General features: G+C 38.7%; 16 protein-coding genes, 1 long non-coding RNA gene, 1 other non-coding gene and 1 pseudogene across 27 annotated transcripts; 8 read left to right on the top strand and 11 right to left on the bottom strand.

Moving 5' to 3' along the window:
- Positions 1–3,315: 3,315 nt before the first annotated feature.
- LOC103455475 (transcription factor TCP18-like) lies at positions 3,316–5,815 on the bottom strand. 2 transcript variants are annotated; one of them, XM_008395060.4, is made up of 3 exons: positions 5,656–5,815; positions 3,779–5,359; positions 3,316–3,545 (listed from the first exon to the last, which is right to left on the bottom strand). In XM_008395060.4, the coding sequence occupies exons 2-3, from the start codon at positions 5,141–5,143 to the stop codon at positions 3,471–3,473; spliced, it is 1,440 nt and encodes a 479-aa protein (XP_008393282.3). In that variant the 5' UTR covers positions 5,144–5,359; positions 5,656–5,815; the 3' UTR covers positions 3,316–3,470. The 2 variants fall into 2 exon arrangements, with proteins under 2 accessions (XP_008393282.3, XP_017192948.2); XM_017337459.3 differs by having other exon boundaries at positions 5,662–5,814.
- Positions 5,816–25,128: 19,313 nt separating this feature from the next.
- LOC103415348 (DNA mismatch repair protein MSH2-like) lies at positions 25,129–30,457 on the top strand. 2 transcript variants are annotated; one of them, XM_029093137.2, is made up of 13 exons: positions 25,129–25,392; positions 25,523–25,572; positions 25,794–25,826; positions 25,959–27,032; positions 27,197–27,751; positions 27,824–27,934; positions 28,039–28,128; positions 28,238–28,309; positions 28,500–28,610; positions 28,759–28,885; positions 28,984–29,186; positions 29,399–29,551; positions 30,008–30,457. In XM_029093137.2, the coding sequence occupies exons 1-13, from the start codon at positions 25,344–25,346 to the stop codon at positions 30,206–30,208; spliced, it is 2,829 nt and encodes a 942-aa protein (XP_028948970.1). In that variant the 5' UTR covers positions 25,129–25,343; the 3' UTR covers positions 30,209–30,457. The 2 variants fall into 2 exon arrangements, 1 of the variants encoding a protein (XP_028948970.1); XR_011575596.1 differs by lacking the exon at positions 30,008–30,457 and having other exon boundaries at positions 29,094–29,186; positions 29,399–29,414.
- Positions 30,458–32,279: 1,822 nt separating this feature from the next.
- On the top strand, positions 32,280–37,979 carry LOC103455480 (uncharacterized). Of its 2 annotated transcripts, XM_070811545.1 has the most exons (15): positions 32,280–32,360; positions 32,493–32,982; positions 33,817–33,907; positions 34,045–34,129; positions 34,391–34,475; positions 34,743–34,812; positions 35,452–35,521; positions 35,781–35,826; positions 35,954–36,203; positions 36,286–36,491; positions 36,650–36,724; positions 37,043–37,112; positions 37,227–37,307; positions 37,423–37,502; positions 37,589–37,979. In XM_070811545.1, the coding sequence occupies exons 2-15, from the start codon at positions 32,861–32,863 to the stop codon at positions 37,665–37,667; spliced, it is 1,410 nt and encodes a 469-aa protein (XP_070667646.1). In that variant the 5' UTR covers positions 32,280–32,360; positions 32,493–32,860; the 3' UTR covers positions 37,668–37,979. The 2 variants fall into 2 exon arrangements, with proteins under 2 accessions (XP_070667646.1, XP_008393290.2); XM_008395068.4 differs by lacking the exon at positions 32,280–32,360 and having other exon boundaries at positions 32,412–32,982.
- Positions 37,980–39,325: 1,346 nt separating this feature from the next.
- Positions 39,326–44,862, top strand: LOC103455479 (uncharacterized). 5 transcript variants are annotated; one of them, XM_029092531.2, is made up of 6 exons: positions 39,338–39,779; positions 40,167–41,904; positions 42,016–42,208; positions 42,856–43,225; positions 43,319–43,443; positions 44,034–44,862. In XM_029092531.2, the coding sequence occupies exons 2-4, from the start codon at positions 40,292–40,294 to the stop codon at positions 43,075–43,077; spliced, it is 2,028 nt and encodes a 675-aa protein (XP_028948364.1). In that variant the 5' UTR covers positions 39,338–39,779; positions 40,167–40,291; the 3' UTR covers positions 43,078–43,225; positions 43,319–43,443; positions 44,034–44,862. The 5 variants fall into 5 exon arrangements, with proteins under 5 accessions (XP_008393288.2, XP_028948364.1, XP_070667647.1 ...); XM_070811546.1 differs by lacking the exon at positions 44,034–44,862 and adding an exon at positions 43,533–43,586 and having other exon boundaries at positions 42,856–43,236; XM_017322509.3 differs by lacking the exon at positions 44,034–44,862 and adding an exon at positions 43,533–43,586.
- A 2,782-nt stretch (positions 44,863–47,644) lies between these two features.
- On the top strand, positions 47,645–49,962 carry LOC103455477 (transcription factor MYBS1-like). The gene is made up of 2 exons (XM_008395062.4): positions 47,645–48,851; positions 49,171–49,962. Exons 1-2 carry the CDS (start codon positions 48,421–48,423, stop codon positions 49,661–49,663), a joined length of 924 nt encoding a protein of 307 aa, XP_008393284.2. The 5' UTR covers positions 47,645–48,420; the 3' UTR covers positions 49,664–49,962.
- LOC103455478 (histone deacetylase 15) lies at positions 49,912–54,817 on the bottom strand. The gene is made up of 18 exons (XM_008395063.4): positions 54,680–54,817; positions 54,099–54,358; positions 53,805–53,975; positions 53,612–53,720; positions 53,110–53,180; positions 52,702–52,777; positions 52,487–52,551; positions 52,156–52,211; positions 51,908–52,031; positions 51,674–51,799; positions 51,521–51,571; positions 51,351–51,419; positions 51,139–51,247; positions 50,885–50,964; positions 50,710–50,792; positions 50,554–50,599; positions 50,291–50,462; positions 49,912–50,198 (listed from the first exon to the last, which is right to left on the bottom strand). Exons 2-18 carry the CDS (start codon positions 54,354–54,356, stop codon positions 50,080–50,082), a joined length of 1,785 nt encoding a protein of 594 aa, XP_008393285.2. The 5' UTR covers positions 54,357–54,358; positions 54,680–54,817; the 3' UTR covers positions 49,912–50,079.
- An 8,851-nt stretch (positions 54,818–63,668) lies between these two features.
- On the bottom strand, positions 63,669–65,361 carry LOC103455586 (uncharacterized). Its single transcript, XM_017337430.2, has 5 exons — positions 65,252–65,361; positions 64,966–65,128; positions 64,769–64,862; positions 64,443–64,642; positions 63,669–63,775 (listed from the first exon to the last, which is right to left on the bottom strand). The coding sequence occupies exons 1-5, from the start codon at positions 65,309–65,311 to the stop codon at positions 63,669–63,671; spliced, it is 624 nt and encodes a 207-aa protein (XP_017192919.1). The 5' UTR covers positions 65,312–65,361.
- Positions 65,362–66,983: 1,622 nt separating this feature from the next.
- Positions 66,984–73,307, top strand: LOC103424583 (uncharacterized). Of its 2 annotated transcripts, none has more exons than XM_008362675.4 (22): positions 66,984–67,127; positions 67,287–67,388; positions 67,517–67,593; positions 67,688–67,765; positions 67,889–68,020; positions 68,150–68,200; positions 68,280–68,420; positions 68,535–68,657; positions 68,812–68,889; positions 69,046–69,138; positions 69,210–69,332; positions 69,490–69,573; positions 69,922–70,020; positions 70,159–70,347; positions 71,065–71,140; positions 71,278–71,381; positions 71,463–71,722; positions 71,810–71,896; positions 71,972–72,205; positions 72,306–72,384; positions 72,490–72,553; positions 72,729–73,307. In XM_008362675.4, exons 2-22 carry the CDS (start codon positions 67,304–67,306, stop codon positions 72,845–72,847), a joined length of 2,376 nt encoding a protein of 791 aa, XP_008360897.2. In that variant the 5' UTR covers positions 66,984–67,127; positions 67,287–67,303; the 3' UTR covers positions 72,848–73,307. The 2 variants fall into 2 exon arrangements, with proteins under 2 accessions (XP_008360897.2, XP_070668109.1); XM_070812008.1 differs by having other exon boundaries at positions 67,105–67,127; positions 67,522–67,593.
- Positions 73,308–73,982: 675 nt separating this feature from the next.
- LOC103424582 (uncharacterized) lies at positions 73,983–74,575 on the bottom strand. Its single transcript, XM_029092630.2, has 2 exons — positions 74,380–74,575; positions 73,983–74,201 (listed from the first exon to the last, which is right to left on the bottom strand). Exons 1-2 carry the CDS (start codon positions 74,479–74,481, stop codon positions 74,118–74,120), a joined length of 186 nt encoding a protein of 61 aa, XP_028948463.1. The 5' UTR covers positions 74,482–74,575; the 3' UTR covers positions 73,983–74,117.
- Positions 74,576–78,915: 4,340 nt separating this feature from the next.
- LOC103424581 (uncharacterized) lies at positions 78,916–83,166 on the bottom strand. The gene is made up of 9 exons (XM_008362672.4): positions 82,830–83,166; positions 82,556–82,729; positions 81,598–82,009; positions 81,224–81,507; positions 81,054–81,122; positions 80,905–80,961; positions 80,575–80,627; positions 80,413–80,488; positions 78,916–80,232 (listed from the first exon to the last, which is right to left on the bottom strand). Exons 1-9 carry the CDS (start codon positions 82,871–82,873, stop codon positions 79,296–79,298), a joined length of 2,106 nt encoding a protein of 701 aa, XP_008360894.2. The 5' UTR covers positions 82,874–83,166; the 3' UTR covers positions 78,916–79,295.
- A 1,463-nt stretch (positions 83,167–84,629) lies between these two features.
- Positions 84,630–86,739, bottom strand: LOC103455482 (cytochrome P450 CYP94D108-like). Its single transcript, XM_008395070.4, has one exon. It carries the CDS (start codon positions 86,537–86,539, stop codon positions 84,977–84,979), a length of 1,563 nt encoding a protein of 520 aa, XP_008393292.2. The 5' UTR covers positions 86,540–86,739; the 3' UTR covers positions 84,630–84,976.
- Positions 86,735–87,997, top strand: LOC103455483 (uncharacterized). 2 transcript variants are annotated; one of them, XR_011575719.1, is made up of 3 exons: positions 86,735–86,921; positions 87,451–87,610; positions 87,717–87,997. It is a non-coding gene; the product is annotated as an uncharacterized lncRNA (long non-coding RNA). The 2 variants fall into 2 exon arrangements; XR_011575718.1 differs by having other exon boundaries at positions 87,451–87,601; positions 87,733–87,997.
- A 221-nt stretch (positions 87,998–88,218) lies between these two features.
- On the bottom strand, positions 88,219–89,687 carry LOC103455588 (cytochrome P450 CYP94D108-like; annotated as a pseudogene).
- Positions 89,688–111,643: 21,956 nt separating this feature from the next.
- On the bottom strand, positions 111,644–113,596 carry LOC103415351 (cytochrome P450 CYP94D108-like). The gene has a single exon (XM_008353690.4). It carries the CDS (start codon positions 113,519–113,521, stop codon positions 111,950–111,952), a length of 1,572 nt encoding a protein of 523 aa, XP_008351912.2. The 5' UTR covers positions 113,522–113,596; the 3' UTR covers positions 111,644–111,949.
- Positions 113,597–113,938: 342 nt separating this feature from the next.
- LOC103415312 (ATP-dependent Clp protease adapter protein CLPS1, chloroplastic-like) lies at positions 113,939–115,948 on the top strand. The gene is made up of 3 exons (XM_008353654.3): positions 113,939–114,258; positions 114,748–114,895; positions 115,517–115,948. Exons 1-3 carry the CDS (start codon positions 114,195–114,197, stop codon positions 115,776–115,778), a joined length of 474 nt encoding a protein of 157 aa, XP_008351876.1. The 5' UTR covers positions 113,939–114,194; the 3' UTR covers positions 115,779–115,948.
- A 973-nt stretch (positions 115,949–116,921) lies between these two features.
- TRNAA-CGC (transfer RNA alanine (anticodon CGC)) lies at positions 116,922–116,994 on the bottom strand. Its single transcript has one exon. It is a non-coding gene; the product is annotated as a tRNA-Ala (tRNA).
- Positions 116,995–117,562: 568 nt separating this feature from the next.
- On the bottom strand, positions 117,563–119,171 carry LOC103437975 (putative pentatricopeptide repeat-containing protein At1g53330). The gene is given in 3 exon segments (XM_008376510.4): positions 117,563–118,391; positions 118,394–118,517; positions 118,519–119,171. Coding segments are annotated over 3 exon segments (1,344 nt in total). The 5' UTR covers positions 118,972–119,171; the 3' UTR covers positions 117,563–117,624.
- A 6,163-nt stretch (positions 119,172–125,334) lies between these two features.
- On the top strand, positions 125,335–127,119 carry LOC103415314 (protein ASPARTIC PROTEASE IN GUARD CELL 1-like). Its single transcript, XM_008353656.4, has one exon. The coding sequence runs from the start codon at positions 125,464–125,466 to the stop codon at positions 126,925–126,927; it is 1,464 nt and encodes a 487-aa protein (XP_008351878.3). The 5' UTR covers positions 125,335–125,463; the 3' UTR covers positions 126,928–127,119.
- A 4,354-nt stretch (positions 127,120–131,473) lies between these two features.
- LOC103455485 (peptidyl-tRNA hydrolase, mitochondrial) lies at positions 131,474–133,631 on the bottom strand. Its single transcript, XM_008395072.4, has 8 exons — positions 133,222–133,631; positions 132,980–133,064; positions 132,526–132,593; positions 132,392–132,442; positions 132,193–132,266; positions 132,015–132,073; positions 131,823–131,899; positions 131,474–131,743 (listed from the first exon to the last, which is right to left on the bottom strand). Exons 1-8 carry the CDS (start codon positions 133,486–133,488, stop codon positions 131,630–131,632), a joined length of 795 nt encoding a protein of 264 aa, XP_008393294.2. The 5' UTR covers positions 133,489–133,631; the 3' UTR covers positions 131,474–131,629.
- Between the last annotated feature and the right edge of the window lie 5,246 nt (positions 133,632–138,877).

A 138,877-nucleotide genomic window follows, 5' to 3' on the forward strand; every position in this document is an offset into this window, starting at 1 on the left:
TTATTTTGAGAAAAAAAGCATCTGTTCCCAAAAAAAAAGAGAATCTAGATGGGATGAGCATACCGAAATTTGCAGTTTTCTATCTGCCATCTTCCCCTTTTGTCCGGGTCAAACTTACAACAAAAATGAGATAAAGATATATCCAGTTCACCTACAAGGCTCCGTCATTTGTTAGTTGCTGTATTATGATTCCATTTCTGTTAGCCTTATTTTCCCTTTTTCTAAAGGAGTAGTATGAATTGATGGCCATGACATGGAATCATCAGAACTTATGTGGAAAAAGAGAAACCCAAAATCCGGCATTGTGCAATATAACAGTATGGGTTAGGGTTTCGGTAAATAGGCCAATTCAGAAATGATTCAATTTTTCATGAACTTTAAGGAATGTACAAAGTGAGACTTGGGCATATACTCTTAAACCTTAATTAGGAAAAGAAAGAAAGAATTAAGTAAAAGACGCTTAAGGAAAAACTAAGTTATGACCAAACCACACATACGATGCATACTAGCACACGTACTTTAGCCGGTCTTAGCCGGATTTACCATATCGCACCTCCATTCTCACCTCTAGACCGAATGATGTGTTGCTATGTTACCCTTTTTCTGTGTCTATTTTTAACTTGCAAGGCCTCTGAAATATTTCCATGACGTATCTGCCATCCACTATTTTGGAACTGGATCCTCTCCTAAGCTCAGGATGGGGATCATTCTGAGAAGCCCATCCGGGCCATTGAATTTTGATCCAATTGACTCAAACAGAGGCATTTCTAAAAGTTATAATAATTACAGATATTGTATCAAGTTTGAACGGTCTAAATAGGCTGCTCATGAGGATTCCCATCCTGAGCTCAGGAAATGATCGAATTCCCACTATTTTGGCACCTTCATTTTATTTTTAGAATTTTCAAGATAGGACGGCTCTTAAAATCCAAATGGGACGTACGGATTCTTTTGCAACCAATCAATTATTCCACGTGTATTCGTTGTCCATTCTTTGTGTACATAGGTTCTTGAATTTTCGTACTCGCTCTCTTGAGAATTTTGTTATTGATTTAACCATTAGTACTGTCTTCTTGCTCATCGTACCTCTTTCCCTAAAATATATTTCTTCAAAACTTTTGGACTTCATCCTCAACGTTTTCAACTTTTTGTACTTCGTTTAAAACTAAACTTGGAAAAGTTACACCACCATGGCACTATAACCTGTAAAAGTTAAAAATGAAATTGGGAAATTGGGAGAGGAGAAGAGGACACTTTTTCGAGATACATACATACATATATATATATAGTTAAATTAGATAAATATGGATAAAAATTCGTATAGCACATATATTTTGCTATTGTGAAGAGAAAAAAAGTACTTCAAAATGCTTCGATTTACCAATCGTGCCCATATCCAAAACTTAAATGGTAATTAGCAAACAGTGAGTCTTCTTGTTATTTTCAGCGCTATTATACGACAAATTATGAGGAACAAAAAAACGTATTTCCGCTGAAGCAAAAAATAAGACATGTTTTCTTTCACAGAGTAATTGTTTTATGAACCATATATGATAGCATGTGGTGGATTGCTCTGATGGTTAAAGTAAGTGGAGAATTATTCTGGTGATCGAGGCATTTCTCTTCAACTGACAACGCTTCGAGTTCAACCCCTCCCCACTCCCCTAGTGTAGATTATTGCCTAAATTCGCTTGTAATTATATATATGTTACTAGTATAAAGGAGTGAAAACATATATAGTTAAGAAATTTTCACTGTAAAGTCGACCACAAATTCCTCATATTTTTAGATAACCTTCCATCCCATTAAATTGACCCTCAAGGATTTTTCTTTTTACTTTCCTATTTTCTTATTTATCCTCCCCGAACTATCACGAGTCACCTTATAGATTTAAAGGATACACTGTTGGAGGAAGAGGAGGAAGAAATTGATATAGGATCCTCTTTCCAGTCTTGATAGCTTATTTAAATTAACATGGGCAATTCTGTGGACTTTTCATAGGTACTATAAGAATTTGTACTACGATCTAGTAATATTCTTTTTCACTAGTAAGAGAGGTTTTAAGTTTGATTTTCAACAAATATTATTATGGCTAGCCAAATGTGAGGCTTAGTCCACTCTTCCACCCCCAATAAGTGTAGATATTATCGTTTGCTTAAAAAAAAAACTGCATTCTTATCCCTAATTACCACCCTTAATTAGGATCGCTCTCTAAAAAAATATCGTTGTTATTATTCTATATTTTTTTTTGAATAAACGATATTATCTACACTAAAAAAGAGAAGGTTGACTCAACTTTACAATGGACTAGCAAATATGGTTCAAATTCGTCTTTGGCGAGAATCGAACTTAAGACCTCTCATTTACAAGTGAAGAGGAATTCCACTAGACCATAGTAGTAAGTGACTATTATTCTATATTTAAAAGCTATTATTCTATATTTAAAACTCTCACTCCATATATAACTGTTATGAAATTAAATACATGCTCTCAACCACATAAAAACATAGGATTACTTCAAAAATTTCACATGTGTATTTTACTTGCATAGCTGTATATTAATTCAAGTTCTTTTGATCATATGTTTAAACAAATCAACTACTAGTATTTTCCCCAACAAAAATTTCCATATGTATAGATGATACCTGCACTGTCTTCCATTCAGAATTCATGACAGCATGAAAGTGATGAAGGGAAGGATCATTTGTCAGTTGATATTTCTCCTAATCAGGCCTCAATGGACTTTTGGAAGCATGCATATGACTTGAAATATTGGGAATTAGTGGATCACTCAAGTGTCTATTCAATCACTTCTAAAAAGATAAGCTGATGATCAATAGCCAGAATTCATTGACTGGTATGCACTTATTTGAGAGTTCAGCATACATATGGATAATGCATATTATATGCATGAGAATTGACCCCATACTAAAAAATATCTAGGGCTTAAAAAAAAAACCATACAAACATATTCCTCGAAGTGGAAAATTATGTTGTTATAGACTTTTATTTAACTATTTTTTCAATATAGACCTCTACTCCAAAAAAAAATTGTGCTGGATACAATATATACTATATCAACACAAAAACATAAGCAAGGAAGCTATTTTAGAGTTTAAACCGAAATATTTCCATAGTTAGGGCAAAGGATGTAGATATTAATAATCATAAAAAAATTGTGCTGGATACAAATATATATATATACTATATCAACACAAAAACATAAGCAAGGAAGCTATTTCAGAGTTTAAACCGAAATTTTTCCATAGTTAGTGCAAAGGATGTAGATATTAATCATTAATTTACGTATACTAGTTTAGAGGAAAAGTGTACCATGATTGAAAATTAAGATACTTAATTTGCTATTTTACATTATTCCAAACAGAAAGAGACACAGTACACAAAGCTAATCAGAATGTTTTTCAGGCACTTGTAATTGAGATTTAATAATTGAGAGAGAAACTTTCCACTTAGAATAGCTTATGAGTATTGTTGTAGACGTCCCACGGTTTGTCAAAGAATTGAAAGTCGGCAAACTGTTGGTGCTGCAAATTAAGAGTTATGTGGTGTTGTCAGAAGTAGCTATAGCAAACTAATACTTATAAACTTAATTATCTTGGACATATTATCTGTTTAATTATATGTGCACGTTTGTTATATCATCAAATATTTTCGATTGAATACGTTTTTTTTTCTTCATAATTTTCATATACATTTTATATTTTGTTGTGAAAAAATATACATTAGAGAAACTGAAATGTTGTGGGAAGTTAATTACCTCTTGGGAAATTCCAGTATTTTGCTGGAGAGGAGTGAACACTGAAGAAGGGCTCCACTTTCCCATTACCATCATAGCATCATGAGTAGTACCATGATCAACAACCATGTCTTGAATATCTCCGGCTAGGGAGCTGCTTAATGGTTCTTCAACCCCATCGGGGTAAGGTCGCAGCGCCACCATTGAATCAGGCTGATCGTTAGTAGTATTGTTCATGTTGTTGTTGTAAGCTGATGATTCTTCCCCACTTTCAAATGGGTTCCAAGAATTCAAACGGCTTAGTTTTGCCTGGTCATTACTAGGCTTCTTTGATCTCTGCATCTTTTCTCTTGTTCTTTCCCTAGCCCTTGCCCTTGCCTTTTCCCTCGAAGCCTTTGCAAGAGGGTGAAATGCGCCCTTCCTTGATTGCCTGTGGACAATCTTTCTCTCTTTCGCTGAGGGTTTGATCCCGCTGCTTCTTACTTTATCATTATCATCGTTGCCACCATTACTAATGTTAATGTTTGTTGGAGCCTCGTCTACGCCGGATAGCATTTCACACGATTCCGAAGTGGCTGGAGATGTAGTTTTGGCACATCTCACCATGTTTTTGTAGTTGAATTTCCGATGGTGATCTCTTGATAGTTTCTTGATTTCGGGTTCTGACTGAATGAGCAACCACTCCACGGTTTTGCTGGCCTTGTCAAATTCCAACACATCTTGCAAGCCGAAGAACTTACGGGCAACTTCTAGGGACAATCTCATTCTCCGGTCCCTGGGGCCTCGGGCAGTGTTGATCTTGCTGTGGCGATCTCTCTTGCTAGTCCTCCTTCTCGGGATCTGCGGCTGATCATCCATGTACACGTGATGGCCATTTTTGTTGGAATCCCAGTCCACCATTTTAATGTTAACACTTGTAGTAGTAGTCTTCTGATGATCAACCCCTACGACGGTACCGGTGTTGTCATCAGCGGCAGTGGCGGCAGCGGCAGCAGCAGCAGCAGCAGCGGCGGCAGTGGCGGTAGCCGCAGCAGCAGCTTCCTTCATAAAATAAGGTGGTACTTGAGACTCGTGAAGCGAAATCCCAATATGGTCAGGTTCTTGGTGATGGTGTTGCTGAAAGAGTAAAACGTCGTCGTCTTCAAACGGAGAGGGGAAGTAGAGCAAAGACAAAGGAGGGTGATGATGTTGTTGATGAAGGTTTTCTTCTCCTCCTTCTTGTTGTTGCCCGGAGTTGGGATTGGGGTTGGAATTAGTAAAGAAATTGGGGGTTACTGTAGTAATGTCATGGTCAAATGGCCGGCTGTGGAAAAATGGTTGATCGACATGAGGATAAGACACGGGTATTAATTCGTTAACATTACTGGTGTTGTCTGAGGGAAACATGTTATATATCTCCCTCTTGGGCTCTTTGCTTGTTTGGTTGCTTTGAATTTTCAATGAAATTGCACACCACTAACCCTAGCTAGCTAGCAGCTAGTGGTCAATTAGTACGCTTGGGATATCGGTCTACTGATGATCGAGACTTGCGCTTTTATAACGGCTTGATGAGGAAGCGATTGCCGCTGAATGTGATTTCAGTGCACTTGTTTTTCACCTTTTCTGCAAGATTAGTAAATGAAAATTAAGGGAAGGGATAGCTTTGAGAAAGACAGCCGTGTGTTACCGTATTTACGGCCAGCTGAGCTTAGCTTAAGAAAGACAGATGCTGCCTGCGGTGCTACTCATATATACCTCTATATGCTTGTACATATATGTATATATATTGTACGTATATGTATATATGCACACCTTTACTATATGTACTGGATTTATTTAGTTTCTTTTTGTGTGTGCGCGAGAGAGAGAGAGAGAGAGAAGGCTAGCTAGCTAGAAAAAGACAGACAGAGAGATCGTACATTTACCATCGGTCGTCATCGTAGGAAATAGAGAGGTTCAGAAAGACAGCACAGCAAGAACACCATATGTCCATGGGGGTTGAACTCTTGAATCACAGGGGGAGAGAGAGAGAGAAAGAGAGAGAGAGGGAGAGAAGCTAGTAAGGAAGTGGTATGGTAAAGAAGCAAAGGAGGGTAGGGGGCAATTTATTGCTGAGTAGCTATCTTTTTCTTAATCTTTTCATCAAAAAGTTAGCTCTACAATTTAGAATATCACTGTGTTTGAAAGGAAGCGAGTGGATAGGAAAACACCTAGTATTTGGCACCACCACTTCACGTGGTTTGCAGGTCGCCCGGTATAGATCAATTCAATAACCTAGCTTCTCTCTCTCAAAATATAAAGACCTTGCGTAGACACACAGTAGCTAGATAGTGTTACACATACATGGAGATGGAGAGTGGATTTTGGGGTTTGTTTTGGGAAGATTCAACTAATATTCCATAATTAAGGGCTCGTTTGGATGTGCTTTTAAAATAATTAAAAGTACTTTTAGAGAAAATGTTTTTGAATTCCAAAAGCACCTTAAGTGCTTTATGCAAGAAGCACTAATTATGTGCTTCTTTCAGAAAACACTTTAAGTGTTTTTCCAGAATTTACTTGCATTTTTACTAAGGATTGGTTCTAAAAATATTTTCACCAAAAACGCTTCCAGTCATATTAAAAGTACATACAAACGAGCTCTAACACTTATTCTTCTTCATTGAATATTGTATGTGGAGTGATGTCCCACGTCAAAAAGTTAAGCGATCTTGCATATCCTTATAACGAGCAGGGTTATTCTCCATATTGCTAATTAATTTTCTAGTGAAACCTCAAAATTCTTAAATGTTATTAGAGACAATTGGCTCACACGTGAAGCACAATAGCCACACATGATTCATGCAACCTAATATGTATTGCTTACGTGTTTTATTTGACCATTGCCACATGTAACGGGCATGTGAGAATGTGATGTGTTGTCCCATGTCGAAAAATTAAGCAACCTTACAAATTCTTAAAAGAAGTTTAGTTACTCCTCGTATATGATATTTGTTTACAGTTTCAGTTTTGATGCATATCATCATACAAGTCACATTGTTTGCATCACTAATTTTCACTAGTTAGAATAGTCCTTGTATTAATCATACACAACTCACATGAGAAGTCAACAATATCAAAAGCTAAGCAAAATATAAGAAAAAATCTGTATGTGTTGCTCCAAGCATAGCTAGGTTTTGTCTTCTCTCCTTCTTTTGTCTTTTTTGTTATACATAATGATACTAATGTATGAAGTATGAACCTCCCCGTGGCTGTCCAACCCTAGGAAAGGACAATTATTTAACTCAAAGGGGCACACCAACTGTGAGGCATGCCCTCTCATAGGGCAAATACTCCTTTGACTGGGGCATCTCCATTCATGTCGCTGTCACCAAAAGGGAAAGAAGCCTCATCTCTCTCTCTCTCTCTCTCTCTCTCTCTCTCACTGAGTACGTATGTCTATCTAAGAATGTTGTCTCCCATCCCATGCGTTCTTATCAGCTTAAGCTTTTTTAACGAAATGAAAGTTAAAAAAACTCTCTCTCATTGTCAAGAAAAGAGTTGCTTATGCTAGCACTTGCCATTGCCCTATAGCAAGACCTTCTAAGAGCCCTAGCCAATGAGGAAAAGACACACACAACCTATCCCATCATTTTATATGAATATACCAGTAGTCCTATCGATAATTGAAAGCCCTCTTTGCATATATATATATATATATATATGCATACATACATACATACATACATACATATATATATATATAATACCCTACTATTTCCCTTTCTTTCTCAAATTTTATTTCCATTTTCACATGCCGTTCTCTCCCCACTTATATAAGGATTAGGATTATCTCCTATTCTCTTTCCATCATTTTCCATTCCTTGTTCTCACATTTTCTATTTTGTCTTTATCTTTTTATAAAAAATTAATATAAGATGTTAATATAGCTTAACCGTGACCGTTGAAATATGAGGAGAAGAAAAGGGAGGAAAGAAAAGAGGGGAGATAACCCTACTTCTTTATGGACATTAACCACCTCTCTCTGTCCCTCTCTCTGTCTCTCTAGCCTAGTTTTAGCTAAAGCCTGACCTCTTTAGACTGGCATAATAACAAGGACCACATAATGTACCGTGGTTGTTCTAAGGTTGCTTTCAAGGAGAAGATAACTATGAAAGTAAAGGGGTGATGAGTGTACCACTTCTTAGAGTGGGTGCTATAATGTGAGTGTACAATAAAACCCTAAAAAGTCCATGGTTACATTGGTTGCTAGTCTAAGTGCTTTCATTTCCTTGCGGGCGAGGCTCTCTGCCCTGTCTGTACCATGTTCAAATCTGTGGTTCAAAAATAACCACCTTAGCTTCCATCACATGAGCTTGCTACTCATCAGATTCATTTGGAATATTATGTGAATGTGATCCATCATTTGAGTTTTGTAGGGGATGCACCATTTGCCACATTTAGCAAAGGAATTTGGGGGCCCTTGTGTGGGACAAGTTCTTGTGCAGTGCCTATTTCTGGTTATTACACCTCACTTAAGTCAATTTTCGGTCTATTTCCTGGAGTTTTCTTGTCCCGAAAGTAGTTTGTTTATGTCTAATTTGATGTTGTAACAGCTAAAGCATTTCAGAGGCACCCACATATATGGATGATGGGGAAAGAAAGTCCACATGTTCTTTTTTATCCTGATTATGCTTACTACTGATATTATCTTTCTACTTCATGATTTCCGACTTAATATAAAATTAATGATTAACAACGTTTTACACCCTTGAGGTTTGGGATGACCTATTTATAATGTTTTTAACCCTAGAAATTCCCTAGACATCTAAATAGAAAAGAGAATAAACAAATAACAAAATATCAAAATTGTACTAAAATAATAAAACCCCATTTTTGGCAATTAAAAGTTGGAATTCGTCTAATTCTAACTGGACACGTTGTTGTGTCAATTTGGACAACACAAGAAGTCAACATCCAATTTCGGGTGGGTTACTAATTTTTCATTTATTTTTCTTGATTGCTCTAGTCCAACCTCTTATAAACTTATCTAAGGTCACTCATCCTATCAATATACGACTTATTCTCAACAAGCTCTTTCACATGTGGTGAATTTTCAAGTTAACACGTAGATAACAGAACGGGGTGACGTGAAGTCTGTGTGACCATTTGACTTTATACGTGGGACAATCTACTCTAATACCATGAAGAATTTGACGTTTCATCATAAAACGAATTGGCGATATGAGGAATAGCCCAACCTTTTGTAAGAGCAATTCCACCCCTAAAAAATAAGTTGGCCCAAACTCTATTTAATCCACTCAAATGAATAGTAATTGATTGAAATAAATAGTAATTGGCCAAGTGCATCTCCATCCCTAAAACTAAATAGCCTAGTCCATTTTATTAAAATATTATTAATTTTCTATTATAAAATAATAATTTTATTATAAAATAATTTTAAAAAATAATTTTATTTTTAATTTCTGACAATTTTTATTTATAAAAAATATTATTAATTTCTGACATTTTATTTATTTATTTATTAAAGTTTTTTGGCTGAAAAATCTGCACCGTTGATCTGAGAATCGAACGGTTTAGATTGTACCATGTCCCCGTCCCAAATTATTGTACTTTTTGTCGAATATTTTTGTGTTTCGTCCCTTACGTTATTAATTTACAAACTGTGGGACCCACATGAGATTTTTGTCCCCTTTTTGGGATTTTCTTATCCCTTTTTTATTATTTTAAAATCTCTCTCACTATCTTTCTTTCACAACTCTCTCATCATTCTCCCTCTCTTCACCCCCGGATCCCCTCTCCCCTATGCCTTTTCCCTCGGAAAACTCTCCCTCACCTCTCCGTGACTCACTCACACACACACACACACACAATGACCCCAAACCAATGCAACGAGGACAAAAGAGCTTTAGAAACCCCGTGACAAGCTGATGAACCATCTAGCAACGCTGTCACTGTTCATCATCTTCCCCGACATGTTTTCATGATTTTCGACATTGGTAAGCTTCTAGAAACTCTTGGGATGTGTTTTAAGGTTAGATCGAAGCTTGTTTGAAGTTGTACATACGTGTAAATAGTAGAAAATAGCTCAAAGTAGTTTTTCCAAACTTTCCGACGAGCACCGCCCCTTTCAAGGAGATTTTCGGCCAAACTACAGCGATTTAGCTGGTGTGCAAGGTATCAATCTCTTCATCTTGTTTAGTACTACAACTTTGGTTTTTGTATCACTTGATTTGGTTGAGTAACGAAGAAGTTACAAGTGTTTGAAAACGAGCCCAGAAATTGGCCAAAGCGTGGCCTGAAAACAGGTCAACCCGACCCAATTCCCTCAAACCCAGATTCGAACCCAGGTTGGGACTCAGCCTAACCTTGCAACCCAACCCAAATCATTGGGTCCAGCCCTTAGGCCTGACCCAAAACCAAAACCCCCAAACGTTTGGGCCGGGCTTTTAAGCCCAAGCTCGTGTGAGCCCAAACCATTAACCCCAGTCAACCTAAACCCTTTTGGACCCAGGCCTTGGGCCGTTTGAACTTGGGCCTGAGGCTTGATAACCCCAAACCCAAACCCAGTTGGCATATTCCGAGGAAAATTCTTGTGTTGACTTTTTCGAAATTTACCCATAACCCTTCTTAGGGTAATTCGACGTCCTGAATCTGTTTTTTATGTCCATTTTCCCAAATTCAATCATTTTATTAGAGTTTTATTAATTGGACCCTTTATGTGCTTAGGAGTGTTTATTAGCGGTGATTCCTTTCGTCCTATTTCACACGGTTCTTCAACGACGAAGTATCTGTGAGTGGACTTCTTCTAAAATGCATGTTTTAATAGTAGAAATGCATACATGAAAAACATGATTTAATGGTTACATTTATGAAACGTTTTAGGAGTAAATTAGATTTACACTTTATGATTATCATGCTTTACTGAAAATATTTTAGGATGCCATTCTTTATCAAATTTATGTTCTTTGTAGTGTATATGATGGATAACTATATACTATTTATGAACATGTTTTTACACTCTTTATAGTATGTATGATGGATGACTATATACTATGAAGATGCTTTGAGATATATGTACTTATGTTGGAAAAATTATATTCAATGTTTTTGTGCGTATCTTGTGGTCACTATTCTGCCTACGGGCGATGATACTTATATTGGCTTCGGCTAGGCGTAGGTTGGTGGCTTCTGCCAAGAGATACTTATATTGGCTTAAGCCGGGTGTAGGTTGGTGGCTTCGGCTGGGAGATACTTATATTGGCTTTGGTCGGGAGATAGTTATATTGGCTTTGGCCAGGCCTAGGTTGGTGACTTCAGCCGTATGACACTAATATATGATACCACTAGTTAGCACATTATACGATATATGTTTTATGAAAGTTTTATGGCATGCTAGGGTTTTCGGAAAACATATTATATATTACACTATATGAGTTTTCATAAACTTTGGGGGTTAGTACGTTGTTGAAAAATTATGTTCGTACTATTCATATATCAACTTGGTATATTCATGTTTGTATTGCACCCCCTCAAGACATAGGAACGAGGCATACGATCCGAGCTATGAGGCATTCCTTTACCAGTGACATCGTGCCATCCTCTCTGCTTTGACATCACTTGTAATAGCACATTCCGCTTATATTCTTAAGTAAATGTATGCTCTGAACATGTTATGCATTATCACTATCATTATCATTGTTGGTAGTTGAATATTATTATATTATTTTATAAGGTTTATGCTGGAATATTATATTGCGTAGTTCGCGTGAAATTTACATGCATGTTTCATATGTTCTTAACATATACATTCATTAAATGGCTTGTGTCACCCTCAGGTGTCGGCCAGCACGCGCCCATCCCAATGTCCCTTAGACATCGGGATCGGGGCCTGTCAGATTGGTATCAAAGAATACTTAGGACTTCATTCTTCCATTTGGTTATGGTAATCATAACCTTTCCTGTGGCCATAATCTTTCGTCCTTCTAAATATTGTTTGCCTCTTATCAAAATCATGGATCCTACTAGTGGGAATGTACATCGACGACCTCGTTCTGGTCTAATAGGAGAAATTCAGCAGTTGACCTCTACTCTACGAAATGTTTTTCCTGGTAGTAACAGGCCGAGTCGGACATATATGGAGATTGCTCGTAGCCACGGCGTTACGGAGCTTAATGTTGGAGCCTATGAAGAGGCTGAGGATTGGTTGGAAAAGATGCAGGACACCTTAGAGAGTATGAGATGCCCAACGTTTGAATGAATGAATACCGCTAGTTACTTCTTTCAGGGAAAAACGATGAACTGGTAGAAGTCAGTGACGGGCTCTCGCCCACGTAATTCCTTGATGACTTGGGCTACATTCAAGAAACTTTTCATCGCACACTTTTTTAGCCCTAGTTATCAGTTGAGGAAGAGACAAAAGTTCCTAGAGTTTCGCCAGGGCAATCTGAGTAGTACAGAGTTTGATAGAACTTTTCGGTACTTGTTGAGACATTATAAGAGAACCTATGGGAACCAGCGGGCGGTGATGATACAACTGTAGATTGCCATGAACCAGGACATTTACAAGCTCCTGGCACCACAGAGGTATGCCTCATACGAGGAGATGATTGGGGCAGCTTTGAGGGTCGAACAGACGAGGTGGAATAGAATTAACCAAAACCAGCCTCAAAACCAGAATAAGCGGGGTCGTGGATTCCGATCCCGCAGTATGAGGGAGTCTTCTACTTCTTCTAATTCCTTCGGCCCTAGACACTTTCAGTCGTTCATTCGACAGGGGCAGGGTTCAAGATCATCTAGTGAGAGCTTAGGCAGTAAGTCGACAAGGCGAGCTTTCAGCCACTTCAGTCTGGCAATCGCGGTTTATGCGCGTTGTGGTTTTCTCTATCAGGGGAATTACGTTGTGGTTACAGCCACGTGTCACATGTGTGATGGCACTGGGCACTATGTCCGTGATTGCCCTTCAGTGCCACCACCCGAGAGTTATGCTTCTGGTTTATGTTACGGTGGGGGAAGCAACCTAAATACTTAGTGTCACGCCCCGATCCCGACATACGTCCATGATCGACACATGACATAACCAAATTCCCGTTTCTCTAACATACCTCGCTTTCGGGATATGTACAAGCCTAATTCAATCCTCAAATTGTGTTGTAATTTTTGTATACTTTATGGCTGCATCTAACCTCCTCGTTAGACTGCCTACGTACCCTCAATAGGGATCAAGCCATTCATAGTTCACCATTCACAAAATCAGACATTTATCCCACTGAGCTCAAGCAGAAAAGCATAACATTCCTCAATCATTTAATATAACCTGATAACATGAAATTCCTGGGCTCAGGCTACATAACAAACCCTCATGAAATCATGATTTCTCTTCCATCCAACAAATAAATCATTATCACAATTCACAACATACATCATATTTAAGAACCGACGAAACACAAAACCATTCTCTAGCCACATTAATTAATTAATTTGATCAAAGTAATAAAATCATTCTCATATCTTCTAAATTCATACCTTATGAAATCATAATCGAATCGTAGAAAATCTCGAAGGAGTCACCCAGACGTCCAACATCTTTTCTAACTGAATTCACAAGATTCTCGAAACTATTGACACAAATATATATAAAACTAAGGCTAGAGTGACACAGTTATACCAAGTCTACTTCTCCAAATAATGGGATTTCATACCACTCTACGAAATCCAACAACCTCGGGTTCCGGACCACTCAACAGAACCAAACTAAATATGATCGCCTATCAAATGTACCAAGTACAACTAATCATCATCACCTTTAGAATGCGTATGGTCCCCCATCGTGGATATACCAAGCAGAACCATATGCATAATCTCATCATGCAGACAGGGATCACCTATCACTGATATACCAAGCATGACTGTTTCATATAACTCTAGGTAGTGATCACCCATTGCGGATATACCGAGCATGATCACTCCTAGCATACGTATGGTCCCCCATCGCGGATATACCAAGTAGGACCATCCATGTACCACTACTACATGGTGCGGTCTCATCATCACACATTATACCCAATTATACATATACACATTATTGATTCCACATATCAACCAGCATCTAGTCATATGGAGCACAACACAAGGAATTCCCCTAATTACTATTTCTACTAAAAATCTAATAAAGTACCTAACTCATCTCCTGACTTTCATCCCTATCACATACTAGGTAGTAATGCCAAGTTCAAATAGGTATTCAGTTGGCAATCATATCCAAATAATTATCAAACAATAATTAGATCTCATAATTGTCATAACATTCATCATAATTATCATTCACATTATTAAAAAGATAATTAAACACATATATATCACAAACATCATCAGTACACAAGCCAAATCATATGTAATAAGCATAGGTCTATGGCTAAATATATAAAAATCACATTTCAATATAAATCAAATTTATAAGACCAAATCATATTCACAAATGATACCAATATAAGAAATTAAGATAATAATCATATGTCATATATTCAAGTCACTATCTAACCAATGTAGGCCCACTAGACTTCAATTAGTCCCGTAGTACTAATTTTATTATTTAGAACGTTTCGAGATATGTTGACCACAAGTCAACTCTCGGTCAATGATAGGGTCCACAACTATACGTAATTCGATCTTGAAGATCTGCACATTGGATTTCTGATCCATAACTTCCCAAAGTCCACATCATGCTTCTAAAATAACATACTAACATTTCATTATGATCCAACAGTTGGATTGTCGTCAATCACACAAACAAGTAGCGGTCCAATTTGATCACCATACCAAACAATTGAATTTTGGGAAACCTAGCTAGACATAGGCTCACAGGGTTACTAGAAAGTATTTGGTACTTAGACAACACTCGTGGATGGTCCCACGCACCGCCACACGCGGTGGTAGCCAAGGTGGAGGGTTTTGAAAACCCAAATTTTCAACATTAACTAAATGAGCTCAAATTTACGTGGTAGCTAGATCTCAATAAGGGAAACACTTTTCACAACTAGGCCGACGATAAATTTTACTAGGAAACCGTCCAAATTCACCGGAGAAAACCAGATTTCTAGGGTTCTAAACACCCAACACTAAAATGAATACGAAAGCACGAACCAAGCATACCAACTTGAAGATTATGAAGAGTAGATGAAGTTTCATACCTCATTCAAAGGAAATGGTTGTCGGAATCATCGAAAAAGTGATAAAACCACCGAAAAAGTTGTGGGTTTTGTGGCTTTAAACTGCAAATATGGAAAATAAAATGAGAAATCTAACACTACAGAGTTGTAGGGCTCGTCAAGAGCTTTCCATGGACACCAAGATCGCCCAAAATGGAGCTCGAACGAAGGAGATACAAGCGGGTCAAGTTGGTGGGTTAACGGGTCCAATCCCTCCCAAAACGGGTTAGAATCAAACCCCTCCCTTTCTTTTTCCTTTTTTCCTCCTGGTTCCTTGTTTCCCCCTCCCGTTTTTTGAATTCTGATGGTCCACTTAACCCCATATCGATCTGGGCCTCTTAAAGTGGGAGATAATTAATTCCTAAAATCTATATAATCATAACTTCAAACGTCCGTAACTATACCGTTATAATCCGGACTCCCAAATGGCTTTCACCTATGTGTTCGTGGTTTTGAGATTTATTCGAAAACATTACTTGTGACCTCGAAAGGTCAACGAGTAAATAATAATTTTCAAAACTTCACTCTTTGTAACTAGTTTAATTGAAATCTAAATTCAAATAAATTAATATAAATTCTCGAAAAATAATATAAAATCTCAATAATACAAATACGTAGATTATAACAGTGAAATCCAGGAACGAGATTTCACACTCAGACTTACAGCGGTACTCAGAGTTATGGCAGCAGTAGTAGTCAGAATACCTATTTTTCTGCTCAGAGGCAGCTATAGTTTTCTGGAGTAGATTCAGGTAGTCGTGCTTAGGAGAACCGATCAGACCGCAACATCCAGGGCCCTAGGACTCGAGGCGGCCGTAACAGTGGTTCAAGACGTCAGGTCTGTTTGAGTATGAAGAATGAATGATGAGGATTGGGCCACTTGTTAGTAATTGGAGGGATAGATTGCACTAGGCAGTTATAAAGGTTGTTAGGCTTAGTTGTAATGGATAATATTGTAATAGAATGATAAGGTTGTTGTAACAAAATAAAGAAGGACATAAGTGTAAGATTGTACACTGAAGAAATACGATTGATGATTTTCTAAGTATCTTCTTTCTATCTTCTCTTTCAAGCTTTCTCTCTTCTGTCTCTATTTTCTTCTCTCTGTTTTCTATATTTTTTAGTTCTTCACTATGCTTAACAAGGTCCACGGGCGTATCAACGCCATGACTCAGCAGAAGGCGAAGTAGGACCCCATAGTTATTACTGGTACGTTACTTGTTTGTGGTAATTGGTCTCGTGTACTGATTGATTCGGGTGCCACTTATTCATTTATATCCTCACCATTTGCACAGGTTGTAAACCTACAACCTACTTCCCTCGGGTTTGATATGTTCATTCAATTGCCACCTATAGATCTATTTTATGCATAATGAGAGTTTAAGGATTGCCCAATTATTGTCGAATAGGAAATCTTGAAGGTCAATTTGATTCCCTTCAAACTTGTGGAGTTCAATGTCATTATGGGAATGGTTTGGCTATCTAGGCACAATGCTTATGTTGGATGTAGGGAGAAATTTGTGACCTTTGATTGGCCTGGATGACCAGCGATCACATTTTAGGGTGAGCGACGGATTCTCCAGAATAGTATTATTTCCTTCATCTAGACGACTAAGTTATTACAAAAGGGTTGTGTGGGATTCTTAGCCCACGTAGTCACGCGGGATGAATCTTCTCTGTGTGCTAGAGATGTGCCAGTGGTGAATAATTCACCGATGTATTTTATGAGGATTTGCCAGGATTACCACCTATAAGGGAAATCGAGTTCGCCATTGATTTACTTCCAGGTACCAACCCCATTTCCTTAGCACCATATCGAATGGCACCAGCTGAGCTGAGAGAATTGAAGATTCAATTTCAGGAGCTCTTGGATAAAGGCTACATCCAGCCCAACATGTCCGCTTCTGTACTGTTTGTCAAAAAGAATGATGGGTTGATAAGACTTTGCATGGACTACAGGCAACTAAATCAGGTGACGATGAAGAACCGTTATCCCCTACCTCGGATTGATGATCTGTTTAACCAACTGAGGGGTGCTCAGGTGTTCTCTAAGATCGATCTTCGTACGGGTTACCATTAGTTGCTGATCCAGAATGAATATGTATCGAAGACTGTCTTCCGTACTAGGTATGGACACTATGAGTTCCGTGTTATGCCTTTTGGGTTGACGAATGCACCCACAACTTTCATGGATTTGATGAACATAGTCTTCAGACCGTATCTTGATCGGTTTGTAATTGTGTTCATTTATGACATCCTGATATACTCTAAGAGTAATGCCGAACACATGAAGCATTTGAAGTTTGTGTTGGAGAGGTTGAGGAAACATCAGTTGTATGAGAAGTTCAGTAAGTGTCAGTTTTGGCTAGACCATATCAGTTTTCTCGGGCATGTGGTTTCCGCTGAGGGAATTAGTGTGGACCCTCAAAAGATTTTTGTAGTGTCTATGTGGGAACGGTCGAGGAACATTACTGAAGTAAGGAGTTTTCTAGGACTGGCTGGCTATTACTGATGTTTTGTGCAGGATTTCTCAGCAAACGCCCTGCCTCTTACTAAGTTAACCGAAAGAAGGTCAAATTTAAGTGGGATGAGAGCTGTGAACAAAGTTTCCAGGAGCTTAAGCAGCGTCTTACTCATGCCCCTATTCTTGCTATTCCAGATGATGGCGGTGAGTTTGAAATTTACAGTGATGCATCATTATCGAGATTGGGTTGTGTTCTAATGCAGCATGGGAAAGTCATCGCCTATGCTTCCAGGCAACTTAAGAATCATGAGAGAAACTACCTCACTCATGATCTGGAACTCGGAGCAGTGATCTTTGCTCTAAAAATCTGGTGACCTTACTTGTACGATGAGAAGTGTTGCATTTTCATCGATCATAAGAGTTTGAAGTATGTCTTCACCCAGAATGAGCTAAATTTGAGACAAATGAGATGGATGGAACTCATTAGTGATTACTATTGCACTATTAAGTATCATCATGGTCACACAAATGTTGTAACAAACGCATTGAGCCGGAAATCCTATAGATAACTTGCCTCCATTCGAGCTATCCATGTTCCGCTACTGTTTTTTTGACCGGCATTGCAGTGACACCAGATTCACATGGAACATTGTTAGCACACTTCTAGATTAGGCTTGTTTTGGTGGATTTGGTTCGGGAAGCTCAGAAGCTCGACCAATAGTGTGCAGACTTAAAGGAACAAGTACAGAATGGTTCTAGGCGAGATTTGAAAATCCAGGGAGATAGAGCCTTGGTGATGGGGAATAGGCTGTTTGTGCCTAAGGACAATGAAGTGGTGAATAAGGAAATTCTTAATGAAGCTCACATCTCTGCGTATGCCATGCATCCGGGAAGTACCAAACTGTATCACACCATTCGTCTATTTTACTACTGGTACGGAATGAAGCGGGGTGTGGTAGAGTATGTGAGGAGATGCATTATTTGCCAGCAGGTGAAAGCGGACAGATAGAGACCTGAATGGCTAATGCAGAATCTCCATATACCTGTATAGAAGTGGGAATACATCACCATGGATTTCGTGTATGGTTTGCCGAGCACACGGTCAATGTTTGATGGCATATGGGTGATTGTAGATTGACTCACCAAGACTGCTCACTTCTTACCTGTTTGATAGACCTACTCACTGAAGAGGTTAGCACGATTGTTTATTGATAATATCGTTAAACTTCACGGTGTGCCCATCATCATTGTTTTGGACAGAGATCCAAGATTCACCTCCAGATTTTGGAGAGCATTCAATGACGCCATGAATACTCAGTTGTTGTATAGTATTGCATATCATCCACAGATCGATGGTCAATCTGAGGGGATAATTCAGACATTGGAAGACATGTTGAGAGTGTCTGTTCTCATGTGGAAGGGTAATTGGGATAACTATTTGTCTTTTATCGAGTTTGCCTATAATAATAGTTACCACTTCAGTATCGGCATGGCACCGTTCGAGGCACTGTATGGGAAGGAGTGCCAGACACCATTGTGTTGGACTGAAATTGGTGAATGGTTGTTAGTAGGGCCAAAAATTGTCGATACAACTAATACTAACATCCAATTGATAAAGAGGAATATGAAGCTGGCTCAAGATCGGCAAAAGAGTATCACGGACCGACATTCAAGGGATCGTGAGTACGAGATTGGTGACTTTGTATTTCTGTAATTGTCACCTTGGAAATGTGTAGTTCGTTTTGGTAAGCAAGGAAAGTTGAGTCCTCGATACGTCGACCCTTACTGAATCACATAGAGAATTGGTGCGGTTGCTTATAGATGGGAGTTACCACCAGAGTTGTCACAGATTCACGACGTATTTCACGTTTCTATGTTGCAGAAGTATGTATCAGATCCCCCTCCACGTTATTCAGCCAGAATCGTTAGAAGTGAGTCAGGATGTGAGTTATGTTGAGGAACCAGTGGCAATCGTCAACCAACAAGATAAAACCCTGAGCAACAAGGTTATTCCGTTAGTGAAGGTGTTATGGAGGAACCATGCAGTCAAGGAAACGACGTGGGAAACGGAAGAACTGATGAGAAATCAGTATCCGTATTTGTTTGTTTGAGTTTGTAATTTCAGGGATGAAATTCTTTTAAGGAGGGTAGATTGTGAAACCCCGTCCCAAATTATTGTACTTTTTGTCGGATATTTTTATGTTTCGTCCTTTATGCTATTAATTTACGAACCGTGGGACCTACATGGGATTTTTGTCCCCTTATCCCCCACCTTACTTGGATCCCCCTTTCCCTTTTTGGGATTTTCGTATCCCTTTTTTATTATTTTAAAATCCCTCTCACTCTCTTTCTTTCACAACTCTTTCATCATTTTCCTTCTCTTCACATGCGTACCCCCTCTCCCCCGTGCCTTCTCTCTCGGCAAAGTCTCCCTCTCATCTTTGTGACTCACTCACACATACACATAACAACCCCAAACCAGTGCAATGAGGATGGAAGAGTTTCGGGAACCCCGTGACAAGCTAAGGAACCATCTAGCAACGTTGTTACTATTCATCATCTTCCACGACGTGTTTTCATGATTTACGACGTTGGTAAACTTCTAGAAACTCTTGGGATGTGTTTTAAGGTTAGATCGAAGCTCGCTTGAAGTTGTACATACGTGTAAATCACAGAAAATAGCTCAAAGTAGCTTTTCCAAACTTTTCGGCGAGCACCGCCCATTTCGAGGTGAGTTCCGGCCAAACCATGACAAGTTAGCCAACATGAAAGATATCAATATCTTCATCTCGTTGAGTACTACAACTTTGGTTTTTGTATCACTTGATTTGGTTGAGTAACAAATAAGTTATGAGCATTTGAAAACCAGCCCAGAAACCGGCCAAAGTGTGACTTGAAAATAGGTAAACTAGACCCAAATCCCTTAGGCCCAGATTTGGACCCAGGTTGGGACTCAGCCTAACCTTGCAGCCCAACCCATATCCTTGGGACAAACCCTTAGGTCTGAACCCAAGGCTTCGGCCTGACCCAGAACCAAAACCCCCCACCTTGGGGCCGAGCTTTTAAGCCCAAGTTTATGTGAGCCCAAACCCTTAGCCCCAGTCAACCCAAATCCCTTTGGACCTAGGCCTTGGGCCGTTTGAACTTGGGCCTTGGGCCCGGTAGCCCCAAACCCAAACCCGGTTGGAATATTCTCTGGAATATTCCTGTGTTGACTTTTTTGAAATTTACCAAGGACCCTTCTTAGAGTAATTTGACGTCCTGAATCCTTTTTTGATGTCTTTTTTCCCAAATTCAATCGTTTTAGTAGAGTTTTATTAATTTGACCTTTTATGTGCTTAGGTGCGTTTATTAGCAGCGATTTCGTTCTTCCAATTTCGCACGACTCTTTGACGACGGAGTATCTGTGAGTGGACCCCTTCTAAAATGCATATTTTAATAGTAGAAATGTATACATGAAAAACATGATTTAATGGTTACGTTTATGAAATAATTTAGGAGTAAATTAGATTTACACTTTACGATTATCATGTTTTATTGAGAATATTTTGGGATACCATACTTTATCAAATTTATGTTCTTTGTGGTATATATGATGGATGACTACATACTATTTATGAACATGCTTTTACACTCTTTATAATATTTATGATGGATGACTATATACTATGAAGATGCTTTGAGATATATGTACTTATGTTGGAAAGATTATATTCAATGTTTTTGTGCGTATTTAGTGGTCACTGTTCTGCCTACGGGCGATGATACTTATATTGGCTTCGGCCGGGCATAGGTTGGTGAATTCGGTCGGGAGATACTTATATTGGCTTCGGTTGGGGCGTAGGTTGGTGGCTTCGGCTGTATGACATTGATATATGATACAACTAGTTAGCACACTATACGATATATGTTTTATGAAAGTTTTATGGCATGCTAGGGTTTTCGGAAAACCTATTATATATTACGCTATATGAGTTTTCATAACTTTGGGGGTTAGTACGTTGTTGAATAATTATGTTCGTACTATTCATATATCAACTTGGTCCACTAATGTTTGTTTTGTGATATTTCAGGACATAGAAACGAGCCATACGATGCAAGCTATGAGGCATTCCCCTACCAGTGACATTGTGCCATCCTCTTTGCTTTGACATCACTTGTAATAGCACCTTCCGCTCGTATTCTTAAGTAGATGTATGCTCTAAACATGTCATGCATTACCATTATCATTATCATTGTTGGTAGTTGAATATTATTATATAATTTTATAAGGTTTATGTTGGAATATAACATTATGTAGTTCGCACGAAATTTACATGCATGTTTCACATGTTCTCAACATATGCATTCATTAAATGGCTTGCGTCACCCTCGGGTGTCGGCCAGCATGCGGTCATCTCGATGTCCCTCGAACATCAGGATCGGGGTGTGTCAAACTCCACCCCTAAAAAATTAGTTGGCCCAAAGTCTATTTAATCCACCCAAATGAATAGTAATTGACTGAAATAAATAGTAATTGACCAAGTGTATCTCCACCACTAAAACTAAATAGCCTAGTCCATTTTATTAAAATTTTATTAATTTTTTTATTAAAAATTAATTAAATAATAATAATTTTATTTTTAATTTCTAACATTTTTTATTTATAAAAAATATTATTAATTTATAAAAAATATTATTAATTTATGATATTTTAAAGTTTTTTGGCTGAATAATATGGACCGTTGATCTGAAAATTGAATGGTCCAGATTGTGCCATGTCATTAGCCGTATGCTGGGTTTGAATTTCAATTTTTTTTTACCATTGGAAATCCAACGGTTGAGGCTTAGCCACCTGGCTCATGTCCTGTGCCCTTTTAGTGCGCCTGCAGCACGGGCCCGACGTGTCGGGGACACACACGCGTGTTTCCCACATGCTTGACGCAAAAAAAAAAATTTGTGTTGTCCACTGACGTCATGCGGTGTTTACCTCAACCCATTTTGGGTCATCCTACAAACTGGCTTGGACTTTAAGTTGACCTATTTTTAGGGGGGATGGGTTTTTTTTGGGTGGCAGCCTTTTTTTTTAGGCTTTGGGCTAACCTAAAAGATAGGGCTGAACTTGTTTTAAGGCCATGCAAGATTTCTTCTCTCATCAATATGTAACTCATTCTCAATATTTAACACGCAAGTTGTTAATTGATGACATGACGACTTTGTGGAGGCCTGGATGCTACCTAAGAATAGTCTACGGCCGATGCTGTACGTTTACGTACGGTTACTGTGCGCAAAGCGCTTATTTTTCTTCTCCCATGACTCATGAGCACCGGGTGGTCTTATTTATCAAGTAGCTTCTCATCATACTCTGAAAAGAAAGCACCTAGCTAGGATTTCTGCATGTCACACACACACACACATACACACATATATATATATATATCAGCGTCTTTTTAGGTTGTATTATATATATATGGCCAAACTAATTTCAAGCCAATATTGACTTAATTTGATTTGGAGTGTATTTGACTGTTTTTGGCATTTATGGAATCAAACGAGTATGTATTTTGAGTAGTACCTATCGATACGAACGAGTGAGCGAATGCCTTGGCAGAAAGAAAAATAAAAACTAAAATATTATGTTCGTCTCGGACGAATGACATGAAGAGTGCGGAGAACCGACTACATTTAAAGAAAAAAATTTACCACTTTCAAATAAAGAAGATACAAAGTCTCGGCTTCTTTGATTCTTTAGGACTCTGAATCTAGTCTTGTTATGAGATTTATTTATCTTTATATTACAGTAGGCCCTTCTATGATGAGATATACATCCAACGGAATAACTTACGAAGATGATGCCAAAGAGATACACACAGATTAAGGTTGAAAAAAAAATTAGGTTTTTGAGAAAACTAGTTTACCGTGTAAGGTGGAAGGAAGCAATGGTCTCACACTATACACGTTGTAGCAAAAATTGGGAAAGAAAACTACAAAAACAAAAAAATATCTGGATAAGAAAATTATTAAAGGTCCTTGTCTGCTAAGTACAGTTTTGATCGTATATCACAGAAGACATTTTTCTCTATTTTTTTTAATTAAGATTGTCTTTTCCTTTGTTTCTTTTTGGGTCTGATACGATTCCTGGGAATAGGACAAGTTCTTAAGTGTAAGGTGGGTACAACAAGCTTGTTCCAAAAAAAAAAAAAAAAGTGGGTACAACAAGAGATAATTGATTAATAAACTGTTTTAAGCAGCTATATTCAAAAAGGGGTATGATATCCACACACCCCTTTTTACTTCTCCCACACCTTTTTTGTTTTCGGCCGTCGGATCGGATGAATTGAAGAAGATCAACGGACAAAAATTAACAAGGGATGTGTAAGAAGTAAAAAGGGGTGTGTAGATAGCACACCCCATTCAGAAAACGATGAGTGTCACTGTGCGTGTGTGTGTCCCACTTTATATGATTTTTCTTCACCACAAAAATGAAATTTTGTTATTAAATTTCATAGGTTAAACAAAAGAAAAACTAATTAAAATAACTTGAAAATTTTGAGTTTTAATGAAAATGAAAAAAAAAAGTGTTTTAAGTGAATACTACAAGAATTGACTTTTAAAAGTAAAAATGTGGTTTTTCGTTAAAGTGAACAATACCATAAATTTTTTCGTCAAAATTCCCTTAAACAAATGATGGTCTCTAGCTCTATGTATGTAAGGTGTAGTTTTGGGACAAAACAAGGACGATAATATATATATATATATATATATATATAATTAACTTGATCTAATATTCTTTTTAGCTCGAATTATAAAGGAGATAATACAAAGTAAGACCAGTAAAACTAGATAAATTTTATACAAGTCAAACTTGAACATGGTATTTGACTTCGCTTGTTCACACCTTTAAATTATCACGTGAATGTAGTTCTAGATTGTAGTACTAAGTAACTGCGTCTTTTTCTTTTGGAAATTAAACGAGAGAAAGATAAGTACATCATTAGGCCAAGATGACCCGTCAACAATGCAAATCTCAAAATCAAGAAACATAACCTCATGCTTAGCAAGAAGATGCAAAATCTAATTACATTGACAATAAACAAACTAACAAGTAAAAAAGGAAAAGAAGATAGTGAATAAGTTAAGGTTATACTATAAAATCAATTGGTAATACAGGGAGCAACTTAAATACTTTACACATATGCAAGGTTCCTTCTTTTCTCGATGTAGAATTGAAATTCTCCATACGCCCTCTCACGTGTGACGAATTTTCAAGCCTAGCAATTGAACAACACAAATCGAGTGACTTGGAGCACGTGTGGCCGTTGAGCTTCACACATGGGACAACCTCCTATGATACCATGAAGAAAGTCGAGATTCCACCATAAAACCAATTGACAATATAGGAAGTAGTTCAACTTACTTATAAAATCAATTGAATAACACAAATCGAGTGACTTGGAGCACGTGTGGCCGTTGAGCTTCACACACGTGACAACCTCCTATAATACCATGAAGAAAGTTGAGATTCCACCATAAAATCAATTGACAATATAGGAAATAGTTCAACTTACTTATAAAGCCATGCAAAGTTTTTCCTCCTATCAATATGGATTCATTCCCAACATAGAGTGCTTACAATTCCAAAGCACCATCCTCATCCAAAAAGGGCAAAAAAAAGATCTAGGCCTTCTTGGGCCGGCCCAAGTCCAACGAACATACGAAAACCCCTCGCGCCAGATTTCAGTTGCGTACGAAGAAATACAACGAATGAGCGCGGCACACGCGCGGCCCTGCAGAAAGCCCGCGGCCGCTCGTCTCTTTCCCGCCAAATCCCCAAAACTCCATTAAAAATTTAAATTTCACTTCGTTTTCGTGTGCAAAACCCACACTTTCAGAGACTTCGAGGCACGAAGAGCTCTATTTTCTGGCTCGGAGAGTCGAAAGTCCTAGCAGCGGACTGGCCATGGATGCCAATTTTGAGGACCACAGCAAGCTTCCCGAGCTCAAGCTAGGTACAACATCGCAAAAACCCTAGCTTTGCATTTGTTACTAATCACATCAATTAGTTTTGAATATGTGTGTGTGTGTGTGTGTGCGCTTATGTATGTTTCTGTATTTATATATTTGCTGCAATTTTGTCAGATGCAAAGCAATCTCAAGGGTTTCTCTCATTCTTCAAAACCCTCCCCAATGTGAGTATTCAAGACCCTAGCTGTCTGTTTAATTTCTTGAAATTGAAGGGGAAAGTGATAAAAATCATGTTTTGTTTCTATTTTTGTATTTGTTTATTTATATATTTGAATGACTTTGGCTAGAGATGGAAATGGACTTTAAGATTTCGTTTTGATTTTGTTTCATTGCATTTGCTTTCCGGTTTGATTATTTGGGTTTTGCTGTGTTTCTGTTTTTACAGGATTCAAGAGCTATTCGATTGTTTGATCGACGGGTCAGTTTGTATTCCGGCTCTCTTTTGTGCATTCCCTAATTTTATTTTTCCCTTTTCCCCTCTATTATTTATCTGTCGGGTTCTCGGTAATTCTTATTGTTTTTGACCATTGGATGTGACTTGTTATCTCAGGACTACTATACCGCGCATGGTGAAAATGCCACTTTCATTGCAAAGACCTACTACCGTACCACCACTGCTTTACGACAGTTGGGTAGCGGATCCAATGGCCTATCCAGTGTGAGTGTTAGTAAAAACATGTTTGAGACGATTGCACGTGATCTAATACTGGAAAGAACAGACCATACTCTTGAGATTTATGAGGGTAGTGGCTCAAGTTGGAGGCTGGTGAAAAGTGGAACCCCTGGAAACCTTTGCAGTTTCGAAGATGTTTTGTTTGCCAACAATGAGATGCAGGATACCCCAGTGGTTGTTGCGCTATTACCTAACTTTCAGGAAAATGGTTGCACAGTTGGGTTAGGATATGTTGATCTAACTAAACGAGTACTTGGATTAGCTGAATTTATTGATGATAGTCACTTTACAAATGTGGAATCAGCTTTAGTTGCACTTGGTTGCAAGGAATGCCTTCTGCCTCTGGAGAGTGGCAAAACTAGCGAAATTAGAACATTGCATGATGCATTGAGTAGATGTGGTGTGATGTTAACCGAGAGGAAGAAGACTGAATTTAAGATGAGGGATTTGGTTCAGGATCTCAGTCGGCTTGTCAAAGGCTCCATTGAACCAGTTAGAGATTTAGTGTCGGGGTTTGAGTTTGCACCTGGTGCATTGGGGGCATTGCTCTCTTATGCAGAATTACTTGCTGACGAGAGCAATTATGGAAATTATAGCATTCAAAGATATAATCTTGACAGCTGTATGAGGCTAGATTCTGCTGCTATGAGGGCACTTAATGTCCTGGAAAGCAAAACCGATGCAAACAAAAATTTCAGTTTGTTTGGTCTTATGAATAGGACTTGTACTGCTGGAATGGGTAAAAGATTACTGCACATGTGGCTCAAACAGCCTTTATTGGATGTAAATGAAATCAACTCAAGGTTAGATTTGGTACAAGCATTTGTGGAGGATCCTGCACTTCGCCATGATTTGAGGCAGCATCTGAAAAGAATTTCAGACATCGAGCGGCTAATGCACAATCTTGAGAAGAAAAGAGCTGGTTTGCAGCATATTGTAAAACTTTATCAGGTACAATCTATAACACCTTTATTTTATAAGTTTATCTACCGTGTTGAGGTTTTGTTGGGATGACCATATATGAATATTTGTTAAACAAAATGTTAGTATAATGTACTTATCTTATAGGCGTACCTATGCATTTAAGCTGACCCATTTTTTCTTTTCGAGTGCAGTCGTGTATAAGACTTCCCTACATTAAGAGTGCCCTAGAACGCTATGATGGACAGTTCTCCTCACTGACCAAGGAAAGGTATTGGGAACCCCTTGAGTTATGGACTGATGATAGCCACTTAAATAAGTTCATTTCTCTGGTGGAAGCTGCTGTTGACCTTGATCAACTTGAGAATGGAGAGTACATGATATCATCTAGTTATGACCCCACACTTTCTGCACTGAAGGAAGAGCAGGAGTCATTGGAGCACCAAATACACACTATGCATAAACAAACCGCCAATGATCTTGATCTTGCTGTAGATAAGGCTTTAAAATTAGATAAAGGCACACAATTTGGACATGTCTTTAGAATCACAAAGAAGGAAGAGCCAAAAGTAAGGAAAAAGCTCACAACACAGTTCATTGTTCTGGAAACCCGAAAGGATGGAGTGAAATTTACCAACACAAAGCTTAAAAAGTTAGGGGATCAGTATCAAACGATAGTTGAAGAGTATAAGAATTGTCAGAAAGAGCTTGTTAACCGAGTTGTTCAAACTGCAACAACTTTCTCTGAGGTAATGATACTTTAATGTCTTTGGTGGTTAATCCTTCCTCTTGTTCTGGATTAAAGGATTTTTCATCTCCAGGTGTTCTGGTCTGTAGCTGGGTTGCTCTCTGAATTGGATGTCTTACTTGGTTTTGCTGATTTGGCTTCTAGCTGTCCTACTCCTTACACTAGGCCAGTCATCATGCCACCGGTAATCAGTTACCTGTTATTTCTTTCTATTTCTTACTTAAGAATGATAATGTTTTTTCCTTGTTACTAAATTAACAATAATTATTGTCCTATTGGCCATAATAGGATGAAGGGGATATAATATTAGAAGGGAGTAGACATCCCTGTGTGGAGGCTCAGGACTGGGTGAATTTTATACCCAACGATTGTAAACTTGTGAGTATTCGTGAACCCAGGAAAACGAAAAAAAAAAAAAGAACAAGATATTGGTTAATTTATAAGTTGGATGGGTTCTGATGTGCTCTTTACTATTTCTGCTGATTAGGTGAGAGGAAAGAGTTGGTTCCAAATCATCACAGGACCCAATATGGGTGGCAAATCAACATTTATCCGACAGGTGTGATTTTAATGACTTCGTCAAATGCTTCTTCCTACTGCTTCCATCAGCATAAATAACTTTCCATGCAACTATTACATTCTTGCACTTGATATGTGGCTCATGTCACCAAATTGGACACCCCACATCCATTTTCAATTCCAATTGCTTTAATCACTATTAACAAGTGACTGAATCTTTGCACTGGCAGGTTGGTGTGAATATTCTGATGGCACAAGTTGGTTGTTTCGTTCCTTGTGACGCAGCTAATATTTCTGTTCGTGATTGCATTTTTGCACGGGTGGGAGCTGGCGATTGCCAAGTGAGTTTCCTGGCATATTCTCTTGAAGTTTGAACTTGTTTTTATGCGATTTAAATGATCTTTTAGTTCTCTGTAGTCTTCTTATCTCCTGCTGGGGATTTTTGTCTTTCCATTGTGGAAATTGAATTGTGTTTCTTCTTCTTTCTAGCTACGTGGAGTTTCTACCTTTATGCAAGAAATGCTTGAGACTGCATCTATACTGAAAGGAGCTACAGACAAGTCACTGATAATCATCGATGAGTTAGGCCGAGGGACTTCAACTTATGATGGATTCGGTTGGTTTAACTCTTGAGCTTTTTTTTTTCAATGCATTTGATACTGCTAAGTTTTTATTTTACAGCTTTGTCTTATCAGTATTTACTATGGTGCTCAGGTTTAGCTTGGGCCATTTGTGAACACCTTGTTGAAGTGATTAAAGCACCTACCTTGTTTGCAACCCACTTCCATGAATTAACTGAATTAGCTCATGAAAATGGCGTTCAGGAAGCTAATATGAAGCAAATTGTTGGCGTAGCAAACTATCACGTTAGTGCGCATATTGACTCATCAAGCCGCAAGTTGACTATGCTGTACAAGGTAGATGTATTCTCTAGTTCTTGTATAGGTTATTTATGTTGTCTTTTCCAGGATCTCAAGTAGTAGATTTGGAGGCAGATGTCATGCACCTATGTTTGCGATTAAGTTCTATAATGTTCTTCCATCTTCTCTTTGTTTTCATGCTAGTGCATGCGATCTTGGTTTAGCAAAACTGAACTCGCTCATTTTCTTGATTTGATCATACTTTCCAGGTTGAGCCAGGAGCTTGTGATCAAAGTTTCGGTATTCAGGTTGCAGAGTTTGCAAACTTTCCTGAAAGTGTTGTTTCCCTTGCTCGAGAAAAAGCTGCTGAATTGGAGGATTTCTCTGCTACTCCAGTCACGCCAAATGATGCTGGAGAAGAGGTGATGACTATAGCTTTGAATAATTAATAACAATGCGATAACTTCTTGCGTTGCCTCAACCTGGCGTTTGATTATACAAATCTGCTATACATTCACGCCATTGAACTCGCATGCATACAATGCTAAGAGGACTAGCGTCGTACTGTTAGATTGATGCATTAATCACAGCACCAAAAACATAAGTACAGAAACTTTAAGCATCAGCCTTCTATCTAATCCCTTTCATTAGTACAATAAACAAGTGGATGATGTCGTTAGCAAAAGAATTAATCTAAATTTGTTTAATTTTTGGATTTTAATCAACAATCTAAGATGCGTCGATATCCCACAAATTTTCTGATATAAATCCATATGTATGTGAGTTAGCATGGATCCATAACCAGTGCCATATTATCCTTGTCAAGTAAATGGCGAGGTTGAGAGCTATGGTCTGATTCAATAATCATGTATTTACAGGTTGGATTGAAGCGTAAGAGAGAGCCCGACTCTGATGATATGTCCAGAGGAGCTGCTCGGGCGCACAAGTTTCTGAAGGAGTTTTCGGATTTGCCTCTGGAGACAGTGGATTTAAAACAGGCATTGCAAAAGGTTGGCAAGATGAAGGATGAGTTGCAAAAGGATGCAGCAAATTGTCAATGGCTCCAGCAGTTTTTCTAGTCGTCCTTCAGATGGAGGGAGGGTAATTTATGTTTTAGGATGCATGTAAAGCTCGTCTCTGTAAATGTTTTGGGATGTATGCAACTACACCAAACATCTTTCGGCATTGTTTTGGTTATTGTGGGCCGTTTGGAAATGCTTATATAGAAAGCACTTATGCTCATAAGCACTTTAGATGGAACTACGATCGTTAGGAGCATATGAATATTTTTAGAGAACTAATTTCCACAACCCTTGTTTCTCCCTTCACTTCTCTTTATTCTTGTTGATTAATTTTCTTTTGCTTTATTCAATTCAAAGGTAGTAAGGGTGTCCACGATCAGAATTAAAATTTAAAAATAATTATGTGCTTCTCTAGAAAGCGCTAGAAAGTGCTTTTATAACCTATAAACACCAAAATTTTAAGATTTTCTTTGCATGCCATCAAAATAACCTCCAGATTTTTTATGGAGCTTTGAATCATGTCATTAACGTGTAACACATTTAATAGTTGTGTTGCATTTAGATTTAGAATAAATGACGCAATGAATAAACGTATTGTTTTTAGACTGAGTCTCACACAAATTCGGCCCGTGAACCCGAATTATTACCCTTTTAACTATTTTAAGAACAGTTCCAAACAAAGCTCAACTGATATGAACTGAGATGCTCGGCCGGACAAATAGTCCACCTGTTCAACAAGCTCTTGGATCTCCTCGCCATTTGTCCGGCTCATCCCGTTGCTTATCGATTGCTGATAATCTCACAGCCTATAACTTTAAGCTGCACGACAACAATTAAGTTTTAGTACTGGTTTGGTACTGAGGTGTTTTTATAAAAAAATGGGTATAAAGAAAAGTTGAGCTAAAAAATGTGTTTGGTAAACACTTAAAAAGAACTTATTTTCACAGTTTTGGATGACAAAAAGCTAAAAACGTAAAGTAGCAAAAATGAGTTTATTCTCATAGCACAGCAGAAACTGTTTTTTTTTTTCAAAACACAGCAACACCAAATTAGTCCTTAAAACAAGAAGAATTTGAGGAGAGAAGTATAGTATAGGACTTTCTTGGTGATTTGGAATATCTGGTGTTCGAGTACTATTATATTTTTGTTTAAATATAGAAAAATCAAGATTTAACGGTTAAAATACCACAATTCACCATCAAAACAGTTCATGTCGTTAATACCCGATTAGAGTTCATTACCATGAACTAAAACCTAAATTAGTCAAATAATCAGCTATATTATTATTGCAGACGGTACTTATTTATTCATGTTTTCTTCTTTCACACCCGTATCTCTTTTTCACAAGATGTCATTATAACCAACACTGAGGTGGGTTACGTGAGTATGTGGCGTTTTGCAGCATTGGTTTGGCATTGCTGTGTTTAAAAAAAAAAAAAACTATTCCTGTTGTGCTGTAATAATAAGCTTTTTTTTACTGTTTCACGTTTTCAGCATTTTTTCACCAAAATTGTGAAAATGAGCTGTTTTTAAGTGTTTATCAAATACATTTTTTAGTTCAGTTTTTTTTTATACCCATTTTTTATAAAAATACTTCAGTACCAAACCAATACTTATACTAGAAGACACGTGTGAGTAGAGTGTAACACAACACAAAGACAAAGAATTTTTGTGTGTTTAAACAAACGAGGATACATAATCTTGACCTGAACTGAATTTTTTCTCCTCAACAAGGAGCGACGAACTTTCACTTTCTTCCACTTTTTGAAAGCATTTTGTTTCTTCTTTTTTTTTTCAAACTTTCTTAACTTTATATTTTGGAGGTGAGATTAATCTTCAAGTGACTGATAAACGATGTTGAAGTTAAACCAAAATTGGTAACAACAATGAGTAGATTTCAAAAGATTTAAACCAAATCCTCTTTTAAAAACGTAAAAAGAAAGAAATTAATCACCGAATCCGAACGCCAGATTGATGATTTATGATGGAAGAGGATCCTCTTCTGAGCTCAGGATGGGATCCTCCTGATCAGGTCATTCGGATCGCAGGATGATGATTTTCCTGATCAGATCATCTGGACCGTTCAAACTTAATCTAACGTTTGTAATTATTATAACTTTTAGAGAGTACCTGTTTAAAGTCGTTGCATTAAATTTAAACGGTCCGAATGATCTGGTCAGGACGATCTCATCCTGAACTCAGAAGAGAGGTGAGGATCCTCTTCCATTTATGATCATTTGTGCATCTAATTGTTTTTCCTTTTAATGTAGATCGACTGTTATGGATAAAGATTATGGACATTCTTCCTTCTAACTTTAAACACGCCTACCTAATTTTTCAGGGGTAAAATAGTAATTGCACGGCACAATCCGGGTGCCGGAATCGGAAAGAGCGCAGCCGGAGCAGGCCTCGCCAGCCGTTTCCGCCGCAGTAGCGACGGCGTCACTTTGCCGTGGAGTGGAAGCAAGCAAAATCCAAAACTATTTTTTATTATTATTTTCAGAGGAGAGAGAGAGAGAGAGAGTAAATGCGATTTGTATTTTATTCAGGAAAGTAAAGGAGAGACGAAAGGGAAGAAGGGGAGAGAGAATATTTCTTGCCTCGTTCGTTTCAATGGCGCCTACTGAAGTCTGAAACAGCAACCTCCTTCTGAGATTTCTCACAATCTGAAGTCTCGACTCTCGCAGCGGACGACGTCGTTTTACGGCGATGATGAACTGGTGGAGAGTGTTGAAGTCCGTGCAGGCCTTGGTGGCCCACAGCCTCCTCTTCTCCTTTACGCTACTGCTCGTCCTCAAGCTCGACGGCGTCGCCGCCTCCTACTCTTGGTGGTCCGTTTACTCTCCCTCCCTCCCTCCCTCTCTCTCTCTCTCTCTCTCTCTCTCTCTCTTTCCTCAGTTTTCAGCTCTAACTTTTGTTTAATTTGAATGGAATTGTTAAATTTTAGGGTGGGAAAGTTTGGGAATTTTGTTGGATTGACGAGGCAGGTGATGGGTTTTGTTTGGTTTAATGGAAAATTGGTTTGCATGTGAACTGTGTATATTTTTGATTGAGAAGAAAAGGAAAAAAGTTTGAAATTTTGTTCTAATTGGTGAGGAAATGAAATTAGAAACTGTGTAATTTGGTGGAGAAATGGCAGCTGGTGTAAAAAAGGAGATAAAAAGATTGACTTGTTGATATTTACAGTGGAAAAAGTAATTGGTTTGCTCATAGATTGGGAAATTAGTTCACTGGTGTCATAGGCAGTGCAAGTTTAGGATCAAGAAGCATTCTTTAATACGAACGGGATTTGAAATTCTTGTTATTACAGATGAAGCGTCATTGTCCGTGTTCTTTTCGTTCTGCGTTTTAAATAACATGAACTATTTGGTAAGAACTCCGAAGAAAATAAATAAGAGCTTGTATTGAACTGTTTCGTGCCAATGGTCACGTCGCCCATGGTCCATTTTGTGTGCTAGTGCATTAGGAAACAGTCTTCCAAATGACAGTGGTATTGGCACCTCTTTGAAGAGATTTCGTTGTGAAAAGTTTGATAGAGAAAGGTGACTTTCATATGTATATGCGTATGTTGGTTAGAACTTTAGAACCACCACCCGAGGGCATATATCTTCTTAGCATCAATCACTATAGTTTCTTTTCTGAGTTGTGTTGCGTTTTGGTTGCAGGATAATTTTCTTTCCACTTTGGATATTTCATGCAGTTGTTGCCCGAGGAAGATTCTCATTACCTGCTCCTTCCGTTCCACACAGTCGTCATGTATGTCATTGTGTTTCTTTACAGTTGTGTAGATTATTTCCACTACACTGATACCCTGTGCGGTTAGAATACAAAAGACTAAAATTTGTCATTTATAATTGTGAATCTGCATCACTAAGATTTTCTCTGTTGTACAGTGGGCACCATGTCATGCTGTTGTCGCCACACCATTGCTAGTTGCATTTGAGTTGCTCCTTTGTATATATCTTGATAGTGTTTCCGGTACGCACCCTACTCCTTGCTTTTATCCTTGAAAAAAATGATTTTGGGGACTGATACGGTGATGCCTGCTTTCATGGGTCGTAAATGCATGCAGAAGATGTTGAACCTAATGAAGTTCATTGATTTTTCTTTTAATGCGTCAAACTGTGAACTCCGTACTGAGCTGTTATGCTTTAAAATGCCCTGTTACTTGAAGGATTTCATCTTTGCATAATAGAATGAGTCCTAGTGCAAGACCCTGATTAGTTATCTCTTGTGCAGTTCATGGTTTTGCAGCTGTCAACTTGAAGGTTGTCTTTCTACCCTTACTGGCCTTCGAAGTAATTATTCTAATTGACAATTTCAGGTATCTCCTTTGACATTTACTCCTTTTGTATCTCATATTTTAGTATAACAGATTACTGTTTATTTTTGTTGAGAAAACATCAAATATCTATTACAGAAAAAAAAAAAAATCATTTTTGTGTTGTTAGATATAATTAAGAATATGGAAATATGTTTTGTGTTAGCCATATCCTCCCTTGTTACTTTCTTTTTTTCCCCCCTTATAAAAACTGCTCTAGTGTAGTGGGTGTTTTCTGCTGATTTTAATCGATATTCATTTCTTTAACAGGATGTGCAGGGCTCTAATGCCAGGGGATAATGAAGGCATTAGCGATGACACAATATGGGAGACACTTCCTGTAAGTTTTATTTCATTAGTTGATAAACTGTCCGAGGATTAGCAAACTTTTTCATACCACATTATTCTAAAGTGATGGTTTATATGGCTTTGATATAATTTATCTTCTACGTTAACAAGTCTTCGAGGAAATATAAATTATTTGGAGAAGTGTCAATCATGTAAAAGCAATGAAAATGAATAATCTATTTTCTCTGCCTTCACTAATGTCCGAAGAAGATAGTGTCATACAATTGATAGCAATCGTTAGCTTTTCCTACTAGATTTCCAAAAGTTTCTTATCATGGTACTCAAGTTTAAATGAATAGTTTTTCTATGATATTGCTTGCCATTTGTGTTTTATCCTTTTATATTTGGTGCATTTTTCTTGTTCAAATTTACTATTTTGTAAGGACATCATGGCATGTCCATTTGTGTTATCTTTAACTTTCAGATATAGTGGGAAAATAGTTTAACACTTTAGGTTGGGTTTTAATTTTAGTAAGTATTTAATTAATATTTGATGTGTGAGTATTAAGTGCCTTTTGAAATTCCCCCTTCTTACTTTCTGTTCAACTTAAACGTTTGTTTTAATTTTACCTATTTTAGAAAGTCAATTTTGGAAACTGCTGTTAATGGTTTACCAATGTATTTCTTGTAGCATTTCTGGGTAGCAATCTCCATGGTTTTCTTTGTTGCTGCTACAGTCTTCACTCTGCTTAAGTTATGCGGTAATTTCTGTTACTCCTTGCTGTCAAATGTAACAATGAAAAATGCATTCAAAATGGTGTCTTCTCTTATTACTCATCTGTAATATCCTTTCTCTGGACAGCCTAATTGATCCATAGCACTATCATCTTATATATACATACGTGCGCATGTATATTCTCACTGTATACATGTATATATGTATATGGTAGGGAAGAGGGACAGAGAGAGTCCAAAGTAGTGTTTTAATATGCTGAGATCTTCCTCATATGAAATGTGCAGGTGATGTAGGTGCTCTTGGTTGGTGGGATTTATTTATAAATTTTAGGTACAGTTTCTGTGCTTCTTGTGCTTATATATCCTATTTTGTAGCTACTTATTCTGTTTGCTTTTATAGTGTAAATTAAAAATTCCGCTCCTATTTTGGGTGACTAAGAAGTGCATATGTTTCACAGTATTGCAGAATGCTTTGCCTTTCTTGTCTGTACAAAGTGGTCCAATCCAGTGATTCATCAAAATTCTCATACAAGAGAAGCTACTTCATCTTCTACAACTATTAGATATCTTGACTGGAATAGCGGTTTAGTAGTTTCAGCAGAAGAGGATCAGAATCAAGATAAAATGTGTGGTCTGCAAGATATTGGTGGGCATCTTATGAAAATTCCCGTGATTGGCTTTCAAGTTCTCCTTTGTATGCGCCTTGCGGTATGTCATGTTTTTGGGTTGTGGTTCATGGCTACATTTTGGGTAATTTTATTAACCGACCTTCTGTAACTTCAAATTTCAGGGAACCCCAGAAAATGCTAGACACATCCCACTTCCAGTTCTCTTCTCTCCTCTTTTTTTACTCCAAGGCGCTGGTGTACTATTTTCTGCATGTAGGTTGGTGGAGAAAATTGTACTTTTGTTGCGTAGTGGGGCTGGCACCGGATTATATTTTAGATTTTCTTCAAGAGCTCATGACTGCTTCGGGTTTTTGCACCATGGTTCTAGGTAGAAAGTTGTTTTTGTTTTGATAATTCACTCTTCCCTGATTCTGAAGAGATCTTTAATAAGCGGATTTAAAGTTTAAACCCATTGGATTTATATAAGCAGTAAATGCAGTGAACATACTATGGAATGATTCTAAATTTGAAAATTGTTTACTGCAGGCTACTGGGCTGGTGGTCGATAGATGAAGGAAGTCGAGAAGAGCATGCCAAACTGTTTCATGAGGGGGCATCAGGGTTAGTACTGTTCTTTGTCTTCTATGTTCTCTGAAAAATCTATACGCAACTGTGTTACAGTTTGCAGTTTGAACTATGAACTAGCTTAGGGTATTTAAAAAGGGTAGTGCCATTCGCACACCCCTTTTTACCTCCCACTCACCCTTAGTTAAATTTTGTCCATTGATCTTCTTTAATTCATTCTATCCAGCGGTTAGAAATTGAGAGGGGTGTGTGAGAGGTAAAAATGGGTGTATGGATAGCACCATCCTTAAAAAATTCATACAACTTCCAGATCTAGCGTTTCTGATATTTGTATATTTGGTTCCTAAAATGCAGATACAACACTTTTTGCGGTTACCCACCTGAGATAGTGAAGAAAATGCCTAAGAAGGATCTCACTGAGGAGGTGATCATAGCGCCTTTGTTTTTGTTGCTTTTGGCTAGAGTTATTATATATTGTCCAATGCTTCATATATATAAATCTTCATTTGTGCCTTTGAATTATTATCTAAAATATCAGGTATGGAGACTTCAAGCGGCTCTTGGCGAACAGACAGAAATCACCAAATACAGCCAGCAGGAGTACGAAAGACTTCAAAATGTAATTCTTTCTCATCCTTAACTAGTTGTAGCGCGTGTGCATGTATGTGGTTTCATTTTCAGAAACTGGTTATCTTCGATTGTGACTGAAACTTTTTTGATACTCCATCGGTCAGGAAAAAGTGTTGTGTCGCGTTTGCTTCGAGGGAGAGATTAGTGTGGTCCTGCTACCATGTCGGCATCGTGTCCTTTGCAGGTACAATCACATGACTGTTAAGTTTGTAAATTTGTCAATTTGGTTATGATGCAACTCAGTGCTCATTGTTTTTCAATATCGCGCAGTTTCTGCTGTGACAGATGTAAAAAGTGCCCGATATGCCGCGAATCAATCGAGCAGCGCTTACCTGTGTATGATGTTTAGGTTTCAATCCACCCGCCCCACTCCGAATGTTGTATAATATGGAACTGGGGTAGATAGAGCGGGACGGTAACCTTGATTCAGCACATGTTCTTAACACAGATTATACTCTAACTTCCATGGTGGTGAGTTTTGCTGTTCTAATTAAGCAAAGCAAAGGATTGTAGGAGATGCAGGATGTGCAGTCACTTTTACAAAAACTGAGTAGCTTTTTTCCCAGTTTTTTCTACCTTTTGAAATTGTAAATGTGCAGTGGAAAGTACTGTTATAACGGAGTCATAAATGATAGTGTTACGAATGGTAACCTTTCACTGAGGTTGATGTTCCCTGAAATAAAAAATCGAGTTTCAGAAGGTAAAATGACGCAATTTGGTTTATAGGGGTAGGGCGAGATTAAAGTAGAGTTCGAAGGGTCATAGCAAAAAATAAACCCAAAAAAGCAAAAAATAAACCCAAAAAGACAAAAAGACTTTGAGAACATAATATTTCAATGACAACTTTATAAATGCTTAATATCTCCAAGTCCAACAACAAAAAGAAGTGTAAGGGCTCATTTGCAAGTAATTTTTAAAAGGAAAGCTAACAAAAAGTTAAAAAAAACCTTCTCTTTTAATGAAAAAAAAAATCATTTTTAAAGGTATAGTGAATAATACCAGGAAAAAGTATAAATGTGGTTTTTTGTTAAAAGTGAACAGTACCGGAAGTGTTTTGTTAAAACTCCATTTTTTAAATAATTGAAAGTGTTTTTAGTGAAAATATTTTTGAAATCAATTTTTAGTAATAGTTCAAGGGATCTTGTGTGCTTCTTGCAAGAAACACATTTGTTATTTTTTCTTCTAAAAAAGTTTTTTTTGAAATTCAAAATTAATTTTACCGCAAGTGCGTAAACGAGCTATGAATTTAGGAATCCGATCAACATCTTCGTAACTTGGTATATATATTTAGGGGTATGATATCCACACATCCTATTTTACTTCTCACACACCTTTTTAATTTTCGACTGTCGGATCGGATGAATTGAAGAAGATCAACGGATAGAAATTATCAAGGGGTGCACACCCCTAATATTTACACATGTATGACCCAAAAAACTTAGATTTTGCTACAATGCCTCGTGATATTCAAAGTTTCGAATTTATGGGAGTATAATCTTTTTTTTAGAAGATAGATATCAATGCTTAAATTTGACCGTTTATTTTGCTCAGAGTACTAAATAATTGTAATTGGATACTTATGTTGCATTGCCCTTTTTCAATTCAATTTGACGATGGAAATCGGAAAAAAAAAATATATATTTAAAAATAAAAAAGGGTGCACAAAGAAGAAACTTTAACGAAAAGTTTTCGATACTATTCATTTTAACGAAAAATTATATTTTTACATTAAAAAGTCAATTATGCTACTATTCATTTTACTATTTATTTTGTCGTTATCGTTAAAACTCAAAGTTTTTAAGTCATTTTCATTAGTTTTCCTGTATAGATAGTATTAAAGGAAAACTAACGAAAATGATTTGAAAACTTTGCGTTTTAATCAAAATGACAAAAATATGTTGTAAGTGGATAGTACTGAGAGTTATTTTTAAAGTAAAAATGTTTTTTTAAATTAAAATGAACAGTATGTTTCGTTAAAACTACCTAGTATTAATGGAGTAGGTAATTGAGAGTAACCGCACCACGGGACCAAATTATCTACCAGGTTTAGATATCGATGGCGATGATGGGACACACGTTCGAGGAGGAAGAGATACCAGATTGCAACAGCTAGCGTCAAATACTTTCCCAATTGAGTCACGATTGCGGCCTGAACTGATCGACAGAGACCCTAAAATTCACGATCTCTGTAAAATTTCCCAATTAAATCATAAATTAAAACGTTCAAAATTTCGAATTCATTGGATTTTGAATTTCGGATACTCCGCCTCCTCCTCAGCACAGCCAAAAAGGAGTTCCATTTGGTTCAATTCGCATAAACCCTTTGTAGGATATTTACTGTTCTTGTTCAAGTTGCTCGATTTCTGAGGGAGCTCCGTCTCTTTTTGGCCAATTGGGTGTCTTCGTTTCGCTGATCCAGATTGGTTTCTGCAAGAATTCGGTTCTGGGTTTTCCGATTCAGGTAAAGTTCGAGCAACCCTTTTGCGTAGATCTTTTTTCTGAATTCGAGTTTGTGGTTCTTGTGCTGCATTTTTTCGTGTGTTGGTTTTTTTTCTTGGGACTTTGTTTGGTTGCTGAGAAAATGGAAGGAAAGAACAAAATGGAATCTTGGGTTGTTTTTGTTATGTGGCAATTTCACCTGAAGTAAGCAAGAAGTGAGCTTTAGATTCATGCATTGTTAAAGAACTGTAATCCCAATCGATGAAGAAAAAAAGAATGTAACTTGTTTCTTTTGTATAATTTACTCAAGCATTCGCAAGGAAAGCTGTAATTACCTAACAAAAAATTCCGTCCTTGAATTACATTGTTATCTAGAAATTAATGAGGTCTTTTGAAATTTATTGGCTAGGTTGTGAGGAAGAAAACCCACAAAAGTTCAACTGGGTATAGGTGGTTTTGTAGTCGAAATGGCTGCTGAAGACGATGTGGAGTGGAATTTTGATCAGTAAAATCGGGCTTTGATTTTTTTTGGAAATGAGTCGTTCTCCTTCATTTTCAGTTAAGTCCGAAAATAGTCCAAAGCTTGATCCAGAATCTTTGCAGCAATGGGTTGTGGCCTTTTGTATTATTAGGTTTGATCTTGAACAGGGTCAGCTAATTGAAGAGTGCTACCCACCCGGTTGTCTTACACAAGATGAGGAGCTTGAAATTGCCTTTAGTTCTTTCCCGGATTCTGTTTCCCAGCATCAGAACCGCTCAAGCATTCATGATAGTGTATTCTTTTTCCGGATTCAAAGGCGGGAAAGTTCTCAAATTGACAATGTGTCCTCCACCGAGATGACTAAAAGTGATAAGAAGTTAGATCCTAAGTCTCCCGATGTAAATGTTCTTAAGAGGTCAAAAATTAACAACAATTCTAATGCTTCAAGATACATGTATGGGTATGTTTTTAATAGACAGAGACATGATGAGAGGCTAAAACGAGGTGGGGAGCAGAAGTCTCTGGTAATCTTGACGCACAGTCCGTACTCTAGTGTGTTTAGACCGTTGTTACAAATCATGGGTCCTCTATATTTTGATGTTGGAAGGAAAGCTCTTGAGCATATTGCTGCTTATGTTTCAATGTGGCCTGCTCCTGTACCTGGTAAGCTGATGGAGCTTCCTATTGGGAATGCTGCGCTGAAAGTGAACTTGCCACCTGCACATAGCTTGCCGTCAGAGAACGGAATGTTGCTCAAAGAGTCTGCCTCCTCGATGGCTCCTTTTCTTCCTAATAACCAGTCAGTACCCCAGGGCCTTTTTCATGACTCGGATCTATTTGGCATCTTCAGGGGTGTCTTATTACAGCTCTGGGTTATGTGGGAGTTGTTACTTATTGGTGAGCCCTTGCTTGTCATAGCTCCAACTCCTCCGCAATGCAGTGAGGCTGTTGCTGGTCTTGTCAGCTTGGTTGCACCTTTACTTTGCAGTGTGGATTTTAGACCTTATTTCACTATCCATGACCCTAAATTTGCCCACCTCAACTCCCTCCGTGAAGGAGACACCTTTCCACCTATGATTTTGGGTGTGACCAACCTGTTTTTTCTTAAATCTCTTCGTAATATGCCCCACGTTGTTTCAGTTGGAAGCCCTGCTCCTAATACAAACCGGCTTGCCCTTGCTTCCAGGTCATCTACTGGAAGACTTACAGGTAGAGCCGAAGGATTTGGCTTTCAACAGCTTTCCTTGAAAAAATTCTCTCCTTCAAATTTGTTGAATGCTATGAAGTTGAGGAGAGAGGGTCCTCTCTGTCTCATGACGGAACATAAGGAAGCCATTTGGAGCACTTACTCTGCTACAACTAAGCCGGATACTTCTATCCTAAATAGGCTTATAGATGCTGGGATGTCACCAAGGGTTGAGGAATCAATGTCAGTTGTTAACAATGAAATATTGCGGCGACATTTCTTGGAGCTCACTACCAACTTTTTGGCTCCTTTTGGTCCATATTTTAGGACTAGAACACCTTCAGAAGGATCTTCTCCGTTTGTAGACCCTCCCCCTCTTATCCCGTTTAATGCTGATGAGTTCCTGGGAAGTTTATCAGAGAGAGGACCTGGGAAGTTTCTATCAAAACGAATGAGATCTAACTGGCTGGACTTATACCGGTAATAAATGTAACATTTCATATGTATCATTTACTACCTCTCCTCACCAGCTGTTCTACTTGGTTTTCTTTACATATGGTAATCATTGGTCTGTGTTTTCTGTCTGTTTAGGCGATTTCTACAGGGACCAAACTTTGCACCATGGTTTCAAAGAAGGCGTGCTGTTGCTGAACAAGAACAACATAGACTCTGGAGGCAGGCCAGAATGAAGACTGATATACTACATTTAATGTCTAAGATGTCTGAATTGGAAATTGTTGATTCCTTCGATTGTATTGAGAGACATCTTCTTGAAGAAACAGTGGTAATGTCCCACTCCCCGCTAAGCATGCTATCTTCTATCAATGCTCCCCTCCCCACATAAAATTAAAAAACCAAGAACAGTTTCTGGTAAAGCATGCTATATATACTAGCATTTTTATGATGGTCCATCTGAAACCACTTTTAAGACAATTTTCAGATTTATAGTAACTTGTTAAGACGACTTTCTGGTAAAGCATGCTATATGTACAAGATGTCTGGTTTACAAGGCTACTAGGTGTTGTTATCTTGTCTCTTGGTATCTCTTGTAGGAAATCTGGAAGATTATCTCCCGTTGCAATTTCAATGTTGTTTTGAGTTAACAGTAGATTATCTCCTGTTGATTTATGCGTAAGTTTGTTCTATTCTCAAAGTAAGAACGATGAGGGGATCACCGACTAACCTTATTCTTAAGTGAACATATAAGTGGCTATAAGGTTACCTTTTCATTAACTGTGCCATCAAATTTAATGAACCCGAGTAATGAGCATTACATCAGAATTAGAATAGCTTAAAGATATGCTCAGAAGTATCTAAATTAGAAGATGATGTTGAACATAATGTCACTGAAGTACTAATTTTCTTGTCTTTATTAATAATATAAGAAATTGTATTATATTCATTTTTTTCCCCAAAATTTTCATCTCTCAGGCGCAGCAATCAGGAAGGGCTAGCACAGACTCTACTGCAACTTGCCAAAAACTTAAGGGAGATCTGCAGGCGATTTTCAATGTACTTCCCAACGACATGCAGCAACTTCTACTGCTAAACCCACAAAAGGCGGCTCTTCTAAAAGGAGCTCCTGACCATACAAAACTTCTTGGGCGCCCACTTGTACAAGTTGGGGTTGTATCATCAACATCACCAAGATAGTGTGCAAAACTGGCTGGGAATCAGTTGCCTCTGATATGAACAATCTTCATGTGCCGTCAAAATACAGCAGTTGTTAATATATTTGTAGCGTCCTTCTGTTTCTGGGCTGAGATAACTTCCCCGACTTCGAGATCCATTTTTCAACTAGGTAATTGATAGGTACTTGGTGCTTACTTCCTTCCTGGTGATATCTAAAGTTTTTTCATTTCATTTTTTTAACTTTCTTCCTTTATAAAAACAGACGTGCGCTGAATCGAAGTACTGTCAAATGAGTAATCCCGTTCACAGTAAACTTGAGGTGATTGATAATCTTTTCGACCTTTAAACAGTTTGGATCGTTTATGAAGCACGGGAGTTGATTAGAAGGTAATTGGGTTTCTAATTGAAGTTGAAGATTCATATTATTTGTATTCTCAACAATGTTTAAGCTAGTACTTTGTTGTCGAAACGACTAGGGGCTCAACCTCACACTTGTAGTTATTGCATCAATTCAATATCGTTTTCAGCCCTCTCCCTATCCGAAAGTGAAAGATGAGTTTCTGCTTTTGTTTTGGTGTGTAAATCTTGTTTCTTTTCGCTTTACCAGTATGAGTTTTTTTTGGTTTCCGGCCATAGTAATCAATACAACTGCTGAAGTTACGGCAACACGCTCACATGAGGTGGGCCGAGGAGGGGGCCTCTCTCATGCAAGTGTCTGCCGTATATGGGCAGCCGGGTAGAAGAATATGAGTTCACTGCTATTATGACGTCTTGAACCACTAATATAAGGCCATATTGATTGAGTCTTTCTTATGACGTTGTATTAGTAGTTTGGATGCTACAGTGGCAGTAAACCCCGTTTTCTTCCGGACATCTAAGGACTAACAAATTCAGGGCATATGCTAATATGGACAAGCACTGGCACCAACTTTTCAAGATTGGCCGAAGATGACAATTTGATGACCCTTTGATTGCAGAATATTGGTGGGCCTTGAAGAAAGTATATAGCTAGCACTTTTTACCGCTGTAGTTTCTATTTATCCTGAGCATGGCCAACTGACCAACAAAGCAACGGCTGAGTGATTGTTTTGGTGTGTAAATCTTGTTTCTTTTCGCTTTACCAGTATGAGTTTTTTTGGTTTCCGGCCATAGTAATCAATACAACTGCAGAAGTTACGGCAACACGCTTGCATGAGGTGGGCCGAGGAGGGAGCCTCTCTCATGCAAGTGTCTGCCGTGTATGGGCAGCCGGTCAGAAGAATATGAGTTCACTGCTATTATGACATCTTGAACCACTAATACAAGACCATATTGATTGAGTCCTCCTCATGACGTTGTATTAGTAGTCTGGATGCTACAGTGGCAATAAACCCCGTTTTCACCCGGGCATCTAAGGACGTACAAATACAGGGCATATGCTAATGGGGTGTGCTATCCACACATCCCTTTTTACTTTTCACACATCCCTTGTTAATTTCTGTCCGTCGATCTTCTTTAATTCATCCGATCCGATGGCCGAAAACCAAAAAGGTGTGAAAGAAGTAAAAAATGATGTGTGGATATCACACCCCATGCTAATATGGAGAAACACTGGCACCAACTTTGTAAGAACTTTTCAGATTGGCCAAAGATGGCAATTTGTAGGCCCCTTGATTGCAGAATATTGGTGGGCCTTGAAGAAAGTATATAGCACTTTTTACCGCAGTAATTTCTATTTGGGAAATTTTATTTAAACCTATGTAACATATTTCTATACTCAATTTACTCTTTTCACCTATTTTATTTTTAACTAAACTATTAATATCTCTTTAAACCTTAATTTACTATCTAATATACCCTCATAAACCCAATTTAATATGTGAATTTATTTTTACACCCATTTGATTTTTAACTCTATTTTTTGCTTGTATATACTACTCTATGCAGCTTTTGTATTAGGACTTTTGGGCAATACTATTTGCACCAATAGCTACATTGATGCCATGATTTTGGGTTGTAGTCAGACTACACCGACAGAGAAGAAAAAAAAATATAAAAACAGAAGAAGCAAACGGAATCCAAGATGCTTGCAATATCTGCAAGTGAGATTATATTCACACACCATAAATTACTTCTCCCATATATTTTTAATTTTTTAATATTTTTCTATCAAGTGTTAGTGGTGTGTAGAAAATATTAAAAAAATTAAAAAGATGTGAGAGAAATAATTTGGAGTGTATGAATATAATCTCTTTATCTGCAAGTCTTTTTGGTTTTTTGGGGTGCAGTCTTTGTATTAGGACTTTTAGGCAATACTATTTGCACCAATAGCTATATTGATGCCATGATTTTGGGGTGTCATGAGACTTCACCGACATAGAAGGAAAAATAAAAAATAAAAACAGAAGAAGCAAACGGAATCCAAGGTTCTTGCAATATCTACAAGTCTTTTTGGGTTTTTGGGGTGCATATAAACAGTGGGAGGCCGACTGCAACAATTTGTGTTGCATAAAGATAAACAAATTATGCGGGATTGATTGAAAAAAAAAATTAAAACCAAAATACTCATCTTCTAAACTCTAAAAAAACTGAAATCAAGCGAACAAAAAATTCATAAATTGAGTCATACCTTGGTTAGAGAATTCAAAACTTCAAAATCATCATCCATCAATAAAAAAAATTTATTTTTTTCTCTATGAGAGCTATTAGGATTTTAGCCGGAATGAACGTAGGATCAATAAAGAGTGATTGTAGGGTTTAATTATAGTGTTTGAGTTTATTGATAAATTTGAATTTTATTATTAATTTCATTTTGTATTTAATAATAATTATACAATATGGTAAAATAAACAATTAACATTTAAAATTTAAAATTAAATGTAAAAAAAGTTTATATGGGTTTAAATAAAATTTCTCTTTCTATTTATCTTGAGTATGGCCAACTGGCCAACAAATTGTGAAAGAGGAAGGAAAAGAAATCTTGATGTAAATTTTGGACCACAAGTCAATCGTAAACCGTTAATTAATACGTCAATTTGCTGAGCAAAGAATTGACGGTTGAACGTGACACCGTTGATAATTGTCTACCTTCAAATCTAATGGAGATTTCCTAGACTCCATTGCGTAAGAGTCAATTCTCATTTAGAATGGCCCTCATCTTCTTCACTAAAATATTTGTGGACTAACCATAACTTCTGGGAGAGAAAAACTTGTGTAAGGGTACCAGGGTCATGCCATCCGTAATAAAGTTTTTACTTAATGTGAGACGTGTCATACAGGATTCTGAAAGGTGCTAATAGGGCGGCCGGCAGAAGCCTAGCATCTAGGTGTTTAGGCGGGATTTAGGCAGAGACTAGTTTTTTAATTTTAATTAAATTTATTATATAACATACAAATGAATGTCTACTTGTATTTGGAAAAATATACATAATTGTATTAGCATACATAAATTTCAAAATAGAATGACATATGAATTATGAAGTATTAGAATATATCGAAAACATGAGGAACAAACATATAATGAGCGTTTATGCAAGTATTCAACAAGTCTTTTACAATTTATTGAAAAAATAAAATGCAAAATAAAAGTTATATATTTTCTCTCTAAGTGAAGTTGGCGACCTAAATAGGTGCTTAGATGGGTTAAGCGGGTGCCTAAGCAAATCTAGGCGTGTTTTCTTAATTTCCAGATTTTTAGGAATTAATCGAGACGGTGGCTAACCGCCTAACACCTAAGTGAGGGCCTAAACGGTGCTAGACGGGAATTATAACAGCAGTGGACATAATCAAGCAGCCTTACAAATTGGTTTCGTGGTTTAATTGAATATATGTTAGGTTGGTTTTTTATCTCTTTGTTAAAGCCACAAACCGTTAATCAATCAAGAATGATTAAGACGGTTTTGACATGATGTTTAAGTCCACCCTCAAAGGCCTAATCTCATTGAATCATAACATACTTCTAAGTTTAACAATAATTCTAACTAGTTTTATTGTTTTCTTCTAAAATTCTACACAAGAAAATTACAAGTTACTGTGAGACTTGTTTTGTTTTCATAAAAAGTTCATGATATACATATATAGCAATACTGATATATATATATATATATATATATATATATATATATATATATATATATATATATAATGAGAGGGTGTGGGAAATAAGAGAAAGGTGATTGAGATCGACTCCGAATCTCAAACTCCAGGGCAGGTGGATTCAGCAATCTAGACAATTCAAGAGAGAGATGAAGCAGAGAGAGAAAAATGAGGACGTGGTTTTGCATGTGAGGTGAACCAGTAAAATGAGGTTAATAGAAGCCGCTAATTTAAATCAATAGTCCAGATTAATAAATTTATCGGCTTCAGAATTTTAAAATTCGAAGATGATCTCAATCCAGAAAAATGAGGCATGCTAGGTTCGACAAAAGTAAAATTGGAAATAATGCATGTTGGTCAAATTTATATGATATCTCTTTTTCAGAGTTGGAGTTATATGGGGGCACATTTTAGCAACTTGAAATTGAGAATTGGCCACGTCTCAGAGATAGAAAAAAAAAAGAATCTTTCATCTTTCCATTTAAATTGAGACATACCATTGCATATTGTCAAAAAGAGTTACGTGATTGAATTTGCGGAAACTTGCATACATTTGTTGTTTGTTAATTTAATGCCTTCCTTGCATATATATATATATGATTATGCGTTTTTTATGTGATGTTCCATGCAACAAGGTACAAGTGCATGCAAGGTTTTCTCCGGTAAAAAAATATGCAAGTTTGCAAGAGTAAATATGTTGTTGGTATTGGAAACAGCTTCATTGGTTTACTTTAACAGGTGATTATTCAGATCATGCTGGTATATGTACTCGATTATAGTTGAGAACTGAGTTTGCATGTGATGGTGGTAGTTTGAGAATGTCTATGGGCCTCCAAAAGTTTCTAAGTTTCACCCCCTCCATGATTGCCATTGTCTTTCTCTCTCTCTTTCTCTCTCTTCATCAGCAGTAAGTGATTCAGAAACAGTAGTGAGAGATGAGAGAGAGAGAGCTTGAGATTTTTTGCTCAAGCTTGTCCTAGATGACAAAGAACCCATCCCTTCAATTCCAAAGTGGTCCTCCTTTCTCAATTGATAATTTGACAACCTCTCTCCTTATCCTACACACACCTTCTCTCTTCTGTTCCCTAACCCTCTAATCCTACGCACCCTCTCTCTCTCTCACTCCCTCCCTCTATCTCTCCTTCTCTCTCTAAAACCCACTAACCAGAAAGAAAGTGAATCCAACTCCTCACCATTTTCACCATTTTCCCATTCTCTAGCTACACCAAGAGCTACCTTCTTCTGCAAACCCTAGTTCTCAAAACCCTAATTCTCCAAACGTAAAAAACCATGTCGAGTTCTAGCGTTTGGAGCAAAGAAGAAGACAAAGCGTTCGAGAACGCAATTGCCATGCATTGGATCGATGAAAATTCAGAAGAACAGTGGGAAAAGATTGCTGAGTTGGTTCCAAGCAAAAGCATGGAGGAGTTAAAGCAACACTACCAAATGCTAGTCGACGACGTGGGTGCAATCGAGGCGGGGCGAGTGTCCCCGCCTAACTACACAGCTGATGAAGCTGCTAATACAGTATCGTCCAGTAAGGACAGTGGCCATCGTGCTTCTTCTTCCGGGACTTCGGCTTCTGATAAGAGATTGAATTGCGGTCACGGAGGTGGGTTTTTGGGTTCAGGTCACGACTCCGCTAGCCATGGCGGTAAGGGAGGATCGAGGGCGGACCAAGAGAGGAAGAAGGGGATACCGTGGACTGAAGAAGAACACAGGTACACTCGTTATATTGCTTTTGCTCATATATAAATCTCTATTTTCAACTGTCGTCGCGTGTAAGTTCGTATTTAGGAAGGACGCATTTGAAGCATACTTACTAATTTGAAAGATTTGCCTTTAAGTTTGGAATTAGGTCAAGTCAGATTCAGGAAAAAAACCATGTGGGATATGCAAGTGTGGGGAGATCAATGTGGGGAGATAAGCAAGTGTAGGCAATTTGACATTATTAATGTCGAGAAAGCGTTATTGTTTGTTTATTGTCCTTCAATTCTGTTTCCGATTAAAAGTTTGTAACCAGTTTTATTTTTTCATCAGGTTATTTCTACTTGGTCTAGACAAGTTTGGGAAAGGGGATTGGAGAAGCATTTCAAGAAACTTTGTCATTTCCAGAACTCCAACTCAAGTAGCAAGCCACGCACAAAAATATTTCATCCGTTTGAACTCCATGAACAGAGACAGGAGGAGATCAAGCATCCATGACATTACAAGCGTCAACCACGGAGACGTTTCATCTCACCAGCAGCCGCCAATTACCGGGCAGCAGACCAGTACGTACGCGCCAACTGCGGCCACCACGATAGGAGTAGGAGTAGGACCGCAGTCGGTGAAGCACGGGCCTCAGCCACACATGGCAGGTTTAGGGATGTATGGAGCACCAATGGGGCACCCGGTTTCTGCTCCTCCGGGGCATATGGCGTCCGCCGTGGGCACTCCAGTTATGCTTCCTCCAGGCCACCACCCCCATGCCCATCCTCCATACGTCGTCCCAGTTGCTTACCCAATGGCACATCCAACAATGCACCAATAACAAAACAGTATTTTTCTTCCTATTTATTAGGGTTTTCAGGTCTCAAGTGGGTTTGAAAGGGAGCAATAATACATAGTAGAGCAGAAGGCAGAGAATAAGTACTGAGAAGTAGTACTAATTTCTATTCGAATCATATTTTTTTCGTAGAAACATCCCGAAATTAAAGCTGCATTCCTCGTTGTAAAGACAGATTTGTTATCGGGGTCTTGCCGGAATATATTTACGCGAGATAGAGAGAGAGAGAGATCTGTACTCGAATTGAAATTCATAAGTTCTGATAATGTATGATTAAAACATCATCGCTTGGCAAAAAAGCGAACGGAAGCGGTATCAATACATCGTTCCTGAGCTAGCTGTTTACAAAAATGCATCAAACTACACGGGGAAGCATATGTGCTTACGATCAGCAGAGTCGATCACCAATCCTTCCGGTTTACATGGAAATGCCCGTTTAAAAGATGATACAATAGAGCTTTCCTTCCCCATTTCCAAAACAATGGTGCAAGAGTCCGCCGGCTCTTTTTAATTTGCTTTTCTGCAGGCAAAGATAGAAAGGAATGTGAATTTTTTTACGCTGCGCTAAATTAACTCCATACAGCGGAAGGAAAGAGAGAGAGAGTTCCTCACTTTTGTTTTGAACAGAGTACGTTTTCATTTGTGACTGCAATTTCGTAAGGCTGGATCCGAGAGCAGGCCAGTATTTATTTTGAATTTGAAGGACCTCCAGAACGGTTTGTAGGCCGGATCTGGAAGGTAAAGTGGTGTCCAATTCACATCCTGGACTTTCACCCAGCAATACCTATCTCACAGATAGACAAATCAGAAACATATTTCGCATATCCAGATAGAAATGTATTTTGGTCTTTGCGTGATTTGTATGAAATGGTTACCTTGATTACTGCAGTAGCAGAAGACGATATTGAACGGAGATTGTAACTGCAAAAAGCAACATTATCCAATTAAATTTTCTCAGGTTAGATACATATATGTAGCAAGGTGTGATCCACTAAGAGAGAAGAAATTAAAAAAAAAAACGAATCACAAACCCGCCCTCAAGAATAACAAGCATCTTTCCTCCAGACAAGTCAGACAACATGTGTGTCATCTTTTCATAGCCCGCAGGAGTAACCTACAACAACAAAATCATTAAAACGTAAGACACACTAAGAGAATACAAGTCCAGCAATGTGCTCGTCTGCAATGAAATGACTAAGTCCTTACATCACAGCATCCCAGTGGATCACCTCGTGCTGCATCAAATCCTGCTGATATGATGGTGAAATCGGGAGCAAACTCAGAAGCTGTAAAAATTTCAGAAATCGCTTATATCAGAGAATCAAATCCAAACCGTCGCAATTGTCTAAAGAAAACATTAGGTATTCACGAGGACATATGTCCCAAAACGGACAGAATAGTTAAATAGCAAAGTTCCCTGTTATCATTATGATACAAGTTTCGTGTTAGGAAATAACAACCTATAGGAAGCACAACATGCTGAAATGCATATATGTAATCATTGTCACCAACTCCACCACAACTCCATGGAACGTTCACACAGTATCCTTCAGCCCCCATGGTTCCAACCTGAAATAGTAATCACGTAATCCCATTAGATATAGTCCAAAATATTATAGAATAATATGAAACTGAAAAGGAAAACAAAAACCAATTGCAATCAGTTTAGTACCTCGTCAGCAGCTCCAGTGCCAGGATAAAACTTCCCTCCTTCATGTCTATGTAAGGATATATACAAGACCTAGAAAATGAGCTCAACTTATCAGCACTAAAATCTAAATAAATGCATAACGCAAACAGACTGGACATTCCAGTTACGGTTTTAAATACAAGGTTGCTCACCGATTTGTTCTGATCAAATATTTCTTGTGTGCCATTCCCGTGATGAACATCCTGCAGGTTTTATTGATTACTATTTCAGGTTTGAACATATCTACATATAAGCAGCTCACAAAACACTGTAATGAGATAAATACATTAGGGTATAAACCTTACCCAATCAACGATTAGCACTTTCTTAGCACCAGAAACCTGACCTGCTAATGCAGCAACTGCTGCATTATTGTGGAGGCAAAACCCCATAGCCTGTCTTACACCAGCATGATGACCAGGAGGCCTAACCTGAGTCATCCAGTAATGTGCGTAACTTTAATAAGAACTGTGATTTTCAAAGAGTTCTCATTACATCGATAATTCTGAAACAGACGAAGTAAGAGAAAGGTTATGTACAAGGGCAAAACCATTTTTGGCACGTCCAGAAACAATTGCTTTAGCAAGATCAGCACATAAACCTGCTGCAAGTCTAGCAGCACGTGCTGAATGTTCATTGGCATATGTGTCAGGGGTGAAATAACTGCCAACAATACATAATTTATCAATTAAAAGACAACATCAATAAATCATACTATCACAAATGCAATCTCCCAGAGAGAGAGAGAGAGAGAGAGAGAGAGAGAGAGATGCGCAAATAAACATACCTTGAAAACATATGGCCTGTATGGTCAACTGATTCAATATGCTCCAAAGAATGGACCTTTATTTTAAAAAAGGAAAAAATAGAGCCAACAATTACAAAATCATAGACCAAGGGAGACGATAAATATTATAACTGTCATTTGTTTCCTTTTACCATTAACTAGCCACACAAAGTCCTCGTCTTTAGCATCTTGACAATGCAGAAAAAGGTTTGTTATGAAATGAACTACAAACCCCCTCCGAAATCAGGACTCAACTTACAAAGATCCAATTTCCTTAGTCGTTCACAGACAAAATGGCAACAGGTCAGATGTTTGATGAATGGTTACTTACCATCTGAAGTTCTTCGCGAGTGATTTCTCTAGCAGGAATTGGATGGCACCTTCCTGGAAATATACCTGCATAGGTTGAATTTTCCCATTGTGTATCAGTTTAAAACAAAATAACACCAACATCCATTACTAGACAAAGTACTAACAGCACGCCAGAATACAAGCTCTCAATAGCAACAATTGACATGCAAAAAGAACTTCAGTGAAGGTAAATACCAGCTGTAGCAAGGCTAGCAGCAATGGCTCGAATACGATCTGGTCTTTCTGGGTGCGGATGTGAGTTCATTTGAACCTACTCTAGCATAACAACCACCAGAAAAGAAAAATAAAAGTATTACACAAACAGAAATGAGCAGTTTCCAACTTACCACATTAGTGTCACAAAATAAATGTATATTAAACGATTTAGCAAATTTATAGTACTTTAATATTACTGCAGTTTGGGTTTTTACATAAGGATAGACATGAAACTTCTTGTAAAACTGCTTTGTAGATCTCCACTTAAGTTATATGTAATGAAGAAAGAACACCTATTTGCATCTAAACAACACACAGACAAAAAAGAACAATAAATGAGAACTAACAAAGAGTATGAGGAAGACATGTATTGCAGCAACACCATACTTCTGAATGTAGCAACATTCTCTCATCGAAACCTACAGCAGTGGAACTCTTTGACGCTGAATCTTGGGAGCCTGCATTTACCAGAAAAATATAATTAAAAACCAAAACAACACATTAACGCCATAGTGATACAAATTTGGAAGTTTACCAAAATTCATCATCATTCATCAGTTTTGACAGACACAGACTTAGAGTGATACTATGCTAATATGCAATGCACCAAGTCACGACAGACACACTTAGAGTGATACTGAAACATATCACACCAAACGACCCACCCACAAACAAATATACTTGTAGATCAAAATGATGAAAACTTTTGCTGCTATATCTGGAACCAATATTCAAACTTAAAGAGGCAACAATAATGATTCATCCCAAACAATAACATTAGCTAGGCAATAAGACAATGAAAAATCTCAAAAGATTATTCTTGCGAGAAATTTTCAAACATTGACACACCAACCATTTGAAATAAACTCAATAGTCATCATGTACCGACCTTTGTGTCTTTCTCTAGTGTCAGACATAGTCTCAGTGGGGCTTGAATCAAAGGCAGATGCGAAACACCCCTGCCTCAAGATACCAGATTCTCTATGTTCTCGACATACCTGCACAGTAATAACAGCTATGCCTCCTTACATGCAGACAGATGATATATCAAAGGCAGAATAGTACGAATGGGAAGAACATACATCACAATGATCAATATCACCAAGATTGGGCATTGTACAGTTGGTGCAGAACCATTTCATTACTTCTACATGCTGTTGGAAGGGATCCCAATCGCTATCATCATCCTCGTCATCGAGGTCTTGGTTGTACATGTCTTCTAATGTCATTTCCATTTGCTCTGCTGCCTTTTTCTACAAAACAATAAATTTCAATCTCTAAACACAATCATTACACGCTATATAAAGCACGAAAACTGTTCCAAGCAACTACATTCTCGAATGTGAGTCATATATCGAAGTGCCACTGCCACTTACACTTAAAACATCAGTTGGTGCATCTTTTCCAGATACTCCTACATCTCCTTCCCCACAATTTTCCTCACGACACGGTCTAGATTTCGTTCCGTGAGAGCCCGAGCTTCCACATCTCCCATTAGAGCCTTGACATTGAGCTTGGTTGTTTGGTTTGTGAAGACTTTTCTCGGCCGCCCCATTTGCTAAACGACCCATTGAAAGTGCTTCTGGTGCTAAGTTGTTTTCTGAGCTTACATGGGCACTTTCAGCCACAATCATTCCTTTAAAAATTCCCAAAAAAGTTTAAAAATTTCATCCATTTTTCCATGTAACAAAATTATATTTCACATCTTGCATAATTTACCGTTTCAAATTTAAAAAATTTCGATCATTGTCTTAAAAAAAAAACGCAACTGTAGCAGAGATACTTCAAGATTTGAACTCTGTACTATACAGTAATATTGATTGTGGGTGTGAAAAAACCCTAGATTGTACTGAACGCGGATATACATATATATATATATATACATGCATATATGTATAGGTCTGTGAAATATACGAATGAAAGGAGGAAGAAGGAGGAGATGGAGTGCTAACGTTACCTGGGGTAGGACAGCTTGGGGATCTTACTGTATCAGCAAATTCCGAAGGGAAAGCAGAAGCTCAGAAGCCCAGTAGGTTGCGAGCTATGAACTATCCGATTGACTGTTTTTTTTTTTGCAATTATACCCTTATAGTTTATTATTTTCAATTATTTTTCTCAGAAAAGTTGTGTGTTTTTCATTATATGCCTAGTCAATGGTTTGCGGACTCTATTTCTAGCTAGGATTTTTGGTTGAGTTTGAAAGTTCAGATTCTACTTTCACTAAAACTTTTTTCAGTTATTTTAAAAGCACTTATAAACATGCACACATCTTTGTGGCATCCAAATTTGTTGATGCACAAAATCAGAGGTCTTGGAATAACGTAAATCCAACCGTAAATCTGCAAGTAATGTAAATAACACAAGATGTATCGTGGTTCACCCCAAAGTTCAGGCTACGTCCCCACACTAATATTGTATTTCTAAGGAAGAGAGAGCTCTGAGAGGATGAGAGGGCCTAGGAATTGGCATCCCCTAATTGTGAGGGTGAGGAGTCCTTTTATAGAACAAAGGCTCCTCACTTATTATATATTTGCTCATTTCTTTATTACATAATTACATTTAAGTCCCATGAGTATTGTACGAGATCTAAATACGAAGGCCCTAAATATGGTATAAACAGTAGTCCCCCAAGTCTTCAGTCAAGAGAGTCTTTTGGTTGGAGACTTGAAATTCAGTCCATGTGTGGGCCGAAGTAACTAGATGTTGTCTTGAACTGATGCTCGATATGAGGCGGTGCTCAATCTGAAATGATACTCAACTAGAAGTAGCACATGCTGCGAGACTGCTCGGCTCGTGGCTTATGTTGCCCTGGTTGGCTCGGCTTGTGGCATTGAAGGTAAGGGAGTCCCTTTTATAGAATAAGGGCTCGCTCCTCAATACATGAATGATAGGCTAGAGTTGATGCTCTCTAATGATGGTGAGGGAGTCCCTTTTATAGAATAATGACTCATTCCTCAATACATAAGTGATGGGTGCTTTCTAATGAAAGTGAGGGAATCCCTTTTATAGAATAAGGGCTCGATCCTCAGTACATAAATAATGGGCTAAGTCCCCCAGGTATTTTTCATGAGGCCCAGTTGAGGACCAATATATAGTACATAATGTAGTCCCCCAAGTCTTCGGTCAATAAAGTCTGTTGGCTGGAGACTTCAGATTGAATCTATGTATGGACCGAAATGGCAGTTGTTCGGAAGCGGTATTTGTATATCCTACACTGAAGCTTTGTAGGTGAAGCTTTGCAAGTGAAGCTTTGAAGCTGGAGCTCTGTAAATGAAGCTTTTGAAGCTAGAGCTTTGTAAATGAAGTTTTTGAACCTAGAGCTCTGTAAATGAAGCTTTTGAAGCTAGAGCTTTGTAAATGAAGCTTTTGAAGCTAGAGCTTTTGTAAATAAAGCTTTTGAAGCTGGAACTCTGTAAATGAAGCTTTTGAAGCTAAAGCTCTGTAAATGAAGCTTTTGAAGCTAGAGCTTTTGTAAATGAAGCTTTTGAAGCTGATTGACATGAGTGATGCTCATGAATGTTTATGTTGATTGATATGAGTGATGCTCATAGATGTTGACATGAGTGATGCTCATGAATATTTATGTATGATTGATATGAGTAATGCTCATGAATGTTTATGTATGATTGACATGAGTAATGCTCATGTATAATTTGGGAGTACTGGACGTACTTTTGATCACCTGGTTGGTGGTAATAGCGGCAGGTTGCCGAATAATTTTGGAGTACTGGGCGTACTTTTGATCACCTGGTTGGTGGTAATAGCGGCATGTTATCGAATAATTGTGGAGTACTGGGCGTACTTTTGATCACCTAGTTGGAGGTATTTTGGGCTTATGGACCTTCGCCCTCTACACAACATTCAGCCCATTTATTTTGGGCTTTGTCGTTTTTTTTAATTACCCTCTGATGGGGTTATACAGATGTCTCCGAAAAATAAGAAAAATAAATTACATCATACAAAAACAATAAAAGCAAATCACATCATTCTGGTGGGGTGTTTATTCCTTGTTTTTGCTTTCTCTTTTGCTTTCTGCTTTGCTTTTTTTTCCTCTTTTGCTTTTTTCTTTTCCGTTGTCCGCCATGTGCTCCCCCATGATTCTCCCTTCCGTTCAAATGATTCTCCTCGCTGGCCTCCACATGCACGTTCATCTCCCTCACATGCAGCTCCCCACCTTCGGTCCTCTGCCCGAGGTACATCTTTTCTCTGTGTGTGATTGAAAGCATCTGAATCTGGCCTGAGAAAACTCAAATAATAATATCTCTTTATCGGACAAAATACCGATGAGGATCTGGAAACGAAAGGTGCCATGTCTCTTTCTCATGTACCTTTATCAGACGACAGCAGAGATATGCATCTTGTAGCAACAGGATGAGGAGTTGAGGACGAAGATGACGAACGACGTCGCCAGAGTAAGCTCGAAGAAGCTTTCGAAATCAAGTCATTCAAGCGCATACTCAGCGCCTACCTCAACTACTCACCACCACCCGTGGTGCAACTCAACCACCGCCATGATCCTCCAAATCCTTCAAATCACATCCTTGTTCTGCTTCTTGATCTCCATGGGTAGGTCCAGCAAAGATCTGACCACTGATTTCATCTCCGACATCAGAGCCGGTGGGATTATGTGGCTCGCTGGCCTGAAGCATCCCCATGTCTCTGATGTTTCCCTTAGCTTCTTGTACTCTTCTGCATCTGAATAAATTTTCAGATCAATGGCTGGTATTGTCCTGCAATCTTACATATTATAAGTGATGAGCCAGAGAGTTGGCTAATCCCACCACGATCCCCATCTTCACCTGACCCCTATTCGGACTTTGCTGGCCGGAAAATCTCCTCGATAAATCTTCGCCGTTCATCATCGCTTTCCCGACGGTTGCAGTGGTTACGGAACCTTCCATCTTATCTAGCTCTTCTTCTTGTATAAAACCCTTTGAACTCTCTATGTTTTTGCGAAGTTCTGATGCAAAGTACAACACAAGTTGGTTTTGGGAGAAAACGCAGGAGATTTGACCGGAGACGATGCAGGGGATTGAGCCCCCGTCGAGGCCACCGAGAGGGATGCCATTAGGACCCAAAACAACGTCGCTGAATTGAGCCATTTGTAGAGAGAGAAACTCAAACAGAGATTTAAAGGGAGAAATAGAGGAATCTAGTGAGGGTAAGAGTTGAGAGGCGAGATGCTGATGGTGTTTGGATCAAAGGTGATTTCTGACATGCTTGTGGTCTTCTTCATCGGAGGCCTTGGTCTCTTCCCTAACAACATTCTTCTCTTCTCTGCTGAGATTTCTAGCAACTCCAAAAGGCTACAACTGCAATTCTCTCTAAAATCTAGAGAGAGAAAGAAGTAAGATGGATAGACATAGAGGAGGAGGGAATGTGGCTGTATTTCATCGATGCCGCTGTGAACGGGAGCTGAAGCGGAAGATCTGGGTTTTGCAGTGACTGTGCAGGTGTTTGGTTCTTGGGTTTTTGCAGATTCACAGTGGAGGTGAAAAAATGAAAGAGAACTGACACAACTTTTCGTATCGATTCCCATAGACAGCGCCAAATGTTGATGCACAAAACTGGAGGTCTTGGAACAACGTAAATCCGACCGTGAATCTGCAAGTAATGTAAATAACACAAGATGTATCGTGGTTCACTCGAAGGTTCGGGCTATGTCCACACTGATATTGTATTTCTAAGGGAGAGAGAGATTTGAGAGGATGAGAGGGCCTAAGAATTGGCCTCCCCTAATTATGAGGGTGATGAGTCCTTTTATAGACAAGGGCTCCTCAGTTATTACATATTTGCCCATTCCTTTATTACATAATTACATTTAAGTCCCCTGAGTATTTGTACGAGATCTAAATACGGAGGCCCTAAATATGGTATAAACAAAACTAATAATGTGATATTATGAGTATTAGCATTCTCATATAGCTTTTGAGCTGACATACCAAATGTGTAACGAAGAAGAGATTTGCATGTAACATGGATGTCAAAGTGGTCATATCCCAAATCAACCATACAACGTCATTTAAGAAAGAGCAAGTGACGACACGTGATAAATGAAGTCTTTGTTTCGTGCAAGATACACATACACAAGCAAGTAATGTGGATGTCAAGGTGGTTAGTATAACACAAGGCTGATACCATTTATATTCAAATTTACTAACAAAAAGTTTAGGGTTACTCTCACCACCAACGTCAAGACATACCCACAACTCGAGCCAGGAGGATTTACACTTGGCATCTAGCAGCCAGTTGCCACCAATATAGATTTACATAGGAATTTACAGATTGCGTGCCAACGATGATTGCTAGCAACGGAACTCGAACTTTGGTAGGGCGACACACAAGATAGGGACCTTACCAACTAAGACAACCCTCGTTGGCATTTACTAATAATGAATTCTTCTTGAAGTAATGATGGAATTATATATATCTGCAAAAAAAAAATTGTATAAAAGAGAATATGAAAGTCATTATCCATAAGATCTTCAACATCGTTTTTCAGATCTCACACTCAGGAGCTTACGGATCGAAAAATTTAGACCGTTTGAAAGAAAGAGATTTACGTTAGAGAGACATATGTATAAGGTATGATCGCAAAATTTAAATTAAACAGTCAAGATTTCTCAATCGGTGAGATCCAGAGAGAATCTCCTTTCCAAATTGAGAGGATCTGCCAGCGTGACCAGATCCACAGAGATAAAAAAATGAACCTTGTGTCCTGATTGGAAGATGTACCGTCACCATCTTTATTGGCTCTTTTTTTTCCCCAAAACAAGGTCACATACACGAGTGCATGGTGGTGATGTGTCCAGACAATACATGCACAAGGCCCATGCTCCTCATCATCATGTGGCTCAGGTTACCATTGCTCAACATTAGTCCCACCGACTATGATGACCTAACCTGCGAATCCTCGTTAGCTAGGTTGTGTGCCCGATGATAATTTATATGGTACTTATACATTGTTACAGAATATCTTATTTTAATAAAACGAGACTATTTGGACAAACCAAACTTACACATTTTATCTTATTGACATAAAATGCTAACATAGATGTACACTATGCCATGTAAGTCTTTATTCATGTGCCCACCTCCTTCATTCAACTTCCAATAAATTAACGTAGTTTAAAATATCGTTCTAAAAATAAAAAAAATAAAAAAACTTTTAAGGCACTAGGTTTATTTGGCATTGATGATATTCCACAAGGATGAAAATGAAGGATTAACTCTATGGAAAATTACAATTAGCATCATATTTCAAAAGGAAGTATAACAAAGAGTTGAAATGCCTTTCTTTTTGGTCTTTGAAAGAATGAACTGTGTGGCAACTAGCTGCTTTTAGAAAAAAAAAAAAACCAGAGGGATTCAATAACAATTCTATTGGAAGATATGATGAAAGTACCAAAATTTTATAATATCCAAATAAGAAATGAAAGTCGGTACAGATAGTTCATATTAACATTGAAAAATGAAAGAAAAATGAAGAAATAAGTGATTTTCAGAGGCGAATAGCTCGAAAAAATACACCAAATACTCGTCCTAAATTCCTAATCATGCCAACAAAGAAGCATAACAATGCATCTTCTGAAAACGTAGAGCCTTCCTCTTCCTTCTTTAAGAAACCCGCAACCCCGCTTCGACGAAAACCTTCTTTTCGAGGCTTCAACGGTGTTGGTATCGCTACTCTTCATCTCCATCTCTCTATTTCCAGAAAACTCTTTGAATTAGTTCTATGGCTCTTTCAGGTCAGTAGCTCTTCTGGGTGAGCTATTTTTGGATACAGGAAGGAAGGTTTCTTATAGGGAGGAAGGAAGGTTTCTTATAGGGAGAAGATAGTGTGGGATCCAGCCAGACCCAATTTGGGGGGTCCCAAAAAAAGGTATGAATAGATAATTAGTGGCTCTATTACTGGTCAGTAGTCAATAGTCATGCACCTTGGTCCTTTGGGGCCCTACTCTCTGGGCATGCCAAAGTGCCAACCTAGAAATAGAGAGATACACTAACTAGGTCACGTAGGAACTCCAATCACAAGAGTGTTAATGAATGATTCACTTTGGATCTCTGTGTTTAGAGCTCTGCATCATTCAATTTCAATAATACAATATTTATTAGTCTATTTTACTTGTTCACTACACAAAAATTCAAAAACTTAAACGGCTTGAACCACTTTCTCTTTCTTGAACGGTCCAGATCTCTTGGTTTGCAGGCTTCAGACACAAAGATTCAAAGTTAATCTCATTCTGTTAATGGCGAGAATGAGATACAGCTAGTAATAAGTGATATGTTCCTCTATTCCTATTTGAGTGATGAGAGAGGTAGAGAGAGGAGAATACACAACTCATTGCTCGCATGATAGAAATTATTCTGTTTTAAAAGAAAAATATTCGGTTTCTTATATGTAACTGTAAGAAGCCGTTTCTCCTGGATCAAACTTAGTGTTAAGTACCACAATTAGCCCCAATTATAAGTTTTTAATTGATAACTTAGGCACTTTTGAACACCCTAAACTAAAACATGGATGAAATTGTGAACGAACCAAACCCTACATGGCAAATTGGCAAAGGACCCACCCAGCTTCTCTTTTCTTTTCTGCTTTCTAATCATCAGAGGACCAGTTGAGTTTTATAACTTGTGTGGCCTGGATAATTGACAATTGAGAAGACTTGAACCAACAACCACAATATCATCAGACAACAAAAGCGACATAGCTGTATGGAACGGTCGGGGGCCAGTGCGCACGTGATATTCACCAGAGTGATATGGTCACTGTCCGTGACATGGAAGACAAACTCAAAGGTTTTACTCAAGGGTCACATTTTTTGTTAGGTCGAACAACTATATCTTGAGTTCAGATCATTTTCGGATCTCTGTGTTGAGAGCTGACGGACATTAAAATTCGGATTTTTCAGAAAAGAGAGATTTGGACTGTTCAAGAGCTTGGTTTTGAGTGAGTTGAGCTCGTAAAATAGACTAATAGAAACCGCAAAATTTAAATTGCGTGATCTGAATTTTCGAGTTTGTCGTTTCCGAACGCAGGAATCCAAAAATGATCTGAATTCCTATATCTTTATCGATGGCTATCACCTATCTACGACTCTACTTTTGTATTTGATATGGGAGCTTCGGAGTAATTTCCATTTTATTCCCCATGCTTTTTCTACCTTAACAATCAGATATGGGAAATACTAGATAAAGAAATGAAAGCTGGACCCCCTACCCAAAGTTGAAAGTGAGAGAACAATGGAAAATTTTAGGGTTGGTTTCGGTTACCGTGACAATAGCGTATCGGGTAGAGTTTCATATGATTTGAGATACGTATATTGGATATACCACTGTAGCGCGATATTGTTAATCAATAACTCATTGCTACATGGAAAATTTTAGGGTTGGTTTCGGTTACCGTGACAATAGCGTATCGGGTAGAGTTTCATATGATTTGAGATACGTATATTGGATATACCACTGTAGCGCGATATTGTTAATCAATAACTCATTGCTACATGAAAAATTTTAAACACGCGACATTGTTTTGCACTATTAGTTCAGATAGGTAAGTCTTTCTCCTAATGCAGGGGTCATAAACTCATAAATTCATAATGGACATATATGAGAAAGAAAGTTGGAACTTTTAAGCATTGTTTTGAGAGATTCTCTCATGCAATCAAATTTTAATATCATTGGCTTTATCACCATGTATATAAAAAGTGCACTAGTTGTTCAATGGACAATTACCACGTGAGTTAGTGATATGAAAGAATCTCGCATCCGGAAGAAAATAAAATTTTAGTTCGACTAGCATTCTTCCACTTGACACAAGTACTGGCGGATGCATTAAGAGCAGGGGATCAGCTGACACCCCCCCTGGCGAACTTCAGTAAATGTCTAGGGATAACTTGAGTGCTGACCCTTCGAACTTCGGTGAATGTCCATGAATGACTTAGGTGCTGCTCCTTTAAAGGTTGGAGTTGCCCTTCATATATGCCCTTCAACTACTTGATAAAATGCATTAGAGAGGTGTTGCCCCTTTACAGTTTAGTCTTAAAATTATTTACCTCTGGCTTGTTTGTTGGTTGTGATTACAATTGTAGGCAGAAAAAAAGAACCAAGTAAAAAACTATCCAAAAATGCAAAGTAAATGAAATGGTGATCTCAGAGAATAACAAAGCATCATCATTCTTGGATAAATATATTAATGGAATGCAATGATATCAAACATTGTTAGTGTGTTCAAGATAAGTGTGTTTCTTTGTTAAGTATTCATATGGGAGTAGCCTTAGAACATGTTAGTTATTCACGCAAATGATGCATTAACAGGTGTGTAGTATGCCTTTCCAAATGACTTCAGGCCTACCAAGACTCGATGAAATGACGATATGCATGCTATTTCTGTTAAAAAAAATTTACGCGTGCAGCGCGCTATTCTTACTGACCTCCCTAATATTATTTCCTGGATCCACCATTGGACCCAAGAATCCAAGCCGACAGTATGCAAATAACAAATGCTGCATGCATGACTGCAAAAGCCTGATGCCAGAAACTATTCATGAAGAAAAGAGATTTCAGCAGTACAAGTTAGGCCTACCAATCTAATTGGATTCGGAGGACACCTTTTTGTTTGGCTAGAAACGGAGGAGGGTACACCTTCAAGTTACTGTCCAGTCTGTCCCTTCCACGATCTTGCACCGGGTTCGAAACTGTAAATTGATGCGTGGGGTTACAAATTATAAATTCCAAGTCACTGTAAGCCGCTAAAATGGAATGAGGATAATGTAGGTATCATAGCAAATCTTGCATATGGTCATCCATACACTTGTATATACTCTTACATGTACGGAGCAAAGATCGCATCGATGCATCTGTCTTAATCTTCGATCAAAAGATCACAATGCATCGATGCATGGACATGTCATTTAGTGTATGTAAAAGGCTTACCACTGACATCATCAATCGCAGTAGTTGAAACTCGAAAGCAATGAAGTTGTCATATTATCGATATCCTTCAGCAGCTTCTCGTTCTCCTGGTTCCCCCTCCGTATCCCAACTTGTAAAGCTGCATACCGACATTATATTAGCCACTTAGAAAGACTCATTATCTTATCACAGTGCATCCAAGGGGCAAAAGCTATACTATAACGAGCCGCTTAATCAAAAAATCTACCGCTGCATTAGAACAAGCTGAATTGAGAAGTGAGAATTTTTCAGAAGCTGAAATATGCTTCATGGAATAACTGAATTCTGTCGCGGGTTATAAACTTACAAATGGTAAGACTTGGCATGGGCCTCGCACAACTAGTTGCGATTTTCACGGTATACATGCAGTCTCAAGTAAGTATTTTATCAGCGTGACAACATCGTTAAAGAATATCGTCCAAGTTTGGATCAAAACACGTAGTATACTAGCACAAATCCTAGTATGTATATGCAATTCGAATACGTTAGAACATCTCTTTTTAGTCAAAGAACAAGAGTACTTTCATATGAAAAACCCATTGCACTTCCATTCCTATTCTCTTACTCTTTTGACATCTTAACCGGAAGAGAAAGTGGCATGATAATGTTAGGGGCTCGTTCAGTGCATACGATTGAACTGGATAACTCACTAGATTCAACTACAAGAGTGATATATGTGTTTAATACAAACTATTGACAGGAGACTTGGTACCTAAGCCGTAAAAGAACAAATTAAAGTGGGCAAAAATAGGTAAAGGTATATGTACCGGAGTTGCAACTATTAAGATCTTCGAGAATTCCTTCAACAAATGCCAGCATTGAGTTCTTCAGACCATTGTTCTTCTCTTCCAATAAGCGAATTTCATTTTCGAGGAACTCTTTTTCCGACATAAGAGCTTGTAATTCGTTATCGTTACCATTCTCGATGTCCTTCTGGAACTCTAAGCACAATGCGATAAACCTTTCCCTGTAACAAAACAAATCATTCAGCTAGCCTTTAGTACCTAAAATGCCGATATCAATTACGCTCCTAAGTTCTTTCGAAATCCTTAAACATTCGTATGAAATCGAAACTGAAATGCTCGTTGTATACCGCTGGTCATGGATTCTGCGAAGAGTCTCATCGCGATTTGCTCTTAGACAATGCAATTCCTTCTCCAAAACCTCAACCGAGTTCCTCAAATCCTCTATTAATAAATACACAAATAAATCACAAAATTAAGTGATTGATTAGCTAATAATACTCCAATTACGGGTAATCAAACGAGATAATCTGGGAAGGGAACTTACTGGCGACGGTGAGTAGTCCGGTGAGCTCAAAGTGCGAAAGGTAGAGCGTCTTGGTGAGGTCGGATTCTTTAGCGGACAGAGCGCTTTCGATTTCGGAGCATTTGACGATCTCCGACTCGATCTCCCGCGTTATCTGAATATTCGCTTCGATTTCTTCGTTCACCTGATTTCACAATCGCAAGAAGTTTCTTTTTCGATCGATGACGATGTGGTACTAAAAAGGGGGAGAATTGGGGGAATGGAAACGTTGAATGGCATTGGAGATGGCGGAGGAGATGGAGTGTACCTGGTCGAGCATGTCCTTGTAGGTTGAGATTTGGCAGAGGATCGCACCGGAATCCTCCATTTCTCTATCTTTTCCGGTGACTCTGCGACTCTGTGTTCAGTTCAACGGTCGTTTCTTTTTCCAGGTCTCCCGCCTTTTTATATCTACAAAATATTCCAATCATTAAGCCAAAACGCAGCGTTTTCACCGGGATTGGACCGGTTTTCCTTTACGGTTTCAATACAAATCGGTTTTTCTTAATTTTGACTACGAGAACCGAGTTGAACCGGACTGGACCGGACCAGTTCTAATTTGGTTCGATTTCCCGCCATTCTTGGTCTTCGCCCACGTGTTTCCTCAGAGATTCTCTCCCCTTTTAGTCTCCATCCTCTTCTATTTGAACGATTATGGTTAAACCACGCACAAACTCAACCAATCACCTCAACTTGTCCCTTTTGGCTCCTTGACTCAGCTCCTTCATCCTTAGGCCATCTCCAACCGAAGGGTCCAGAGGGCCGAAAATAGCCCTAAAACCGTCTCCAACCGAAGGCTAGGCCAGAGGGCTCGGGAATCTGGGAGGGCCCCACGGGATTGGAGAGGGCTGGAGGGGCTGGCTGGCTATTTTTTTTTTAATGTTTCTCATTTCTGTCGGTTATAACCGACAGAAATAACAATTTGAATTTAAACTTCCAACGGCTAGCGCCACTAGCCGTTGTAAACCTTTTTTTTTTTTTATGAATTTAAACCTTTTTTTTTCTTTTTTTTTTCTATAACTTCCTATAACTTCTATTTTACAAAATTTGTTTCAATTTTTTTAATTCTATTTTTTTCCTATAACTTATATTTTACAAAATTTGGTTCATATTTTTTTCATATAACTTCTATTTTACAAAATTTGTTTCATATTTTTTTTAAATTCCATTTTTTTCCTATAACTTCTATTTCACAAAATTTGTTTCAATTTTTTTAATTCTATTTTTTTCCTATAACTTATATTTTACAAAATTTGGTTCATATTTTTTTCATATAACTTATATTTTACAAAATTTGTTTCATATTTTTTTTAAATTCCATTTTTTTCCTATAACTTCTATTTCACAAAATTTGTTTCATATTTTTTTTAAATTCTATTTTTTTCCTATAACTTCCTAAACCATTATACAACATTAAATTAAATTAAGTAACATGAAACAACATTAAACAATATGAAACAACATTAAATAACATTAACCAACATAAAAATTATACAACACTAACCAACATGATTTTTAAATAAAATTAAGTTGTAGTTTTTAAATAATAAATTATGTTTGGCCCTATGGCCCTTTGGCCCTCGGTTGGAGACGGTTTTCTGTGACAGGGCTAAAACGAGCCCTCTGGCCCTCTGGCCCTCGGTTGGAGACGGATGCAAATATGGCCCTGTACTGTTCATTAAAATATTAATATCTTGGAGAATCTTGGAGGGCCAGAGGGCTAAAACGAGCCCTCTGGCCAGCCATCGGTTGGAGATGGCCTTAGCTCCTCCTTTGCCCTCTCTCTAACCAGTCCTCACTCTCCGTCCTGCTCAACCTAAGATTTTAAGAGAATTAGATTAATCTCTATTAAAATCCATAAATTTATAAATTTATTAAAATATCTCAAAATCTCAATTAATACACGAAGCGGAATTCCGCTAAAACTAGATATGCTATAGTTTAAAACCATGATATGGCCAAAGTGCATTAAGTTAAACGCTGCGTTTTGAGGAAGCCCTGCCCAACCCTACGTTGAAAGAAATTGAAGCCCAAAATTTCATAAACATAGTACCGCCTCTCTGCTTCTCTCCCTCCCTTCATCTCCACCATTCCCTCTCTTTTGGCGGCACGGCACTGAGTGATCGACTGCGGCGGCGAGTACGGTAAGCTTTTTCCACCCATCGCTTCCTCTGTTTCTCTGTCTGTCTGTCTGTCTGTCTGTCTCTCTCTCTCTCTATATATATATCTAATATATATACAGCTCAGCGGTGCTGTTTACTCGCTATATTCCTAAACTCTATTGCACTCGCCGCCGTGTGCAGCGTTTCCCCGCGTCGTGATGGGAGGCTCGCGAGCTCAAGTGAATAAGCAGCACAAGACGCGCTTCGCCTCCAAATCTTCTCGCAATCTCCACAAAACTTCAGGTTCTCTTTTTATATGCTTCTACTCTCTCACGCTTCCTTTTGATGGAACCTCCTTTTCGTCGAGAATTTGAGAAAACGGCTATGAATTGCAATCGCTGTGTGTAAAGGGAGTGTTTTTGGTGTTTCAGAGAAGAGTAGGATCGGTAAACCGGAGCGCAATGTCACTAAGGGGGCTCGGGCTGCTCGCGTTCAGCGGAGCAAGATGGTAATTGATTTCAAAATTTCGTTTTTCTGTCATTTCGGTTTTCGGTATGTATGTCTGATTTGTATGTCTAATTCACAATTTTGATACTGTGTAGCTTCGGGAGCAGAAGAGGGCGGCTGTTTTGAAAGAGAAGAGGGCTTCGAGTGGATCAGCAAGTCCTCCCCGTGTGATTGTGAGTTTTTGTTTTTCAGTTGGAATTGATGGAGGAAAGTGTTTCGAGTGGATTAATAATTTAATACACAATTAGGATGTTTTTACTCAGCTTTCTTATCTTTCTAACTTTCAACAATGGCAGGTTTTGTTCGGACTTTCTGCTGATGCGAACCTGAATTCACTTGCTGGGGATCTTTTATCGTTGCTATCTCCACAAGGTTATGAAGCCGCATTTCCAACGGTTGCTTCTCCTGAGTACAAGCTCAGAACAACGGTACCCTGCCTCTGCTGCTGTATTCTAAATTCTAATGGAATGACTCTCATATAAATGTTTTGTCTGGGCCGAGTAATTAACATTGATGACTGATGTGAATAATTGTATCCAACTCATGTCATTTTTTAGGTATTGAAAGCACCTCATGGCGATCTTCCAACATGTATGGAAATGGCTAAGGTAAAAAAGTCTGACACTTGTGTACTCTTCCTAATTTTGCTGGTGTTTTTTCTGACATCGTAAACTCTTTGACTTGTAGGTTGCTGATCTCATTGCTTTTGTGGCATCAGCGAGCTCTTCACATGAAGGAAGCACGTCTGACTACATTGACTCTTTTGGAAGTCAATGTCTTTCTGTTTTTAGGTCCCTTGGTTTACCAAGCACTGTGGTGCTAATTCGTGTACGTTGTCCATATGCTTCATATATTCCTGGAAATACTAGAAAAATAGGAAAGGTTGTGCTCAACTTGACGTAGGATTTATTCTTCTATCTTTTTGACGTTTCGTGCATATAGGATCTACCTGCTGATGTGAAAAGAAGACATGATTCTAAGAAAATATGTATGTCTAGTCTTGCTTCGGAATTTCCTGAGGATTGTAAATATTATCCAGCTGATACAAAGGATGATTTGCACAAGGTAACTGTTGACTCTAGATTCTTTATCTTAGGCTAATGCTTTCAAAGTTAAAATTCAGAGTGGGTTACAGTTCAAATGACATTTATTTTGTTTCATATTTTACATAATTTGATGCCTCTCATAGATTTCCTTTGTCATCTTACTATAATTGCAGTTCATGTGGCTCTTTAAGGAACAAAGGCTTTCAATTCCTCACTGGCGAAGTCAACGGCCTTACGTGATGGCCCAGAAGGTGTTCATTTACGTTTTCGCTATCATTCTTTTTAGGTAGAGGTAGAAACCATAAGAAATTTTAGGGGTGAAGTTTTTGTAGCTTGTTGAGGCATATTCGCCTTGTAGAAGAACAACTAGTTTCATCAGTGTAACAACACATTTTGTATTTTGATAGGTTGATATGGTAGCAGATGATTCCAGTTTGGGAAAGTGCACCCTTCTTCTTACTGGATATATACGTGCTCGCAGTCTTCCTGTGAACCAACTGGTGATTAGTTCATCCAAAGACTTGTCCTTGGTCACATGATTTGGAAGTTGTCTTATTTTTCTTTATATCAGGTTCATGTTTCTGGCACGGGGGATTTCCAGCTGTCCAAAATGGAAATTCTCAAGGACCCATTTCCTTTGAATGCAAGAAAAGAGCAAGATGCCATGGACTCAGATGAAGTGGGTGATAGAGAGGTATTAGCCTTTTCATTTGTATATAAGCACGATGTCTCTAGAATAAATTATTTCCTTTTTAATGATAAGATTTGATGCGATTAATTTATTTTGTGAAGTGTTTCTCATTTGAAATTTTAATATTCAAGTTCCTTCTGTCCTCTTTTTCTTCTTCAAGGTCCTTCGTTCTTTGGTTCCCGATCCTATGAAGCAGGAGGCTTTACTAGTTGAGAATGTTCCTGATCCCCTTGCTGGTGAACAGGTAACAAGATTACATTTGTTCTATTAATTATGTCTTGCTTATTTCCATTAACATAAATGTGGGTTGATATTAAGAATATGGCTTGTATATTGCATTATTGCTAATCCAAGAATGAATGAATAAAACAAAAATAGGGGGATTTCAGTGGAATTGCATGAACTATGAAAGTAGAATGTCATGCTATTAAAAATTTTCACCGGAGCATTTTCAGACTTCAGAGTCGTATACCGCTCGGCTAGTATGATATACTTCTGGATTTTCTTAAATTTACTATTAGGTTTGGTGAATTATTGGATTGGTTGTGGGACAAGTTACAACTTGACTCAAACATAAATTCTTTTTTGTCAGACATGGCCAACAGAAGCAGAAATGGCTGAGGCTGAAGAAAGTCAGAAGCAAAAGAAGAAGAAAAAGAGGGCTCTTCCTCGAGGCACTTCAGAATACCAGGTCTGCATTTTTTCTTGTCAGTTCTCGTAAGTCTGAATGTTTCTTTCTTATATATTAGTCACATCTTTGTTTGTTCGTGTTGAGAGGTAATGGACAAACTTTAGTGATATATCAGAGGCATGATTTCGGTTCTTGCAGGCTGCTTGGATTGTGGATGATACAGATGAAGAGGAGTCAAGTACTGATGATGAAGCTGATGGTATGGTATTGGATGAGAGGGACGGTGGTTATCCTGGTCAAGATGACAATAATTATTCAGATGAGAGTGACGATCAAGCTTCAATAAGGGACGCTGATGGAGAAACTGATATTGATTCAGTGATGATGGTGAGGTTAACATGTATATTATATGTGCATCAAGTGATCTTTATTGTGTTACCAGAATTAGTCAGTCTCTCTGTTCTCATTGAAAGTGTTTCTGATCTAACATGAAGCACAATAATTAATATGGAATACTATTTTGGTGTTACTGTCATTTTCAAATGCGAAGAACCGTAAGATTTAAGAATATCAAAATACCAACCACACCCTCTAGCCATGGAATCGCAAAGGTAAACTCTGGTCAGTTGCTTTTGGTCAAATATTACTTCTTAATGGTCAGAATCCTAGTGTTTCTCTAGGGAAGCTGAGTCACTGACATACTACAGACAATAGGTTTTAAACAAGGTGTGTGAACCACTCACCGTAGTTGTTTGAATTAGAATGTTGCATAGGAGGATTCACTCACGAGTTTTTCTATGTCGTTGGTTCTTTCTCTATCCAACCCCACTTAGTGGGAAAAGGCTTTGTTGTTGTTGTTGGTTCTTTCTCTATCTATGAGCATTTTCATTAATATGTAAAGAATTCATCTGTGATCATTTAAGGTTTAAGTAAGTTTTTCAAAAAGGAAAGGGACACAATGCGTATTTGTCTGTAAGAATTCAATTGTTGCTGTACTTGTACTGATCAGAATGGTAATATTTATGTGCTGCAATTAAGAAGTTTATTTTGTTTGTTTGAGTTCTATACATTATAAGACTTACCTTTTTAGTATTTGTTTTACAGGAAGGTGAAAACCTGACTAAGGAACAGTTGGAGAATGAGATCCGAAAAATAAAGCAAGCACATGCTGATGACGAGGGTGCTTGTCTTTTTAACTTTGTTCTTTCTGTCACTATATGATTTATATTCTAAAAACTGTATCTGTAGCACCTTTAGGTCAATGTATTAGTGCTGCATTCTCTAGTTGGCTTATAATGGTTATATGTTATGTTTCAGAATTTCCGGATGAAGTCGATACACCATTAGATATTCCAGCAAGAAAACGTTTTGCTAAATATAGGGGCCTGAAGTCCTTCAGGACCTCTTCATGGGATCCCAAAGTAATATTCTTGTAATTGTGTAATACTCGTTCACCCTACTTGCATCAAATTAAACTGACATACGTCTATGATGAACTTCAGGAGTCTCTGCCTGCAGAGTATGCCAGAATCTTTGCATTCGATAATTTCAACAAAACACAGAAAAATGTCCTTGCTAAAGCGTTAGAAATGGACCAAGAAAACAGTGACGAGTGTGCCACAGCTAGCTCATATGCAAGGCTGTATATTAGTGAAGTGCCAACTAGCGTCGCTTCTAAATTATGTATGCGTGCAAAGACAATTCCTGTCATAGCATGTGGTCTTTTGCAGCATGAGTCCAAGATGTCTGTACTTCATTTCAGGTATCTTCTAGCTGAGAAAAATTTGCAGTTTTGTTGTCTTTTTAAGGGTAGGTTTTCTCATGATTCCCGGTGATCTATGTTTTGCAGCATAAAGAAGCACGACACGTACAGTGCTCCTATCAAATCTAAGGACGAATTAATATTTCATGTTGGCTTTCGCCAATTCATTGCCAGGTAGTATCTCTGATGCCACCAACTCTTCTATTTATTGAATTTTAGCGATTGACGCTTTCGCTCTTCACTTTGCAGGCCAATATATTCTACTGACAACATGAACTCAGACAAGCATAAGATGGAGAGGTTTCTACATCCAGGACGTTTTTCCATGGCTTCGATTTATGCCCCAATCTCTTTTCCTCCACTTCCTTTGATAGCTTTGAAGAGTTCTGAAGGGGTGGCCGCTGCACTTACCATAGCTGCTGTTGGTGCACTGAAATGCATTGACCCTGACCGAATTATACTAAAGAAGATTACTTTAACCGGGTATGATTCATTCTTGACTCCTGGGGGTGGCGACCTTTGTGGTACAAATGTTTTCCTTTGAAAGTTTTGACGTATTGAACCGTAAGCATATTTGATGCAGTTACCCTCAACGAGTATCAAAACTGAAGGCTTCTGTAAGATACATGTTCCATAACCCAGAGGACGTTAAATGGTTCAAGGTGAGATTGCAGATAATCTTTTATTTTTTAAACTTGTGTTGTTGTATCGAGAAAATTCAATACAATCACTACGGGTATGTTTTTTAATGTCCTTGGTGGTGGCAGCCTGTTGAAGTATGGACCAAATGTGGTCGTCGTGGTCGCATCAAGGAGCCTCTTGGTACACATGGTAAGATTACATAGCAATCTGTTTCTCTTTTCGTCTCACCTCTTTTTGTTACATCGAATTTTCTTCAAGTCGCTGAAATCTCCGACAATGCCCAAATAGTTCAGAATAGATTGTGCTCTGTTGTTGCATTTAGTGAGTTATGAAGTGCGTTTTCTTCCGTACGATTTTGTTTCAGGGGCACTGAAGTGCATCTTCAACGGGGTCCTCCAGCAGAGTGACACCGTATGCATGAGTCTGTACAAGCGTGCGTATCCCAAGTGGCCGGAACACCGCTTCCCAATCCTCGATGCTTGATACGATTGTGTGCGGGCACGCGACACTCATCCTTAAGAGTGCTTCCCGAATCTTATGCTTGATAAGATGGCGTCTTGGACGCGTGAAACTTCCTTCAGAGATGGCTTTCCAGCGCAGAAGAAAAGTCACGCGTCTTGTATATGGGAATGAAGCTCTGGTTCAGATTATTGTTTCCAGTTTTCAGTTTTGCCCTGCTCGGACACCCGAATCGGGTGTCGAGGACGTAGCTGTAAGATCACTCCTGCTTTTCTTCGTTTGGACATTTTACGAGAACGAAGATTTGTTTGTGTGTTGTATTGGTTCTCCATTCTAAATTTCTAAGTAATACCAGTGTGCCATATATGTTAGCGTCGGGGTTCAGCAAAACGATTTAGCTGAAGGTATATCAACTATGTTATAAAAATTCTCGCATATCGCCGCCTAAGCTCTGCTTAGGTGCTGCCGCTAGCGGTTGCTCTGATTGGTCTCTAAGCGTTTACAAATCAAGAAATTGCGCTTTGACTGCTGAGGCATCCGCCTAGCGTGCTCATTCGCCCACCTGAACCCACCTAATCATATATCTAGATCGCGGTTCTTACTTAAACAAAAAAATGATAACTTACATTTTGCATTTTATTTTGTCAATAACGTAAGACTTATTTCAATGAAATGTAAGTAACTTTATCATTTTGCTAAGGTCATTTTTATCAACCTTGTCAGAATTTTGTCAAAACGAGTTATGTTGGAAGGACTATTGCTCCAATTGGGTTAAAATTGAGGGACCATTTCTCCGGTTAGATTAAAGTTGATAGACTAATGGTAATTGATTTTTAGTGAGGGACTATAGCCGCATGTTTTGATGAGTTGAAGGACTAATGGTAATGAATTTTTAATTAAAGGACCATTGCTCCAATTGAGTTAAAGTCAAGGAACCATTACTACAATTTACTTGACTTATTAAATACTTGGATGATTATCATAATACAATTATGTATTTTAAAATAAAAATACGTACTTATTTACCCAATAAATGATAAAGTTACTTAAAGCTGCTAGGTCCCGCCTAAGCGATAGATCCAAACCCGCCGCTCGACTAACACCGAGTATCTTTTAGAACCTTAACTATCCATCATTTTATTATTTTTAGCTTCTAAAGTAGTAATAACAGTACGTAATTCAATTGTGATATTGTCCAAAACAGAAAATTTCAAATACAAATGTTATAAGCCTTGAAAATGGTTCAAAACTATAATTTCTCAGCAAAAGCAGAAGAAAAATAAAAAGATAAAATCTACCGAGACTCTTCAAACTCATCCAATTTCTCTCTCTTCTTCATTTCAATTTCATACTTCCTCAGCCTCTCCTGCACTTTCTCCTGCAATCACAAAAACCCAACAAATAAATCAGATTAACAAATAAATTAGAAATTCGATAAATTCATGCTATTAATCCAGTGTTTGGCAGCTGAGAAAGCTGTAATTTTCTTTTGCGAGGAATTCCCGGAAACCAAACAGAGACAGACAGCGAATTAAGAATATGAATATTCCAGTGACCTTGTAGCTTTTCTCGGCGCGGTCCATGACGTAGAAGCCGAGAATTCCACCGAGAATGGTGCCGGAGATGATCCGGACATAGGCCCAAGTATTCCCTGCCATTTTCCCTCTCGCTTTCTTTCCTTGATTTTCTCGGAAAAGTTTCAAGCTGCGCCCACAGACGGTGGACGTGGATCTCTTGACTTGTAAATGTGTCGAGTCGGACGGGTCAGTGAACCGGTTAAAAGATCCAATAGGCCTACCATGGTTGTGGGCTTATTTATTTGAGCTTCTCTCAATTGGGTTTGGCTTGAGTTTGGGTCGAAAAAAAATGGCAATGATTTGGTAAGGGTTATCTCGACATCGGCATGTCACTCGGGGCACAAGTTACAGTTAAAGTGGGTTAGTGGTGGCACTTCAACATATATGTCACGTGATGTTACGGTTATAATCAAAACGTATGGTGACAATGCTACAAATTGGAAGTTTCACTATTCGTCCCTTGCATTCATAACACGACATTGGCAAGTTAAGCATGGCATTTGTTATAGTTTGAGTGGATATTGATATTACTTTGGCATGTATATCACGTGATGTTACGATTACTATTAAAACGTTTTTGTGTCACGGCTGTAACTCGTATGTTAACTATTTGTCTCTCTTATTCATTACACGACATCAGCGTGTCACGCATGTCATGAATTATAGTTTGAGTGGACATTGATACCACTTCAGCATGTATGTCATGTGGTGTTGTGGTTACTATTAAAACATTTTTGTGTCATGGCTGTAAATCGCACGTTAACTATTTGTCTCTCTTATTTATTACATAACATTAGCATGTCACGCATGTCATGAATTATAATTTGAGTGGATACTAACACACTTCGGCATGTATATCATGTGGTGTTGCATTTACTATTAAAACGTTTTTGTCTCACGGTTGTAAATCGTACGTTCACTATTTGTCTCTCTTATTCATTACACGACATCAGCGTGTCACACAGGTCATGAATTATAGTTTGAGTGGATATTGTCACCACTTCGGCATATATGTCACTTAGTGTTGCGGTTACTATTAAAACGTTTTCGTGTCACATCTGTGAATCGTACGTTCATTATTCGTCTCTTGTATTCATAACACGACATCAACATGTCAGGCAAGGCATGAGTTATAGTTTGAGTGGATACTTGACACCACTTCAATATGTATGTCACATGGTCTTACAGTTACAATTTAAAATGTTTTTATGTCAGGGCTGTAAATCGTATGTTCATTATTCGTCTCTCGTATTCATAACACGACATTGACATGTCATGAAAAAAATGAGTTATAGTTTGAGTGGATACTGACACCACTTCGGCATGTAAACCACATGTTGTTACGATTACATAAAATGTTTCCTTGAGAGTGCTATAAATCATAAGTTCATTATTCATCTCTCGAATACGGAAATCAACAGAAAGACTGTATCTCCTTAGATTTGATTTTCAATACATTTCTATAATCTACTCATTACTTTTCCAAAGAAAGTAATTGTTAGAGCAGCTCCAGCGGGAGCTTGTGCTCGAGGGACAGGATGCGGAACATGGCCAGATAGCGCGAGTGGGGAGGTCCAGCTTGTGCTGGCGATGGAGCTCGAGTGGCCCCGAAGGAGAGGCATGGCAGGAGTTGCCAGCCCGAGAGCTCGAGGTGGAGGTGATGCATGTTGACGTCAGGGTGAAGATGCAAGGATTTTCTCATGGATTTTCCGGTCCAGGAGGAGCCTGGAGTCTCAGTTTTGGTCGTCGGACATCATCTCGTCGAGGGTTTGGGACTGGGTCGGTCGAGTCAGAGACTGATTTGTCCCGGCAAGTTGTAGCGACGATGGTTGGGGAGAAGGAGGGGAGGAGAGGGGCTTGGAGGGCGAGGAGGTTGGAGAGGGATCTTGACTGCGAGAAGGAGAGGGTTTGACTGGAGATGAAGCTCAGGTTAAAAGATATGGGTTTTTTTTACGGGAAACAGAGGACTGAGAGCTCTGAGAGCTTGGTGGGGGAATTAAGTGAATGGGAAAGAAAACCTAGAAGTGGGATTTTGTGGGGATGCAAGGATTGAAAGAAAGTAAAATATTTTGTATTATTTTATAAATAAATAAAATACTATTATTTTATTGCCTATTGCCAAGGCTATTCAAATGTAGGGGTGGAGATGTAAAAAGTAATTACTGTTAATTAAAGGCGGTTGTTGTTCACTGGGTGGATAGCATAGTGGATAGCCCTAGGGGGCCTCCACCACGTTGGAACTTCTCTTAGCATGAAGTAAAAATTTATGGGAACAGAAAACACATAATTTCTTTCAAATACTGAGATATTTGCAAACCTTGCTCATTTCCCATCATTTTTATTTTTGTTATTTTGATTGATATAATTAAAACTCATTAATGTACAATTGGGCTTCTTGTGGTTGAACTACATTTAAGTTATGTGAGTATAAAGCTGATGATAAATGCAGAGTTGAAAGAAGAAATTGAAGTATATATTCGAAGCTGTTTACTGCTAAAGGAGTGTTATGCGGTCGAGGTCGAGGTCGAGATCGATCGGAAGTTGAGAATAGCAAGAACTGCGCCGTGTCATTTGTCCATGCAAAAATTAATACTTAACACACAATCTGCTAAATATACTCACGTTTAATTAAGTGAGTATTTGGCAGATTGTGTGTAATTAGCAAGTTTTGTCATATTTTTTGCATGGCCAGAGGTCACTTGGTGAAGTTCTTCTGCCATTCTCAACGTCCTCGATCGAAGAATCCTATTGCAGTAAACCGGTCCGAATACTTCCAATCATCCTCCAACTCTGCATGCATATGTCATCACTTTATACTCACATTTCTTGTGTGACCTCTGCAATTGATTCAAAAGAGACCTCTTTAGCTTCTCCAGTTCTTACTAGGATGAGCAAAATACCCATGGCTATGAGTAACTGCGGTTACCTGCCCATTTAAAATTCACTGTTATAGTTATAGGTGACTATTTAAATAAATAAACGGTTATAGGTATAACTGTTTACTCGTGAAATTTAAATGGGTAATTATGGATAATACATGCGGTTATAGGTATAACCGTTTACATTTCTTGTTTAAGAACTTCTTACACTACCATACCCACAGCATCCACCAAAATTACAATTCTGTTCAATCCAAGTTTCAGTTATAAGGTAGTACACCAGTCCATGTTCTTATGGAGAATTTTTCAGAACACGGTTACTATTTTACTCAAATCATAACACCTAGATTTGTTTTTAATTAATATACTCTAGAAGTGGAATATTTATATATCCACTATGTCATTCATCTGTATTATAACACGTGAAATAATAGCTTATATATCAACCTATATCTCGCTACACTGAAACTTGCCAGCACTGAAATAACAAATTAAAGTGAGATGGCGAAGAGCAATCCACCCGGCACCACCTAGTGAATAGTGCCATGCACGGACGACGAGTATATTAGTGAGAGAGAGAGTGAGAGCGTAGAAATACAAGCCTCTCTCAAAGCGTTAGAAACACAAACCAAAGCCTCTCTCAAGAGATCACTGATTCAGTAGAGATAACTCAGTCAGGCTTTTCTTACATATTTCTGTGCAGGTATTTTCATGTGATCAGAAGGAAGAATCAATGGCAGCACCAGCAGCAAGGTATCTTGTCGTGGTGGTTGACGGATCAGCAGCTATGGGACCCTACTGGAACACCAAATTCTCAGATTACCTTGAAATTCAAGAAATTCAAACAATGAGACTTGGGGGGCAAGTCACACATCCAAACATGGAATACCTATGCATTCCGCGACCCTTTTCAGGTACTCAAAGACCAATAAGCCTTGGTCCTCTGCGCCCTCGAGCAAGCCAAAGAAATTTCTCAGGAGAGTGTGGAACAAAATTAATTGGTGCCTTTGTTGCAGGACAGCAGTTGCAATAGCAAGTATAATACCTCGCAGATTATATGGTGGGGTGGAGCTTGCTGCTAGTTCTAACAAGACACCCCAAGACGAAACATACGTTCCAGCATAGGAGGTAAAAATACAGCTTCATGCATAGGTTAATCAGTCTAATTTAGCTTCAGTTCAACAAATCATTTTTTGAGTTTCCTGATTAAGTGTGATCAGACTTGTTGGTTAATTTACCTTTGCCTGCTTTCAGGGAACGATATCTGCTATGTATCCCGATCAACTAATTCCGGTCGGCCGAGCCAAGGTATGACTAAGTAATCATCTGCACTTGTTCATCTGCAATGAAGCGCTTGTTCATCTGCACTTGCTCAAAACCGACTATTTCGCTAAACATATGATACGAGACTTTAGTGCTTACTGTAACAGGCTTATAGGAAGGCCTCAACACCACAGCAGTATGCCCCGACCGATACAACGATTGAGAGGAGAGGACATCGAATCCCCACGAGTTTTAGGGTTTCGGGAACACAAAACCGAACGAAATGGACTCCGCAATGATTTGTAGAGTCTAGTAAGAAATAGGGCTCGGTCGAACACACGAAATCATACCAACATAATGTAAACAGTTCTCATAGTACCAATTGTTTGTGGATCTTCGCAATGTAAAAGGAAATGTTTGAGTGTTCGCTTGACAAAACATCCTATGCAGTATTAACGTTACAAGACACACAACATGATTCTTAGATCCATTACAAAATATACACAAAAGGGTTTTTGTACAAAGCTCAATCCAAGGTATTTATATAAGCCTTCGGACGGTCAACTTTCGGCGAAAAAAATAGGAGGAGAAGAAACCATGGCAGCAACTCTCACAACAGACTGCCCTGGGGTAAGACGTATCGACATGTTCAATCATCTATAACAGACTAACAGTAATCTGCAGCTGGGTATGTAGCACATGCCAAATCCTGAGGAAAAAAGGACGGATATGCATGGGCTTTCTCGAACTTAATCAACTATTGGCCGGGGTTTTCTTCTTCAACCTTACGGCCTTCTGACTGGATTGCTGCTGCGGAGTTGGCTCAACAAGCAGCAAGCGTGACATGGCATACGCCAATAGTTCTTCTCGGTGCGAAAATGTGAAGTCCAGATGGGCGTACTCAAATTCACCATATGATACATCGACACCTGATTCGTCCATCAACTTATAATGTTTTCTGACCATTGATGGCCGAATTACCTTGTCCTTTCGTCCAGCAACCAGATCAACTGGAACATCAATAAGCCCATAGTACTCCCCCAAGTCGAATGGCTCTGGAGATCCATACACCTCCATATTAGCAGAACCATTCCCGTAATCGAACATTCTAAACTTTCCAGCACGCTTGATTTGTGCAAGATGGAGAGCCACTCGGAATGATACGCCCGGCATGTCGTTCATGTTATAATGTGGTATCCCTAACACACCAACCCAATTTGAGCTATCCCCACCAACAAAATAACTCATCAGGGTCTGAACCAGTCCTCCGACAGCAGGATAGTTATGAAAGTCTCGCGCCAACTTGTTCAGAAGCATGCGAAAGAACCTGGTTGGTATGTAAAAGGCAGGCACAAGAGGAGCCAGAAGAGGAGCCAATAGAAGAAAGACATTCTCCACAACCGTAAACATAAAGGTAGAATCACCATGGAAGCCAGCAGGTGACAGTAAAACCAGCCTAGAGAGTCTGTGGGGTTTCTCTTCTATTCTCTGCGTTATAATGTACATAAGTATTGCTGCTCCTCCCAAGCTATGGCAAATTGCACAGAGCTTGTATCGTTGACCATCATTTGTTTCTTCGTCAACATCAGGTTGACTAAGTTTCAATTCAGCAGTTTTAACTTGGTGAATCTTCTCTATCATTGCAGGAATATCCTGAGTCCCATGCTCATTGATGGAGTACTGCCAATACCTGCATTGTTTGCTATGTTCAGTAACTCAGCTTGTACTAAAGTACTTTAAGGAAATTGCTACTTTGTGTTTAACAAATCTGAAATATTGCAACCTCATTCCTCCCCCGCTGAAAATTTAAATCAGAAGGAATCAAGGATGAATATTTCATAAACAATATAACATGCAGATGCCAACTTACTGTCGTGATGAGATATTTTTGTTAACATGTTCCCTAGAAATCAAGCCACGAAAGTTACCGAGAAAAACATCATATCCTGTAGAAATACAAAGCATTAGCATATTTCTCACCAATAAAACTGTCTGTACTACAAGCATATACTTTCGAATGAAACATGCAAACCTTGATCATAGGCAGCAAATGCCGGTGAACCAACAACCCCATTAGACACCCAACTGGACAAGGGAAACAACCCATTAAAAATCATTCATAAAGCTCACTATATATAAAGCAAATTTTTTTGCAAAGGGTGCAAAATACAAGAGATAAGAACACTACTAGTAATGAGCGGATTGCCTTTTCATAAAGTAAATAAGTTATACCACTCTGAAATTGTAGCAGGAAGGACTATGTATCATTCTGATAGCCAGCGCCGCAAGCAAACCTCCACTCAACATTTATGGCATAGTTTCTAGAACACTTGGGGAAGGAAGGCTAGAAGAAATAACTTACCCCATAGATGAATCCAAAATTCCATGTTGTAGATAAACAGCTTTCCGGGAATCACGTCTGCAGCATCACAATAGAATATTAGACACCATATATTCAAAAAAAAGTTATTGTCTATGGAAGGAAAAAAAAGCCAAAAATATTGATTATACCTCGGGAGTCTTTCCAAGAGAAGAACATAGCCATCACTAGTGATCACATGAATAGCTTCATATGGGTACCTAAGAGAGACAAAAAAATTGAGCAATTTGCAGACCATGTGAAACATTCAAACGAAAAGTGAAAGGTTCTACGATCAAGTAAGCGGTACCAAAAGCCTTACCCAAGCTCTGTTATGACATCCTGACAAGTCCGAGCATCGGTATTTAGGGACTGCTGAAATGAAGTATTCCTTTCCTTAGGAGCTGGATCATTCTCTCCAAGTGTAGCAGTTGGAACAGTAACTTCTGTATCACTACTGTGGCTATCTTGAACACCACCGCTGCTCAGTGAACACCATCCTGATAGTGTCTTAAAAGCCACAGAAGGGGAAAGAACAAAATGCGCTGCCTTGTGAACAACATCAAAAACAGCTTCTATGAATATCTCGATTGCTAGATGAAGATCCTGTTAAGCACAAGTTAAAGATGAGAAATTGGAAGAGGAAACAAATGATGCATCTTATTTTAAAAGGGCATATTTAGCCTGCGCACAGACCTCAATGACTCCACGTCTCCTATCAGTGGTTCGGTGAACAATTTGATCCTTGAGAATCTGCACTTTATTTATAGGGCGTGTTTGTGGAGCCTCATTGCTTCCTGGTGCAGAAGAGGCTTTTGATGACCTAGAATAAGACAATTGCAAAATTCGAACTGGAATCCCAAACAGAAACCTCGCGGGAAACAGAATCCAGAAAAATATGTATCTGATCCACATCCACCACGACCAGCGCCTACCGTGCTTACTGAAACTAGAAGCCCGAGAGGCTCTTGAACTTTGAGAGGATGGTGATGTAGGAGATATGTCATCATCACTATCTTCATTTCCGTATGCGTAATCAAGGTTCGAACCATCAGAATCAGAATCCACAGAAAGCTCGTGTACAAAACGATTGAAAGAGGACACCCCACTACAAGCATGAAGCAAAATGGACATGTCATTCAGCAACAAATATTGATGCATGAAACGTTACACTTCTTACAAGAAGATACATAGATATTACATAAGAGGAACAAACTTCAAATACAAAACAACTACTTCCCACCAGAAAAAACACACATTCATTTGAACGATCCCAATTCCCACAATCACAGAACAAACTGCCAAGCGATAATAAATTCCAAAATTCTGAATTCAGTCAATTTTTCATACAAAATAGCTACTGGCCACGAAAAAATTACACCTTTCTCCATTCATTTATCATGAACAATCCCAATTCCACAAATAAAAAAATAAATTGCTACGTAATAAAAAAAATTCAAATTTCTGAATTCAGTCAATTATACGTTCAAAATAATTAGAGCCCACCAAAAAACTTACACTCAATACATTCATTCCCCGTAAATAATCCCAATTCCCACAAGCACAAAACAGATAACCAATATTTTCCAAATTTTCAAAAATTATGAATTCAATGAGCTTCGAAATTCTTCCATGATCAAAACCCAAAACTTACTTCTCCATCCAGCGAGGAAATCTGGGCCCGCGAAAGGTGGGCCTGAGCTCCCACCCATGAATGCCTTCGAGAATGTTCGCCTTCCCCGGCAGAAACGTCAGCAACAGAGCCGAAATTCCATTGATCAGCCGCACGATATTGTTCAGCGATTCGTACGTTAACGTCTTCACTGACCTGCAAATTCGAAAACGATCCCAAACAACCGAATTCGACATCTTTTTACAAAAACAATTCGAACCAAATCAATTTGAAACGAAGGGATCGGGGAACTCACTCTTTGGTGACGGCGATGATGTTGTCAACGAACAGTTGAATCATCTCATAACAGTATAATTAAATTTTGATTTTTTGTATCGGATTTCAGAAAAATTAAATTAATGTCCGAAAATTCGAATTTGGAAATTACAGAATCGAAAAAACGAAAAATCCGAGCGGCAATTGGGAAGAAAAATCCAGAGCAAAATTTGGGGCCTCCGATATCGAGGGGAAGGAGGCGGGAGATGTTTGCGGTGCTGGGTGGAGGGTAGTACACGTGGCGGGCCCTGATTGGGTCGGAGTCAAACGCGTGTCGCTTTCAGCTTTTGCTGGATTTTGTGTTGAGGATCGCGTTTAACACGTAATGGTACCAGCTTCCTGATATATCAAATTTTTAGCTGGTGGGACCCAGGTGAAATGAACGGACAGGATTTTAAGGTGGTTAAAGGGGATTACGGGATTAATGACGTGTCGCGTGTGGATTTGGAGGAGTGTGGGGACCACGTGAGCTCTACGGTGTCACGCAGCCACAGAAACACGCATGAGGAGAGATGAATACATCTTGCCGACCTTATGTGAGTGGGAAAAATTAACGGAACATGATTTTTGTAATTAGATGGGTTATATGATCGAGCAGTGCTTTCTTACAAGGGAAGAATATGTTTTCAAGTGTAAAGTAATAAATAATAGGGGCGAGTCTGATTTGGTTCGATGCTAACCTCAGTACTATTTTTGTTTGCAATTTTTCAAATTTGTTAGAGCTACCACTCTATCATCCGATGCTAAATTTATGAGCATTGATACTTTTAAAGGCTCAACACTTTGGGCAGCTATATGTGATCAATTATGAATAAAAAGTTCCCGAGCATGAGAATGATCCAACAAAGCAACATTTATGTGGCTAATAATTCAAGAAAGTTAATCTCATAATTCTTGTTCCTTGTCGTATTATCGGTTACAACCAACTAGATATATTGAGTTAACATGTGTATGTTATTTATTTAGTTTAAATTGCCTATTAAATTATTCGATATCCCAATAATGTAGCTCTCTCGGACCAACCTTAAACTGCAAGAAGCCGTTCTTTGATACATCATTTAATTTGCAAATTTAGTTTAAAATATTGATCTCCCTAACATTACCCTTTGAAAAAACAGCTTCTTCATGACACAACTTCCCGATGCATTTCAAGAAGCGTGTTTTTTATTTTTCTTTTTGAAAAGCTACGGCATTTGATTCATTTAAAGAGAGAATCCATAATATTCATCACCAAGTACAAAACGTTGGGGCAAGTTTTAATAGAGCCAATCAACATCAACAATTACATTTGTCAGAAAGCAAAATGTCACACAAAATCTGGGGGTTCTTCAAACCAGAAACATTTGTAGGTGGTCGAGAGGATGTAGCAGGCACGACGGTGAGCAACCTTGAGTTGGATTGGCAACGAGCGTGGGTCGCATAAGCTCCAGTGATCTCAAGTAACATGGCCTTCGAATCCTCCACAATGTTCCCGATGAAAGATGAACATGGAGAGATGTACTCAAAACTTACAATGAGAAAAATTACCAAAACCATCCATAAACGTTTCTAAAATGTTTCTAATAAAAAACTCTTCGGTTATATATGAGCAAAAGGTAAACGAGCCCTAACATGCATACACATATTATTATACATTGTGTGTGTGTGTATATATATACATATATTATATTGTTCCGTTATTATGCATATGTCGATATCCTTATCGCGAACAATATGTCATTGATAATTTTTTGTTTGCAATGATACTCTATCGATGTGCGAGGAAACTGAACACTATATGTAGAGAATTCTTTTACTTAAATATTCAGTTTCGTACATAAAAACATGCAAGTAGTAAGTAATTTCTAATGGTAGAAAGAAGTTATAACATATACAAGTGGTTGAATTTGCGCTTGGATCCAATGGCGTACGACGCCCAGCGGAACAGGACTGAACTGTCTCCCCTTGACAGGGTTGCTGAGGACGTGTGACTGTGAGTGTCTTACGATTTCTGAGGGATTTGAATTGGATTTACCTATCTTCTCAAATTGTTTGACTTCAAAATTCCTGTTGCTTATGAAAACTTTGGCGCCACTGTAATTATCTTATACGCTGGTTTTATTAGGAAAATGAACTTCACACACTTAATCACCGGTCATCAGCTACAAATCTCCTTCTCCTCACACTCACGGGCAGCCCACCTTTCATCCTGAGAGTCAAGGACAACAGATGCTTAGGACACGTATCCCTATCCTGTACGCCGATCACAAACCTCTCCATCACCGATGCCGCAATCGACTTCATCTGAATATACGCCAAATCCTTCCCCAGACACATCCTTGGCCCAGCATGAAATATCGGATACCGGAAAGCACTCTCCTGCCGACATGTGCCGTCCTCGGTCAGCCACCGCTCCGGCAAATACTCGTGGCAGGTAGTCCCCCATATCTTCTCCATCCGCCCCATCGCGTAAGCATGGTACGTCACGAACCACCCCTTCCCCACGGCTGTCCCGTCCGGCAAGACATCATCGTTTAGACACGCCTTCGTGTCGACCGGTACGGGAGGGTACAGCCGCATCGCCTCTGAAATCGCCGCGTGCAAATAGTGCATGTCTCGGAGCTCGTCCAAATCATAAACATCGCCGATACGTTTCCCGTTTCGTACCCGAATCATTTCCAGCTCCTTTAAAATGGCGTGCTCCACGTGCGGTCTGGACGACAGGAGCCAGAAGAACCACGTCAGAGCCGATGATGTCGTGTCTCGGCCGGCGAGAATGATGCTTATCACGATATCTCGGAGAAAATCCGGCGAGTTGTTTTCGGGAATACCAATAAACAAGGACAACAAATCGTGACGATCCTCCGACAGTTCGTTGCTAATTCTCGACTTTATTATCTTATCCGCGAAGTTATGGACTGTCGAGATTGATTCTTTTAACCTCCGCTCTGATCCAACGTTCAAAAACGTCTTTATCTTTTGAATAAACTGAAACGCGTACAAAAATCTCCCAGAGATAAGTGTGGCCGCTTCTTCAAATGCCTGCATGAACCGATCCGGATTGGGATTGGAATCGAAGTCCGTGGACTCAGATTTTCCGCCGCCGCCGCTTCCGAGACAATTCGGGTCCACATTAAAAGCCAATTTGCAAACGTTGTCGAAAGCAAAGCGCTCCAAAACATCTTGCAAGTCCAAACGGCGTCCTGTTTCGGCGGCTGTGTCCAGAGACGGAATTAACCTCGACTCAATCTCAACCCTAACGTTTTCCATAACGAAGTTCCGGAGCGATTTCGTGTTGAAGGCGTAGCTGGCGGTCTTCCTCTGAACCTTCCAGAGCTCGCCGTCGGAGTTGAAGATTCCGCCGCCGAGAAAGTCTTGGATAAGAGATATGAACCTTTCCCCTTTCGGGTAGTTCTCGAAGTTGGTTTTCAGCATGTGCTCGACGTTGGCAGGGTTGGCGGTGATGATGCCGCGGATTTTTACCGGGCGGCTGATGATGGCGGTGCTGGTGGGGCAGCTGGTGAGGATTTCGGTTGTCCAATCGAGGAACCGGTGGCGGTTTTTTAGGAATTCCGGTAGGGTTCCGAGAATCAGGTAGCTTTTGAAGCCGGTGTGTTTGTACGTCTTCGACGAAGCGAAGAAGTGGTGGTAGATGTAGAAGGAGAGGGAGAGAAGGAGGAGGAGGAAAGATTGCAGGGAGAAGAGCTCCATGGCTATCTGCAAATATTGTTAGTGCCGGAGTGAGACGATCGAGCGGATATATATGCTGTTAAAAATTAAAATATAGTGGCAGAGACTCAGTGCCACACAAAGTCCAGAACCGGATATTTTCCACAGAATGTTTCTCATACGACGTGTCGTTAATTAACACCATCAGAAAATCGAAGGCAGTGCCGCAGTGGTCACGGACCACACAACATGTATATGCCACACATCTCAACTTCCAGTCTTTTGTGGCACAAACACTCTGACTTTTAGAGAGAGAGAGAGAGTGTGTGTGTGTGTGTGTGAGAGAGGAGAGAGAGGCTCATGGTTGCCATCTGCGGTCGAATCCATCTTTCGCCAAACCATGGATTCAATCTCAACAAATCAGGTACTTTTTGTTTCTGAGCTCTTCCAAATTTGAGCAAAATTTCAGTTTATCCATTTGTGGAGATGGTTAAAACTATTTTATGCATTTTCTCTGGCACAAATTTTGTATTTTTTGTACTCTAATTTTTCAACTCTTAAAATTGAGAAACTTTTCATGCGCCGGTGACAAAATCTCAAGTAATCATGCATAATACGTAGCATAATAAAATTTGATTCCTAAAAATCTTTTATGCATTTTCTTAGGAACAATATGTAGGTTTTGTGCAAGTTGAGTTGTCCTCTAAATTTTGAACTCTTTAACATTAAGAAAACTTCCATGCACATGGTGTTGCAGAGATGATATCTCAAGTCAATCACATATTGTCATATGTGAAAGTTAAAATATGTGATAGTGCATGACTGACTTGAAGTATCAACAATCGATGTGGTATCACTGCCATAGATAAGTTTTTCTCTTTTACATTCCTATGTTTCTGAGTAAACATGCTTGGGTTGTTGGTTAACTCAAGGTTTTATTATTGATCATGTAGCAGGTGATAAACATTATTTTCATAGACAAAGTCCAAATCGGAGCATCTTGATGACAGCATCGAGCACCAGGCTTGGCACAGGTGGTGGGGTGTTAGACAAGCCAACCATAGAGAAAACAACTCCTAGTCGTGACTCTGAGTTTGACGTGAGGTAAATAAAGTAGAAATTTATGCTGCGTTTAGACGAGAGATTTTAAAGTTATACAGAACTTATATTAAACTTCTTCAAAATGCACTACAAAAGTTAGAAGATTTGAAATGACTAGATGCAATATATTATAGGCTGGACTGAACTGTCTCCCCTCGACAGGGTTCTACCACGGACTACTAGTGTCGGAACGAGTAGACGACGATGGTGATGAGGACGTGTGACTGTGAGTGTCTTACGATTTCTGAGGGATTTGAATTGGATTTGCCTATATAATATATATCTTCTCAAATTGTTGACTTTTTTACTTCCAAATTCCTGTTGCTTATGAAAACTTTGGCGCCACTGTAATTATCTTATAGGCTGGTTTTATTGGGAAAATGAACTTCACACACTTAATTTCTGTTTATTTTTTAACCTTGATTTTACTCTTCATTCTTAATAATTCTGGATTGCAATGAATCTTGTGAACAGGATTTAGTTCTTTAATTAGAGCACCAATAGGAGAGTGCTAGCAATGTGTTGTGGCCTATTTTTTCTGAGGGGTGTGGCAAAGAGAGAAAGAGAGGTATTAACGGCTTAAGGAATTCTCTGTGTATTATTTTTCATGCTTTGTGCCATTAATTATAGTAAACAGAAAAGGGTCTCTTGCCTTCCAATTAATAAAATCATAATCGAATAGAATCTTCTAATATCCTAAGTACAATCTACTAGTAATTTACATAACATCACATAATCACCGGTCATCAGCTAAAAATCTCCTCCTCACACTTACGGGTAATCCACCTTTCATCATGAGAGTCAAGGACATCAGATGCTCAGGACACGTATCCCTATCCTGTACGTTGATCACAAACCTCTCCATCACCGATGCCGCAATCTACTTAATCTGAATATACGCCAAATCCTTCCCCAGACACATCCTTGGCCCGACATGAAATATCGGATACCGGAAAACACTCTCCTGCCGACACGTGCCGTCCTCTGTCAGCCACCGCTTCAGCAAATACTCGCGGCAGTTAGTCCCTCATATCCTCTCCATCCGCCATATCGCGTAAGCATGGTATGTCACGAACCACCCCTTCCCCACGGCTGTCCCGTCTGGCAAGACATCGTTGTTTAGACACGCCTTCGTGTCGACCGGTACGGGAAGTTACAGCCGCATTGCCTCTGAAATTACCACTTGCAAGGAGTGCATTTCTCAGAGCTCGTCCAAATCATAAACATCGTCGATACGTTTCCCGTTTCATACCCGAATCATTTCTAGCTCCTTTAAAATGGCACGCTCCACGTGCGGCCTGGACGACAGGAGCCAGAAGAACCACGTCAGAGCCGATGATGTCGAGTCTCGGCTGGCGAGAATGATGCTTATCACGATGTCTCTGAGAAAATTCGGCGAGTTGGTGTTTTTGGGAATACCAATAAACAAGGACAACAAATCATAACGATTATTTGACCGTTCGTCGCTAATTCTTGACTTTATAATCTTACCCGCGAAGCTATGGACGGTCGAGATTGATTTTTTTAACCTTCGCTCTGATCCAACATTGAAAAACGTCTTAATCTTTAGCATAAACTGAAACGCATACAAAAATCTCCCAGAGATAAGTGTGGCTGCTTCTTCAAATGCCTGCATGAACTGATCCAGATTGGGATTGGAATCGAAATCGGTGGACTCAGATTTTCCACCAGCTCCACTTCCGAGACAATTTAGGTCTACATTAAAAGCCAACTTACAAACGTTGTCGAAAGCAAAGCGCTCCAAAACATCTTGCAAGTCTAAACAACATCATGTTTCGGGGGTTGTGTCCAAAGACGGAATTAACCTCAACTCAATCTCAACCCTAACACTTTCCATAACGAAGTTCCTAAGCGATTTCATGTTGAAGGCGTAGCTGGCGGTCTTCCTCTAGACCTTCAAGAGCTCGCCGTCGGAGTTGAAAATTCTGCCGTCGAGAAAGTCTTCGAGGAGGGATATGAACCTTTCGCCTTTTGGGTAGTTCTCGAAGTTGGTTTTCAACATGTGCTCGACGTTGGCAAGGTTGACGGTTATTACACCGCGGATTTTTACTGAGCGGTTGAAGATTACGGTTGTTAATGCACAAAATCAGTGAGGACTTTGGTACAACAAAAAGTGTTAAGTTTATGACATTCGCTAAATTGCTCCGGTCACTAGTATGGATAAATATGCAAATGGATAGAGACAGGGAAGCAAACACAAGATGTGCGTGGTTCACCCAGATTGGCTACGTCCACGGAGTACAGGAGTTTTCATTAATTGTGAAAGGTTTACACAAGTACATAGGTTCAAGCTCTCCTTTAGTGAGTACTAGTACAAATGCCATTAGGAAATATTGTGGGAGAATGATCTCCTTTTATAGAAGAGAGTTTCTAGCTTTGTTCTGACATTGACATATGTCGTGTTATGATTGGCTTCCGATGTTGACACGTGTCGCGCTATGATTGGCTTCTGATGTCGACACATGTTGCGCTGTGATTGGCCTCCTGGTTGGAGAGAAACTCTTCTGGGTCCTTGACGGTATAACGTTGACCGGTGCTCGGTAGTTTCGGGATTGGTCAAGTATGGTACAAATAGTGCTTCCCTAAGTTCCCGAGTGAGGGAAGCTCCTCAGTTGGGGACTTGCAAGATCCAAGCCGCTGAGTAATCATGAAACTTCTAAATACCGAAGTGTGATATCGTCTTCACTTGTCTTATCTGTCTCACAGGTAGATGTGGCATCTTCTCGGGAAGTACTTTTCCTCCATCCAGGGGTGGTATATTTAACCGGTAGAGATGCACAAGGTAATGTATCAATTTGACTTGAAGCTTACTTGTAGTTTCAGACTTGGTCAAGCACAATACAAATCATGTAGTATGAGTCCCCCAAGTCGCCGAGCTAGGAGATTTGCCGAAAAAGGTGACAGACAAGGTAAACAGTCAGAGTTCCAAGCAATCAGTCCCAGATCAGAAGTTTGATTTTGAGTTCCGGCTGATTGTTCCCATTCTCCCTATCTTACAGGCAGCTAGAAGGATAAAGAGAAGAAAAAAAAGGAGAAGATATGATATGAGATACTTTTACTTTTGAAAAAGTAACTTTCCATATGCTTATTCTTGAACTGGTCTGGAGGGTTTTTTGGTTTCTTCCAAAGTATAAGGCCGACTCAAGAATTTGAGGGTCAAAACAAGTCCATCAAATCTAGAGTACGTTCGACCCTGATGATATGGGATACTTTTGCTGTTGACAAAGTAGTGGATGAATTAGCACGTGTTCTGTTGTGCTTGTCTCCACATGCTTCCTTGTATCCATCTCACTTACCCTATCTGTTCATCAGGCAGATGTGGTATCTTTTCTGGAAGCATAAGATGTTGAAGATGAGTACTCAAGAGCAATGCCAGGTAAGTAATCAGGCAATGAGTTCCAGGTAGTCAATTCCTGACTGGAAGCTTGATTCCAAGTGCTGACTGATTGCTCTTTTTCTCCTTGTCTTGCAGGTAAGAACAAGGCCAAAGGAAAAAACAGGGAAAAAGCATGATATGAGATACTCTTGCTTTTAACCCTGATGATATGAGATATTCTTGCTCTGGTGTGGCTTGTTTGCAGAGGTATTATCGGGGGGAAAATAAGCTGAGTATTTCGAGAGATTCTGCTGAGAGTGCCCTCTCAGATGTGAAGAAAAGTTGAGCATTTTTTTATTTGCAGGTTTGCCTAGTTGTGGAGGATGAAGGTTGACATATATAGGAATTGTCCCAACAGCAAGTAGTAACGTTGTTCCTTTACCTTTCTCGGTCATAACAATGTAGTGGGAGCTGCAAGATTCAACTGTTTTAACTTTGTCAGAGCACTTTGAAAAAGTGGTTTATGGTATTTGGAAAGCTGATGTTGCGTGTGAAGATTGCAGATAAGTTTTATCCAAGGAAATTTTGGTCTCGAAGTTCAGAGAGCGGTGCCTCTTCAATTTTCAAACAAGCAATCATGTCGAGGACCTGGCTTTCGAGATTCGGATAACGGTGCCTCTTTGATTTTTGAGAAAACAATCTTGTTGGGAGTCTGACTTTAGAGATTCGGAGAGCGGTGCCTCTTCGATTTTTGAGAAAACAATCATGTTAGGAGTCTAGCTCTCGAGATTCGGAGAGCGGTACCTCTTCGATTTTTGAGAAAACAATCATGTTGTGAGTCTGGCTCTCGAGATTCGGGGAGCGGTGCCTCTTCGATTTTTGAGCAAGTAATCCTGTTAGGAGTGTTTTCTCGATGTGAGTAAAGGTTGGGCATTTTTGCTAGTCTGCCTTGCCACGGAGCACGGAGGTTGACACATGTAGGGAATTTCCAGTTATTAAGCAGTGATGCTGTTTCTTTACCCTTGTGGGTAATGGTAGGGTAGCTGGACCTTCAAAATTTATGTGTATAAACTTTGTCAGAGATCTTTGGCAAAGTTATATGTGGTACCCGATGAGCTAATGTTGCGTGTGGGGATTGTCAACATATTTTACTCAGGAAAATCTGCTTCTCGAAATTCAGAGAGTGATGTCTCTTTGATTTTTGAACCAACGACCTTATTGCCTTTTCTTTTATAGGGGCACCAATTGTGTGCAAGAAGTACATTCAGAGAGTTATTGCTTGCAGGAATTTTCCCCTTATTTTTGTACTTCAGAAATTTATTGCACCTCATTTCTCCTTCATCATTTCTGAGAAAGTTTGGCCCATCCGACTGTCGTTTTGACTTGAACTTTGGTGAAGAGGCAGCCATGCTTTCTCAAGACAATATATGGCGTCCATCATTCTTATCCCTTACTGGTCATCTTACCGTTGGGGACTCTGTGATGAAGAATGATATGACCGCTGCGGTGGTGGCCAGAAACCTTCTCACTCCCAAAGATAACAGACTACTTTCCAAACAATCTGATGAGTTGGCTATTAAGGATTCTCTGGCTCTCAGTGTTCAATGTGCAGGTTCTGTGTCTAATATTGCCCAACGCCTATTTGCTCGAACCTGCCAAGTTGAATCATTGGTGGCTAAAGTGATAAGTCTCAAACAAGAGATCAGAGGGCTCAAGCATGAGAATAAACAGTTGCACAGACTTACACATGACTATGCTACAAAGATGAAGAGGAAGCTCGACCAGTTGCAGGAATCTGATGGTCAGATTTTACTTGATCATCAGAGGTTTGTGGGTTTGTTCCAAAGACATTTATTGCCTTCGTCTTCTAGGGCTGTACCGCGTAATGAAGCTCCAAATGATCAACCTTCGGTGCCTTATCTTTCTCGGGTTCTGCCTAGTACTGAGGCTCCGAATGATCACCCTCTGGTGCCTCCTCTTTCTGGGGCTCTGCCGACTGCTGGGACTTCTCCTGAGCAACCTTTGTGAAGACTCATTCTTGTTTGTTTATTATGATTTATGTATATGTACATATTTGTAACTTATCGGAGATATCAATAAACAAGCTTTGCTTCATTTCAACGTATTGTGTTAAATACACCAAGGCCTTCTTCACTAAGTTCTTTGAATTTTTTCTTTTGTTGAAGCTTGTATGTTGAAGCTTTGTGAGTGAAGCATGTATATTGAGGTAGTGCTCCCTTACTTTCCCAAGTGAGGAAAACTTCTCGGTTGAAGATTTGAAAAATCCAAGTCACTGAATGGTCGTGAGACTTCCGAATATAAAGGTGCAATAGCATATGGTAGGAGTGCCCCTAGTCTCCGGTCGAGGAAGTTGACGAATGAGGTATTTCCTTTCTAAGTGGTAGCCCTCCTTCATATATATTTATTATGAAAGTTGTTAGGCCCAAAAAAGAGGAGGCCTAGGCAATTTTTTTTTTCTTCGATTTTTTTTTTCGAATTTTCGAATATATATATATATATATATATATATATATATTTTAAGCTTTGTTGGTAAAGCTTTGGTGTTGAAGCTTTGTAGGTGAAGCTTTGAGGTTGAAGCTTTGTTGGGTACCATGAATTAATTTTGCTTCACACTATCTTGATCAAGATAGTGTGAAGCTTTTGTAGGTGAAGCTTTTGTGTTAAAACTTTGTAGGTGAAACTTTTGTGGTGGGTGAAGCTTTTGTTGGTGAAGTTTTTATGAGTGAAGCTTTTGTGGGTGAAGCTTTTGTAGGTGAAGCTTTTGTAGGTGAAGCTTTTGTGGTGGGTGAAACTTTTGTGAGTGAAGCTTTTGTGGTTGGTGAAGCTTTTGTGGGTGAAGCTTTTGTTGGTGAAGCTTTTATAGGTGAAGCTTTTGTAGGTGAAGCTTTTGTGTTGAAGCTTTGTAGGTGAAGCTTTGGAGTTAAAGCTTTGTAGGTGAAGCTTTTATGTTGAAGCTTTTGTAGGTCAAGTTTTTGTGGGTAAAGCTTTTATGGGTGAAGCTTTTGTGTTGAAGCTTTTGTAGGTGAAGCTTTAGAGTTGAAGCTTTGTAGGTGAAGCTTTGGAGTTGAAGCTTTTGTTGGGTACCATAAATTGAATTTGCTTCACACTATCTTGATCAAGATAGTGTGAAGCTTTTGAGAATTTGTAGTTGTCCTCCATTGATGAAGCTTTTGTGTTGAAGCTTTGTAGGTGAAGCTTTGGAGTTGAAGCTTTGTAGGTGAAGCTTTTGTGGGTGAAGCTTTTGTGTTGAAGCTTTGTAGGGTACCATGAATTGATTTTGCTTCATACTATCTTGATTAAGATAGTGTGAAGCTTTTGAGAATTTGTAGTTGTCCTCCATTGATGAAGCTTTGTTGAATTTGCCAATTTCCTTTTTTTTTTTGGGAAAATTAGAAATTTGAAAATGTGGGAGAGACAACATATACAAATTTTGCTTCCACACTGTTGAGCAAGAGATTGTGATGCAAGCCACACTTTGTAGTGGTCGAAGGTTTGGATGAACCATATAAATTGAATTTGCTTCGAACAGTCTTGATCAAGAGTATGTGAAGCTTTCTTAGAGTTGTAGTTGCCCTTCATTGACGAAGCTTTTGTTGGCAACATAAATTGGTTTTGCTTCACACTGTCTTGATCAAGAGTGTGTGATGCTTTTGAGAATTGTGGTTAAACTCCTTTGATAAAGCTCTTGTTGGCACCATAAATTGGTTTTGCTTCACACTGTCTTGATCAAGAGTGTGTGAAGCTTTTGAGAATTGTAGTTGCCCTCCATTGATGAAGCTCTTGTTGGCACCATAAATTGGTTTTGCTTCACACTGTTTTGATCAATGGTGTGTGAAGCTTTTGAGAATTGTGGTTAAACTCCTTTGATGAAGCTCTTGTTGGCACCATAAATTGGTTTTGCTTCACACTGTCTTGATCAAGAGTGTGTGAAGTTTTTGAGAATTGTGGTTGCCCTCCATTGATGAAGCTCTTGTTGGCACCATAGATTGGTTTTGCTTCACATTGTCTTGATCAAGAGTGTGTGAAGCTTTTGAGAATTGTGGTTGAACTCCTTTGATGAAGCTCTTGTTGGCACCATAAATTGATGAAGCTAATGTGTTCACCTTCTCCTTTTTTTTTTTTGGAGGGGGAGAGAGGGTGCTGCAAGTTTGAAATTTGAAAACTCCCTAGCTTGTGAGGAAGTTTGAAGACTTTCCATGTGGGGTTTTCTTATGGTTTGAATTTTGAATTTTGAATTTCTTTGGCCATGTTGAACCCTATAAGAATGAGAAGTTTCCACTCTTTTCATTGTCTTCATTTGCTCATTTTGTAGTGATTTTTGGAGATAGAGTGCTCCTATAGTTGAGAGTGATTTCAACATTGCTTTACACCATCTTCAGGTTGGTAGTCTTCTCCACTAGATCACATACTTTCATTCTTGTTGAATTGTTTGAGTGTTCATGTATTTGGTTGAGAACATAATGAACTGATTGAGCTTTTCTCCACGCCCTAGGAACTTTCTTACGTTTCGATCTTTCATGTGGTGATAGAGTTTATTTCTATTTGTTGTAGATGTCAGAGTTTGGAAGTCCTAGTGATAGAGGCTCCTCTAACTCTAACTTTAGGTTTGAGCTTGCAATGTTGGAGTCTTCAGGGCCTTTGTTGGAGTCTTGTACAAAAAATTCGAGATTGGGTGTTCTTCGCAATTGCCAAGCCTTAGCCAATATTGGTTCTTCCTCCTTCATGTCAGTGGGTGAAAGGGTTGTTTGTGACGTTTGTGCCGTCTTTTGGTAAGGGATTAATGAAGATTGTAGTGCAGGTGATCAGCAGATTGCATCACTATCTTCATGTTGAATTGAATGGTCACCGTTCATTATCTTACTACAATTCATAACCATCATATCTTACTCTGGTAGACCTTTTTGATGATGTGATGTGTTCGTCTCAACGCAGCTTTCCACTACCTCTCACCAACACGTGGGCGTGAGGTTCGAGCGGTCTTTTAGTAAAAGTTGGTTGAAGGTTTTAGTATAGAAGGTCAGCATATTGTATCACCATCTTACTATAATTCATAGGTATCACATCGGTATCTCAAGGTACGGTTATCAAGTGAGTTCCTTGTTGACAAAATTTTGGAGTTGCTGGTCACATTTGGAGGAACTGAGGAGGATAGGATGCTTGGTGCTGGATAGAGTTTTGCGACAACAGTTTCTGTTTTGTTCAGTATGGGGTATGGAACTTTTGCGACATGGTATGAACGTTGTTATATGCAACATTGGTTGTTAGAGGAGTTATGCGAGCTTGTATTCGAAGGATCGAATTTATGACGTGTGAAATTATTCATCTTCAGGAAATTACTGCTTGCTTATCGAGACAACAAATGTGTGATCGATATCACGGGCGGCCGACCGGTATATCGATAGCTTATTTGTTGGGTTCGTTAAGCAAGTGGGCGAGAAGATTCGTCTACAGCAGCTGATGCAGATTCAGAATTGTTATTCTTAGGACTCGACCCAAAGACACATCTGTTCTCGAAGTGCGAGACGTTTCGAATTCTTGGACAAGACCCACTCTCATTCTTCAGTTTTGGTTTTCAGTATAAGTATTTTAACTTCCTTTACTTTAGTTATTTGTATTTTTGAAGTTACAAATGTTTTGGGGAAGTATTTCCGTTTTCAGTTTTAAGTTTAGTTGATTCGAGTTTTTGATCTATATGTTAGTACATATCTATTTTGACTTTATCTGGCCTTAAATTATTTTGTGTTTTCGACTTTATATCTTATTAAAGTATGTTTCTACTATTACACTGATGAGGAAAGAAAGTATGAGTAAGGAGGCACGAAAGATGGAATCATTGCAACCGATCGCGACGGTGTGGCATTTTCCCTTTTGTGCAACCGCTCTTACCTAATCTTTTCATTACATATATGTATATTATTCTTCTTCTTCCTATTTTCGAGTAATTTCAGTGTAGCATGTTATTTGAAATTTCGAGGACGAAATTGTTTTAAGGGGGGTAGATTGTTACAACCACCCCCAAATAATTACACTATTTGTTATTTCCACCCCCCAACTGCCACGTGGTAGTCATCTAACCCTCTTACTTTTTCCCTCTTTCTGTCCCTCACTCCCGTGACCTCTCTCTTCTTTATCTTTTTCCTGTAGCTTTCTCCCTCTTAGCTCTCCCGTGTATATCTCTCTCTCTCAACCTCTCGCATCTCTCTCCCCCTGGACTCACTAGAACCTTAGCACCTTCAGGAGAGGCTCGTAGTAAGCCCAGGACCCCCTATCGGCGAGTTCGACGGCATGGAGCAAAGCTCCGGTGAACTCTCTCTCTCTTTTTTCGTTAGGTAAGTCGAATCTTTCCTTCTCGTGGTTAGCTTGATGCTTGGATGTGTTTTATGAACTAGATCCTTCCATTTTTACGTAGGTTGTGCTTCAGAAACGTTTTGGGTTGAGCACACCCGTTTTCCGGCTAACCCGTGGACTTTGGAGGCTTTTTCCGGTCACCTCCGACCGAGTTTCGGTGTTTGGAAGGTAGAAATCTCTTCCTCTCTCCTTGTTCTTCATGGTTGTACTTAGATCGATGCTTGAAGCTTTAGTTTTCAGGTGACCGGAGCTATAGCAGCTTCGGCCTTCTTCTTCCTCGACACCAGGCCATCCGACCTTTCCCTTCCCCTTGGGCTTTAAGCCCGTTAAACCTCAGCCCCCTTTAGTTTTTAAAATTTGTTCTTTTTGTTTTTAAAACCCCTAAAGGCTTCGGGCCTTATTTAAAATGGCCTTGGGCTGGTTATTTTAAAGGGCTTAAAAGTCCTGTTTGTTTTTAGTAAGGCCTTAGGGCCTTTGTGGTGTGTGTGTGTGTTTAGGTGTGTGCAGTGGCGGATCCAGGAAATAATATTAGGGGGTCAGTAAGAATAGTGCGCGCAGCGCGCAAATTTGTTTTTAATAGAAATAGCATGCATATCGTCATTTCATCGAGTCTTGGTAGGCCTAAAATCATTTGGAAAGACATACTGCACACATGTTAATGCCTCATTTGCGTGGGTAACTAACACATTCCAAGGCTGCTCCCATATGAATGCTTAACAAAGAAACACACTTATCTTGAACATACTAAAAATGTTTGATATCATTGCATCCCATTAATATGTTTGTCCAAGAATGATGATGCTTTGTTATTCTTTGAGATGACCATTTAATTTACTTTGCATTTTTGGATAGTTTTTTACTTGGTTCTTTTTTTTTTTGCCAACAATTGTAATCATAACCAATAAACAAGCCACATGTAAATAATATTATAACTAGACTGTAAATGGGCAACACCTCTCTAAAATGCAAGCAGTTGAAGGGCATATATGAAGGCAACTTTAACCTTTAAAGGGGCAGCACCCAAGTCATCTATGGACATTCACCGAAGTTCGGAGGGTCAACACCTAAGGTGTCCATAAAAGTTCACTGAAGTTCGGGGGGTCAACTGACCCCCCTTGCCCCTTAATGCATCCGCCAGTAGGTGTGTGTGTGTGTGTAGGGGTGAATTTTTTTGCCAAATTGCAGTGCCAACCGAATTGCCAACCGTGCCATACCGATTTTGTGCCAAATTTTTTGTACCAATCGGTAATGGTACGGTATTGTATCGTATCGAAATTTCATGGTATGGTATTGGTAATGGATATCATTACCACAGTATTACCGTACCGTACCGTACCGAAAATACAATATAGTATATCATTTATAAATTATATAATAGATAATTATATAACACATATTTATAATATTCCAATAATTTGAAAATAAAACCCTACTTATATTAGCATTGTTGTTGGTGACTTTGATCTCTTGAAATTGTGGAAATCAAACACAAAAGAGTTCCTAATTCTTTCACAAATAGCCAAAATATCTTTGTAACCCCACTTCTATTGTTGCTAGTGAAAATGCATTTAGCCTAGGGAGGAGGGTTGTGGACCCTTTTAGGGTATCATTGACTCCTAAAATAATGAAGGCACTAGTGCGTAACTTCTATTTGGATTGTTAACTTCTAATTTTAATTTGGTTTGAAACTTTAATTTCTATTTGGTTGGTAACTTCTATTTGTTTTGGTTCGTAACTTCTATTTGGATTGTAAGCTTAATTTTCATGATGAATCTTGATGCATCATTTGAATTATTATGTGTGTGAATTGTGAATAATGAATTTAATCTATAATGTATGAGATAAAGGTACCAAAAAAAAAAAAGGTTTGCCCTTGAATTGGGTTAAAAAAACAAAAATAGATTTTGTCCCAAAACAAAATGGCAATTACCATTGCCATACCATGCCAACCGAACTTTTGGCAATACCGAACTTCGGTATACCGAAAGTTTGGTATGGTAATGGTAATAGATTTTATCAAACCGAAAGTTTGGTACTATAATTGGTACAAGGGTTTTGGTACGGTAACCGTACCGAACCCACCCCTATGTGTGTGTGTGTGTTTGGGCTAAAGCCCAAACCCCAATTTTCCACCCTAAAATCATTTTAACCCAAAACCTTAGAAATCCTAAAACCTAATAGGGCATAAACCCATCCAATCCCAAATCCCCTATTTTATTTAATTCAAACCCAATAGATCCTAATCCTATTTAACCTAAACCCTAATCCGGATTTCAAGCCTAAAACCCGTTAGACCTAATTTGACCGTTTACCCCCGATCAACGTTGACTTTAGGATTGACTTTTCGGGTTTTCGTCTAGGACCATTCTTAGGGTAATTCGACGTTCTGAATCCGTTTTCAATGTTCGTTTTCCCAAATTCAATTGCTATTATATAGTTTTATTTATTGGACTCTTTATGTGCTTAGGGGCAATTATTGTGACGTTTCCGTCTTCGCTAGTAGCGTAGCTTTTGGCAACTAAGTACTGTGAGTAGACCCCTTCTAAAATTACAGGATTTTATAGTTTAATTTCATAAATGATTAGCATGCCTACGAATTTTGTGAATTGATTTATATCAAGCTTGTTTATTGAATTTATTGAATTTATTGATTTCGTCTCGTGTTTTGGTGAGGAAATAAATTGTTAGCCTATTTTGAGCTATATTTTAATATATCGTATTTTCTATAAAAACCATGATCTCGTAGACTATCTGATGGATGACGATAGGATGCTAGAACATGTTTTAGAAACCCCTCTTTATAGTATAAACGGTGGATGACTTTATACTATGAAGTGGTTATTTATGAGAGGCGTAACTATTTGTGCGTACCTAGAGGACACTATGCCGCATGGGGCGAGGATCTGGTGTTGGCATTTAGGTTGGGAGAAATAATCCCTAGCTACGGGCTGAGGGACATGGAGCATGTATTGGGCCAGGAGTTGGGAATCTCTGGCTACCGGCGCAGAGACCACGGAGCAGGCATTGGGCCGGGAGTTATATTTATTCGATGATCTTTCTAGCAGTACACTATGCTTACAAGACGATTTATGATACGTTTACTGTTTTGATTTCCGCGATGTGACTTTTGAGATATTTTGGCATGCTAGGATTTTGATTTAAATCCATCACTTATTATGCTAGTAGTTTTCATTATATATAAACTGTGGGGATTAGTATCTTGATAACTGTTGTATTATTATTTTATATATAAACTTGGTCCACTCACCTTTGTTTTGAGTCCCCATTCAGGACTTAGGATTAAGGCACCTAATCCCGATGTCAAAACACTTTCGCAGCAGCATGGACTCACTTCTTTATTCATTCAAATTTTATCTTAGTTCTTGTTAGTGATTAGGTTTAGTTGTATACTCTGAGCACGTTCCTAAATTATTATTTCATTGTATTTTAAATTTCTAACTCTTATTTACTTCTTATCCTTAGCTTTTGTATCAATTAATGGCTTTCGTCACCCTCGTGTGTCGGCCAACACGTGTCTATCCTGGTATTCAGGGAATATCAAGGTCGGGGCGTGTCAAAACTACCTCAACTATGGGTCGCATCACAATCTCATACCTTATCTTTTAAACATTGCAATGTCAGACCTTGTCTTATGAATTCATTGCAATGTCAGACCTCCGTTAACTTTTATGTTATTTTTTTGGATAAATTACACAAACTTACCTCGACTATGGGTCGAACCACAATCTCATACCTTATGTTTTAAACATTGCAATATCATATATCAACTTATGAATTCGTTGCAATGTCAGATCTCCGTTAAATTTTATGTTAATTTGACTATTAAATGATGATGTGGCAAAAGCAAGGCCCACTTTTCCATCCAACTACATAAAAAAATTAATTAAATATTAATTAATTAATGTTTTTAACCCTTAAAACTAATTAAACAAAAAAACTCTCCCTTTCTTCTCTGTACCCAATTCTTTTCTCCCTAGACTGAAGAGTGGTTCTATACTCTATAGTGATCTGCTTTCCAGATGTGGCTGCTAAGATAATCACCACAACTCACCCTTCTTCCCTCTGAAGACCCACGTTACACAATCTCAGTTGATCAAAATCCCTTGTTCCGTTTCAAAATTTTAAACCTTTAACCCCATTATCCCTAAATCTCTGAAACTTTAAACCAAATCAATGGCTCTCTAAACCCACCTTTCTTACCCACCCCAAAACCTAAGCAAACCCCAACCCGTTACCTTTTAATGGGATCCTCCATCTCCCTCCCCCTCCTCTCCTAGCCATCCCCGAAGAAGCCTCTCTGAACGAGGTCAGCGCAAGAACTTTTTAGCAAACTCATTTGAGTGAGGGCAAATAACACTTTAAGGAAACAATTCAAGTCATAGCTTAAAGTCATCTTTCAGTTTATTCTCTATGTTTCTACATTTACTCAACACTCGTCTATCAACATAAGTGGACTGCTAACTTCTTGTTTGGTACCTAAGACTTGAGCATGATGACAATCTATCTGCCTAGATAACTCTCTTCTGTCAAATAACATGATCTTCAGCTATAAAAAAAACCAGACAGATTTCAAAAAGCAGGTTGGATGTATCGCGTTCTGTTGGAAGTTCAAATAAAAACGTTATTTCAAGTTTGTGTGCTGCTAGCTTTTTTTATTTTTTTGACTCATGCTGCCTACACTTACCAAAATTAAATGCTTCTTTTGAGCTAGTTAAAAATGTGGTTGCAACCACTGGAGTAATGCAGAGTGTGTGTGTGCAAATGTCTAAAGCTACTGCATGTGTTTTAAGGAGGAAGATTCTCTCCCCTCCTAATCTCTCTCTCTTTCCCTCTCCTCCTATTTGAACAGTTACGGTTTGGCCACGTCAACATTTTATATTGATTTTTTTATAGAGACAATAAGACAAAAACAATATGTGAAAGGAGATGAAGGAAATGGATGAGAATAAGAGGGAGAGAGTCCTACTCCGTGTTTTAAAGGGGGTAAAGACTTTTGAACTTCTTCATTTATTTTGCATGTTATGTCGTTGTTTTGTATTGTTTATTAAAAACCGCTTATGTGGTTCTTTCTTTTCTGCGCATAGAAGTCAATCTTCCCCATAAGGCTTTAGGGGTCTAATCCCATTCTATCTACAAGGAATCAATTTGTAAACTCCTTTAATATATCAAAGTATTGTCATCATAGAAGCTTGCTGCTTCCTTTCTCTTTTATCTTTTTTGTCCAATTTCATTGAGAATGAAAGTGAGATGTGTAATAGAGTTTGTAAACTTATCACCCATATATTTATTGAGTTAGTTAACTTTCAACACCAACAAGTCCATCAGTATCCGCGTGACCAAAAATTATTATCCAAGCGGACAACATCAGCAAGTCACGTCAGATTTGACAAGAACTTTTTGCACTCTTTCGATAAGTAGGGAAGTAACTCAACTTAATTTGTCACTGTTAAAGTACGTAGAGTAAATAATGACAATGTTACATGGATGAACTCTGGGGCTTAAGAATATCAAACCTGAGGAGTGCTGTTGAAATCGCTGCAAAGGACAACAGGGGCATTACCCCATCTCTCTGAGAGGATTTTCGCCCTAGATATGAGAAGATGTATCTGGAAACAAAACGATATATAGACCTTGTTCATTAGTGTCAGGGAACAGATCTTCAGCTGTAAATGTAGAAATATAGAGAATAAACGATATTACCCCATCACTTCCAACAAAACGATATTACCCCATCTCTTCCGTCATATAACATGATCTTCAGCTGTAAAAAAAAACCAGACAGATTTCAAAAAGCATGTTGGATGTATCGCGTTCTGTTGGAATTTCAAATAAAAACGTTATTTCAATTTTGTGTGCTGCTAGCTTTTTTTTTACTCATGCTTCCTACACTTACCAAAATTAAATGCTTCTTTTGAGCTAGCCGAAAATGTGGTTGCAACCACTGAAATAATGTAGAGTGTGCGTGTGCAAAAGTCTAAAGCTACTGCATGTGTTTTAAGGAGGAAGATTCTCTCCTCTCTCAATCTCTCTTCTCTTTTCTCCCCTCCTATTTGAACGGTTATGGTTTAGTCACGTCAACATTTTATATTGATTTTTTATAAAGACAATAAGACAAAAAACAATATGTAAGAGGAATGGAGGGAAATGGATAAGAATATGAGGGGAGAGAATCATACTCCATGTTTTAAAGGGTGTAAAGACTATTAAACATCTTCATTTATTTTGCATGTTATGTCGTTGTTTGTATTGATTATTAAAAACTGCTTGTGTGGTTCTTTCTTTTCTGCACATACAAGTCAGTCTTCCCCGTAAGGCTTTAGGGGTCTAATACCATTCCATCTACAAGGAATCAGTTTGTAAACTCCTTTAATATATCAAAGTATTGTTATCATAGAAGCTTTGATGCTTCCTTTCTCTTTTATTGAGAGTGAAAGACTGAAAATGACACGTGTGATAGGGTTCGTAAACTTATCATCCACATATTTATTGAGTTAATTAACTTTCAACACCAACACGTCCATCAGTATCCGCGTGACCAAAAATTATTATTCAAGCGGACAACATCAGCAAGTCACGTCAGATTTGACAAGAACTTTTTGTACTCTTTCATTAAGTAGGGAAGTAACTCAACTTAATGTGTCGCTGTTGAAAGTACGTAGAGTAAATGATGACAATGTTATATGGTTGAACTCTGGGGCTTAAGAAAATCAAACCGGAGGAGTGCTGGCCTAATTTTACCTGGCCTAATTTTACTTCCCCTCGGGTTGGGTTATAAAGCACGTGGATGTTACCGATCACCAACTTTCTTGATTCAGCTTTTTGCATCTCAACTGTCTCCCCTTGACGGGGTTGTACCACGGACGAAGTGTCGAACGAGTAGACGACGATGATGATGAGGAGGACGAGTCTTTGGGAGCGGTGGTGCAGCAAGAGCCTGTGGCCTTGCAGATAAAGGAGGAGGAGCGGCTGGCGGTGGCGGTAGTTGGTAAGGTTGTTGCGACGGACACATGGCCCCCACAGAGCCAAGAGGAAGCATCGCAACGCATCGTAGAGGATGAGGTGGTGTTGTGGGGACGTGTGAGTGTCTTACGATTTAAAGGGGTATTTGAATTGGATTTGCCTATCTTCTTAACTTCTTGACTTTTGACTTCCAAATCCCTATTGCTTATGAAAACTGTGCGCCACTGTAATTATCTTATGGGCTGGTTTGATAGGAAAATGAATTTCACATACTTAATTGGTTATTTTTAACCTTGTCTTTATTCTTCATTCTTAATAATTCTGAATTTACAAACTTTCTTTTCTCTGAGGGGTACAATAAAGAGAGGAAGAGAGAGATGAACGGCTTGAGGAATTCTTGGTGTACTATTTCTCATGTCTTGTCTTAAGGTTTTTATCGAGATCCATTGTATGCACTTTATCCTCAATAATTGTACGTATTCTATTACTTATCGATGAATATCATATTGTTTAAAAAAAATTATAATAACCAACCTAAGATTCCTTAATACTATCAAAACATAGAAAATCATAAAGTATTCTAAATACAATCTATTAGTGATTCACATAATCTCATATGTCTTATAAATAAAGGAAAACTAATGAAAAAGGCTTGAAAACTGTAAGTTTTAACGATAAGGACAAAATAAATGGTAAAGTGAATAGTATCAGGTTTGACTTTTTAGTGTAAAAATGTGATTTTTCATTAAAATGAACAGTACCGTGAGCTTTTCGTTAAAACTCCCAAATAATATATATCACAACAGTTTTGCATATTTAGGAATGGTATATGAAATTTAGAAGAATTAAGATCTTATTAATTTTGTGCAGTCAAACGACATCACATAATCACCGATTCACCGGTCATTAGCTACAAATCTCCTTCTCATTAGCTACAAATAATATATATCACAACAGATGCTCCGAACACGTGTCCCTATCATGTACGACGATCACAAACCTCTCCATCACCGATGCCGCAATCGACTTCATCTGAATATACGCCAAATCCTTCCCCAGACACATCCTTGGCCCAGCATGAAATATCAGGTTCCGGAAAACACTTTCCTGCTAACACGTGCCGTCCTCTGTCAGCCATTGCTCCGGCAAATACTCGCGGCAGTTATTCCCCCATATCCTCTCCATCAGCCCCATCGCGTAAGCATGGTATGTAACCAACCACCCCTTCCCCGCGACCGTACCGTCCGACCAGACGTCGTTTAGACATGCCTTCGAGTCGACCGGTACGGGAAGGTATAGCTACATCGCCTTCGAAATCGCCGTGTGCAAATATTGCATGTCTCGGAGCTCGTCCAAATCATAAATATCGCCGACACGTTTCCCGTTTCGGACCTGAATCATTTCGAGCTCATTTAAAATGGCATGCTCGACATAAAGTTTGGACGATAGGAGCCAGGAGAACCATTTCAGAGCCGATGATGTCGTGTCCCGGCCGGCGATAATGATGCTTATCACGATATCTCGGAGAAAATCCGACGAGTGGTTGTTTTCAGGAATACCAATAAACAAGGACAACAAATTGTGGCGATCCTCCGACCGTTCGTCGATTATTCTCGACTTAATAATCCCATCTGCGAAGATATGGACTGTCGAGATTGATTCTTTTAACCTCCGCTCTGATCTAACGTTAAAAAACTTCTTACCTTTGGCATAAACTTACATAAATCTCGCAGAAAAGTTGTGGCATTTGATTCATTTAAAGAGGGAATCCATAACAAATTCATCACCATGTACAAAACATTATGGGCAAGTTTTAACAGAGCCAATCAACATCAACAATTACATTTTTCAGAAAGCAAAACACCACACACAAAATCTAGAGGTTCTTCAAACCAGGAACATTTGCAGGTTGTCGAGAAGACATAGCAGGCATAACGGTGAGCAATTTTGTTAGATTGGCGAAGAGCGTGGGTAGCATAAACTCCAGTGATCTCAAGTAACATGGCCTTCAAATCCTCCACAATGTTCTGATGAAAGATGAACATGGAGAGACCGAATGCAATGTTGATGAAATATGGAGTGAATCACTCTCAAGAATAACATTTTGTAAACCCCTTTCCTTTGCCAATAACAGCCCATCACGAGCCACAAGAGCTTTGATGTGAAGAGGAGATGAGATGTGTTAGGAATGTCGGTACTACAAGATAGAGAATGCACAAGGTAAAGTAGAAAATGGACACCAAGAATTTATGTGGGTCGGCAATTTATGCCTACGTCCACGAAACAATGATCAATCTTCACTATATGAAAAAGATGAGTACAACAAGAGTAGTCTTACCAAGCCAAAGACAAGGCTTGATGGATACAAGAAAGTATGGCACACACTTTCTATCACTCTAAACTTCACTCACAATGTGTAGTGGAACACTCTCACTCTCACTCTCACTCTTGGAGTGGAACTCTAGTTTTGGACTTGATCCTTTGCTACTCACACTTGGTTCTTAATTGGTTACTTTACTACAACATCACACCCATATTTATAGGTGAGGGTTTAGTATTCTACTAGTTTCTAGTGTATTCTTCAAACCTCTAGCATAGATAATTCTGGACTAGCCACAAAATTGTAGCTTCTAGATCTTTCCATTTACAACAATGGAAGCTAGTACTCTCTAGCTTTTTCTATCAACTTAATAACATGCTAGAATTGTCTAGCATGCTCCAGCCACCTCACTTGCTTACTAGAATAATCTAGAATATTCATCATGGGCTGGACCATATACCAACAATCTCCCCGTCCAATCCATGAGGGAGGAATTCCAATCATGACTCCAAGTTACCTGGAGTCCATCCCAGCAGCCTTAATGCAGAATTCCAACTTTAATTTTGTGACTACCTTTGTCAACATGTCTGAAGAATTATTATCGGTATGAATCTTTTTCAGCTGTAGCAACTTGTTCTCGATAACATCTCTAATCCAGTGATAACGAATATCAATGTGCTTAGTGCGTGAATGATATGTAGTGTTCTTGCTCAAATCCAGAGCACTCTGACTATCATAATAAACGCCATAATCACTTTGCTTCAAACCCAACTCTTGGAGAAACCGCTTCAGCCATAACAACTTCTTGCATGCTTCTATAGCAGCTATCTATTCAGCCTCGGTTGTGGACAAAGCAACACACTTTTGCAACTTGGATTGCCAAGACACGGCTCCCCCTGCAAAAGTAAACAAGTACCCAGACGTAGATTTTCTACCATCCAAGTCACCTCCAATGTCAGCATCTGTAAATCCTTCCAAGATTGGTTTGGAACTGCCAAAGCATAAGCACATCTTAGAAGTCCCGTTCAAATATCTGAGAATCCACTTAACAGCTTCCCAGTGGTTCTTCCCTGGATTAGAGAGAAACATGCTCACCACACCTACTGCATAAGCAATATCTGGTTGTGTGCACACCATTGCATACATGATACTTCCTACTGCTGAAGAGTAGGGAACAACTGCCATTTTCTCCTTTTCTTCATATGTTTTTTGACACAACTCTTTGCTCAACTTGATATGATTGGCTAAAGGTGAGCTTACCGATTTGGCTACTTTCATGTTGAACCTTTCAAGCACCCGTTCAACATACTTTTCTTGTGACAGCCATAACTTCTTGGATTTTCTGTCACGAATTATCTCCATGCCCAAAATCTGCTTGGCTGGCCCTAAGTCCTTCATGTCGAATGACTTAGATAACTCTTCTTTGAGCTTTTTAATCATAGAAGCATCTTGACTGACCATCAACATGTCATCAACATAAAGCAATAAAATGATGAATTTACCTCCAGAAAATTGTTTGATATAAACACAAGAGTCAGCATGAGTTCTCTTGTACCCATTACTCACCATGAATGAGTTGAACTTCTTATTCCACTATCTCGGAGCCTGCTTAAGACCATATAAGCTTTTCTTGAGCTTGCACACCAAAGTTTCTTTACCTTTGACTTCAAAGCCTTTGGGTTGCTCCATATATATCTCATATTCTAAGTTGCCGTGGAGAAATGCAGTTTTAACGTCTAACTGCTCGAGCTCAAGATCCATGCTTGCTGCCATACCAAGTATAACTTGAATGGAAGTCATCTTCACCACCGGTGAGAAAATCTCATCAAAGTCAACTTCTTTCTTTTGACCAAAACCTTTGACAACCAAACGAGCCTTGTACCTTGTCATGTTGTCGTCCCTTTTCAATTTGAACACCCATTTGTTTTTCAGCGCTTTTCTGCCCTTTGGAAGCTCTACCAGCTCATAGGTTTCATTCTTTAATAAGGAATCCATCTCTGACTCCATTGCCTTCATCCATTTATCACTGTCGTTATGAGCTTTGGCCTCTTCATAAGTTTCAGGCTCTCCATAATTAGTCAACATGATATACTTTGATGAAGAATACTTGGTAGACGGTATTTGACCTCTGCTGGATCTTCTGACCTGATCTTCATTCTCATGTGGGGCTGGAGGCTCCCCCTGATTGGGTTCTCCTTGAATCTGCTCTTCTTGACTAGGCTCCCCCTGATAAGCAATCTCATGGTCTGGCACATCTTGATCAGGCTCCCCCTGATCAACATTATATGGTTCTGTAGGCACTTCATTGGCAGCTGCTTTAGGGATGTCATCGTGACTTTCTTCATCTGAAGCTAATGGATCAACTCCTCTGACTGCACCATCTGGTTGTGCCTCTTTATCCGAATCCTCAATTGTTTGATCTTCATAAAAGACCGCGTCTCTACTTCGGATAAACTTCTTCTGGTATGAGTCCCATAATCTGTAACCAAAATCTTCACCGCCATAACCAAGAAAGATGCACGGTGTATCGTTGTAGTCTAACTTCGATCTCTGCTCTTTAGGCACATGCACAAAAGCTTTGCAACCAAACACCTTCAGATGAGAGTAAGACACATCATTACTAGTCCATACTCTCTCTGGAACATCAATACCTAATGGTACTGATGGAGATCGGTTGATCAACTAGTAGGCTGTCCTTACAGCTTCACCACATAAATGTTTAGATAACTTTGCAGTTCTCAGCATACACATGACTTTCTCCATGATGGTTCGGTTCATTCTTTCAGCAACACCGTTATGTTGTGGAATTCCAGGAATTGTCTTCTTATGACGTATGCCATGTTTCGCACAATACTCTCTAAACTGGTGAGATGTGTACTCGCCGCCGTTGTTGCTATGAAGGCACTTGAGAGGTTTCCCAATTTCCCTCTACACCATGGCATGGAACTCCTGGAATGTCTGAAATACCTGGTCTTTGGATTTCAACAAATACACCCAGACCCTTCGTGAAGCATCATCAATATAAGTAACAAAATATTTATTTCTTCCAAGTGACTCAACTTTAATGGGACCACACACATCTGAATAAACAAGATCTAGCAAATTTCCTTTCTTTGTAGATGGAACAGAAAAACTAATTCTTCTTTGTTTTCCGAATAAACAGTGCTCACAAGAGTTTAACGGCGTACCTTTGGCAAAGGGAATGTGAGACTTCTTTGCCAAAACTTGTAGGCCTTTTTCGCTCATATGGCCTAGCCTCTTATGCCATAAGTCTAAAGATGAGTCATCCACAACATTCAACTCACCTTTCAAAACCTTGGCATTTGACCGGTACAACATACAACAAAGTCGTGCTCTTGGTACCACCATTAAGCCTTTAGTAAGCTTCAATTTTCCTTCGCCCATATGGTGATAATAACCTTGTCGATCAAGGGTACCAATGGATATCAGATTGAGACGTATATCAGGAATATGTCTCACATCTTTCAACATCAACTTTTGGAATAGCTTTCATTCCCCATCTTCACTATGCCAAAGTCACATTCTTTGTATGTACTAAAGAACTCCCGTTTGACGCAGCATGGAAGGAAGCTCCATTGTCAAATATCCATTCAATGTCTCTGTCAGAGTTGCCCATATGCAGACATTCACCAACAGACAATATTTTTGGTACATCACCACATATGACAGCGGTGGTATTGCCAGTATCATCTTTCTTCTAATTGTTTCCTTCCGTTTGCTCTCTCTTCTAAACTCGACAATTTTTCTTCATATGGCCTTCTTTGCCACAATGGTGGCATGTACCCCTGAACCTTGATTTGGATCGGCTAGGACTTCTGCCATGACCTCTAGGCCCTCTACTCTTGCTTCTTCCGCGGTTCTCTGTGACAAATACTTGGCTGCTATCTGTGCTTGAAGTCTTTCTCCTTATTTCTTCATTGAGCAAGCTATTTTTTACATTATCAAGAGTAAGAACACCAGTAGGAGTAGAGTTACTTACACTCACCACAAAGGTCTCCCAACTGTCTGGCAAGGATCCAAGTAGCAATAGCGCTTGCAGCTCGTCCTCAATCGTCATTTTCATAGTAGCCAACTGGTTGATGATATTTTGGAAATTGTTCAAGTGTTCTGCTACACTTAAACCATCTTTGTACTTCACATGGATGAGCTCTTTGATCAAGAAGGCTTTCTTGGCTGGGGTCTTCTTCTCGAATAAGGACTCAAGGTTCGTCCAAAACTTGCTAGCATTGGTTTCATTAGACACATGATGAAAAGCACTATCGTCCACCCATTGTCTAATTGTGCCAATAGCCTTGCGATTCATCTTCTTCCACTCGGCATCAGACATGCTCTCGAGCTTAGCGGCATCTCCTTCAATTGGCTCATGCAGATCCTTGCAATAGAGAATGTCCTTCATCCTTGTCTTCCATGTTACCCAATTGGAGTTGGTGAGTTTGATCATAGTGCCACTTCCTTCCATCTCGTAGTACGAGCCAAGAATTTATGTGGTTCAGCAATTTATGCCTACGTCCACTAAATAAGGATCAATCTTCACTATATGAAAAAGATGAGTACAACAATAGTAGTCTTACCAAGCCAAAGACAAAGCTTGATGGATACAGGAAAGTATGACACACACTTTCTATCACTCTAAACTTCACTCACAATGTGTAGTGGAACACTCTCACTCTCACTCTTGGAGTGGAACTCTAGCTTTGGACTTGATTCTTTGCTACTCACACTTGGTTCTTAATTGGTTACTTTACTACAACATCACAACCATATTTATAGGTGAGGGTTTGGCATTCTACTAGTTTCTAGTGTATTCTTCAAACCTTTAGCATAGATAACTCTAGACTAGCCACAAAATTATAGCTTCTAGATCTATCCATTTGCAACCAAGGAAGCTAGTACTCTCTAGCTTCTTCCATCAACTTAATAACATGCTAGAATTGTCTAGCATGCTCCAGCTACCTCACTTGCTTACTAGAATAATCTAGAACATTCATCATGGGCTGGACCATATACCAACAAGATGTACTCAAAACACTTACCATGATAAAATTTACCAAAACCATCCATAAACATTTCTAACATGTTTCTAATAAAAAACACTTCGGTTATATATAAGCACGAGTCCTAACATGCATACACATATTATTATACATTGTGTATATACGAAATTTAGAATCTTCTAATATCCTAAGTACAATCTACTAGTAATTTACATAATCATATGTGTTGTAATCAATGTCACAACAATTTTGCATATTTAAGAATGATATATGAAATTTAGAATAATTAGGATCTTATTAAGATTGTCCAATCAAACAACATCACATAATCACTGGTCATCAGCTACAAATCTCCTCCTCCTCACACTCACGGGCAGTCCACCTTTCATCCTGAGAGTCAAAGACAACAGATACTCAGGACAAGTATCCCTATCCTGTATGTCGATCACAAACCTCTCCATCACCGATGCTACAATCGACTTCATCTGAATATAGGCCAAATCCTTCCCCAGACATATCCTTGGCCCAGCATGAAATATTGGATACCGGAAAACACTTTCATGTCGACATGTGCCGTCCTCGGTCAGCCACCGTTCCGGCAAATACTCGCGACAATTAGTCCCCCATATCCTTTCCATCCGCCCCATCGCGTAAGCATGGTACGTCACTAACCACCCCTTCGCCACGGCTGTCCCGTCCGGCAAGACATCATCGTTTAGACACTCCCTCGTGTCGATCGGTACGGGAGGGTACAGCCGCATCGCCTCTGAAATTGCCGCGTACAAATAGTGCATGTCTCGGAGCTCGTCCAAATCATAAATATCACCGATACTTTTCCCGTTTTGGACCCTAATCATTTCGAGCTCATTTAAAATGGCACGCTCGACATGAGGTCTGGACGACAGAAGCCAGAAAAACCACGTCAGAGCCGATGATGTTGAGTCTCGGCCGGCGAGAATGATGCTTATCACGATGTCTCTAAGAAAATTTGACGAGTTGGTGTTTTCGGGAATACCAATAAACAAGGACAACAAATCCTGATGATCCTCCAACTGTTCGTCGCTAATTCTCGACTTTATAATCTTACATGCGAAGCTATGGACGGTCGAGATTGATTGTTTTAACCTCCACTCTGATCCAAAGTTGAAAAACTTCTTAATCTTTAGCATAAATTGAAATGCATAGAAAAATCTCCCAGAGATAAGTGTGGTTGCTTCTTCAAATGCATGCATGAACTGATCCGGATTGAGATTGGAATCGAAATCCGTGGACTCAGATTTTCCACCACCACCGCTTCCGAGACAATTCGGGTCTACATTAAAGGCTAACTTGCAAACATTGTCGAAAGAAAAGCGTTCCAAAACATCTTGTAAGTCTAAACGGCGTCCTGTTTCGGCGGCTATGTCCAGGGACGGAATTAACCTCGACTCAATCTCAACCCTAACGTTTTCCATAACGAAGTTCCGGAGCGATTTCGTGTTGAAGGCATAGCTGGCAGTCTTCCTTTGGACCTTCCAGAGCTCGCCGTCGGAGTTGAAAATTCCGTCACCGAGAAAGTCTTCGATAAGGGATATGAACCTTTTGCCTTTCGGGTAGTTCTCGAAGTTGGTTTTCAGCATATGCTCGATGTTGGCAGGGTTGGCAGTTATGACACCGCGGATTTGTATCGGGCGGTTGACGATTCCGGTGCTGGTGGGGCAGCTGGTAAGGATTTCAGTTGTCCAGTCAAGGAACCGGTGTCGATTTTTTAGGAATCCCGGTAGGGCTCCGAGAATTGGGTAGCTTTTGAAGCCAGTGTGTTTGTGCTTATTCGAAGAATCGAAAAAATGGAGGTAGAGGTAGAGGGAGAGGGAGATAAGGAGAATGAGGAGGAGGAAAGATTGCAGAGGGAAGAGCTCCATGGCAAACTGGAAATATTGTTAGTGCGGAGTGTGAGGAGTGGCTATGCTGTTAAAATATAGTGGCTGACATAATATTTCTCGCGACAATAAAGGCAGCAGCTCCCAACTACATCCAACTACAAGTAATAAAAGCTAGGCTATACAACGAGTGCCTGTACAGTAGACCCTTGACTATGTAATCACAAAGTATGATTTTGCTTGATCTTGTTTTTATTGTGACCGGAATACGAGAGGTACATTACGTGTTTTCATATAAGTGGTGCAAAATTTTATTTTTTAAGTTATTAATTTTTTAACACACATATCCACCATTTGTATAATGACACGTAGTGTACCGATTACACTGAAAAATTTCTCCAGCATTCTTATCTTCATCATTCCATAGATTAAGGAGCATTAATACTTTATTTCATTAACATTTTGGTGAAGGTTAAACGTCGTTTTCCATGTTCATCATACTGTCTCTCCTCCCAGAGACTCAGTGCCACACAAAGTCCAAGAGCCGGATATTTTCCACAGAATGATTATCATACGACGTGTCGTTAACTAACACCATCAGAAGCCACGGACCACACAACCTGTATATGCCATTGCCACACATTCTCCTTTCCAGTCTCTTGTGGCACAAACACTCCGAGTTTGAGAGAGAGTGTGAGAGAGGAGGGAGAGGCTCATGGCTGCCATCTGCGGTCGAGTCCCTCTTTCGCCAAACCATGGATTCAATCTCAACAAATCAGGTACTTTGTGTTTCTGGGCTCTTTCAAATTTGAGCAAAAATTTCAGTTCACGCACTATTTCTGTAATTTTTGTCAAGTTTGCATCCATTTGTGGAGATGGTTAAAACTATTTTATACATTTTCGTAGGCACAGATTCTGTATTTTGTACTCTAATTTTTCAACTCTTAAAATTGAGAAACTTTATCATGCGCCTGATGTCACGGTGACAATATCCCAAATAATTATGCACAATACGCAGCGTGATAAGATTTGATTTCTAAAACTCTTTTATGCATTTTCCGAGGAACAATATGTGGTGTTATATATGGAGGTGATATCTTAAGTCAATCACGCACTACATGTGATAATGCGTGATTGACTTGAAGTACCAAGATCGATGCGGTAATACCGCTATAGATGAGTTTCTCTCTTTTACATTCCTATGTTGCGTAGTAAACATGCTTGGGTTTGTTGGTTAACTCAAGGTTTTATTATTGACCATGTAACAGGTGATAAACATTATTTCCACAGACAAAGTCCAAATCGGAGCATCTTGATGACAGCATCGAGCACCAGGCTTGGCACAGGTGGTGGGGTGTTGGACAAGCCAACCATAGAGAAAACAACTCCTGGTCGTGACTCTGAATTTGACGTGAGGTAAATAAAGTAGAATTTATGGTGCGTTTAGATGAGAGACTTCAAAGTTTTATAGAACTTATACTAAACTTATTCAGAATGTACTACAAAAGTTAGAAGATTAGAAATGATGAGATGCAATATATTTGAGAAAACTTTCTAATAACACCTTAAAAGTCTTTTGCTTAGTGTGGTGCTTTGTAGCGTTTGAGCCGTTCATTGGTAGTGTTCTAGTAGTGCATTTTTAATAATATAATCTAAAGGTTCTCGGTACTTTGAAGTCCCTCAAGGTAAAATTTGTTTGTGGGATGAAAATTCTTGAAACCCCAACATCATATCTAGCATCTTGAAGGGTGTTGAACGTAAGGCCGACTTAGCTCAGTACAATTAAGCAAACGATTAAAGCTTTCAAAGAAAGTAAGAAACATAGCAAGTGCCAATACAAGAATCGCGAACTCAAGACCTCGAGTATAAGGGTGAAAGCTCCTAACGAGCTACAAGCCTGTTATTAATAATTAAATATTTGAGGGTTAGAAACTATTTCAAGATTTAACAGCCCTTTGCTCCGTTGCATGTATAAATCATTTGATTAACATTAGAAAGTATAATTTACTAAGCTTTTCCTCGATCAATTTTGTTCAGGAAATCAAGGAAAATGTCTCCACCATACCGAGTGATGCTGCACAATGACAACTATAACAAGAGGGAGTACGTTGTCCAAGTTCTGATGAAAGTCATCCCAGGAATGACAGTCGACATTGCGGTGAACGTGATGCAGGAGGCGCATCACAACGGCCTGGCTGTCGTAATTGTGTGTGCTCAGGTGGATGCAGAAGATCACTGCATGCAGCTCAGAGGCAACGGGCTTTTAAGCTCCGTTGAGCCCGCCAGTGATGGATGTTGAGAGTACTGCTAGAGTCTATTAGTGTCATCATCGTAATCCATAAACCAAATAATTACACAAAGAATTGCAGTATAAGTTAATTTGGCATAAATTTGTGCTGCTTTTACGTACATAAAACTTGCTCACATTAAAGGAACTGTTTCATGGTATAATACTAGCAGTTCAGGGCATATTTTCTAATACTCTAAGAAAAAAATAGAGTACTTGGAGTTAACGGAAGACTTGGCACAAAATCGAGTGCAGTGGCGTTCAAAGATTCATACAGCTGATTTCATTTAGTCGGATAAAACTTTGTTGTTGTTGTTGTAGTTTTTTTGTTAAATTAAAGCAAAAAAAAATGAGAGTGATGAAGGTTAAGAGAGATGTGAACATTAAAGGCGAAAGAAACATCCTGTTCTATAATATATAGATCTACAGTTCATAAATTTTCAGTTTATCTCCTCATTCTTTTAGAGCTCACGGTTTTCATCTAGTTAAGAACGACAAAACAATTATGACACCAATCATTTATCAGTGAATAATTTTTATACAAACGATATTTTAGACTAGACTTTCAAACTGTTGGAGAAAGATTCAAACTTGAGTGCATAGATGGGAGCATATTGTTCCATTAACTTGGCCCCGTAAATTAATTGACCAATATGTTGATATAGCTTATATATATAGGGTAAGGGTTTGAACTTTAAACTCCGGGGGCTTTGCTCCCGAAACTCTTCCTTCCTCGTCCCCACCCCTAACTCGTCTTTTGCAAGACAAGATTCGAATAGAGGAGTATTTGTCATTAAAATGTGAGCATTCAACTAAACATCAATCGACAATAAAACGGAAATGTCCAGTATTGTTTAAAGCTAAAGCAAAACTTCATTTTTTTCAACGTGGGAACTCTGTATCAGTTCAATAGTGGTGGGTTTTGGTTGTGAATTATCAAAGACAAAATCTGGTTCCAGAAACAAGAAGGATCTTTGTCTTGCACGACAGTTTTAAATACGATATTTGAATTATGTTTTTGGAAAACGCTTTTCGGATGATTATTATGCAGGGTTTCTGCAAAGTGAATTCGAAAAACAGATTTCAGAAATCGCTACATGAGATGTGCAGAGAGTACCGTGACAATAAAATGTCAACAAAAATGCAGAGAAGGAGTGGAGACGCGGGGAATCGAACCCCGTGCCTCTCGCATGCGAAGCTAGCGCTCTACCATATGAGCTACGTCCCCATCGCGACGTTGGCATTTAATTTTATTTTTGAAATGATTTTTGGGCGCTGAAATATATTTGATTTTTTAGGTTAAACTTAAAACAAATAATGTCATTCTCATTCACTGGGTGGCTAAAGCATCCAGGTCACAGTATTATTTCAAATGATAACGGGATATCGTATAGTTAAAAGAACTTATATACGTATAATTTTTTTAGTTATATCGTTTGATCAGTTGAGAGGTCGCACTTGGTGCGATGGCAAGTGCCTTCGCCCATGAGCGGTAGGTCTCGGGTTCGAGACTTAGGAGCAGCCTCTCCATAAATGGGGGTAAGGCTAGGCGACATTCACCTCTCTCAGACCCTGCGTAAAGCGGGAGCCTTGTGCACTGAGTACGACCTTTTTATCATTTGATCAGTTGGCTAATCCGACCATTCAATATCGATAATCCTATCAACAACAATGGATATGTCATTTATATTAGTGATACTATCAATGCTTCAAGTACGTGATCACTAACATATTTGTCAATGAAAGTCTACGGGAAAAATAAATTACGGTGTGACGTTATATAAGAATGGCTTCACTTTATCAAAACCCAATTTTATCTTATTGGCATGGCCAAAAAATAAATGCTACATTTGCATTTCTAAACTATATCAACAAGTTTAAATACATTTGCAAGCTTGTCCTTCTTGCAAACCATATCAGTCAGCATTCCCCACATATCTACACGAAGAAATTTGCCCTTTCCCTTTCCCAGACTAGTTAAAACTGTCCCTAACAACTCTGCACTACCTTCCTCACACAACACCTCAACAAGTTTCTGTGTACTTGCAAGCCGGGGTGCGAAGCCCTTGAAGACCATCTCGTCCAAAACAAGGGCTGCTTCTTTGAACTGTCTCCAATCGCAAAGTCCATCGAACATTGTTCGATATGAAACAAAGTCGGGAGTACACCCGCGTCTTGGTAAATCTTCGAGCAAATCATTAGCTTCCCTCCATTTCCCTTCCTTGCATAGTCCACCGATAATTGTATTGTAACTAATAACATCTGGCTCACACCCTTTCTCCGCCATCTCATCCAAAACTCTGTATGCTGCTTCAAAATTCTTCTCTTTACACAGCCCGTGAATCAATGCATTAAAAGTCACAGTATCTGGTTTGCACCCGTACAATCTCATTTCGTCCAAAAGCCCGGAAACCTCTTCTTTCCGGCCAGCATTGTAAAGCCCGCTGATTAAAGTTGAATTAACAGCTGAATCGGGTTTGATTTTCTTCGTTGCCATCTCCTCTTTCAGCCTAAAAGCCAAATTCATTTCACCAATCTTACAAAGCCCTTTGATCAAAGAGGTATACACGTATAGATTAGGCACAACGCCATGAATCACCACCATATCATATTTCAACTTAAATGTTTTTTCAACCTGAAATTCGAACAAAGCCGGTAAATTAACGTCCCAAACATCACCGTAGTCGGACGTACACCCTTCCTAAACATTTCATCGAACACCTTCCGCGCATCATCGAAGCACTCATCTGGGACGGGCCGCGTAATTCTCAAAACCCACAAAAAATCTCCTCATTTTCGCAAACTCCCCGCACTTGAAAAGCGCATCCAGCAGCGAATTCAACGATTTTGCCGTCCTTTGGCAACGAAAAGCAGGAATTTCATCGAACACTTGGAGAGCGCGGTCGGGAAGGCGAGCCCGACCGTAGAACGAAATGACATTGCAGAAGATTATCTCCGGCGGGTAGAAACGGGTTTCTTGCTTCATTTGGTGGAGGACTTGCTCCATCCGGTCGAACATTTTCGCGCGGCCGAGCTTGGTGATGATGAGGTCGTAGGAAAGGAGAGAGTAGCGAAAGGGCTGTCCAGGCGGTGTTTCCGTATCGGGGTTGAAATTTTGAAAGAGTTGGAGAGCGAGATTCGGGTTCTTCTCGCGACGGAGGAGGGAGCACAGCCTGAAGGGAGAGATTGATCTTGAAGATTTCATATTGGTTTGCTGACATTGTTGTAAATTGCCGCCCTAATAGACTGACTAAGCGCGCCAACGGTAACGGCTACATGGGAAGAGCATACTTCGGTGAATCTTCTCTGTTGCACATTTAAATTACGTATGTGAACAAGAGTTGTTAGATTTTGTTACGTTAAATAATTTAATGGGTCTTATAAGATGTGCAACTTAAATGTGCGCTTTTGATGTGTACTAGAGAAAACATTGATACTTAGGTGCAAGGTTGTACTTCATAAAGACAGAGATTGTGAGTAGTGTCCAAAAAAGGGGTGCCCTTTGGCATGTTTTATTCTAGTGATGTTTTAAAATTATATCGATTTCTGCCTTTTGGTTATTTGATCTTATAATTTTGGAAATTTTAACGAAAAGCTCCTTGTACTGTTTACTTTAACGAAAAACCACATTTTTACATTAAAAAATCAATCCTGGTACTATTAATTTTACCCTTTATTTTGTCCTTATCGTTAAAACTCAAAGTTTTCAAGCCATTTTCATTAGTTTTCCTTATAATTTTTTGTTAACTTGAGGACATGCATGACAACCATGCAACCAATTTCTAGATTGACATGAAAACCACATTTACAACATCATGAAGTTACGATTTGTGTGTTTGTTGTGGCAGCAACAGAGCGGTAAGGATTTTTTTCCCTTCTGTGTGTTTGCTTTGATGTCTATCGTAGTCTTTTTTTTTTTTTTTTTTTTTTTTGTAATTAGGTCTTTATTTGTATATGTATGTTTTGTTAGTAGTGAGAGATTTTAGGTTCGATTCTCATAAAAAACGAATTTGAACTAAATTATTCCTAGCTCATTGTGAGGTTATGCTCACTCCCTCCTTTTTAGTGTAGATAATATCGTTTGTTAAAAAAAAAGATGATAGAGAAACTATTTAACCACCTTAAATCAATGTAATATGAAAACAGATTATCTTAAATAAATGTAAAGCTAGAAGCATTTAAATTTTAAAGTCTAATAAACAATAAGGAATTGTAACTAGTTCTTGGTACAGTTCTCTCCTTTTGTGAGAGCTTTTCTCTCCACCCCACCCCGTGAGAGCCTTTTCAACATGTGTTATGAGCCTTCTTCAAACTTCCCTCTCCTCCGTCACCGGCCCTTGCCATGGCCTGGGTCAGTGGTTCTCGGGTTTAGTTTTCCCTGCAAGCTGTCTACTAATCGTCACCAATATGTGCTTTAATTTTCTAATTCCTATGCCATCAATTCCAATTTCTTTTCACCATCGTTTCCATCCTTCACCTCCTTGGCCCTCCGCAAACCCATTTGATTTTGGATTTATAGCTACTTTGTGATAATTTTCTCAGGATGTGTTGTTGTGATTTTCTCGGGATGTGCGTAAAGCTCCGGTGCAGGCTTCAGCTCAGGTGTTTACACCACCACCTCCTATGGATTTGTCTTCGATGGCTTTGTTGCCTTCGGAGACGTTGTTGCTGATGAGTTCTTTCATCAGCTTCCTGTGTTTTGTTACAGATCTATCATCTATGGTGCTTTGGGATGGTTGTTGGAGTCGTATATTCATCATTTTTGTGGAATTACTTGGCTAGATTTGGGCGTCTATTGGGCGGAGGTTTTGCAGCGACGCATCAACAACGGTTGTAAGGAAGTTATGGTTTTTTGTTTCTAGGCTTAAACTTGTGGCTTGGGCTTTGTTTTGGGGTCCATATTTTCTTTTGGTCTTTTTTGTATTGGGACCTCAACAGCTGTAAATGTTGTAAATTTGTGTGGTTGGTAATGTATCTTACTTGGTGCCCTCTTTGTAGGGTAACCTGTTGTGGAGCCAAAAATATTCACTAGACGACACGTGGACTTTTGGACGAAAGAGGACAAAAATACCCTTGAGGCATACCAGGATTCCTACACACGAGCAGCGGGCAATCATCTTTCAATCAAGTCAAAAGTGCCCAAAAAAGGTAACAATTAAAAACCTCTTTCATCAAATCCTTTCTATAAGGTATTTCCCAAAACCTAGTCTTTTCTATTTCATTATTTAGCTAATCAATTAGCTAAATGATATATACCTACCATATCTCCTAAAATCATCCTTAATAGTCAATAAAATCACTCAAATTGATAGTCAAAGCCGGCCACCACCATTCCCATCCTCACCTTTCCCATTTTCCTTATTAAAATAGTCATTCATTTTTATAACCACCCATTTATTCTTTTCATATTTAATTAGCCAATAAATTGGCTAATTAAACATGAAATTGAACCCTACAAAAAACCTTTAGGGGCTGGTTACTTTTATTCAAAATTGGACAAGGCCTAACTCTATAAATAGGCACCTATTCTCACCAAAAATTCATTCGAATCCTCTTGCAAAAAATCCTAAACACTCTAAACACTTTTTTTCTCTAAAATTCTAACTTTGACATCGGAGGTTCTTCGGCCAAAGCCCCCCCATTCATCGTGAGCGCGTGAGGCTTTTGGCCTTAACCTAAGGTGCTAGTTGTTTTGTAGGTGCAAAATCGTCCAAGATCAAGGAGGAAAAAATTTGCATTCACAAATTGGTGCTTTCATTGAGAGTTGAAATCCACACTCGTAAAAGACTCTCGCGCAAAAAGGTTTTTTCTTTGTTTTCTAGACCATTTGAATATTTTTCATACGTTCTTATTTATAGAATGTTTTACTTGCAAAGGTTCTTTGATAAAACGTATAAGAAAAATATAATGGCTAGAAATTTAAAAAATTCCACAAGTGAAAATTCTAATATTCAAGAAATGAGATTGCGGAGATCTGTGAGGCAAAATGCGACAATAAGGGGAGCGGCATCATCACCACGAGTTTCCACCATGGGAACCACCGTGGTGGCTACCTCGGTAACCACTCGCGGCGAGGTCCATGGTGCCTTCACCACGTCCACCATGGGAACCACCACGGTGGCTACTTCGGTAGCCACTCGTGGTAAGGTCCATGGAGCCTTCACCACGGCCCGAGCCGTGCCATCCAAGGCTCACGGTACCAAGACCATGATCCAAGCCCTGCCATCCAAGTTTACGTGGACCCAAGCCCAAGCCTCGCATTCACATGCACCGCGCATTGAGCAGCCTGCTCCTGTGATCCAGCCTGCTCTTGTAGCCCAAGTCTCATTATCGGTTGAAATCAATCACCAAACTTTTACCTTTGCCCCCGAAATGAAGGAGAAAAAGAAATGCAAAAAACGCAACACAAATAAACAAACCACTCCCGACATTTCTGCCATTAAAAAGCACACAAGCATAAATTTCAAAAGAATATTGTTCATTTTCCATTTCTGCAATATAAATTAAGTTTAAAAAACAAAGAAACAAGTATTTATAAGTGCCTTTCGATTATGGCACATAATGAAATGATGTCACGTTAGAACTTAGAAGTTACAATAAACTTTGGTTTATTAATAAAAACAACATTGTTTTAAAAATTTATGCCTAGCCCTGCCTAGGTTCTGCGTATGCACTAGACGGCTGGTCATTGTCCCGATTAATCTCTAGGTGTTTGAAAATTACTTGGCTGGATTTGGGCATTTGTTGGACGGAGGTTTTGCAGCGACGCATCAACAGCAGTTGTAAGGAAGTTAGGCTTTTTTGTTTCTAGGCTTAAACTTGTGGCTTAGGCTTTGTTTTGGGGTCCATATTTTCTTTTGGTCTTTTTTGTATTTGGACCTCAACAACTGTAAATGTTGTAAATTTGTGTGGTTGGTAATGTATCTTATCTGGTGCCCTCTTTGTAGGGTAACCTGTGACAAAAAAAAAAACAATAAGGAAGTGGAGATTTTGAGCATTTGCCTCTTTCAACAAAAACTTTCAAGTTTGATTCCATCAATTTGGTTGTATTTGGTTTTTACTTTTTTTTACATGCAGGAGTTGAAAATAAGTTGGAAACAACTGAAGCTTGTGTTTAGCTCGTCAAAACTCGGCCTGTGAAAAAACAAGCAAAATCTATGTCCGGCTATGAAAATCTAAAATCTTCTAAGCTTCCTACTCCGATCATCCAAATCAATGGTGCAAACTTGATTTGGTAATCGTTGGTCATGCTTCATTCACTTGAAAATATATATCCATATATGATATGAAATGATATCTACCTCCCATTTACTGTAATGTTTTCACATTCAAAAATTGACATATCGTTTGATGTGATTCATAAATGAGAATCTTGAGTTATTAATTTTGGTGTCAATGTCCATCCGCTCTTTCGAAATAGCTGCAACAATAGGATACCATTACTACAAGAATATTTTTGTTCACTACTTTAAAGTGATAGTGATGTTGACCATCTTATTTATTGCTTTCGAATAATTTAAATTTTGAGATCTGTGTAGTTGAGAGTTACATATATCAAAATTTATACTCATAAATATAAAAATTTATACTCATCCAATAATAACAAGTAGTCAACATTACTATCAATTAAAGACGATGAGCAGAAATACACTCCCAGTACTGCGATGCAGAAATTACCAATACTCTTTCTGCACCGTTGATTCATTTTTCATATGAGACTGTAGGCATTCGAGAAACTTGGACTAATGCGGTAGGTTGGTAAAGCACAAAAAAATGCTTATTGCTTAATTAAACAGATTAATCTTTGCTATCAATCACTTTATCCTCTTCGAATTCTATTATTCAACAAGTTAAATTTAATCTAAGAATTATTATATTCGAAAAATTACTAAATAATGTCTTAGTACATGCGTATAGGTATATGCGTGTTTATATATGTACATGCATAATATTGTTGTAAGAATTATTACAACAAAATACTACCCTATGAGGTATGAGGAGGAGGAGGATATCCTATTGGGAGGCTGAATTAGGCGAATAATATGGGTCAGTTACTAGTTAAGTATCGAACTAAACACAAAAAAATAATACATCATCGTTATCTATGTGAGTCGAATCGAATTTTAGAAATCTCACTTATTGATATAGATAAATACTACTAAACCGTAATACTAATTTTTCTTAAAATGTGTGCAATCTTGAATTTTGTAATCATCGATAACTAACCGATAATGTTCAGTAAAAAGACAGAGTATTGTTGCTCATCATCCTAAATTTTGGTGTATGATCACCATAAACCTAATCATGTAATGCGGTCGATTCTAACAATTTATACATGCAATTATAAAATTACGTGAAAAAATATGTAAGACGAGAAATATTGTTTTTGGTGGTAACGCATAAGTGTTTCTTCAGCTGTACGGATGTCGAAAGAGAGCCATAGATCTTGACTTCAATTATTAATATCACCTTTAATCTCATCATCGGTTGAAATCAATCACCTAACTTTTACCTTTGCGCCCGAAATGAAGGAGAAAAAGAAATGCAAAAACGCAACACAAATAAACAAACCACTGCCGACATTTCTGCCATCAAAAAGCACACAAGCATAAATTTCAAAAGAATATTGTTCATTTTCCATTTCTGCAATATAAATTAAGATTAAAAAAACAAATAAACACGTATTTATAAGTGCCTTTCGATTATGGCACATAATGGAATGATGTCACGTTAGAACTTAGAAGTTATAATAAACTTTGGTTTATTAATAAAAATAGCATTGTTTAAAAAATTTATGCCTAACCCTACCTAGGTTCTGCGTATGCACTAGATGGCTGGTCATCGTTCCTATTAATCTCTAGGTGTTTGAAAATTAAGGAAATGCGCATAGACCTGCTTAAGCGTTGCCTAGCCAACCCAAACTCGCCTAGGTTGCAACCATTACTTAGATAGAAAATAGATAACTTTCATTTTGTATTTTATTTTCATCAAAAATTGTAGAAGACTTATGAACACACAAAAATTGTAGAAGACTTATGAACACACACTATATGCTTGTTCTCCATATTTTCATTATATTCTAATACGTTATAATCTATATGTCATTCTATTTTGTAATTTAGGCATCACAATGCAATTATTTATTTTTAAGCATAAGTACGCACTTATTTATACAATATATAACAAATTTACTTAAATCTGCTTAGTCTGCTTAGGTTCCGTCTAGTTACGTAGGCTCTACGGGCCTACTACCCGACTAATGCCTAATGTCTTTTAGAATTTTATAAAATAGTCATTAAACCTGATCCCTAACAATAAAATCAATAAAAAAATTTTTAAATTCATCTACAGTATATTATTTCGATTTTTATATAAAAAAATCTGTCCATATTTCCAAGTAACGACATAGTTATCGACAATCAATAATCGAACAAAGCTCACTGATTAAACAGTGTGAATATAAATCCATTTTCAATTTTTCACACAGAAAGTTGGTAAAATTAGAGATGGCCGCCAGCTTTTCAAAATCCAAATTAAGTTGGGCCCCAGTCCCAAACCACTTCCCAATGCTCTTCAATCTTTACGTCACCAACCCTCTCTCTCTCTCTCTCTCTAGATATGTTGCTAAATAAAGTCCATCTCCCACTTTCACTTCCCACTCATCTCTGAGCAGCTCAGCCCTCTGCTTTCTGCAAAAATGGCTCAGAAGACGTTTTTCTACTTCGCCATTTTCTCAGCATTCTTCACACTCACTTCACTCTCCCGCACCCTACCCGAATCCGAAACCGCCACCTTCCTCGACGTCTCCTCCTCCCTCCGCAAAGCCCACGCTGTCCTCTCCTTCGATCCGGAGTCCCTCCAACCGCTGGAATCCCAATCCCAGGAATCCCAACCCCTCAACTCCTCCGCCTTCTCCCTCCAGCTCCACCCCCGCGACGTCCTCTTCAATTCCCAGCACAAGGACTACAAATCCCTCACCCTCACCAGACTCGGCCGCGACTCGGCCCGAGTGAACTCGCTCCACACCAAGCTCCAGCTGGCGCTCCAGGGGATAAAAAGAGGGGATCTCGAGCCCATGCACGCCGAGATCCAACCCCAGGACCTCTCCACCCCGGTCGTCTCCGGCGTCAGCCAGGGCAGCGGCGAGTACTTCTCCCGGATCGGCGTCGGGACTCCGGCGAAGTCGTTCTACATGGTGCTCGACACCGGCAGCGACGTCAACTGGCTCCAGTGCGGCCCCTGCTCCGATTGCTACCAGCAATCTGACCCGATTTTCAACCCGGCCGGATCTTCCACCTACAGCCAGCTCACGTGCGATGCGCCGCAATGCCAGGCCCTCCAGGTGTCCGGCTGCCGCGCCAATAAGTGCCTCTATCAGGTGTCGTACGGCGACGGATCCTACACCGTCGGCGATTACGTCACTGAAACGCTGTCGTTTGGGAGCTCGGGTTCGATTAACAAAATCGCGTTGGGATGCGGACACGATAATGAGGGATTATTTGTCGGGGCCGCCGGGTTGTTGGGCCTGGGTGGCGGGCCCTTGTCACTGACCTCCCAGTTTAAAGCGACGACGTTTTCATACTGCTTGGTTAACCGCGACTCGTCCGCGTCGTCGACTCTCGAGTTTAACTCCGCCCCACCAGCTGATTCCGTCACGGCGCCGCTAGTCAAGAGCGAAAAAGTCGGCACATTTTACTACGTGGGGCTCACCGGATTCAGCGTCGGCGGCCAACCGGTCTCAGTCCCGCCGTCGCTCTTCGCGGTGGACAATTCCGGAAACGGAGGGATCATCGTCGACTCGGGTACAGCCATAACTCGGCTGCAGACTCAGGCGTACAACGCCCTCCGCGACGCATTCAAGAGGCTTACTCGGGACCTGCCGACTGCGAGCAGCTTCGCGCTGTTCGACACGTGTTACAACCTGTCGTCGCGGACCAAGGTGCAGGTCCCAACGGTGTCGTTTCAGTTTTCCGGCGGGAAGTCGTTGAGCCTTCCCGCGAAGAACTACTTGATTCCAGTGGACTCGGCGGGGACGTTTTGCTTCGCCTTCGCGCCGACGTCGTCGCCGCTGTCTATCATCGGGAACGTGCAGCAGCAGGGGACACGCGTCAGCTACGATTTTGCTAACAAGCGCGTGGGATTCTCGCCAAATAAGTGTTGAGAAAAGTTTAAAACAGTAGGGTCGGACTCGGGTTTTTTAGGTAATAGGTTCGGATCGTGACATGAAATTAATGTACGATAACCAGCTATTTTATCCCCTCATAAATTTTATTAATCATAAAGAAAGTAACCGTATATTTGGTATGGTATTGTGGTGTACTGAAATACGAACGCAGTATATAACTATTTCAGATGTAGGAGAGTTGCATCTACTTCCATATCAAATATTTGTAACCTTGGTAGTTCGTTGATATTTACGTGTAATTAGTTTACGCATCATAATATGAGCGACAAATTAGATGTGTAATGCATATTTTGAGACGTTAAATTAAAATTGTGTTTTAGTACTATACAATTGTTTGGGCCCAAAATAATAGTTTGGGCCGAGTGTAGAATCATTCTCGGCCCGGAAGGCCTTGCGACAAGAAGACCATGGATCGTTCAGCTTGTGGGCTTCCAAACCTAGGCCGGTTAGGTCAAAATGCAATGACAAGTCGAGTCCTGATACAATAGGGAGTCTCGGCAGGATTAACAACCTAGAAGCGGATAGGGCTCGAATAAGGACTAGGTTCACAATCCTAATGAAAATAGGACTGGTCGAGGTGATATTGATCCGGAGAGGGAAAACCTAGTCCGAATAGGATTCTATCTCAGATTCAGGGTCCAGTGCTGTAAATAGCGGAAGCTGTGCATCAGGAAAGCCCCCACAAAATCAATACAAAATTGCCCTGCGCAAACTCTCACAACTTGAGATCTTTTTCTTTTCCTTTTTCGCTGACACATCTTCCGTTGGCATCAACAGCACTGTGGAAGCAACCGGTGGTATCTTAAGTCGGCATAGATAGCTCTGTCACCGTAGAATTGGTCGGTCTCGCAGTATCTTCCGTTGGCATCAACAGCACTGCGGCGAGAACGGTCGATTACCTATCCAAGTCTCGGTCGAGAAGGGTTTTCGAATCCTTGTTGGTCGAGGTCACCTCATTAGCCTTCTCGGCGAGGTGAGGTGTCACAGTTATTACATTCGGCACATTGCAAGCCGAATTCGGTTCGTGAACTTTGTAAGAAATAGCAGCCTTGTCTTCAGGCTCGAGAACCCAAGAGGCCGAGACGTGTTCCTTTCTCGGCCGCAATCGCAAGACACAGAAGTCAGTAGCGCGACCCAACGCAGCATCATCAAATTTACTCCTCGGCCGAGCCTCGGCCGACGAGTTGGCACGCCCGCAATCACCGAAGGACGTAGTTAGCTTAGAATATACTTGGCCTGCGCGCCACGTAGGCTTTGTAATTTCTAGGGTCAACAACAATAAAAGTAGGATACTAATTTGTCTCAAAATATGCATTACACATCCATCTACTATATAAATTGAGTAGTGTGCCTCTTTTTTAGGGATTTTAGCCGAGAAATACAGTTGAATCGCTGGCGTGGCCCGGGTCGGCCTGATCTGAAATACATGCTTTCAACTTCAAACTAAAAAGTTTCAAAAATTCGTATCAATTTTAATTTTGAATCGGAATTGCAATGGCATACGAAATTTAGTTCTTTTGGAATCGGATTAATTCGGAATTTCAAAGTTATGGAATTTAATTGCCCTCAAATTCTCATTTTTTTATGTAATATATTAATGGAAGTGTAATTGAAAAAATAGTTACATATTTGAGTACATTATATTACAAATCCAAAGCTAATGAGTATATAATTAAGTTATGCAAGTTTCGCAAACTTATATCGGACTCGGAATATTAAGTACCTTCCAATTTTTGTCCAAATTTTTTTGAAATTTTTCGGATATCATAATATCTGTTTCAATAAATCGAAAGAAATATCAAAATAAGTTGAAATCGGATATTTTTATCCAAGTTGCACACTGTGGGTCTTCAATGTGTTCACAGACATGGATTTGGATCTTCTTCGAGACAATTGGTCAGGATCCTTCTAATTGGTGTTTGTGGATCGTTGAATTTTTATCCAACGGTTACAATTATTATAACTTTTAGAGAATCTTCTTGTTGTTTGTAGCCGTTGGATAAAAATCTAACGGTCCACAAGCACCAGTCAAAGGATCCTGACCAGTTGCCTCGAAGAGGATCCAAATCCCGACATAACTCTAGTCCAATGCCGTACAATAGTACCAAAGTCTGGAATACGTTGCAACAGCCATGCATGTCTGCCACGTGGAATTGTATTTGTTTGTTTATTTAAATTTCATATTTTAATGGTGCCGTGTTCCCATCTCTGACTGTTTGTTTCTGCATGTGATTTTTGGAGCGTTTACGTCTGTGACTCTGGTGGGGTTACGGATCACATGGATCGTAGGGTCCACTTTCGGAAGTGGACGACAACGTCGGTAATAAGCTCTAGTGGAAGACAACGTCACTGTTTGACCGTGATGATGATCATACTATCGTGCTATTAATTCACGTGTTATAATGTATAGTTTGTAAACAAAAACCTGATCTGTGATGCTTCGTGCTTGTTTAGCACATCTTGGAGACTTGGGGTCGTGATATCGGCGGAGAAAAATTTGTATGATATTATGTTATGGAGCAAGAACGTCATTAGAACCGTGTATTCGTTTTAGAATAATATTTGTCTACTAAAAAATGAGTATGAATTCTTACTCAAAACTATAGTATTTGAATCATAAAACTTTGTACTTATGATCATCTCTATAAAAACTGAATTAAAACTAAGGTCGTTTAGTCAATCAATTATAACAAATACATAGATGGTTTGTAATGCTTTTAACAATTCCGTTCATTTGTTTTTATACAGTTTTATGACTAAACGATATTAGTTTTAATTGATTTTTTTGCATAGGCGATCTTTATAAGATGATTGATAATATAAACAATTCTAATTATAAACACGAAATTTTATAAATAGACACCGATCAATTTTAAGTAGAAACTCCTACATATTCTTTAAATAGCCAAGCATTGTACTTCATTTTACGTAAGTCGTTCCCGTGATTGTCGGCAGCTGCTCTTTCTGGTTGGGGCCTGTGGCTTTTGTTCAGACGAATGGAAATGCATCTAGTTGAACAACAAAAATCCACCATGCGGAGAACAAAATTTCAACTTAATTAGATTATTTTTTATTATCTTTTTTGGGTCAATCATCTTTAGATTATGATAATCACAACTGATTACCAATGAATTGATTTTTCTTTTCAGAAGTCAGAAGATGGAAAATTCTATACTTTTTGCAAGAAAATAACTATTTCTTAATATTTTGATGATTAATTAGCGAAATGGCAGATTAAGGAACTAGTTAAAGTGCCCAGATATTTGAAGATATTCGGGCTTAAGACCCACCTGCCTTATGATCATAGTCATCTACGGTTATTGGAGCGTCCCCGGACCTCTGCAGAGAAAAACCCCTAGAAGTTTTATTTGAGTAATATTCTGATTTAATCACAACTAGCTTTCATGCACGTGTGTTTTAAATCATGGCATGTTATGCGTGATTTATACGTTTTAAATGTATTTATATGCGTAAATTGATAAAAGAAAAGTCAAATATTTGAAGTAAATGAATAATCTTAGATCAAATATCATTTGTTAAAAAAAAAACAATCATTTGACAACTAATTTAATTACATTATTATTCGCGTGGAAAATATTTTTTTATAACCGGCATTACACGCCTCTTAAGTTGTTTTGAACGTATTTAAAAATAGAGAAAATAATATTTCATGAACATTATTATCTGATTGAATCACATTATTATTGGCATATTGTAAGATATTAATTAAAAAAAAATTGTACTATTTTATCACTGGCGCTACGCTCCTCTTAAGATGTTTTGAACACAACATTTATGATTTTCTTTATTTTTTATTATATTTTTCTTTCCCCTTCACATGGGCACCATCAACTTTCACTCATTCTTCTATTTTTTTTATTCTTTTCTCCCTCCCTACTTATTATTTATATTATAATATCATATTTTATGATAACCAAATTACCCTTGCATTATTTGATATATTGCTATAATATTATATTTTATGATGACCGAATTACCAAATTACTCTTGCATTATTTGATATATTGTATAGGGCTGCTTTTGAATTTTTTTGGTTGAGGGGTTATTTGGTCCAATTATTTTTGTTAAAGCCGGTGACACCAAAACAGCCTTCCGGCTTTATATATAGATTATGAGAATATAATTCAAAATTTAATTGCTAAAGAGAAGCATAGTGTTATAATCAACTTTGTTACTTCTTACACACTTTTATTAATTTTTGTCCATTGATTTTTTTTCAATTCATTCGATTTAACTACCAAAGATCAAACCACGAAGACTTAAAAAAGGTGGGTGAGTGTTCCAAAAACTAATGAAATTACTTGGACCTCTTCACATGGGAAGAATTGGTTCACCATCAATGTGATGTTTCAGTCTAATTATCACAAACGTCACATGGCGATAAACCAGTTTCATGCAAGATTTTCCCCACCTTCACATGTCATGCCTTTGGTTGAGATGAAAACCCAAAATGTTGGAATGTTTTGAATTTGAAAAGCTTAATTGTATTTGATGAGAAAAATTCAGACTAAATAAATTGCATAGATCCAAATATGTAAAACAAAAAATGGGAAAAATACAAGTTGCTAATTCTCAAGCATGATGTTCTAATCAAATGTAGTAATATGATTCTCAAAAAATGGAGTAATATGATTCTCAAGATAACAAATGAAGCAATTTAACCGCATTGTTCCAAGGGTTTGGCAGTATTAACGAATGTTGCGCTTTTGTTGAACCCCTCGAGCAAAAGAATACGCACCGCTTCTACACCATCTTGAAACGTAAAATTCAACTGAAAAGCATTTATAGTAGTTAGAATCACGGATTAATCTATAAGCCTCTCTAGAGATTGCATTAGAAACTTTACAAACCTCGTGTTGTTCTTGATTAGTAAATGGACGAAGAACAAAGTTGACAGGATCCATTTTCCCAGGAGGACGTCCAATGCCTACAGAAATTTCACCAATTGAATGAATTTTTTTTACACATTTAGTTCGTTTTCCCTAATGCGTAATATAGAAAGAAGTATTAGGGAAACACTTTTGGTGGTCTAGGGAAAGTACCGATTCTTAAACGAGGAAAATCTCGACTCCCTTTAAAGTGATCAATGATACTCCTCATCCTGCAAGAGAAAGATGACAGGAACCAGTCAAGAGTCATTATGCCATTTTAAATATATTTTCCTTAACATACTGAGTTAAATCTAACAGGCAGACTACTACGATGGCATTGTATATTTACCCATTGTGTCCTCCGTGTCCACCTTTTGGCAACATCCGCAGCTTTCCAAAGGGAAGATCTAGATCATCAAATATCTGAAAACGGGAACCAAAAACTTAAGGCACGGCAGAGAAACAGGACACTCTGACTCCGAGAAGGAAAATGAGGTAAAAAGAGAGAAATAGAATGGTAGTGATTAAGTAAAGGAGAGAAACTGCACCACAAGTACTTGCTTCAATGGAATCTTGTAATATGAAACAATCGATCCAACCTTCAACAAAGGGTCCAATTATCAACCAATTATCACCGAAACATATACAAGTTTCAAGACAAATCCTGAGATAGCTTACTTACAGACTCACCGCTTTTATTCATGTAAGTTTGTGGCTTGGCAAATATAACCGGAACATCGCCAATAAGGCCTGGAAAATATGAAAACAAAGCTCTATGAAGATTATAACTTTCCCTAACAATTGGGGATCTTGGAAACAAAGTAGAGAACTATTCATCCATAAGCGCTGTAAAGCAGCCACAAATTCATAAACAAAATGAGATCGTAAATGGTAGAGACTTAAAAAAAGATACATTCAGAAAAATTATGCAAAAGTGAACACGATCAAACAATTTAGCGAATTTAGTTGCGGCCCTTACGGGTTTGGTTAAGTAACTACATGTACAATCAATCAAACAATATTTCACCAGATGCAGATAATCACACAAGTAAAGAAAATTGAATCAACACAACAAAACTTTTCCAAATGCTATCTTGTAAATTTGAAACAGATAACCAAATTTAGAGCAAACAAACCTTTTCCAACAAGGGCTTTGAAAGAAACACTGCTCAAAGGTATCCCTTCAGCTTCAGCTATGGCATCTACCATCTCAAAACCCACCTGCAAAACAGCACCACCACCATAAATTGCAAGCTTTTGGATTTCAAAATTTACGAGAAAATTAGCAATTGGGTAATCAAATAATCAAGATTTAACACAAGTATGAGGATCATAGTATTGAACTTTGTGTGTCAATTCCAAAGAGGGCCGTACGGACATTGTGGCGGGTGCTGTTGTACTTCTTCCCGGGGTTTCCGAGTCCGACGATGAGCCACGGCTGCTTGGGCGGCTTCTTGGCTTCGACAGGCGCCGTGTCCGAGCTCACTGGCGCCGCGGATACGGTGGAGGGAGATGGTGATGACGAGATTCGGGACATTATCTGAAGCGACGGAGATCGAAGTAGGGGTTTTGAGAAGCGGAAGCAGCGGTGGCAATTGGGAAAGCGGACGGTGGCGATGGATGATAGGGAAGCAGCAACGTTCATATTTTGTTCTGTTTAATTTGTTATATAAACCTATAATTAGCTGAGGGTTTTGAGAAACAGAGGTATAAACCCTACGGCTAAATTGCGAGGAAGAAGATGATGCGGGGGAGAGCCTCTCAGCCGCGGCTTTAGATTTTAGAAGTACCTTTTTTTTATCTTTTTTTTTAATTATTTTTATTATTATTAAAAACACCATAAAAATAGTACAATGGATACATTGGATTAAAAAAAAAGAAAAAAAAAAGAGAAATGGTAACCGGCTCTGTCAAAAGTGCAACTCTCTGTACCTCACGTTTTTTACATAATTTTTGTGTCAATATTATAAAATATTGTACAAAAAATATGAAGTTATGGAAAGTTCAACTTAAAGAGAGTCTCATTCTCTCACAAAAAATAAAAATTTATATACACACCTCGTATTTTATTGACTACACCACATATCTACTTATTATATTAAATTTAGGGTAAATGACTGTTTACTACCCTCATATTTCATAGTTTTCAACATTTAGTACATCAAGTTTTTTTCGTCTCAGAGTCATACCTAAAGTGTAAATTTTGGGACAATCTCATACATCTGTTAGTCAAACTGTTAAATTTGCCGTTAATTGTGACGTGGCGCCCATGTGGACAATTAATGGGCGCCACGTGTCAGCCACGTTTTTTTTCTTTCTTTCTTCTTTTCTTCTTCTTCTTCTTCTTCTTCTTCTTCTTCTTCTTCTTCTTCTTCTTCTTCTTCTTCTTCTTCTTCTTCTTCTTCTTCTTCTTCTTCTTCTTCTTCTTCTTCTTCTTCTTCTTCTTCTTCTTCTTCTTCTTCTTCTTCTTCTTCTTCTTCTTCTTCTTCTTCTTCTTCTTCTTCTTCTTCTTCTTCTTCTTCTTCTTCTTCTTCTTCCACCCGATTGCAACATTTTTTTTTTCCTTCCTCCTTCTCCTTCCTTCCCCTTCTTCTCCTTCTTCCTTCTCTTCCTCCGAATCTGGGGAAGTTTTTTTTTTCTTCCTCCTTCTTCCTCTTTCTTCCTTCCTCTTCTTCTTCTTCTTCTTCTTCCTCCGAATCTGCCCAGATTCGGTTTTTTTTTTTTCTTTTTTTTGAGGAAGATGAAGAAGAAAGAGGAAGGAGGAAGGAGGAAGGAGGAAGAAGAAGAAGGAAGGAAAAAAAGAAAAGAAAAAAAGTTGCAGTCGGAGGAAGAAGAAGAAGAAAGAAGAAAAAAAAAAAAAGCCGAATCTGGGCAGATTCGGAGGAAGAAGAAGAGGAAGGAAGAAGGAGGAAGGAGGAAGGAGAAGGAAGAAGGAGGAAGAAGAAGAAGAAAAAAAAAAAAAAAAAAACTTCCCCAGATTCGGAGGAAGAAGAAGAAGAAGAAGAAGAAGAAAAAGAAGGAGAAGGAGAAGAAGGGGAAGGAAGAAGGAAGAAGGAGGAAGAAGAAGAAAGAAGGAAAAAAAAAACGAATCTGGGCAGATTCGGAGGAAGAAGAAGAAGAAGAAGAAGGAATAAGGAGGAAGGAGAAGGAAGTAGGAAAAAAAAATAATTCCCCAGATTCGGAGGAAGAAAAAGGAGAAGGAGAAGGAAGAAGAAGGAAGAAGGAGAAGAAGGGGAAGGAAGAAGGAGAAGAAGGGGAAGGAAGAAGGAGGAGGGAAGAAGGAGAAGGAGGAAGAAAAAAAAAAAGTTTGTAGTCGGGTGGAAGAAGAAGAAGAAGAAGAAAGAAGAAAGAAGAAGAAGAAAGAAGAAAGAAGAAGAAGAAAGAGAAAAAAAAAATCCCCAGATTCGGAGGAAGAAAAAGGAGAAGGAGAAGGAGAAGGAAGAAGAAGGAAGAAGGGGAAGGAAGAAGGAGGAAGGAAGAAGGAGAAGGAGGAAGAAAAAAAAAAAGTTTGCATGGAAGAAGAAGAAGAAAGAAGAAAGAAGAAGAAGAAAGAGAAAAAAAAAAAATTCCCCAGATTCGGAGGAAGAAAAAGGAGAAGGAGAAGGAGAAGGAAGAAGAAGGAAGAAGGAGAAGAATGGGAAGGAAGAATGAGGAAGGAAGAAGGAGAAGGAGGAAGAAAAAAAAAAAAAGTTTGCAGTCGGGTGGAAGAAGAAGAAGAAGAAGAAAGAAGAAGAAGAAAGAAAGAAAAAAAAAATGTGTCATAAAAAAAAACGTGGCTGACACGTGGCGCCACGTCATTGTCCACATGGGCGCCACGTCACAATTAACGGCAAATTTAACAGTTTGACTAACGGATGTATGAGACTGTCCCAAAATTTACACTTTAGGTATGACTCTGAGACGAAAAAAACTTGATGTACTAAATGTTGAAAACCATGAAACATGAGGGTAGTAAACAGTCTTTTACCCTTAAATTTATCTTAATATACTCTACAAACTTTTCAAAACTTATATTCCAATACTACTCTCACACCTACAATCTTTATCAATTAAATTTTTTAGGACTTTGTAGTATTTTTCTATTCAATTTTCAGCACATCTAGTATTTTATCCATTTGAGGGTTTATTTTTCTATCAATTTCGGGGTTTCTTTTTACTGATCTTGATTCATGACGTATCTAATCTTCACTGTCGAAGATGTTTGAGTTTTCAAGGGATGGATGGAATTGTATGATTATTCTAAGCTTTTTTCATTTTGCTGTTATAACATAGGTAAGTGTAACATGATTATGGAAATTTTGATGCTTAAGTAAGTTGAAGCACAAGTAAACCAGAATTAGTCTAGCTTGATCCACCTTCAATCGATTTTTATGTCTAAAGAATTATTGTGAAAATATTACTTTTTGTAAAGCTTTTAGCTATTAAAAGTTATTCACTCAACTAATTTGGTTGATCTTTAACAATTGTTTCTATCTAATACTGATGCTGCTGCTAGATTGCCCCATGATAAGATAAGTTTCCCTATATAAGTTTTTTTTTACTAAAGGAGTGGGAGAGTGTGGTAAACCTCACAATGGGCTTGTCAGAAAAATATGGTTTAACTTCACATTTGACAATGATAAAATTTAAGACCTCTCACTTGAGGAATACCCCTAGACCGTAGTACTAAGTGACATATAAGTTTTCTTAATGTTTGGAGTTTTTCTGTTTTAAAATTTTAAGGGGTTTAAAGAGTCATTTTATATAAGGTACATAAGTCATTTAATAATATTTCCACGGTTTTAGTTTGAGTAATGTTAGGTAGACCAATTTTTTAGACCAAATTTACATACCATGTGATGTGTTACCAATAAAAATTAAGCACGCTAATCGATATTTAAGTAATAATTTAATCATCAACAAGACGTCATATAGTTTACAAAATATAATTAAAATAGATGGTCACCCTAGCATTACTCTTTTAGTTTTATTTTGTGAGTCATCTTTAAATATGGATTAGTTGGGGGATATTTGAAAAAATAACCAGAATTTTGACCTCATATAGAATTATAATCAACATTTTAAGTTTATGATAATTATAACCAAAATTTGATATAAAAGTGCTAATATACCCTTACTAGCAGTGCTGCAGCATGCATCGTCAAGCTTTCCTTTCCACAATTCTTGCATCACCAATGCTGCATAATTCATGTACTATTTGAATTTCTATTCCTGACATACTTGCCACATAATTCATGTACTATTTGACCAATAATATCGAATACTAATGCATGAATAATCAGAAAATACACTTCTCCATTTCTTCACTGAAATTTGGATCTGCTTTCCCAAATTTTATTATTATTGGGCTATTAATATATTAATTTTACCCTCTTGCTCTTAATAAAATTGTAATCTTTCTGCAATTTCTTACCCGAATAATAATAAAATGTTTGTTTCCCAGGATCTCCATCAAAACATGTGGACGAGGAAGCCTTCATACACAAACCCGAGACCCTGCTACCACTTATTAGCTTACAAGCATGGTTGCAACGGCCAAAAATCCCTCAAAGTCCACCCCGGACAAAAGAATAAGCTTTCGGGTTCACAAAACAAAGATACCCAGATGTAGTTTCTGTAATGGGTTCGAGGGTAAACTGCCAATTTAGTCCCTAAATTATCATCCTAGTGAAAATTAGGTCATTAAATTATTTTTTCAAAAAAATTAGTCACTGAATTATAAAAATTTGCCAATTAGATCCCTAATGTTATATTCGAAGCTACTATATTCAATTTTCCGTCAATTTAAGTCACGTTACTTGCATGTAATACACATTGGAGGGTAGATTGATAGTTTTTCATAAAGAAATAGTGTATGGAGTTAACTTTTGAGGAGAAATTGGTAGTTTTTCATAAATAGTATAAGTTAACTTTTGAGGAGAAATTGGTAGTTTTTCATAAATAGTATAAGTTAACTTTTGAGGGTAAATTAGACATTAAATTCGCAACCTATATGAAATGTTAAGCACTTATAGACGAGAAAATGATGGTTTTACACTCTAAAGTGTGTCAAGTGACTTAAATTGACGAAAAATTGGATAAAATAGCTTTGAATATAATAGTAGGGATGAAATTAGCAATTTCTAATGAATTTAGGGACTTATTTTACTGAAAAAATAATTCAGGGACGTAATTTTCATTGAGGTGATAGTTCAGGGACTAAATCGGCACTTCACCCTACTTTATATTTGCTTGATTTTCTCTTGGGTTTGGTGTTCGAATCACGTAGTTCTGTATACCTACATACCTCTGTAATGTGCTTAGGAAAATTTAATTTTAAGGGTATATTAGTACTTTTACATCATTTTTTGGTTATACTCAAAACGGTGGCTATAATTATATATGGAATCCAAATTTTGGTTACTTTTCCAAATTTCCCATTAGTTGTTTTGCTGAGAAGTTTTATTCTGTGAGCCATCTTAAATATCGGTTAGTTGGAGCCTAATTATTTTATTTTGTTTAGAAGTTTGTATGATTGAACTCAGATGCTAGGGTTTTGCATCAACATTGGTTTTGTTCACGATTTTTCAATTTAAAATTCGGTGTTTTGGGAGTTTTGTTATTTCATTCTGAATTAGGGGTTTCAAAATAAAACTAGGGTTTAGAAGGTCTTTGAAACCCAATTTCGATCACCCTTGTCTACATCATACTAGGGTTTTCAAAATCAAATTGAATTTGGTGGTTTTGGGGTATCGTTTTCTGGAAGAATCAGTTGGAAATTTTTATTGTATTAGACTGCCATCATGGGGGCAATTTCGTGTTTGGATCCTGTAAAAGCATTGTTTGGTCGATTTTTAGGTTTTTGTAGGAATGAACAGTCATCATCGTTAGAGCTTCCATACGTTCCCTTTGATATAATCAATGAGATTTTGAGCTGGTTGCCGGTGGAGTCTTTACTAAGATTCAAGTGCGTGTGCAAGCGTTTGTTTTTGTTGATTGATCAAGATAACGAGTTTATCGCACAACAAACAGTTCGGGCCAGTTATCCTATGCTG

Source organism: Malus domestica, chromosome 14 (genome assembly GCF_042453785.1).
Source record: "Malus domestica chromosome 14, GDT2T_hap1".
In the NCBI taxonomy this organism is placed as follows: domain Eukaryota; kingdom Viridiplantae; phylum Streptophyta; class Magnoliopsida; order Rosales; family Rosaceae; genus Malus; species Malus domestica.

Coding starts and splice junctions, on each gene's coding strand:
- LOC103455475 (XM_008395060.4), bottom strand. CDS start 5,143: ATGTTTCCCTCAGACAACACCAGTAATGTTAACGAATTAATACCCGTG. Junction 3,546..3,778: donor ATACTGGAATTTCCCAAGAG/GTAATTAACTTC, acceptor CTTAATTTGCAG/CACCAACAGTTTGCCGACTT.
- LOC103415348 (XM_029093137.2), top strand. CDS start 25,344: ATGGATGCCAATTTTGAGGACCACAGCAAGCTTCCCGAGCTCAAGCTA. Junction 28,611..28,758: donor TGGGAGCTGGCGATTGCCAA/GTGAGTTTCCTG, acceptor TCTTCTTTCTAG/CTACGTGGAGTTTCTACCTT. Junction 29,187..29,398: donor AGTTGACTATGCTGTACAAG/GTAGATGTATTC, acceptor CATACTTTCCAG/GTTGAGCCAGGAGCTTGTGA.
- LOC103455480 (XM_070811545.1), top strand. CDS start 32,861: ATGATGAACTGGTGGAGAGTGTTGAAGTCCGTGCAGGCCTTGGTGGCC. Junction 34,476..34,742: donor ATTCTAATTGACAATTTCAG/GTATCTCCTTTG, acceptor TTTCTTTAACAG/GATGTGCAGGGCTCTAATGC. Junction 37,503..37,588: donor CGGCATCGTGTCCTTTGCAG/GTACAATCACAT, acceptor AATATCGCGCAG/TTTCTGCTGTGACAGATGTA.
- LOC103455479 (XM_008395066.4), top strand. CDS start 40,292: ATGAGTCGTTCTCCTTCATTTTCAGTTAAGTCCGAAAATAGTCCAAAG. Junction 41,905..42,015: donor AACTGGCTGGACTTATACCG/GTAATAAATGTA, acceptor CTGTCTGTTTAG/GCGATTTCTACAGGGACCAA. Junction 42,209..42,855: donor ATCTTCTTGAAGAAACAGTG/GTAATGTCCCAC, acceptor TTCATCTCTCAG/GCGCAGCAATCAGGAAGGGC.
- LOC103455477 (XM_008395062.4), top strand. CDS start 48,421: ATGTCGAGTTCTAGCGTTTGGAGCAAAGAAGAAGACAAAGCGTTCGAG. Junction 48,852..49,170: donor TGGACTGAAGAAGAACACAG/GTACACTCGTTA, acceptor TTTTTTCATCAG/GTTATTTCTACTTGGTCTAG.
- LOC103455478 (XM_008395063.4), bottom strand. CDS start 54,356: ATGATTGTGGCTGAAAGTGCCCATGTAAGCTCAGAAAACAACTTAGCA. Junction 52,552..52,701: donor TGCTAGCCTTGCTACAGCTG/GTATTTACCTTC, acceptor CAACCTATGCAG/GTATATTTCCAGGAAGGTGC. Junction 51,572..51,673: donor AAGTGCTAATCGTTGATTGG/GTAAGGTTTATA, acceptor TAAAACCTGCAG/GATGTTCATCACGGGAATGG.
- LOC103455586 (XM_017337430.2), bottom strand. CDS start 65,311: ATGGAGGATTCCGGTGCGATCCTCTGCCAAATCTCAACCTACAAGGAC. Junction 64,863..64,965: donor CGGACTACTCACCGTCGCCA/GTAAGTTCCCTT, acceptor ATTTATTAATAG/AGGATTTGAGGAACTCGGTT. Junction 63,776..64,442: donor TCTTAATAGTTGCAACTCCG/GTACATATACCT, acceptor GTCGGTATGCAG/CTTTACAAGTTGGGATACGG.
- LOC103424583 (XM_008362675.4), top strand. CDS start 67,304: ATGGGAGGCTCGCGAGCTCAAGTGAATAAGCAGCACAAGACGCGCTTC. Junction 70,348..71,064: donor ATATTGATTCAGTGATGATG/GTGAGGTTAACA, acceptor TTTGTTTTACAG/GAAGGTGAAAACCTGACTAA. Junction 72,385..72,489: donor AGGACGTTAAATGGTTCAAG/GTGAGATTGCAG, acceptor TGGTGGTGGCAG/CCTGTTGAAGTATGGACCAA.
- LOC103424582 (XM_029092630.2), bottom strand. CDS start 74,481: ATGGCAGGGAATACTTGGGCCTATGTCCGGATCATCTCCGGCACCATT. Junction 74,202..74,379: donor GCGCCGAGAAAAGCTACAAG/GTCACTGGAATA, acceptor TTGTGATTGCAG/GAGAAAGTGCAGGAGAGGCT.
- LOC103424581 (XM_008362672.4), bottom strand. CDS start 82,873: ATGATTCAACTGTTCGTTGACAACATCATCGCCGTCACCAAAGA. Junction 81,508..81,597: donor GGAGACGTGGAGTCATTGAG/GTCTGTGCGCAG, acceptor TGTGCTTAACAG/GATCTTCATCTAGCAATCGA. Junction 80,962..81,053: donor CTCTTGGAAAGACTCCCGAG/GTATAATCAATA, acceptor GTGATGCTGCAG/ACGTGATTCCCGGAAAGCTG.
- LOC103455482 (XM_008395070.4), bottom strand. CDS start 86,539: ATGGAGCTCTTCTCCCTGCAATCTTTCCTCCTCCTCCTTCTCTCCCTC.
- LOC103415351 (XM_008353690.4), bottom strand. CDS start 113,521: ATGGAGCTCTTCCCTCTGCAATCTTTCCTCCTCCTCATTCTCCTTATC.
- LOC103415312 (XM_008353654.3), top strand. CDS start 114,195: ATGGCTGCCATCTGCGGTCGAGTCCCTCTTTCGCCAAACCATGGATTC. Junction 114,259..114,747: donor ATTCAATCTCAACAAATCAG/GTACTTTGTGTT, acceptor ACCATGTAACAG/GTGATAAACATTATTTCCAC. Junction 114,896..115,516: donor GACTCTGAATTTGACGTGAG/GTAAATAAAGTA, acceptor AATTTTGTTCAG/GAAATCAAGGAAAATGTCTC.
- LOC103415314 (XM_008353656.4), top strand. CDS start 125,464: ATGGCTCAGAAGACGTTTTTCTACTTCGCCATTTTCTCAGCATTCTTC.
- LOC103455485 (XM_008395072.4), bottom strand. CDS start 133,488: ATGAACGTTGCTGCTTCCCTATCATCCATCGCCACCGTCCGCTTTCCC. Junction 132,594..132,979: donor CAAAGCCCTTGTTGGAAAAG/GTTTGTTTGCTC, acceptor CATATTTTCCAG/GCCTTATTGGCGATGTTCCG. Junction 131,900..132,014: donor TTTTCCTCGTTTAAGAATCG/GTACTTTCCCTA, acceptor AAATTTCTGTAG/GCATTGGACGTCCTCCTGGG.